This window comes from Nelumbo nucifera, chromosome 7 (assembly GCF_055504915.1).
Source record: "Nelumbo nucifera cultivar China Antique chromosome 7, China Antique-T2T, whole genome shotgun sequence".
In the NCBI taxonomy this organism is placed as follows: domain Eukaryota; kingdom Viridiplantae; phylum Streptophyta; class Magnoliopsida; order Proteales; family Nelumbonaceae; genus Nelumbo; species Nelumbo nucifera.
Genome location: NC_142655.1, coordinates 21925330 through 22069508, shown reverse-complemented (window position 1 = coordinate 22069508; position 144179 = coordinate 21925330). Strand labels below are relative to the sequence as shown.

Genomic DNA, 144179 nt, shown 5'->3' with positions numbered 1-144179 from the left:
AAATGAAAGGTGGCATGATGGCTTGGAATTCTAATGAGATATAGATGAGTTAGGAGGTCTAAGTTCAAATCATTTCAATTGCAATTTTTCTTTTTTCAATTTGGCAAGTATAAATAGAGCTGACTTTAACCCAACCCATCCGGACCCTAATGAATACCTTCAACCTAACCCTTTTCCACTGACCCTAATGGATTACTCGACCCATATTGACCCGCCAATAGCTGGCAATTGGGTTGAGTAGGTCAGGTTTAGGTTGAATCAAAGTACTTCGGGTTGGGTTGTCAAATGCTAGACCCTAACCCTAAATGTTCGGGTTAGGGTTGACCCATGGGTCAATTAGGGCCATCCCAAAAAATAATTGAAATTTAAAAAAATAAAGAAAAATTACATGAAAATGTCAAAATTAAAAGAATTAACCTTAAAATTCCAAATATAAAATAAAAAACTTGAACATTTAACAATTTAAAGAGTAAACAATAAAAAATAAAGACTAAATAGAAAAAGTTAGGGAGTGAAAACTTCTAACAATGCATAAATAATCCCAATTAGACTTGACAATCAAGTCTGCGGATTGACCCATGACCCAACCCAACCTAACCCAATTTTTTGGGTCGGGTCGGGTCATTTTCACATTCAGGTAGCTAAATATGAGACCCTAACCCTGCTTTTTTCGGGTTGAGTTGGGTCAACTTTTGCTAGGTCTAGTGAGTATGGGTGGGTTCCAAAGTTGGTGGGTCAAATGGGCTGGGGTCAAGATTACCAACCCTATCAAAGAGATTGGATAACTTTCAATTTTAGTTTTATTTCTTATGCGGATTTAAGGGGAAGAACTACCCCCGACTTGTGTAGCTCATCCTCTTTCCATAAAAAAAAGACTTACAATTTGATCTTCTTCCTATAATAGCTTATGCACCATCTGGATTTGGTTAATAGGTTGAAGTCTTCTCTTACAATTTGTAAACCGATGTCAATATAAGCTTTTCCACATGACATTTTCTTAGTTTTCATAACAAAGAGAAAAAAGACTTACAGTACCTGCAAACTTAATTTATACAGAATTTATAAAATAGAAACAGATGAAATTCGTTGGTGAATTCAATTCTCTTCAACTACAAAATTTAGGGCTGATGAATTCCAATGAAGAAAAATAAATTATTTGTCAAAGAGCTTATCGAATTGGGCCTTGATAAAATAGCGCGGACCTTATTAGTGCTTCTTTCCCCTTGGTACTGCAAGTGGTCAACCACGTACATTTCAAACATTCAGACAATAAATGAATACCATCTCAAATTGGTAGCCTCGATTCAATGTCCTGGAGCCTAAGGGTTACAGCTCTCTTGTGGGCTTCCAGCCCTTCAACTTCAGCCATCTTTGCTACATAAGGACCAAGCTCCTTTAGACCTTCCTCTGTCAGAGACTGCACTGTAATGTACTTGAGGAAGGAATCCAAAGATACTCCCCCATACATACGTGCATATCCATATGTGGGAAGAACATGGTTAGTCCCACTGGCATAATCTCCCACACTCTCCGGGGTCCATTGCCCTAAAAATACAGAACCTGAAAAAAGATTCCACATAATGTTCCTTTTTCATTAAAAGGAAAATTCCCGATTAGTACCCTGTATTTTGGGCCTAGTGCTACTTTGGTCTCCAAACTTTAAAACACGACAATTTAGTACCCGAATTTTCAAAACGTGCCAATCTAGTACCTGCCACTAATCAGCCCCTTAACCAGCCATTAAGTGGCATTTGAAAAGACACAAATGCCCTTAGAGTGCCATCTAATTTTCTTTATAAACCATCCAAACGTTGATAAAAAATGAAGTCTCAAATCCTTGTCTCTTCTATTCAAGAAAGTTGGGGTCACCAGAATGCCTATTTAGACGTGACCCCAACTTTCTTGAATAGAAGAGGTAAGGATTTGGGACTGTTCATTTTTTTATCAATGTTTGGATGGTTGATAAAGAGAACTAGATGACAATTGAAAGGGATTTGTGTCTTTTCAAATGCCACTTAATGACTGGTTAACGGCAGGTATTAGATTGGCACATTTTGAAAGTTTGGGTACTAAATTGTTGCAATTTAAAGTTCGGGGCCAAGGTGGCACTAGGCCCAAAGTACAGAGTACTACTAATCGGAAATTTTCCCTAATCAGAAACTAGCACATTTTTGGTATTATTAACAGTTCAAAATGCTTTGTACTGAAGATGAAAAACCAGCATAAAATTTCATGCTTAATTGAACTGCGTTAGATAGGTCCACAAACTGATCAAATTGAATCAAATATATCATGCATATTATGCTTTGATACTGAATTGCTGCTTTGGCAATGATTTAAGTGAATAAAATGTGTTTATAAGTGCGGTCTATGAAGTGGAGTGAAGAAGAGGAGAATAACTAGTTGCAGACAAGCTGAATGGATTAGATAGAGAGTTGCATAATCTCTGACAGACTATTATATTATGTGGGTAATGTATAAATATCACAATACAAAAAATTAGAGAAAGGGTGGGTAAAATGGAAGGGTGCATCTGGACTTCTATGTGATAGGCAAATACCACTTAAGTTAAAAGAAAAATTCTATAAAACAGTTACAAGGCCAGCCATGTTGTATGGAGCGGAGTGTTGAGCAGTCAAGAACATGTCCAGAAAATGAATGTGGCAAATTAGCAATTAAATTATCTGTAGGAACCTAGGATTATAATAGGTGATAAAATGAGAGAATAGTTTAAGATGGTTTGGGCACATGCATATAGAAGACCACACTAAAGGGACCTGAAGAGCTTGGGGTAAAACCAAAACAAACATGGGTAGAAGTAGTAAGAAAAGGTTTAAGAACTAATAATTTAACAGTGGATATGGCTTTAAATAGAATGGATTGGCGAAGCAGGATTCATGTAGCTGACCCCATATAGTCGGTGTCAGAAAATATTATCATCCAAATATAGGACACGCCACAAATGTATGAAATGTTGTATGGAAATAGACCTAGTGAAAACATTGAAAAATAAGAAAATATATAGAATATTAATTTATGTAATGATAAGAAAAACATAGGTAGACCCATTTAAATTATTATTATCTTCATGCAAAATTTATAAAGTGCAAATGACTCAAATCAACCAAATAATTTATTATAAAATAAAACTAAGCACAACTTCACATTTGAAAAAAAAATATCGAGCTAGCTTAAAGTGGTAATCATGTCTATTAGGTGGGCAATAGCATTCCTACTCCACATATCTAAAATATTTTCACCATGTTATAATACCATTTATTGTATTCCACATAGCAACCAGTAGCAAGTGTTTTAAAAGGCATGGGAGCACACACCTAGAGGCAGTCCTCCAAGCAAGGCACCTCAAAAACATGTGGAGGAGCAAGGCACCCCAAAAACACAGAGGCATACAGGAGAAGTGTAGAGACATATGAAGTGCATGCCTGTACAAAGGCATATAGAGGCATGTAGAAGAGGCATGCACCTCGCATGTTCGTTGAGTTTTTTAACTTGTATTGGTGGAGACATGGTTATATCCTGGTCCCCATTGCATTGTATCATTATTTTAAATAGTAAAGAGGCTACCAAACTAAACCAAACCAAATAAGCTAGTTTGGCCAATTTATTTGGTTTCTTGTTCAGTTCAGTTTGAAATTTAAAAGATCATAAATTAATATTAATATATAAAAGCATATGATATATTCATAAATTATTTGATTTGTTAGTTCTTAAAATTATAATGAGGTTGCCAACAACCCAAGTTGTTAAAACCGATACTTAGTTTTTATCCCAAATCAAAAAGAAAATAAAAAAGAAAAAACCATCATTTTGGTACTTGATGAGTTGTGTTGTGAAGAAATGTGTTGTATCATTATCAAAAGTCTAAACAAACCCATGTACTTGGGTTCTTACTAAAAAAAGGAGACTTCACTTTAATTTTGAGCTTGGATTGTATTTTGAATTATTTGTTTTAGCCCATAATTCCAAAGATACACAAATGTGGGCTTATGTGCTGAGCTTGGGTGCTGAAAACCTATCAAAAAGGCCCAAACTGATTTCAAACTGAACCAAACCAATAGGAATTTAGTTTGGTTTAGTTTGATCTGATGTTGAATTTGGTTCAATTCAGTTTATGAAATGGTCAAAACCAAAATGTCGGTTAGGTACCAAATTTCTTACCCAAACTGATCCAAAATGTTGGTAGGTTCCAAGTTCCAACACCCCTACCAGCCAATTCATTTTGCAAAGAAAAGGTTAGGGATCCAAGGTTCGAAGATACTACTGCAACCAACCTCCAACGTTCAAGTCTCAAGCCTCCCAGTCTCGAAGTTGCTATTGCAACATGTTAACTCCGTTATTTTTTCTTTTAGCTCTATTCATAGTCTTCATTGGTTCTGTTCTTGGACCGATGGCATAACTTGAACAGCAGCTCATCTGACCCTATCATTCAACCCTATTTTAGTTCTTACTGTCCTTTTTTCGAAGACTCGCAGCAGCTTCAAGACTCCAACTTCATTATCTGTTCTGTTATCTTTATATTGGTAAGCTCTTTCCTACTGCTCTCCTCAATTTCGAGTGAAGAATACTTTCACTTGTGCAACAGTGAAAAAAAGGAGAAAAAAAGAAAGAAGAGAGAGAGAGAAGAGAAGGAAGAAGAACAAGAGAAAAGTATAGGAGAAGATCAAAAGAATCATGGGCATAGCCATATTCATTGAAATATATACCAGATTAGAGAAATTGCACATATACCCTCCATTACAATTAAACACAAAATGCCTGGATTACCCTTACTTGAATGCCACTCTCAACACTCCCCCTCAAGCTAGGTATAATATTGAACATGCCTAGCTTTCACAAAGTTTTCTTCCAACCTAGAATGAGATAATCCTTTAGTTAGGCAAACAGCCAATTGATCACAGGACTTCACAAAAGGGAGGCAAATATTGATAGCAACTTGATTATCACAAATAACTTCAAAGCAACTTGATTACTCTGTATTCAGCTTTAGCACTTGATCTAGCAACAGATTGTTTCTTATTTCTCCAAGAAAAAATGGACCTTTCATCAACTAATTCATCCCAATTAGTATCAATATAGGCTTCTACCTTCAGATGACCATGTGGAGCATGCGAAGAGACCCTTGCCAAGAGTACCCATCAACTAACATAGAATTCTTTCAACTGCAACCAAATGGAGAAGTCAATACTGGTGCATATACTGTCAATCACACAAATTACATAGGAAATGTCTGGATGAGTTAGGGAGAGAGAGAACAATTTACCCACCAGCCTTTGATACACCCATTCCTTTGTCAGGCAACACCTCCCCAACATCTCCACAAATCTTGTGATTAGGATCTATGGGACTATCCTACAGGTTTAGCACCAATCTTACCAGTTCCCTTCAACAAATCAAGGATTTACTTCCTTTGTGAGATAACGATATCTTTCTTGGATCTTGCAACTTCGGTTACTAGAAAGTATCTAACTCACCAAGATATTTTATATCAAATTCTATGGCTAAGAATTGCTTCAAATGGTTTGTCTTAGCCACATTGTTGCTGGTAATCACAATGTCATCTACATACACAATCAAAACTGTAACCAAGCCTCCAACTCTCTTAAAAAAAAGGGTACAATTAGCATGTGACTATGTATATTCCACTTTCTAGAGAGCTCCTCCAAACCTGTCAAACCAAGCTCAGGGAGACTGCTTCAACCCATGGATGAATTTCAAAAGCCTACACACTTTGCCTTCACTTCCAGAAAAAGATACACTAGTAGAAACATCTAATATAAACTTTTTTTTATGAATAAGATCTAATATAAACTTCTTCTTGCATATCACCATTCAAGAAAGCATTATTGACATCCTTTAGGTGTGACGGCCAAAAAAGGTGAGTAGTCAATTCTGTACATTTGATTATATCCCTTAGCAACTAGCCAAATCTTGTACCTTTCTATGGAGACATTAGCATCATACTTTAATGTGAAAACCCACTTACAACCTACAAGTTTCTTACACCAAGACAATTCAAACAACTGCCAGATTTGATTCTTTTCTAGGAATTTCATTTCTTGATCCAAAACCTCCTAGTGGGATTGAGCAACAGCTTCTGCAACACTCTCGGGAATAGAAACTAAAGACATATCAGAAAGAAAAGATATGAAGGAGAAAAAATCATATGAGAGTTTGAGATGGGATAGATAGTATAACAGGCTGACTGAGTGTATTTTTGCTTTCCCTTCGTAAAGCAATAGGAAGGTCAAGTTAATAGACATGAGTGGGCAAAACATCATGATAATCAATGCTAGTAGTGGCAATATGAATGGGATCAATAACATGAGAAGAAGAAATAGGAGGAATACTTGAATTCATAGAATCTGATTGTGGTGGAGGATTAGCCTCTAGAGTTACCCTCTTCTTATGTCTTAGAAATATCCGCAACTCTTACCCTAGAACCTATACTTCTTGCACTGGCATATCATCAAGAGGTGTAGATGAGGAAGAAACAGATGACAAAGAGATGGAGCCTGAAAGCGAAGGAGCAAGAATCAGAATAGGAAGATAATGAAGATCATTCTGCCTCTCTTCATTGTTATTCCACCCTAAAAGAGAGACACATCCACAAATATCACATGAATCAGTGTAGGAATCATGCATTGGAAAAAAAAAAGCAAATACAACAGGATCCAGAGAATACCCAAATCTGATTTTTTTTTTATTGTCACAAAAGGAAACCCAATAAAATAAAAAACCGTATACAAACGGGCATGAAACCACAACCAAAATATGTCTAAAATCAAGCCCAACTAGAAACTAGGGTTTCCATGACCAAGAGGAAGTGCCAACAATACAGTCTGTTGACATCAGCAGTTGGCAATGATGACATCAAAAGCCTGCCAGTCACTGTAAACAAACCTACTTCTAAAGAGAGAAGAGAAGGAAGAATAACAAGAGAAATGTGTAGGAGAAGACGAAAAGAATCATGGGCATAACCTTATTCATTGAAACATATACTACATTAAACACAAAATGATTACCCTTTTAAACCCCACTCTGAACACTTTCTAGTAGCACACACACAACTCAAAAAGGAAAAGTTAATTCAATTTTGCTCTATTCTGTTAATTATTGATATAGCAACTGTTCGTTAAAAAAAATTCTAGCAATTATTTGCTTTTTCTTCTTAAAGCTAAGAACGCTCTATTAACCTTAACTGTAAAGAACTAAGCTGTTAAATTGATAAACATCTATTAACCCTGTTTCATGCTCAAAATATCTGTTTTTATTTGAATATGATGTTTTATTATTAAAATTTCCAACTATAAAAAAATACATGCTTGAGGCTTACACCTGTTGCACTCTACAACATTGTTGGTAGCTTTCAACGGGAAATATGTCGATTCCAGTAGTATTTCATGTCAGTACCATAGAAATGGAAACATGTCATGGAAATAGAAATTTATAGACATTTTAAACCATGAGCTAAATAGATCAAACTGATAGGAAGGAGAGAGAGAAAGAGAGTGAGAGGATTGGTTGGGGAAAGAAGGTGGATCACTTTGGTGGGAGGGATAAAAGCCAATTAAATATACCCAACAAGTGATTATGAATGTAGGCTACTAAGTCAAACCACATTTGTCTTTCTTCTTTTCTTATTCTGGTTAATTTTCTGGTTTGTCATTTTCTTTCCCACAGTTTCACATCTTGGATTAGACTGGAAACTAGATGACCTGCCCTCCCTGCATGTGCACCTCATGGATGGAGAATAATAACTTACAAAGAATAAGACAAATTACAAGAAATTTCAACAGCAGAACTATGCATAAACCTAGAGTGAGCAAAAATTACAAATGCTAAAATCTAAATAAGGTATAGTTGTTGCAATAAAATTTAGAGTTACAAGAACACATGTTACCTGCATTTTCAATGAGCCCCTCCCACTGCTCTGCGTCTTTAACATTGACAATCAAATGCTCAGGTGCATATAAGTTTGAAAAGGAGATTGCCTGAATATTTTCAACCAGACAGGTTCAGTAATAAGGTAATATAAGGAAATCCCAACAATATCCCAGACATACATATACCCTTCAGTCAGCTAAGATCATCAGGTATCATTTTATATCATGACCACTCTTAGATAATTGATGAGAAGGACTGGACCAACCATCAACCAGATGATAAATCCACTGCTAAAGCTTGATATCACCTACAATTGACTACATGAAAACTATTCTTAATGATATCCAGATATTCCAGAAGTGTTAATTTACCCAATTTGATCACTAATGGAGCAGATAACTTACATAATTATTGTATTCTCCAGCAATAAAATGGAAGATATAAAACAAAGGTTCAACAGGTAAAAAAGGCATTTCCTATCATAAAATTAACAAGGATCATGCAGGTCCATGTTCAACATAAATGAGGCAATAGATTCATCAGCACTATAAAAGGAAACTATAAATTAAGAAAACAAAAATAAATCCATAAGACCTAGTAAAGGAGCACATGACCCTTAGAACAAAAGAATGAAACAATCCCAAGAATAAGAAACACAGATCAGGCTGGAGGAGCCTCAGCTTCCTGCAAACTGCAATGCAAGTTTTCTTGTCTACAATCCTAAACAAATGCACCCAAAGATTATTGAAAGACTATCTTCATAACTCTAGGTATCACAAATGGTGAAAAAGACATTTCATGCTACAATGCCCTCAACCTGTTTTTCTTTTTTTTCATGCTACACTAAGAAAGAAGATTTGTTTTAATCATTTGATTAAAGGTTGTGAGGCTATGCAAAGCCCAGCCAAGAAAATGGGAACTGACCTCGACCATATCACGAGCAAACACAGTGAAACTGTGGCCTAGTGCTTTTGAGGCAAACTCTCCCCTTGGAAGGCTCTGGCATTGCTTGCTGATTTCCTTCTCAATGGCCCTCGCATCTACATCATCACCAACAATGACCAGTACAACCTGGCTATCAGGGCCATGCTCTGCCTGCAAACAACCAAAACAATGCTGAGTTCATGAAGTTGCAAACAAGAATGGGAAGGACATTAACATTATGAAGGGAAATTGCTCTTATCCTTGTCTTCTTCATTTTTTTGTCTGTATGTGTGTGTCTTCTCCCTACATGACAATTAGCTCAAGATCACATAGACTCCTTATAATGACATTGGTGCTGGATGCATTGCTGGGTGAACTAATGTGTCACACAGGGAGAGAGACCTATTGACAGCCCAGGTTGTCAAACATGGACAGCCAAAGTTTCTTTTCCCCCCAGTAGAGGAGCTTCAGCAGATAGAGAATGTATATCATATTAAGTTAAACATCTAGAAACTTTTAATAGACTTGCAGGTAAAAGTAAAATTGTAATTTTGTAAGATCATATCAAGCATATTGTTCACATTAGACAAGCAGAAGTTTTAAAGCAATGGCCTCAATATGTCAATAGGAAAACTAGGATACCCAAATATAAAAAATATAAACATAAAATTAACACCTGAGATAGTAAGTCTGCTGCTATATGAACTGGGTTGGCATGTTTGTCTGCAATGACAAGAACTTCTGAAGGACCAGCAGGCATGTCAATTGAGACCATGGCTTCACTGTTCTGCATTAAAGAAAAGAACAAACACGAGGCTACAACTAAGAAAGAAAAAAAACAAAGGAAATGAATATCTCAATGGTGCAGCCAATAAATACGGACAAGCAAAGTTAATTTTTGAGGTTTGAAGAGACTTTTTTCAGGTAAAATGGCTACTCTTGTGACCTTTGAAGGAAACAGTTGATGCAATTAGACAAATATGGTTAGATCAATTGAACCCTCAACAAAATGAACTACTTGACTAGTCATCAACTCTATCCAAGACTAGGTGTATGCTATCATCTCGAAGTGACAAGTAGGTGACAACATGAGATGCTCGCAAGAAGGTGAGAAACAGGTTATGAGTAGGCCATAAGTACAAGGTTAATTGAAAGAGACAAAAAGCAAGTGACAAGCAGCTCATGGAAGTTATTTAATTATGAAAGAGTTTTTCAGTCTATATACATTTATGCATTGTGTTCTTTCAAAAGGAAGACAAAGAAGTATTGTCTGTTACCTTTTGTATATTTTTCTAAAATCTTCAAGGTGTAATGTGTTTTTTTTTGATAATTAGGTGTAATTAAGCTAGTTCTATTTTTTCCGTCTTTTTAGCTCTGAAGACTAGAGCACTACCAGAGTAATTCTAACTCTAGCCTCTCTTTCTAGTTCCTACATCATTGAGTTGCCACAAAGGTAACAATTACTCTGAAGAGGAACCAAGCCAATAACAAGATGGTAGTCCATATGATTGCCTGCACCTAAGATCTACGAGGAAAAAGATGCATACCTGGAGAAGCATTTTTGCAGCTGTGACATATTGATTTCCAGGTCCAAAAATCTTCTCTACCTGAAAATTGAGACCATATTAGATTGATGTTTCTTAGATATAAAAATAGATTGTATTCTGCATATACAAGTTATAGTTTCTTCTATGGTGGTGAAATGAATATGCTTGAAGGAAAAATTAAATACTACTTCTCTTATGTTTGAAGAGATTACTAGTTAGAACTCCAGGTCACCTTATATGCATATGACAATCCAAAAGAAGTAAACCATTTTCTTTTAAGGATCTATTTCAATACTATTCACTTTCTCTATATTATGATTCAAAACTGAATGCAGAAAATACCATCAGAACTCAATTTGCAAGGGCATAACTGCTCATTATTTACTTCAAGTAAATAACATGTGTTGTACAACCCCACCGGTGCAGGTACTTCGTTGCTTTCTGCTTTAACTCTGGGATCAACACTATCGCCAACTTCTTTTTCACTGGTAGCACCTTTTTTTATCGATAACACCAAACCTTTATTAGAAACTATATGCTAAATGTACACAGCAGATAAGTATGTGTAAATGGTAAAAAGGCAATGAGAGACAAAATCTCTTGCCTCTCCCCACATACAAGTTTCTGATTTACAATTGTGCCCAGAATAAAGTTTCTCTTCCCACCCCTTGTTTGGCTAAAGCATCTGCTACAGAACTAGCACAATGCTTTGTCCAGTTGAAAGAGATTTCCATTTCTCTTGTCAGCCACCTAAATTTCTTCTTTTCATTGCTGTAAATCCACATCTTCATCTCGTCACTTTGTATTCAGCTAATTACCAGTTTCGAATCTCCATCAATAATCAGTTTTCTGATGTTCAGTTCTTTCTCCCTTTGTATACCCTCCATCAAGTTCAAAACTTCTGCTCTAAGAGAGTCTCCTTCACCAACTGGACCAGAATAGAGAGCAATAATCTTACCTTCCTTGTCCCTGAATACTCCACCTATACCCGATCTTCCTGGGTTTCCCATACTACTACCATCAAAGTTTGATACAGCCTCTTTATGGTGGATACCACTGATAACTAGAGAGTCTTAGAAGATGAAGATTCGGCCACTTCTTTCCAGTTTCTGAGCAAATTGTCCATTGACACATTTGAAAAGGAATCTATGGACTTCAGCCAGTGTACTGAGATAATCAAAACTGTCCCTAACCTCTTCATTGTTTCTTTCTTTTTCTAGAAAAATTCTAGAATTTCGTTCATCCCAAACTGTCCATACCGTTGCAGCTCTCGGACATCTCCACATAGATTTTCCCCTTTTATTTGACCATGCAAGGGAAGATGGTGCAAATAGGCTTTAAACATCCAGTGGCGGATTCCACCTGCACCCAAACAAGGAGAAAGACCATTCCCAAATAGAAGTAAAGGGGAAAGAAATAAGTGATAACAGCTCTCACCATTAGCCTTACATAGGGTACACCAATGAGGGGATAAGCAACACTTTCGTCTCTTTCTTTGAAGCAAGTCACAAGTATTAATCTTTCCATGAACAACTTCCCAACAAAAGGCCCCAACTCTAGGTGGAATAGGCTTGCACCATATCTCCTTAGTAGGAAAGGGAGGCAGAGAGCTATAAATGGGTTGAGACATGGCTTAGAAAAACGACACACAAGAAAAGAAACAGGAAGGAGTACAAGTCTAAATTCGGTTGTCATCCTTGGAAGGGTCAAGAAAGACTTTTTCCAACAATTCAAGTAGGGTTAGAACGTTATGAATTTCAGAGTCTCTTATACCCCTTTGAAATCCCAAGTCCCAATTAAAGCCATTACTCGAATTTGAAGGAACCAAGAACTTGGAAATAGGTTCATTTCTAATCACTGGTAGCACCTTTAGGTGTCCATTAATTTTGAAAATAGCCATGATATTCTGTCTTAGCATTTTCCAGTTCAGCCTTTCATGCACCTTGCACACCAAAGTCTCCTCCCATGATTCTCCACCTTGTCTAGCTACTGTGATATTTTCCCCTTTGCTTAACATAGCTTCTTTATATAGACATGCAGGTTGATCAGTCTCTTCAACCCTTGTAGCCACTAGTATTTCATGATCTTTCCCATCCTGCCAACCAACAACCTCTTGTTTGGTCTTCCATCACCTTCCATAGTGTTTCTAGGAAGCAAGACCAACCGCTATCCTGCTCTCCAAAATGTATGCACACCGATTTAAAATTTCCTTTGCCAAAGAACACAATAACCAGGCAGCTTCCTTTGTCATTCTGGCTTATTTCTGTGAAGAAAGATCAACCTTTATCAGCCATTTTGCTTAACTTTTTAGCAGAGGTATCAAGTAGAGCCTTTTCAATGGAATCGCAGAACCAAATCAGGCCTCTCTTGTGAGGTAGACAAATCCTCTACCGGACTCAGATTTTGAGCATCTCATTGCCAGCTGACCGCAGACATCTAAAGAAAAAGATTTTGGATTCAACGTGTGAAGCCATGAGAGAAAGAAAAGTCCAAAAGCAAGAAAAACACAAACGTCAGAGAAGGAACAAGAGGTAGAAGGAAAGGGAAAGAACAGAACATGGATACCCCTCCTGGTTTTTTTAAGCATTTGCCCAAGGGGAATGTGTGTAAGCTGAAGAAAGCTTTGTATGACCTCAAACAATCTACTTGGCATGGTTTGAATCATTTGGCAGGTTTCATGGATCCTTGTTAAAGGTTGGATATACTCAGTAACAATGTCACCACACTATTTATGAAGAGAAAAGGGCAGCATGTGATAGCTTTGATAGTTACGCTGATGATATAATGTTAATTGGTAAGGACGAGGATGAGATTGCTAATCAAAAGAATTTTCAAGTGCAAAGTCTAAGGACTTGGGGCAGCTGAGGTATTTCTTAGGAGTAAAGCCAACTGATACACCAATTGATCTGAATCATAGGAACAATGCTATTGAGGGGGTTTCTGACTAAGAAAGGTATGTACCAGAGATTAGTTGGGAGATTATTATACCTATGCATGACTTGACCAGATGTTGCTTATTTTGTGAGTGTAGTAAGCCAGTATATGCATCCACCCCATACTACACATTTGGCAGCAATATACAAGACCCTCACATATTTGAAAGGCTATCTTGGAAAGGTGATATTGTTTTCTAGGCATGATCAGGTGAGGATTGAGGTGCTTCGATGACATGAGCTCTACATTTGGGTTCTGTGCTTTTGTTGGGGGTCTTAGTCTCTTGGAAGAGCAAGAAGCAGTCTGTTGTAGGCTTGTAGCTCGCTGTAGTGCAGAGATTGAGTACAAAGCCATGGCAGATGGCTTATCTTAAGTATTGTGGATGCGGTCCTTGGTGAATTAGGGATTGCCTAGGATAAGCCATTGATTCTCTACTGTGATAATAAAGCAGCAAACAATATAGAACATAACCCGGGGCAGCATGATCACACAAACATATTGAGGCAGATCAACACTTTGTTAGAGAGAAGGTGACAACTAGAGAAGTTTGTCTCCCATATGTGAAGACCGACCAATAGTTAGCAGGTATGTTCACTAAAGGAGTACCTCAATTGAAAGTTGAAACTTCAAAGTGCACTTGAAAATTGGGAATGATGGACATTGTAGAGAAGATGGGCCGAATGGCCCATAGGTTGCTTATTCCTTCTTGTTATTTATGTTTTTCTGTAATGGGCCTTATTCTGGGCCCATCCTGTCTATATTAAGTTCTTTGTAAATACTTGCCCAACTAAGGGCCTCCTTGTAATTATTCAAACATATCTTAATAAAATAGTGCTAGGGTGCTGAGAGAGGGTAGGTTCGAAACTCTCATTCTCAGACCCTCATTGCTAAACTCTCAAGCTCTCCTCTCTTCAGTTTTCTTCATGGTATCAGAGCGAATCTGAACTTGAATATCCTAGGGCTGGAAGCTTAGTCACGTACTGCCTGATTCTTGGAGGTCATTGGAAGAGCCCAAGACTAGAATCTCTTGGAGAAGTGGTTCGGTGGCCAGGAAGAATCAGAGAAAAGAAAAGGGGGAAGGGGAACAGCTTGGTTCTGGTTTGAAGATTCGAAACTGTAAGAACAGCTCGGTTCCGGTTTGAAGACTCGAAACTGTAAGTTGTACTCAGTTTTTCTGGTGTGTTTGGACTGTTGAAGTGTTCGAAAACTTCTAGTTGTTCTGTACTACCTTCGACTGTGTTTGGACTGTTGAAGTGTCCAAAAGTTCTAGCTGTTTTGTACTACCTTTGACTGCATTAAATCTGGTTTAACCCAGAAATTTCTGGGCTGTTTTTCTCTTCTTCTTGGACTGTTAAAACCTGCCAAAACATCATTGTAACAAGGCTGTGTATTGTTACTCATATTTTGGCTGTTTTAGGAGGCTGTACGAACTGTTTTTGGGGGTCTTTTCTTCCTTGACAGTTGGGTTGTCTCTATTGCCCACACTGTGTTTGTGAAAAGGCCTGTTCAGCAATACCGATTGGTATTTACTCTTCTCGGCTGAGTGCACAATGCCTAGGAGTTTCTAATTACTTCTTGAAGGCTGAACTTAGTGTATTGACTTCTTGTGGTCGGCTGAACTCAGTTCTTGCTCGTCCTCTTCCATTATACTTGTAGAAGTCATCTGAAATCACACTTGAAGTATTTACATGATGTACTCCTCAGAGGTTGAAAACAAAAGTGGTGCTGAATATGGACATGTTCAGGGGACTCCAAGTGATTCCCTATTAACTGTGACCACAGTTAAACTAGACAGAACCAATTATCTGGCATGGTCACAATCAATGAAGATTTATGTTTGTAGTAGAGGAAAGTGGGGGTTCATTTCCGGGAGTAAGAAGGCTCCCCCAGAAGATGATCCATCCTACGAGAAGTGGATGCAAGAGAATTACACTATCATTGGGTGGCTTGTGAACTCTATGCAGCCACAAATTAGCCAACACTACCTTTGGATGAATTTAGCAAAGGAAATTTGGGACAGTGTTGCAGAAACTTATTCTCAAAAACTCAATGTGACACAAGCATATAAATTGAGAAGTGATGTAAAGAATTTAAGGCAAGGAGAGAAGCCTCTAGCTGTATATTTCTCAACCTTGAAGTCTCTATGGCAAGAGATTGACCTAATAGAAGCTGTAACTTGGGACACAACCAATGATGCAGAGACCTACAGAAAGTTGGTTGAAAGGAACAGGGTTTTTGAGTTCTTAACTAGACTAAACCCAGAATATGATATCACAAAACAGAATATTCTTTCCAAGGAGTGTGTTTCATTGTCACAAGCTTATGCATTGGTGAGTAGTGAAGAGAGCAGAAGGGCAGTCCAGGTTCACGGGGCTGATATTAGTGATCACTTTGCCAATATGGGGGTTAAACCTAAAGGGAATGCTGGAACTTCTGGTGGCACAGAAAAAAAGGAAGTCATATGTGAGTACTGCAAGAGGCCGAAGCACACCAAAGACAAGTGCTGGAAACTACATCCTAATCTTGTTCCCCTTCGGTTTTAGGAAAAACATGATAGTAAGAAATCAGGAAGTGCAAATGTAGCTATCGGGCCAGATAGTGAAGAGATGTCTACTTCTGCACAATTGGCAGCCATGAGAGCAGAATATGAAAAGTTTGGGAAGATGATCAGTCAACTGGGTGATGTGACTTCTCCTTCCAACCCTTCAAGAAACTCTACTTCTTCTACTTTTCCTCATTCAGGTATAAGGGCTTCTGCCAATCATGCCTACCACTTCAGATAATCTCAAGATCCCTTGGATTATTGACTCGGGTGCTTCTGACCATATGACCAATCTTTCTACCTTATTTGTTTCATATGACTTGCTTCCTGGACGTGATAAAATCACTTTAGCTGATAGTTCACTTGCCCCTATCTCTGGTAAGAGAACCATCAAGGCTACGGATTCCTTGTTGTCTGTAAGCAGTTTAACCAAGTCACTAAACTGTTGTGTAACCTTCTTTCCTTCCTACTGTGTTTTTCAAGATCTGGAGTCTCAGAAGGTGATTGGGAGTGGCCATGAGGCGACCGGAATATACCTGCTTGATACTCCGGAACAATGCACTGATCATTTTGGGAATGCTGCTCTCGGATTTGTTTCTTCAGAGTCTGTTAGTCGGATTATGTTGTGTCATCATCGTTTTGGTCATCTGTCTTTTTCTGCCTTGAGTCATCTTTTCCCTGAACTGTTTAAGGGAATTAGTTTGTCTAGTCTTCATTGTGAGTCTTGTGAATTGTCAAAGCATTGTAGAAACAATTATCCTTTGAGTAATAAAAGATCTTCCATTCCTTTTAATATTGTGCATTCTAATGTGTGGGGGCCTTACCATTTACCTTCCATGGGTGGCTATAAATATTTGATCCTGTTTATTGATGATTTTTCTCGATTCACTTGGATATTCCTGATGAAGTTCCAAGACTTGTGAGACAATTCCATGAATTTGTTCTAACCCAATTTGATACCAGAATTAAAATCTTCAGATCTGACAATGCAAAAGAATACTTTGAGAAGAACTTATCCTGCTATCTTTCTGACATGGGGGTTATTCATCAAAACTCATGTGCTAGGACTCCAGAACAGAATGGGGTTGTTGAAAAGAAAAATAGGCATATTGTTGAAGTTGCAAGAAGTATCTTATTTGCCTCACATGTTCCTACCAGATTTTGGGGTGATGTTGTTCTTATTGCTACCTACCTTATAAACTGTATGACATCCAGGGTTTTGGGGTTTAAGTCTCCTTTTAATCTTCTTCATCCAGACAATGACCTTTTTCCTGTTCCTATTCGTGTCTTTGGCTGCACCTATTATGTACATGTTCCAAGTGTCCAAAGGCATAAATTTGAACCCAAAGCTCAAAAGTGTATCTTCCTTGGTTATTCCCCCACACAAGAGGGTTATTGTTGTTTTGATCCAAAGTCTGGAAATCGGTATGTCTCAATGGATGTCACATTTGATGAGCTTTCCCCATTTTATGGTTCCTCTCTAGAAGGACATTGTCCACAGAGGGAGGATTTGTCACAGGTGTTTGCTCTTCCTCTTCCTATCCCTGTTGAGTCCTTTGGTGTGTCTGCTTCTCCTTCAAATGTTTGAAGGGTGGATCAGTCGTTCCATTCTCCTTGTCCCAGTACTCTACCTCCTCGTCCTATCCTTAATCCCAAGGTGTATCTAAGGCAAAGATCCAGAAATGTGCAGGTTGTTTCTCCTACAACACATGAGCCTCGTACACTTCCAGACACAGAAGAGACAACAGGTACTGTTTCAGCACCTTTGGATTCATCCTTCCCTGACCTTGATATTCCCATTGCTGTTAGGAAAGGAAAACGGAAGTGCACTGCACACTGCATTTCCAAGCACCTTTCTTACAATTTGCTTTCACCTCCATACTTTGCCTATCTCTCTTCTGTTGCTTCTCATCCTATTCCCAGGTCTGTGTCAGAAGCTCTTAAGATTCCAGAGTGGAAGGACGCTATGAGATCTGAAATCGATGCCCTATACAAGAATGACACATGGGAAGTGGTGGATTGCCTGAAGGGAAGGATCCAATCGGCTGCAAGTGGATCTTTACTATCAAATACCGAGTTGATGGCACCATTGAAAGGTACAAGGCCAGGCTGGTTGCAAAAGGCTATACACAGACATATGGGATTGATTATTTAGAGACCTTTGCACCTGTTGCCAAGATGACATCTGTGAGGCTTCTTCTATCTTTAGTTGCTCACTTTGACTGGCCCCTTTATCAATTGGATGTGAAGAATGCATTTCTGAATGGTGAATTACATGAGGAGGTTTATATGTCTCTTCCTCCAGGGATGTAAGGAACTGATATGAAAGGGAAGGTATGCAGGTTGAAGAAATCTCTTTATGGACTAAAACGGTCCCCTAGAGCATGGTTTGAGAGATTTAGAACAACACTTGTTAACTTTGGTTATGTGCAGACACAGTCCGATCATACTCTTTTTGTGAAGAGGAGTGGACCTCTGGCAGTATACCTCATTGTGTATGTAGATGATATTGTAGTGACTGGTGATGATGTTTTAGGAATTCATGATCTAAAATCTTTTCTCCATATAGAGTTTGAGATTGAAGATTTAGGGGAATTGAGATACTTTCTTGGCATAGAAGTGTCCAAGGATGGGATTCTTATCTCCCAAAGGAAGTATGTTCTTGACTTGCTCTCTGGAAAGATGGGTGCTAGACCAGCTGCTACTCCTAATGATATGAGTCATAAACTCTCAGCCTTAGAAGGAACATTGTTAGAAGACAAAGGAATCTTTTAGAGACTTCTTAGGAAACTTTTGTACTTATGCATGACTCGGCCAGATATTGCATATGCAGTCAGTTGCATTAGCCAATTCATGCATGCTCCCCGAGACACTCATATGGCAGCAGCAGAGAGAATCGTATGTTATTTGAAGGGCTCCCCAAGAAAGGGTATTCTGTTTACCAAGCATGGCCATATGAAACTTGAAGCATACACCGATGCTGACTGAGCAGGAAACATTGATGACAGAATATCTACTTCTGGGTATTGCAGCTTGGTGGCTGGTAATGTTGTTTCTTGGAGAAGCAAGAAACAATCGGTTGTTGCTCGGTCTTCTGCAAAAGCTGAATACAAGGCCATGGCACATGGAGTTTCTGAATTTTTATGGCTAAAATCATTGATGGAAGAACTTGGAGTTGAATATGACAAGCCAATGATGTTATACTATGATAATCAGGCTGCCATCAACATTGCTCACAACCCAGTGCAACATGATAGAACCAAGCATATTGAAGTTGATCAACACTTCATTAGGGAAAGGGTCTCTTCAGGTGAAGTGTGTCTTCCTTTCATCACATATGAAGGACAGTTGGCAGATTTTCTCACCAAAGGCATTCCCAAGGCAAAACTTCAGCATGATACCAGCAAGCTTGGCATGATTGACATCTATGCTCAGCTTGAGGGGGAGTGTAGAGAACAAGGGCCGAATGGCCCATAGGTTGCTTATTCCTTCTTGTTATTTATGTTTTTCTGTAATGGGCCTTATTCTGGGCCCATCCTGTCTATATTAAGTTCTTTGTAAATACTTGCCCAACTAAGGGCCTCCTTGTAATTATTCAAACATATCTTAATAAAATAGTGTTAGGGTGCTGAGAGAGGGTAGGTTCGAAACTCTCATTCTCAGACCCTCATTGCTGAACTCTCAAGCTCTCCTCTCTTCAGTTTTCTTCAGACATCTATTCCCAACTTGAGGGGGAGTGTTGACAGATTTGTGGACCTTTTTTTTTTATAAGTGAAGTTAGATTTCATTAATTACGAAAAATATAATCATTACAAGCATCCCTTAGAGAGGCACGAGATGCTATCTCTCTATAAACAAAACAGAGAAATTACAAGTGAGCCCAAAAGAAAGATTGTCTATTCACCCCTTGCTTGGCTAGAGTATCAGCTAATCCATTTGCTGATCTCCTCACCCATTGTATTCTCAAATTCATATTCTTGGTGATCCATAAAAACCTTTTTAATTAATCCCTAGCACCATATCACAGATTCTGGATCCATTAACCAACCCACCACCAATTTTGAGTCCCTTTCAATCACCAAATTGATTATGTTCAGCTCATTTGCAATTCTTGCTCATTGTAAGGCTGCAAGAAATTCTGCCCTGAGAGAATCCCCATACCCCAGTGGATCAGAAAACAAGGCTATTAATTTGCCTTCCATGTCTCTCACAATCCTCCCTATACCAGCAGGTCCTGGATTCCCCCCTTCTACTCCCATCAAAATTCAGTTTTACATAGTCCTGAGGTGGGGGAAGCCATACAACATTTGTGGGCCTGTTTTTACTCATGTTTTGTCTTATTGGCCCTCCCTAATTGGGATATAGGGCTTCTTTTGTCTTTATATTTTTAAGTTGTCTCACGTTGGTTTGTGCTGATAAAAAAAAGGTTGTCATATGGTGGTCACATGACCACTTAAGTTAGAATCGCATGGTGGTCACATGACCACTTAAGTTATTGGGGATTTTCTGTAATTTCCTTTTTATTAATTCTAGAATATAAAAGTGAGTGGTGAACCCATAAATGATAAACCCCGCATTCTATTTTTCTCCCCAACTCCCTTCCTTCTCCTTTTCTCTCCTCCCTCCCCCTCTCTTCCTCTACTTTTCAAACCTGTCTACATTAATCTACACAGTTTTTTTACATTGCTTGAATAGACAGCCTTCCATTAAAAAATAAAGACATAAATACCCCTATTCTTTGATTCTTTACAAACTAGAACAAGAATCTCTAGATCAAATACAGAGATAGGCATTTTCCATTTGTGAGCATCCATTACCAATTAATTGATGAATAATGAAACTGAAAGGTGTACCTTGGGGCAAGATGCAGTTCCCCAAGCCATGGCTGAAATAGCCTGCAAAGTAAACAATCATCCGATTAAAACAGAAAGTAGTCACAGAGGATAAACTATATCTTGAAATGATAAATGATCAAAAAGATTCAAAGGATCCCAGACCTGGGCACCACCAGCTTTAAGGATATGAGTGACACCAGCTTTCTTGGCACAATAAAGTACCTCCTGCAAAGAAATAATTATTAATATTTTTTAGCAGAGTATCAGAAACAATGGAAGTTCTATCAGATGATAAATACATATACCTTGCAAATGGTGCCATCATGACTTGGGGGAGTTGCAAGAACAACAGTTTTGCATCCAGCAATCTGTGCAGGCTGGTAAACAGAATAAACCATTTGTCATCCATATCTAGTCACATACTCACATAGACAATAAAAATCAGAATGAACATTGCAAATGCTGAGGAACAAATGGATTTTCATACCACCGAAAGCATCAAAGCTGTTGAAGGTAAAACTGCAGTTCCACCAGGAACATAAAGACCTACAGATGCAATGGACCTAGCTACCCGTTTGCACCTCACACCCTGACCAAATTTGTTTAAGTATCCAGAATGAGATACAGATTAAGACAATCACAAAATAAAAAATAAAATAAAATAAAATGAAATGAGATGAAATTTGAAATTTGCACTTTTAATGAAAGTTACCTTCATGTTCTCAACTTTTTTCTCCACAGATTTTTGAGCAACATGAAAGGCATATATATTCTCATATGCAACATCAAAAGCTTCTCTAACAGACAAATCAATCTGTGGCCCAATAAGGAAACTGTTTTAGGTTTTTGTTGGTATTGACATTAGCAAAACTCAAGGATACAGAGATACAGACAGACATACGGAACAGATCCTGCTAAAATAATGTCATAAATGAAATGGCAAACATCTTACTATCTAAGGTTAAATAAGTTTTGTTACTGCAACAACACATTAGATGTATTTTGTCAGGTCAAACAGGTAGCTTATTTCAGCAGAAATGAAATAATATATACTTCAAACCAATTGCAGCACAAATCCAGGATATTTAACTACTTAATGTCTTTGACTGCCTTGTTAGTAAAGAAAGAAAGGGCTGTTGGGATTTCCTTTTCTTCTTTCTTTTTTTCTTCTTTGGAAAGACTTGTTGATCACTATTTATTTTAAAACAGAAAATTAGTAGAAGAGGGTTTTAGGAATTCGTAAGTTGAATAGAAATATGTTCTGTTTATGTTTCCTAATAGAGAAGCAATTGGGGTTTTGAAGTCCAAAGGTGACAATCAGAGATCTAGATCTATGTTTGAGTAAATGGTTTCCTGCAGAAAGAGCCGTTAATGGAGAATGTGGGAGAAGAGTGGCTTGAAATAGGAGTGGTGGGCATTCCTTTACAGGTTTGGTATTTATACATATTCAGGGAGATTGGAAAAAGATGTTGTAAATTCTTTAACTTGATGATAGAAATAGAACCTGGATAAGGATTGATGTAGCAAGGATTTCAGTAGAGATGAACAACCTGAGCATTATTCCATCTTCTGTCAAAGTGTCGAACTTGCATTTATAGGGGAGATCTATGCTTTGAGAGCCCTCGTTGAGGGGGAGAACTTGATGGCTTTGTGAGTGACTTGGTCCTCGATGAGAAAGGTGCAAGATTTTGGTGATGATAAGGGGAACAGGAAGCTCAATGAGCAGAGATGTTTCCAGAGTCAGAAGAGGAGAAAAAGGTTGATTGGAAGAGGAAGACAATGAGCTAGAGGTATCCAGGCCTCCAGGGGTGTTCACAGTTCCATTAACAGAATAGTTGGTCTTTTTCTAAACCTAACCAGTCCTTTGGTTTTTGAAAACCAAAACCAATCAGTTAATCGATTGACCGGTTCGGTTATTTGGTTTTTCGGTGTTTTTTGAATGTATAATATATATTATCAATAAATATATAATTATATAATATAAATACTAGATGTATATATAATATATCATATTATAAATAGTATATAATATATAATATATTATAAATATATATTTATATATATGAAAAATATATAGAATATATAAATATAAATACCGGTCAATTCAATTAACCATCAGCTTTTCATATTGGTTAGCCGAAACAGAACTGACCAGTTCGGTTAACTAGATTTTTTTGGTTCAGTTTCATCAGTTCGATTTGGTTTTTCGGTTTTTGATGAGCACCCCTAGAGGTATCCAAGGGTAAAAAGATAATTGAAGATTTGAGTGTCATCCGCATGGGAGAATCTAGCATACAAGTGGATGGAGGAAGGAGGTTGGTTAGTGTAGAGGATATAGAAGTGGGGAGCAAGTGCAGCCCACTTCTATACGTAAAGGGAAAACTAGAAAGGATAGGATCAGGATTAAGTCATCTATAGGAACCTAGGAGTAGCCCCAATATGTGATTAAATGAGAGAAAATATACTAAGATGGTTTGGTCACATAAAGACAGGGTTCGAAACTTCGATACATATCAGGCGTATCATACTGGGGGCATCCCGATACACCCCTACAGGGGGGTGTTTTGGGGTTTAACCCAGTTTAGGGGGTAGACAGGCCTTAAACCAACCCCTTTGAACCAGGTTTAAAAAAAAAAAAAAAACTAAAAAAATAGGAGAAATCATCTTCAATACAGGCTGATATGCCCCGACCAGCGTATTGGCCATATTGATATTTTGAACCTTGCATGCAGACAGACATCAACAACACCAATTAGAAGAAGTGATTTGTTACAAGTCAAAGGGGCTAGAAGGGCTAGGAGTATACCAAAAAGGACAATGGTAGGAGTAAGAAATGATTTAAGCACTAATAATTTAACAGTGGATATAGCTTTAAATAGAACAGATTGGAAAAGCAGGATTTATGTAGCCAACCCCATATAGTTGGGATAAGGCATGGATGAGGATTTTTCCCCTCTAATTTTTACTCCAAAATAAGGGCTCCACCCCATCCTTCTTTCTTATTTCTAACCCATCTTTCTCCCCACTGCTTTTATCACTCAAACAGGGGCTCCACCCCATATTTGTTACTTATATTAATTGTTGTTTTGCATGTAAATGCAAATTGTTTTATGTCATTCACCTATTTGTTATTCCAATTCAGTGTTATTCCCATTCCTGTGATGAATGAGTTGTTACCTGTGATAGTACCAAGTTTATTACTTTACTTTGGATTCACAAAATGTTTTATATTATTTACTAATAATCTTGTTACTGTTCACGTTGTTTTATGGTAAGTATGCTGTTTTTCTATGGAATTACTTGGTAATAAAAATAAAAAATAAATTTGGACATATGAAATGTAAACTGTTAAATAATTGTTGGCTTGTAAACCATGGATAAATTATTTGTGATTGTGAATTATTTGATCAATTATTTATAATTGCAAACTATTTATGACTGTAAATTATTTCTGATTTTGATAAAATATTGATAAATTATTCATCATTCATGAATCATGACAATTGTAAGTTTGTAGCTTGCTGCTTGTAATTTGTTTTTTTTTTTTTTGATAAATTTGCTGCCTGTAGTTTGTTATTCTTAGTAAATTAATATTTTTTATTATTAAATTGTTAATTGTGATTGTGGATATCAATTTAGATTTTAGAGTCAAAGACCCAAAGTCCATATTCATTAGACACATGTAACATATTAGAAGTTGATAATTAACTCTTTAAATAATTTATACTCAATTCATTTTCTAATCTACTTTAAATTTTTTATCTGAACCAGATTATTGATAGTTGCACTCATTAAACCTATTTTAAATTTATGATTTTAAGTGCATATTGCTTATTGAATAAACATTAAGCAATTGCATTTTTCTATTCTTTTAATTTAGATTGATTACTACTTTAGATTTTACTTTCTTATAGACCTTCAAGTAGAGTCAATAGTGTAGAGATGGAGGGTAACACTTCTCAAGAAGGCAATAGGAAGGTTCCAGCTTGGAAGTATTGCATTTGCAAGACCCCAAAAGCACTAATTCTGTTACTTGTAATTTCTATGGAAAAATGACAAATGGAGGAATATTTAGGGCAAAAAGGTGTGCATTGTTGGTGGTAGGAGAAACACTAAATTATGTACCAAGTGTCCAAAAGAAGTTAGGGAAGAGATATTGTCGTACATAAAGAAAAAAGGATCCATGAAGGATGATATGGTAATATTGATTAAAAAGATGATATGGTAATGCAAGAAAGGGAGAGAATTCCTGGATTTGATGAATATGAGAATATGATTAATGATGGAGATGATATAGGTGATGAGGTTCAAGTTCTTGGTGGTAATAGGCATGGAAAACCTGCTTCAACATCTACAGGTAGTGGTTCATGTTCTAGCATAGTTTTCAAGGCGCCAAGACGAGGCTAGGCGACAAGGGGGCGCCTTGTCGCCTAGGCGGGCATCTATGTGACACCTAGGCGATGGATTTTTTTAAGTAAAACCATATATCCTAGGGTAGTTCCCTAGGTTCCATAACCATCTTTCCTTAATAATTATTCATAATTTTCATAAGAGAAGTATAAATTTCATGTTTAAGTCTAGAAAATCAACATTTTATGAGAAGAAAAGAACAAAGGAAAGAAAATTCAAAAATTATAGGGGCTGAACCCCTACTTTTATTATAGGAAAGAAGAAAAGAAAAGGTGGAAGAAGAAAATGTGTTGATTAGACAAAATTTTAAGTTCTTCTCTTGCTTATTGGTTCAGGTTTTGAAAATTTTGAGGGTTCAATCAAGGATCAAAATTTCGATATGATAGGCCCCGTATTGGGTGTATTGTAATGTATCTTTGGGGTCCCGATACACTTGTTTACAGGTGTTTTCAGGGACCCATTTTTTTAAATAATATATATTTAAAAATGAAATTGACAACCAAAGAAATAAAAAAATAGGGGGAGTATCGTTATAAGTACCGATACACCTCTACCGATACATAGAGGTGTATTGATACTTTGAACCATGGGTTCAATACAGCAGCTAGCAATGTTTGCATTGATTAAACCCTAACAAAATTAGAAAATAATAAAAAGAAATTAATATATAAACACATAAAATGAATATTCTAGTTTAATAATGTCTATTTTATAATTATAATGTCAAAAAAATTAAAAATATAAAAGTATTTTATAACCCAGTGCACAAAACTGCTTGGCGACTGGGCGAGGCGGGCCTCCAAGGGCGCCTTGTTGCCTAGGCATCGCCTTGACAACTATGTGTTCTAGGCCTTTTGCCTTTAGTGGATCAAGCTCCAAACCACCCATTAAATGGCAAAAGGATACTTAAGATAAATTTTTTACAACACCTAGTCCAGATCAAGTTGTGGAAATGAAAAGAGAACAAAAGAAGATGAAACAAACCACCATTAATGAAACATAAAATAAAGAAGGAAAGGAACAAGTTACTTTTTCTGAAGACACTCCTTTCTTTGCTCCAGTCTCTCTTCAAAGAAGGGTGATATGTTAGAAGAGAGACTACTGCCTCTACCTGTTTCCATGTCACTTCCCTCTGCTTCTTCTTCTCCTTCTACTTCTCCTTCCTATGGTGTTCCTTTAGATCCCAAAACCTTATAGGTCTACTTAAGACAGCTAGATAAGACTGATTTGAAGCCAATTAGTGATTGTTCACAAAAATCAGCTTCTTTCAATCCAGATTCAAGTAATATTTTTCCTTGTGGTTGATTCTTCCCCTTCCATTCCTTCTATGTCTTCTTCATAGTTAACCTTGTGATTTTATTGATTAGAGAAAAGAACGATATCTAATCTAAACTATCCAAACTCAAAATACATGATTATATATTATATTCAATATTTGGTACTTTATATTTCCATTAAGTGAAGAAAGCATGTAGAGTTACTAGCTTGAGGTCCCCTAAAAAGGTTAAGAAATGGTAATGCAACTAACAAATATTATCCTGAAATGCAAAACTTACAATTTATAAGTTCAAAAGAAGAAATCTTTTGCAATTGTATAACAGTATGAAAATAGCTGGCTAATATGTAAAGCATACTCCACTCAAAATTCAAACTACAAAAGGTAGTGTACCTCTGGATCTGGAAGATCAGCAACAAATTCAACTATTTTATCCAGCACAACTTTGTCAAACATTTTAGTATAACTATCCACCAGAGAACAAACAATTTTAGTACCTACCTCCCACATATCATTGCATGATAAAAAAAAAAAAAAAGCAATTCAAGGTTTAAACAATAATATGGAAAAACAATTTACAAGAAAGAAGAAGCACCAACTCTATCACTGCACCATCACCCCTACTACGTACATCATCAACAATTGGCTGCACCTGATACAAGACAATGGCATCACCCATTGACATCAGATTGTAGAAACTCAAGTCTACCACTCCTCATGAAAGAGTAAATTATTGATTTTTGAAGCTCAAAGAACATATACTATACAACTACCAGAAGAAGAAAGAAGTTTACCACTCTAAATATGGAAGAAAAATCAATACGAGGACGAGCTTTGAGGCTATCAACCTCAGTTTGACTTAGCTCTGATAATTTGTAAGACTTCATTGAGCACCTAATGCTGTTATTCTTTGTTCCTGTATCAATTGCCATGTTAAGACACACACACATAGTAAGAGAGAAGAAAAATTAGAAACAAACAGAGAATGGCTAGGTAGGATATGCAGTCAAAACAAACATCCAATTGAAAACTCTTTCCTATCTAAAGCAAGTATTGGAAATAATACTCCTTTTTTGTTGTTTTTGTCCAAAGTAAACTATTCTCTTTACTTTTATCTGATTTTGTATTTTCACCAAAAGAAACAACAGTTCAATGTGGCAGATTTGTCATTGACCACAATTCTATCTCAAAAGAAAATTTTAAGAGAAATATTATTTGTAAATATTAATGTGTTTTAAGGGTATTTTGGTAATTGCAAAATTAATGCATATGGCATCACTCCCAAGATCCAAGACAGAATCTTCAATCAAAGTTTCTATTCTCTCCTCTTCTTCTCACTCTTTTTTTATCAGCAACACAGAAAAAATTTCATTAATTATGAGAGAAACATGATTATAACAAGAAGTTGTGAAAAGAACCAGCTATAGAAGCTGTCCCAAGCTATTGGCAGTCCTCCTCACCCATTTCACTCAGATTAACATGTCCTGTGACAGCCATTTGAATTTTCCGAATTCATTCCTCATGTGCCATGCCACCCCCTCCCCTTTAACCAGACACTTAACCACAGTTTTAGAATCTCTTTCAAATTCAATAATCAGCGTACTAATACTCAGCTCTTTTTCCTTCTCAACCCCAAAAAACTGCAGCCAAAAACTCTGATCTTGCCACATCGCCCTGCTCCACAGGGCCAGAGTATAAAGCATTTGTGTCCCCCTCTTCATCCCTAATGACTCCTCCAATATCTGAGGGGCCTGGGTTAGCCAAACAGCTCCCATCAAAATTCAGTTTCTTCCAACCATTTATTGGAGGAGACCAAACCTCAACAGATCTTTGTCTTGTAGTTGAGGATGCAGCAATGATACCCCAAGCTCTGAAGAAATCTTCAACCTTGAAATCAAAAACAGCTTCAAACTTTTTGCCCAATGAGCTACTCTCAATGTTATAGTTTCAACCAAGGCTTCCTTGCTTCGTTCCTTCTCTTCAAATATTCTAACATTTCTTTCCTCCCACACTGTCCAAATTAGTGCTGCTCTAGTGATCTCCACAAGGTCCTACCCCTTTTTTTGTACAGCTAATGCTAGTAGGGCCAAACAAACCCTCCAGCCAATCCCAAAGAAAGAGAGAAGTAAACCAATCCCAAAGAAAGTTAATAAACAGGCAAGAGAAAAGAAGATGAATTGCAGTCTCACCATTCAATTTGCAAAGAAAACACCAGTTGGGGGACAAACACCAATTTGGTCTCTTCCTTTAATGTAGATCATAGGTATTAATGCTTCCATGAAACACTTCCCAACAGAAGGCGCTAATTTTAGGGGGAATGGGAGAACACCAGATTCCCATGACTGGGAAAAAAATAGGAAGAAGAGATGGCAATCAGAGAACGAAAGAAGGGCTTGCAAGAGAACTCCCCATCAGAATTAGGACCTCATACTCTAGAATTCGAGCCGCCTTCACACAAGAAAACTGAATTCAACAAGCTCAAAAGATCAGTTATCATAGAAAGTTCAGATTCTCTAAGGTTTCCAATGAAGCCAAAATTCCAATTCAATCCTGATATGATGTAAGAATCTGAGCCACCTTCTCTTCTCACTCAGGGGAACAGAGAGAAAAAGAGAGAGATCCTCCTTCCTCTTCTTAATACAAGACATCTTTCATTAAAAAAAAAACAAAAAAAAATAAAGATGAGACCGCCTTCCTCTTCTTCCTCCTCACCCCCTCCTCTTAAGGAGACATACGCCTCCTTGTATTCAGGAGGCTTACGCCTCTTACCTTCTGAACCATGTCACACACCTCTAGGCAGTGAAACACCTCGCATCACACCCCCACGTTTTAAAACATTGCATATATGCTAAATAGATGCTTACCAGAGATGACAAAGAGGATGGAGTATCAAAATGGAGGAGATGGTGGAGTCCTATTTGCAATTCATTGATGATATCATCATTTTTTGTCAAGACTCAGGATCAGGAGATAGTTGTGTGTGAAACTTGAAATTACTAGTAAAATGTTATGAGAAAAAAAAATCGAGTTTAAAAGTGAATTGGGGCAAGAGCTGTTTGGTGGGAATGAATTTCAAAGGGGAAGTAATTAGGAGGTGTCCCAAAACCACTACCTTCTAGAATCTGAAGCTTGATAGAGTTACCAAGAAACTGATTACATGGAAAAAGAATCATATTTATTTTGGGGGCAGAATAAACTTATGAGAGATTTTCTGTGGGAGCCTAGGGATTCCAAGAAGGATCACTTGGTCAATTGGAAAATGCTATGTAGGAGTCTGAAGGATGGGGCTATTGGACCTCTTAGTTTAGGGAGGACATCTCCCAGAAATTCTCTTTCAAGTAAATGGATATGGAGGCTTCCTTAAGGATTCAGGAAAAATTATGGGATACAGTCCTTAGAAGTATCCATGGTATGAATCCAAATGGCTGAAATGCAAGTTTGCAGGCTAGAGCATCTTTGTCTTCTCCTTGGAAATCCATTATACCTCTTCTACCCACTTCCCTACAGTATATCAGGTATGAAATCCTCTTAGGTAGGAGAACCATATTCTAGTTAGATCTCTGGTGAGGGGATCTGCCCCTTAAAAATAAATTTCCCTCTTTATTATGCCTCTGGCAGCCTAACTGTTTTGTTTCAGATTGTCTCTTTCTCTTCACATTGGTTGGCTTGGGATTTGAGTTTGAGAAGGGGACATAGGGACATAGGGACTTTTGAAACGCTTGAAGCTATGGCTTTAATTGAATGTTCATTGACCCCTCAAATACTCAAGAATTTGGACTCTTAACTCTTCGGGTATCTCTTCTCCTATTCTTTTTTTTTTCTAGCCTATCCTTTGACCCTCATAGCATAGTTTGGTTTCTCCTACTAAAGCCATTTGAACCAATACACCTAAGATTAAAGCCTTCTTTTGGGAAGTTTTTCATAACAAAATTAATTCCCATGAGACTTTACAAAGGAAAATGGCTCTTATAACCCCATGCATGCCTCTATTGCAAAGCTACTGGTGAAAGCTCTTTCCACTTGCTAATCTCCTGTACATACATACTTCTATTTAGGAGCACTTTTCTTGTTGTTTGGTTGCAGTGGAGGTAGTATCCTCCAAAAGATTTGAGAAATCTGTTTGAGGCTTCTTTCTTCTCCACTTAAACTGAGAGGCTAAAACTTGTGGAGATGTACACAAGTTGAAGTTCTATCATCTATGTTGTCTATAATAAAGGAATGCTAGACTCTTGAATGATAAGGCAAGGGATGTTGGGTGTATAATTGATAACATTTCTATCAAGGTGGCACATTGGGTAGAGCTGAAAATCAGTCGCGATTCAACCTTGGTTAGATCACCATTAAAAGCCAAGTCAAGCCCCCCAAGATCCCACAACTAAAGGTGAACTTTGATAGATACATTCTAGGCAATCCAGGTCTGTCAGGAGTAGGAGGGGAATCAGAAATTGGGAAGGAAATATCAAAGTACCATACTCTGGACATTGGTGATAGGGACAGTCAGGGAAGATCTAAAGGCCATCTTAAGTCTGAACAGGTCTAAGAAAATCAAAGAGAGTGAACTATACCTATCAAAACATAAATAAATAAATAAAAGCAAAGAGCTTGAACTGCAATAATTTAATTATTGAAAGGGACACAAAGGTGGTAATAAGTTGGTTGGAGGAAATGGAGAGGGTATGCAGAAGCAGACATATGATTAGGGAGGCCAGAGAGATAATGAAGGATTTAGTGCTTCTATTAAGTGGGTGCTTGTTTTGCCAACAGCCTAGCAGATGGACTGGCAAAGGGATGACAACAGGTCAAATGCTTCGGGCATCATACAATAAGCGGGAGAAGTGTTATGTAGCAGGGCTTATCTAGTGATAGTTAGCTGAGGATAATCAATTAATAAAACTATTGCAGTTACTAATCAAAAAATAAAATAAAATCTGTACAGTAATCAACAAAAAAGATACCATTTCAAATTTTCACATATTTACAATTTTGAAAATTAGCCTCTAGGTCATCTCTAATGTTCTGAATTCCTCCCATTATCTAACTAGCCATGACAAAACTGTTAGTTTCATACATTTTTATTAGTATAACCCATAAACACAGAAAGAAACTAGTAAAGCTATACCTGCTGGCAAAGGTAGACCCCAAAATTTTAAATTTTTAGAAGCTCCAATGGTTCGAATATGCCCAGTTGTGTATGCACCAAAACAGCTGCTCTTAAACAACCATGCTTGAGTATCCATTCACTGCCATCAATAAAATGAATGAGAAAGAAAACAACCCAAATAAATAAATTCGTCAAACCATGAAAAGAAAAATATACCCTGATAAATCCAGATTATTTGTAAAGCATCAAAACCTAAGATTAATTACAAAAACAACAACAGTGAGAGATTTACATAAATTAATGCCATTGTAGACTTTCTTAATCCAATTAACCATCTAATGGCAGTTTGAATTGATCTATTGAAATAATAACCCAAAACCCTTTTAATAACAGAAATGTTTGGAGCCATTTATAGCATTCTAGAATTTAGATTTTAGATTCTGGCAACGTTTTCTAGATTAGATCCTAGAAACTGGATTCTAGAATTTAGAATTTCATTTGAGTAACTAATTCAGAATTTTGATTTTGGAATCCAGAATTCCAGAATCTCATTGAGCAAATATTTACTTTTCCCAATTCTAGAACTAAACTTAAGTGTGCAATAGGAAACTATATACATATAAATGAAATGTCCCAAATGGAAAGGATTTATTTCTTCAAGCACATAACTTGAATATCTTCCACTAAAAATATATTTTCTTCTCAAATCTCCCTGTCAACTTTTGTATCAAGTCAAGATTCGAGCATGGATACCTGAGCTATAGAATTGCTCAGTGTGGGAACAGTTATGGCTAGAAAATGAAACAAACACAAAGTGACTAATGCTCCATGGAGAATTTAAACTAGAGAATTTCTCAGTGGCACTGGTTATAACTAGAGAACTTGGGTTTGCTAGACAACTTGGGAAAAGTGATGGCTAGAGAATTTAAATACAAAGCAAATAGTTGAACATTTTCCTCTCATGGAACAGTTATGCCCAACTGTAACTGATGCTCCATGGAGAACCTAGATATATAAAGGTACTGGTACAGAGTCTAGAGACAAGGGGAAGAGGGATGAGATTCATGTTTGTCAATGCTGGTAATGTTACCCCAGTCTTCCTTAGTTCATGTTAAAGCAAGCTCCAGGTACTTCTTTTTGGAACTAGACAGTGAGAGTGCGAAGGAAAGATCAAACTTCCAGCATTTAGTAGGAAGCTTCGACTGGAAGGTTTTTGAGGTTGAAGAAGTTCGATCTTGGTCCTCCAAAGGGTGGAACTGCTCAAGGGGTCGATGTGAGATGTCTCGATATGGAGAGATGGTTGTTCTTCCTACCTTCTAAGGAAGAAGCTCAAAGAGTTCTAAACACTAGATCGAGATGTTTCAATGGAGCTTTTTTTCACCTTGAACCTTGGTCAGAGTTGTTTGGGGTTTGGCAAAAAGAGGACGATACCCAAGGTCATTTATGGGTTAGTCTTTGGATTCCCTTTACATCAATGGAGTAACGAGGTTGGCTGGAAAATCAGAGACCTCTGTGGTGGGATTTTGGAGGTGGATGATTCAAAGGTGTATAGGGAGTCATTTGAATGGATGAGACTGAAGGTTCGCTGGATGGTTGTCCCTCCCCACATGGTCAATATAGTTGCGGACCCCTTTCCACTTTATTCCCCTCAATTCCTCATTCCACCAAGTTTTTACTTTGTTCACAAAGTCCAGGTGGGTGAGCCACATATTCTCGAACCTAAACAATCTGGGTTCACTGATAAAATCTTCCAAACCTATTCTTATGGGACAGTGATCTGAGGTTACCCTAGGCAGAGCTCAGAACAATAGGTTTTCCCAATAATTCTGCCAATCTAAGTTGAAGATAAATCTATCCAACTTTGACCAAAAAGGGGTTTCTTGTAGGTTAGAGCAAGTGAATTTGGCTTATAAAAGTGGAATTTCCTTCAACTCACAATCCACAATAAAGCTATTAAGCTTCCTCATGCTATTCGTGATGGATTGTTAGGAATTGCTAGTTTCCTCAAAAAACCATGTAACATTTAAGCCCCCTCCCAAACACCATGGGCCTTCCCACAAACCTTGAATTTCATTAAACTCATCCCACATGCCATTCCTTTCCCTATAGTTATTGGGACCACAAATATTGGTTAACGCCCAAGTGAAGCCATCTGCTACATTCTTGAATTTAATGGGACACTGAGCACCTACCTATCAGCTCCTCCACTGCTTCTACTACATCCTCTTTCCATAGTGTAACAATCCCTCCTGAAGCTCCCCAAGATGGGGCTGAACTCCAACTAACTCCTCTAGACCTCCATATACTTCTCACCCACCTTTCATCCAGTTCTGACAATTTTGTTTCTTGCAAAAGTACAATGTCAGGCTTTTCTCTCTTCAGTAGGTCCTTAATCACCCTCCTTTTCCTTGCACTTCCCAATCCTCTCACATTCCAACTAACTATTCTCATAGGCACAGATCTTAAAAAATCCCTCAACTAGTGACAGCTCCTTACTTCACACCCTTCCTCCTATCTCCCCTACCACTAAACTCTAAATCCCCTTCAATATCACAAATTAATCTTTCCACCTCAGATCTCTTTTTCTTCTTTTCACTCTCTTGTTTTCCTCACCCTTCCCATTATTTGTTTTCACCTCTCCTTCTTTGCCAGCCCTTACACCCATCTAACCCCTCTCATTAGTGGGACCGATCCTCCTTACTTCACACCCTTCATCCTATCTCCCCTACCACTAAACTCTAAATCCCCTTCAATATCACAAATTTATCTTTCCACCTCATATCTTATTTTTTCTTTTCACTCTCTTGTTTTCCTCACTCTTCTCATTATTTGTTTTCACCTCTCCTTCTCTACCAGCCCTTAAAGCCATCTAGCCCCTCTCAATAAGTGGGACCCACATTCAAAGTGTAAGGTCATCCTGTATCAAGGTCAAACCCCCCCTCATCATCACCCTTCACCATCTCACTGTACCCTTCCACATAACCTTCCTTTTGACTGGGTTCCTTGAACTCTACAAAGATCAGACCCCAAATTTTATCTACCCCCCCCCCTTCACCTAGCTGCTGCAACCTTCCCGAACTCCTTCCTTTGTTTTACCACCTAGATGGGATGTCGATACACCTATTTCAGGCAAAAAACACCTATTAGTAACCAAAACCAAATTGACATTGATACCGGAATGGGGAGGGAGAGCACAAGGACCACTTGGGCTAAATTGTTGGCCAACTACAAACAATTTTGGTGTCGGTCCCCTACAAGGTGATTCCTGTGAAGTGGACATGGTGGTGCAAACACCACCATCTTGCCTACACTCTTGAAGACCCAAACCCTGTTTTACCATTCCTGGAACAACCTTATCCGTGCTCAAGAGAGAGGTCCGTTCTTTTGCATTTAAATCCTGTAAGTCCTTTGTTCTGCAATGTTCGTATCACCGTTACTTCAAACAAATTTTCCTTTGCTTGCAAATCCATGCTACCCAAACTCAAGGTTTCATCTGAGTCATATTCGTTGCTACTCTCTACTTGTACGGCCCAATCTCCGTTTTCCTACTTTTCCATGTTGTTGCACTTAATATACCTTGGATTTTGTCTCTAAGGGGTCACGTGATTCACCATTTTTGTTGGGACCCACTAAAGAGAGCTGCTAGGTTTCACATTGAGTTCCACAATTCAAAGCCATGAGTCGAAGCTCGAGAAAGAAGATGATAGACTATTAGAGGCGTCTATCAATTTCTTCCCCTTGGGTCACGTGAGACTAAGTTCTCATGTGACTTTAAGAAAAAGGCCTTAAGAGGCTTAGTCGTGGGCTCAGTGTTGGGCCCACCTCTCCTCTAATCCTCGGCCTAAGCGAGAAAGAAAGTCCCAAAGCCTTGGTTCATCTACACCTACCATCCGAACCCGTGTGGCTCCCTAATCCACCATCTCTATTAATTCCCATTTCAACGACCTTGTTTCATATCTCAGGGCAAGGAATAACAACTGCCTCTTGATTACTCCCCTCATTAGTATTTACCCCTAATGTGGCATTATTCCTAGCCACCACCTGTGCATAGGTTTTTCTACACTTAAGGGAGGTTTCTTGTATTTTAAGCCTTTGACCTTCCATCTTCCCCACATCTTTCTGGCCCCCCAGCAAATGTTGGCCCATTTTGGTATAAGTTCCATTCAAATTTGAATCTTTCAATCTCCTTATTCCACATACAACTTCTTCAACCTTTTCCCCTCCCTCCATTCTAGCCTCTTTCCACAAGCTTGCTTCTATGGAGGAGGCCAGCCAAACTGATAAAAGGCATTTTCCGCCCTTATTTGCACCTTCCTTGGGATATCTTCAAGCTTCACTCCACTTAGAAGGATGGCCGCAAAGTGGACATCTCTCAAATAAGCACCATCTAGTCGCCCTCCACACATCAATGCAATGGACTCTGCTACTTCTTGCTTCCAAAGGTGAAAAGGCAGCCCTATTATGTGCACCAGTACTCCATCTGCAACAAAGTAATCCTTAGTATTCGAGAGAGGATTCCATCTGAAGATTGTAAAAGCTCCTAATTCAGTTTGAAAATTAACAGTCAAAAGGTCTACTTTGTTCTCTTGAAAATCCACTAAGGTTTTGCATTTGCCAAAGGGGGTTATAATGAACTCATTTTTTAATCTTAGATTCGAGGTCAAGAGATCTGCAAACTTTCCTCTAGTTCATAACTTGTATCCCTGCCTGAATTATAAACTTACTCTCCCGTTCTTCCTTCCTCGAGTAATCCAACAGTCTACATTGTCCGTTGGCTTTCACTATAACCACAGGCTCCTTTTCCAAGTTTCTAATCGAACTAACATTCTGATTTGCCTCTTCCTCCCTTATTGGACTCTCCTTCGTAGTTGTTCCTCCACTACACAAAAACTCATCAAATAACCTGCTAACATCCTTCCATCCTTCACTCTGCCTTCCTATCGGGAAGCAAACCATTTGTTTCTTTCCTTTACCAAAGAACTCAACCAAAGTTAGATAACATCCCTTTGTATTCTGCCTACTTTCGACTAAATAAGTCTTACCTTCCTTAGTTCCAACCTCATACCTATTGCTTTGCTTGCCTTTTAATCCTGCTTCTTCCACAAAATTCCTAAGCCATTACACTATTCCTACCCCAGTCACCAAAACCATTGCCCTCCTCCCTTCCTTTATCTTTAAGCTCAGCTTGTCTCAAACTCTAACTTCCTCAAACCAGAAATCCTTAGCTTCAACCTTCAAGATTCTTCTCCACCGCCTTACCTTCACGAGACTACCCTCCAACATTTAAGATGGTTTTTGCAACTACCACATTAGCAAGGAAACCACCAATCACATACCTCCAAAAATTATGAATTTCTTCTTTATATCCATGTTCTTTGGTCCAAAAGACCTCAAAATGGGGTGTACAAATACGTCATTGGGTAGTGTGAATTTGGTATGAAAGCAATAGGGTAGTGATCACTACCAATAGTTGGGAAATGTTGGACCCGGGCTGTAGAGAAGAAATTCAACCATTCCCTTGAAGCTAGTGCTCTATCATTGTGCTCTCTGAAGAGAAAATTTGGTTGGCATTAGACCAAGTAAGCATAGGTCCTTTAAAGCCAATATCTATAAGCTTGCAGTCATTACTTAGTGAATTAATACTAGCAAGTTGGATTACAGATCGACTGCCTTCTTTCACACGAGAATGACAAACAACATTCAGGTCATCCATAAGTAACCATGGGAATTGATGAGAACAACTGAGATGGTGAATTGAATCCCAAACCGCCTGCCTATAAGATGCAATTGGATGGCCATAGACACAACAGACAGCCCACAAATAATGAGGACGGCTTAAAACATTTGCCCACACAATATGAGAAGAAGAATACAAAATATTCAAATTGGCATTTTCACTCCCGCCTAACCACAACCCCCTAGATCTAGATCCCAATAGCAAGCACAATATGAAAATGGAAATAATTAAAAACTAATGATAGCTTTTCAGATCTTTCTTCACTGCATCTCATCCCCATTATGAAAATAACAACAAGTTGTTCATCTCAGGGGAGTTCAGATAGAAGTCAAATTGCCTAGGGACTCCCCCCACCTTGGTCTTTCCAAGATAGAAGCTTCATGATTAAGGTGGCAACAATTTTGGGCTTGCCACCTTAGCCCCAGATGACACAGTAATAGAGGTATTATGCAACCAGGCCTGCTTTTTAAGGTTGAGGCCCATATGAATCTCCACAGTTTTAGAATGGGAATTGGGCCTTAATGATTCATCAATCGCAACCTCAGGCTTATGTTTCAAACGATGGGCTTGGGCTTGGGCTTGGGCTTGGGTTGAAGACACAATCAATCTTGGCTGTTGTGAGGATTGTTTATTTTTTGTTATTTTACAGTTGTTAGTAGCATGCCGTCAGCCTAAGATGCTGTCAACCAGTGTCTTTTATTTTCTTCTTACTTGTTTGTTAGTAGAGAGTGTAGCCAGGGGCATAATTGTAATTTTCTCATTCTTTATATTAAGTTAATATAAAAGATAGGTTGGGGTGCCACCAGCTATTGTTTTTTGTTTTCCCAATCAAATATCTCTCTCTCCCTTCTCTTCTCTTCTCCTATCCTCTCTCTTCTCTTCTCTCCCGTCTCTCTCTATCCAAAAAAGATTGGTCAAAAGAGGATGTTGATGCCATACCAATAGAAGAAGTACCTCCAGAATAAAATTGATTTCTTATCTCCATGGGTTCATCCTCAACAATGATTTCTCTTCTAGACACCTCCTAACTTATAGGGATTGACTTCTTATTAGTGCAAACTCCATCTGTTTCTCCCACCTTCATCGGCCAGTCAATATTCATCTTCTCTCCAATTTCTATTGTTTGACAGATCACGACTCCTTGTGAATTTGGTGAGGAAGATATCATGCCATTCATGCCACCATGATTTGAGGTAGAAGGCTCAATTACTTTTGAGATTTGCATGTTGTGCGCATTGTTTCCATCTTTGTCACCTTCAATTTCGGGGTTTGATAGTTGTACATCGCCTTTCGTTTCTGGGTTCTCTACACCGGTTTCCCCTACCAATGAGTCCAATAACTTCTGGTTCAGATCCTTTGTACTCCAAGAATGGGCTTGAACAGCATATATAGATTTGGTTGAACCACCTTTCACCGAAGAACTTGACTCGCAATCGATAGAATCTGAGTAATGAGTTTCCAAGTAACTTCATAGTTTCTGTATTTCGTCCTCATCTTCAGATTCTAAGATCTTCTCCTTAATGTCATTCTTTAGAGAACAAGAATCATACACATGGCCTAACCTGCCACAAAGATAACAAAAACAAGCCAAACGCTACATATTGAACTGTTACAATAATCTCTTCTACATTAAGAAGTTTTATATTTAACTTTACGCACCAAAGGATTATAAACATAAAAGGATACTTTCATTCGAATGAACTTTTTCCACCACTTAGCTTCTTTCTTAATGAACTTTTTCCTTAATGATGGTTCATAAGGCTTTCTAATCCTTGAGCCCAAGTCAACATCGACATTCTTCATTAAGTATCTGATTGGAAAACCTAGGAAATGAACCCATAGGTTTACCCTGTTGAGAAGGTATGAACGTGGTTGTTTATCAAGTTTGGCATTTTCCATGACTACATAACCATCACTGAAAGACCAAGGACCATTGCTAAACACTCTAACTCAAACCTCTTTGCTTGGGAATCTTACTCAATAAGTATCTTCATAAAAATCTTTTTTTTTTTGTTTTCTCCTGTAGTTTGCAACTCTGAGAGGATCCTAAAAATCAAGAAACAATCGTATTCTTGAGAGTCCATAGTGTCTCCCTTTGCATGACTGCATGTACAACTCCCGATTGTACAGTTCATCTAAACGATTGGTAATATATCTCTGGCCATAGCCCATAGCAACATTTTGATGATCATGGGAGGAATCGGCGAATAAAAGGTGAGGGGGGAGAAGAGACAAGGGAGAGGGAGGTGGAAACTTGCGGAAATGAGAGAGAGAGAGTTGAAGTTCGAATTTCACACTCAGACATTTTAAGAAATTAAATTTTTTCACTTCTTAAAAATGAGCCAAAAACATTCATCAAAAAAAAAGAGCCAAAAACTTAAGATTCTATTCTAGATAGAATCTAATTTGTAGAATTACCACAAACAACCAAATAGCATTCTCATCTAAAGAATCACCAGAATCGCTAGAACCAATTCTCTAGATGGATTAATGACTCAGAAATACATGACAACAAGGAAATGAGGCCCTATTTTTGTCATAGACACAGAAGTAAAAGAAGGGTCAGAACCCCTATCTTGTCTTAGAAAGAAGAAAACATGAAAGAAAAACCCCAAAAATGATGGAGAAGAAGGGGCAGAGCCCCTGTTTTCTGTTCTAATCTACCCCTACTTTCAGTTCCAAAAGAAGAGAAAGGGTGGAGCTCTTGTTTTTTCTTTCAAGAAGAAGAACAATAACAGCATACCTTCTTCAAAAGCATAGAACTTGTATCACACGAACCCTGACGAGGATATCGAACTCACTTCTTGTTCAACGTCTTCGAATATCTCTATCAAAACCCTAAAAAATAAGAAACTAATCAAAAAATTTTAGGGTAAAAGACTTAAACCTTTCTCCAGATTTCTCTTAAATATTGAAACCTCCCCTCTAATGGAGAGAGTTAAAACATCTAATATACCCCTATAAAAAACCCCTTCCCCTTCTAGTTGTCCACCCCACTGAAACTTTTTTTTCTAGGCTTTTTTTCCAAAACTCTATGGTGAACTCCTTTATGAGACAACTTCAATTGCTTTTAATACCGTTACTAACAGCGATGCAAATTCTAGCTTTTTCAACAGTAATGAGATCTCTGCCTTCAAAACCAAGCCCCTGATTATAACTAGACCTGTTCACGCTGTGTCGGGCTGGGCTCAGGCCGGGCTTTCACTCATTATCAATACAATATATTCAGGCCCAATCCTGAGCCCAAGCACAATTCAACCATCGGGCCTTGATCTTGAGTCCGAAGCCCTACCTGTAAATTAGATATTTTTTGACACCTGTAGCTGTAAATTGTAATCCAAGTTTCAAATATTCTTTTTTTTTTTTTTTTGCACCTGTAGGCTGTAGCTTGAATTTCTCTATGAAGTTATGGTTTATTCAAAAGATATCCCTATTTAAATAGTAAAACAGAGAAAATAAAAAGCTAAACAAATATATTTTGTTAAACATATCCTAAGTTCTAACATTCTTTCCAATTCCAAATAAAGGTAGACCTGAAAACACACATTGACACAAAAGAATAACATGACACACTAACACAAAGCCATGTTCCAAAAGATGTTCTAGTTAATTAAAGAACACCTTCACCATCCGAAACCCACGGATGCTTATGTCAAATTCACCACCCGAATAAAACCCTTCCCCTTATAAGTAAAATAAATAAACACAAATTGGAGTTCTAACTGCTATGCCTTCAACAAATAACAAAACCAATCACATTTTTTTTCTGTTTACATCATATGCCGACTCGGGGATAGGATATCCATAAGCCAACAGCTTGGACTCGACAGTTTGGGAAGATTACATTTACATTTTACAAATATGTTCAGTGCATGAGTGCAAGCAGTAGAGCATGAATTCGACATTTAACTGGGAAATTTTCTAGAAAAAAAATGAAATTTTTATTATTATTTAGGGAAGAAAACTTGCCACCCGATTTATTACCATTGATTTATAAGAAGAATGAAATTAAATCCGGGTTATCTTGAACTCCACACGCTGATTAGTAGCAAGTTAGGAACACCACCGCCATGTATATTGGGAACATCTCCAGACTTGCAGAGTTGCAGTCCAGAATCGAAACATTTCTAAAGGGAAACATCTCATTCATAGGGGTCGGCGAACTGGAGTGGAGGGGGGAGAGAGAGAGAGAGAGACCTGATGGAGATGTCAATGGTTGCTGCCTATAGAGAATGGGGACGTCGCCTACTCTGGGTACTCGGAGCTCGAAGGAGATGACACCGTCGCCTCGCCGGTCTCCGGCTCGCCGATTGTAGTGTAAATGATACCGCCGGCCGCCGCTAATGGAAGGGAAGACACCTTCCAAGTTTCAGTCCAGGTTCAAACAAAACAGGGGAAGCACTTCTCACTTCTGTGACCGTCGAATGAAAACAATGGGGTAGGGTTAGAAAACAAATGGGCAAAATATAAAAACCTCCCCTGCATTTTCTGAGAATCATAAACACCTCCCCTATGTTTTCACTTTAACAAAAACCCCTGTACCTTTTAAAAAACATGCAACTACCTACCTTCCTAGTTCCTACACAGAAATGCCGACCTCTCTACGGGGAAAACGAAAGGTTGTAAGATGGGCTGCTGTAAGTTGTAATGTGTTACAGTGTTCAAATGACCAAATGGGTACTCAATCCAAAGAGGAAGCTAGCTGTCATCAACCAAGCCAGCCTCCGGCAACACTTGCTTCGATCGGGAGGCGATGAACGAGAAGTCGGTGATAGTCCGAAAACGACACGACTGTACATGGGTCATCCTCATTAGTGGTTCCAGTTATATACTTCAATCTCTCACTATTGCTAAGGATGAATATGACTTCCACCACCCATGTAGAATTACGATACCTTGCCAGATACCAAAGTTTGAGAGCGTGTAGATGAGGATTGTCGGAGGTGTGAATTGCTGGAAATCAATGTGGAAACGTCAATTGGAAATAGCTTTGTGATTGATTAGAGCGTAGTTGATGATGATGATGATAAATTGATAATCATGGTTTATATGGATATAACAAAGGATTTAATTTTCAAATAGAAAAAAAAAAAACACCTTTTTTTTGCTTTCAGGTTTTTCTTTTTTTCCTCTTTATTATATCTTTCTTCTTCGTTGTGAATACTAGTCTAAATTTGAAAAAAAAAATGGAATAAAAAGTGATAGGAGATAGAAGAATAAAGATAGGAGGATGGAGAAAAAGAAAGTGAGAGGATGATAAAAAAAAACAGAAAGTGAGAGGGGGAAAGGAAGGATGGATGACCCTATTCGGTTTCCTTCGTCACACCTCTGGTTCTCAGTGATTGGACGAAGAAGACGACCGGTGTTTTTTTGGGTATTTTTTGTAATTTTATATTTGAATTTATAGATATAAGGGTAAGAAAGGTATTTTTCAAAAATTAAATGTATTATATCATCACTTTTATTGAATTTTCATTAGTACCTTTTGTCTAAGAATACAGAAGTTTATTCTCACTTTAGAATCTGTATATGTATAAATATTTAAAATATCTCCATTATAACCATTTAGAAACTATGAATTATGAATAGTTTTGTCTTAAAGATATTAAGCCTGAACTAAGCTCAAAGCGCAGTTTAGACATGGCCAAATCGATCTTTTCATGAATCGAACTCAAATAACCCATGAAAAGTTCAGCTCTTGGCCACCCCTACTCAAAAAATACAATGTTAAGAAATTAATTCAACAATACTTGTTGGTATTCGCTAGACATTCTAAAGTATTTCATTGGTTATTGGTACAGTTCTCTATTCTTAGTCACTCTCACAAAGGATTTTGGGTATTATTAAGATATTTAGGTAAAAGTACTTGGCCCAGAGGGTTTCTAATGAACCTCCCTCCCTTTTAGATTAGCATGAATGGTGGCAAAATCTATTAGAATCCATTCTATACCAATATTAGAGGTTTTTAGTGATTGGAATAAGTTTGGGATCTAGCCACCAATACAAAATAGAAAAATATTTTATTCACACAACTCATTCGAGAAAATGCACCAACAGCAAATTATCACTTGTGCAAATTAAAAACCAAGCACGAGCTCTACTTACCTACTTATGGGCTTTAATGGGCATTTTTTTCTCTTAATTGTACTATACAATAAACTTATTCATGGGCCGGGTTTCATGTTTGACTTTACGTTATATCAGGCTTTGGATCGGGCCCATTAAAAATTTGACAAAAACCAAATCCAAGCCCAATCCAAAAAACAAGTCTACTACACAAATGAGGGGAGGAGTAAACCCATCCCCCATACACATAACTCTCCAAACCCGTAGTGGCAGCATGATTCAATCTCATGTCTCTATTGGTACAAGCCAGCAACCGTACCACTAAGCCACCCATCAATTGGAAAATGGGCTTGATACCTTCCACAAGGAAATAAACGAAATAGATTTGATGGACCAACATCAACACCTAAAACCCATAACCAGTTTAGGCACTAAACTTGCCATGTGTTGTATTTTAGAACAATCCACATTTGCTACGACAGTGTCGTAGTCCAGTACTGAAACAACTAAATTAAAGCTTTTGACTTGTTGTCATGGCCCCACTTTGAGTTAGATGAAGTGACTTGTTGGTGGGGCCATTGAAACATATCTAAGGTCATAATTGTAGCAAAAGTGAACTCATTTTAAAATGTACTTAAAATTGAATGAATGAGATTCCAAGTCTTAACTAGGAAATGAAATGCAATGGACCAAATGGACTGATATCAGCACATAAAACCCATAAGTCCGGCCATATCCAATTTAGGCCTGAATCTTATCATCTGCCATACATTGGAATGTACTAGAAGTTGTACGAATGATATCATTCTACAAAGTAAAATGATCACAGAGAATATCATCGTCAGAAAATTTGAATATGTTATTTGCTACCCATGTGAGAACATCATCATGGGGAGACATACATGAAAAGGGTAATTTTTGGCATTATGTAGTGTTTAACTTATAGAATATTAATGGATGAACCCAAATGTCTATTTTTGAAAGTTTAGGGTACTCAAGTGTTGCAATTGAAAGTTTAAGGTACCTATTTGTCACTATCCCCAAAATACATGATACCTATATGGAATTTACCCTAATAATGTATATATAATATTGGTCATACATATGTTCAGAATATATGAATTATATTTTATATATAAAATATGTGTTTACTGTGTTAGTTTAATCTTTTTATATTCATCGCATATATTAAATAATAATGGAATAACTCAACTCAATCAGGCTTCAAAAGCTAGCTCCCAAGTATATATCAAACAAACTCTTCAAATGCACCTAAAAAGTTAAGAACAAAATGGAACACACATTTGCAATGATTAAAATGATCAAGAGGCAATACTCTTGCCAAATTTGCAATTATTAGAATAAATGTCTAACAAGACGAAGTATCAACATAAATACAATGTTGAGAAGTTTTTTTTTCTTGGAGGCAAAAGCTAAAAATTCATTCAAATGACTGAAGTGTCAATAGAGCGAACATCTTTAAAAAGAGTATTAGAGACTCAATCTAGAATGTTGGAGTTACAAACCAAATAACAGGATAAGAGAACAAAGAGTTAAGCTAAGCAATGGGCAAATTTGTTCCTATCTCTCCTAGTATGTGTGAAAGATACTTCATTATAAGTAAGAGAGGAGATCTCTCTCAATGGAAGAGTTACTCTGCTTAACTCTACAACTAATATGATTCCATAGTTGATAATGAGATCCTTCAAGATTCCAAATAATGTTATTGAGGAAATTGATAAATGTCAAAAAAAAAAAGTTTGTGTGGACCAATTCAAGTGATAAGAAGCCAATTCACCTTATGAATTGGAACCAAGTGTGCTTAAACAAAAATAGGGGTGGTCTTGGTCTTAAAAATCTCCATTGGGTTAATGAAACCTGTTTAGCGAAATTAGGATGGAAAATTATCAATGAGGAAGGAAATTTGTGAGTCAGAATTGTCAAAAATAAATATATCAAAAAGGAGGATTTCTAGAATGCCAAAATAAATAAAAAACAATCTCTTGGGCTTGGAGGGGGATTTTATGGTTGTGAAATTGGTAATAGTTATTCAATTAACTTTTGGAATGACAAATGGGTGGGTGACACTCCTTTAGCGGAGTTGGTTCCCAAAGACACTATTGGTAATAAAGAGCCATTGGTTGGTGAGGATAAAAGCAGTTTTTTTTTTCCAACTAGCCTTAAGAGCGACGGAATGATCTGGAGACTAAACCCTAATGGTCTTTTTACCACTAAGTCAGCGTACAACATTAAGAGCAATGCTGAGTTGGTGATTAGAGATGATTTTATGTGGGTTTCTAAAGTCTAGAATTTGAACTGTCCTCCCAAGTTAAAAGTGTTTTTATTCTTGCTTCTCAACAATAGACTCCCATCCAAATCCCTTCTCAAAAGAAGGGGATTTAATATTGATTGGTGATTGTAATGTTTGTGGGGAGGAAGAGGATTTAAGTCATATATTTAGGGAATGTTCAATTGCAAAACAAACGTGGATGATGGTTAATCTAAATAACAGTGGTTTAGGGGCCCAAAACACTTCCTTACGTGAGTGGTGGTCCATTATGTGTGAGGATTCACTTAAAGAGGATGATAAGCCAGCGGAAAAATGCATGTTCATATTGTGGTATCTATCAAAATGTGTTCTAGTTCCCCCCACGTCATCATTGAGAGGGCCCTTAACTCTTTTATGGAATATCACGAGGTCATTATCAAGACTAAAGAGTCAAGCTATACTAAAATTTGGAAGCACATTAGTTGGAAACTTCTTGAGGTTGGAACGATAAAGATTAACTTTGACACCTCATGCACTGATGGTGGCGCTTGCTCAGTTGCTAGTATTACGAGAAATCACTTGCGGGAAGTTGTTGATGTTAAAGCTTTTAATATTGGAATTACTACTATTAATGTAGCAGAGGCTTGGGCTGCCTAGAAGCCCACAATTTAGCCTAGAATTTCAAAGACTATCCTGTCATCATCGAAGGAGACTCTAAGCTCAAGATTGAGGACAACCCCATCGTATCGTGGAATCTCAGAAGCATCATTCAAGACTGCATGCAGATTAAAGAGTTGTTTGTGAATAGTTTAGCCTACAAGCATGTCTATTGCGAAGCAAATCAAGCTGCCGATTGGCTGACCCAGGAAGCCCTATCGACCATCAATAGTGTAGTTTCTTTAGATCCTTGGAAGCTGCCCTTCCATTTAGCTCTCATTTGTTCTAATGATCCTTGGAAGCTACCCCCATCTTGTATAGCCCCTTGTGGTCTTTATCAAAAAAAAATGCCTTGGTTCCTAACAACATTTGAAGAGATAGGGATCTTTTGGATCTAGCAAATTGTGATTAGGTCAAAGTTTAATTCAGAACATCCAAATGCCATTGTAGTCATTAAGAGAGAACCTATAGTTCTTGTTGATTAGGGTGATTCGCTGTATCCAAGGGTCAAACCAACAATTGATAGAGTAACCATTGCCCACTATGTAGAAGCAACCCAGTTGTAAAAGCTCTTTATAGGACAAGATAGATTCCCAAACAATAGAATCCCTGTCTTGAATATGAAGATACCAAAAATTTACACCATGAACATATTTACCATACAAAACTCTGGCCCAAAGTTGATTTGGTTCGTGAAGCATTCTCCAACCCAGTTTAGATACCAAAGTTTTGTTCATAATGCCATAGACTTGATACCTAGATCACCAAGGGATTTTGGCTTAAGAAATTCCTTCCAATCCTTAATAATATATGTTTCTTGTCATCCAAAAATCCCTAAGTGAAGTTCCTAATAATTGAATTTAGGGATGGCAATTTCGTGGGAATTTTCGAGTATCCAATCCGTCTTGACCCTAATAGGACACACTTATCAAAACCCTATAGGGTTTGGGACGGATTTGGGTTTTGACCTTAGGGTATCCAATACTTGATACCTCGGATGCATAAATATAAACCTATGATATTATATATTATGCACAAATTTATAAATTTTAAGTACTAAGATAATTATTCTATTATTAATATTTTATTTGTATAAATTTCTTGGGATTAAAATCATCATTTGATATAAATTTGGATTTGATAGATTATTTATTTCATTTAGTTATAAAATGCTAATTTTAAATAATACTTCTTTTAATTTTTAGTTGGAATTATTAATCATATATATATATATATGTATTAATTGTTTTGATGAACACAAAAGTTAATAAAATCTATTTTATTTCATTAAATGACACAAAAGGCGAGATGGCTTAGTGTCTTAAAGTAGTACTAAGAGATTTGGTGCTATCCTTAATTGATTTGAGTTCAAGTCACACTATAAGCATTAAGAAACATTTTTTAGTAGAAAACGTTTGGTCAAGGGATTTAACGGGTGGGATGGGTTTAATGGATTTGGGATAGGACGAATTTGGGAGATTGAGAGGAAAAGTTAGACGGATTTGAAATCGGGGATACGATGTATTGGAATGCGTAGGGCAATTTGCAGTACCCTACCCATTGCCATTCCTCTGAATTAAGCTCTTTATAGTTTTGAAGGGAGAGGACCATAAAAGACATAAAGTAGATTGGTATGGAAAATACGATGGCCTTGATGAGTACTAACCAACCTGCATGAGAAAGAATGCTCGAGTATGAATGTGAGAAGGCTACAATCTTCTTGTGTTGAAAAAAGAGTGGGTAACCTAAGTAGAGTTCAAAAGAGCTAAGAGGTTTCACACAAATGGTTCTAGATATGATCTTAGAGTGGTGCTGATCGATGAACATTCTTACTAAAATAGATGAATGACTTCAAGAAATTGACTATTTGTCTTGACCGCTGTTAGAAAAGAAGCAATGCATCTCTAATGGTAGAAATTTTGGCCACAATAGCTCTTCCAAAAATGATAAGATTTTCAGCAAATAACAGATGGGAGATAGTAGGAGAGGCTTAGTGAATCTTAATGCCATGAATGAACCCATTATTCCTCTAGGTTTTAAGTTTCCCTTGAGGGGTAGGGGAACCATTTACAATAACAGCAATGGTAAAGGTAGTAACACATTAATTAATAAAGTTATGCACCTTATTGGCATCAAAGCCTAAAAGCTCCATGATCCTCAAAAGGAAGGTCCAATTAACTCTATTGTTGATATTCAATGATACTTATTGATATTCACTACATAAGCTGAAGTATTTCACTGGTTAGCACAACTCTCCATTCTTATATCCACTCTCACAGAGGATTCGGGTATTATTAAGATTCTTAGGTAAAAGGTAATTAGTCCAAAGGGTTTCCAATGAACCTCCCTCCCTTTTCAATCATCATAGAATGCTAAACAAACCTAACTAGATTCTCTTCTATACATGCAATAGGGAAGGAAAGGAAGAAGAGGAAGAAAAGAAGGAAGATAAGGAGGGTGGGTGTTTTATTTTACCTTATATGATCATATAATAGCGTTTTGGTAGTTTCAACATCTACATTACTAGAAAACTAATGGAGGGAGGTACATGCATATTTTTTTTTCAAAATGTTGGTGGAGTTTTTTGTTAGTTTTAAAATATAGTAGATGTTTATAGGATTGTCAAAAACCCAGAGGATATGTTTTTATAATTTCCTTGCTTATTTTTATTATTGATATAGGTGAAATACAAAATTTAAAATCGATCTGAAAAGGGAAGCATTTTCCTGTCTAGGTGGCAGTTCAATAGTCCAATCTTTATATCAAATGGGTTAGACCCATGATGTCATAATTAAATAGTAAATATTTAAGAAAAGGCAGAAACATAAAAAATACAAAAAAGTACAAAAATGTTGTAAAAATTCTTTGAGCACATCTCTAATATTATATATTCATAATATAAACAAGACTTGGTGTGAAAAGAATAATCATTTTTATTAATGATGGAAATTGAATAAAAATTTAAAATTTACTCAAAAGCAAAAGGCTTTTTCCATCTAGGTGGTGGGCCAACAGTTTAGTTACCAAGGTTAAATGGATCAACTCATGATATCATAATTAAATAATAAAATATAAAAGTTATACACAAATACAATGAGTTGTAAAAAATATAAAAATAATATTATATATTTATCATATTAAAAAATATATATTTTTATTAAAAGTAAATGCAATAAAAATCAGGAAGAAAGAGAATTAATGTTTGACCCATGACCCCACTAACCAAGGGTCAAACAATTTAGTGGTTCAATTAGCTAGATCATCATGTAATTGATTGAGAACATTTTTTCATAGGCACACAATTTAGTGGTACATGGGTGATGGGTCAACTAGTTTAATTGTCTAATTGATTTGGCCATGGTATGAAAAACATGACAAAAACCCAATGTTATAAAATTTGATTGGGTTTGTATTTTCCCTCCTAGTTAATAAAGTCAACTTGTGATGTCATAAACTAAAAAATAAAAATTAAAAAAATATAAAACATTATAAACTGCATAAAAAATTGAGCATGTCTTTAATATTATATATTTATCATATTAAAGAAAATTTTGTGCAAAAAATGAGAATTAATGTTATTAGTTTATAAAAATTTGGTCAATGGTTCGCCCAATAAGGTCATCCGGTTATTGACCAAGTGAATGGTTTTTTTTTTCAATAAAGTGGTTTGAGTTGAAAAATATTGGTTGTTAGGCTAATCAATCCAATTGTCCAGTTCAACTAGGTTTCTAACATCTAAACCCATGGAAACACCTTAAATGTGTATATGGCATTTCAGTGGCTTCAAAACTCATACATATCTATAATACTTTAAAAAGCACAAATAGGCTCAAGAATATTTCTGGAATTTTTTGAGGACAAAATTTATCCCTCCATATTTAAATTTATTAATAAAAAATGAGGGCAAATAGGGTAATTTGTTATTGATATTAAATGAATTGCAAAGAGGTAATTTTAAGATATTCAATTCATTCAATTCCCTCTTATTAAATCCAACATTTAAGGTATTAACTTGCATTTACCTTCGTTTAATCATATATTTAAGGTATTTTTACTTCTTCTCATCATTCAATTCTATTAATTAAATTCATACATAATAAACTAATAATTTCAATAACATAAAAACTTATACTTTTAAAATCTATCTGGAAAAAAGTAGTATTTTAGTCTAGGTTGTAAGAAATTAAACCATTTTGGGTCAAATGGGCCAATCCATATCGATGAAGGATGATTTGACCCAACCTACGAAACAGTGACACGTAGACACTGACTCAGCGTAAGCGACAGCTCAGCATTGTGGCCCAGTCACGGGCCCATAAAGCAGCTTGCTACACGGTAGCACGCAAAAGGAGGAGCTCACCACAACGCGAGCTCCGGGTTCCCCAAGCTACCTCAACGAATATTCCGAGGCAACTTTAGCTTGCGAGCTAAGAAAACCAGCTCGCCCGAGCTCCCAAGCAGACAAGTCATCCTGAGGACCAATTCTACTAAGGGTACTCCTGCATTCCGGGCTCGCTACAAAGTAGCTCGCGAATGGGCCGCACGAGCATTCCTCAGGAAGCTTCTATCTGACAGGCCGTACCAATCAGACTACGCCGCGTCCCTTACTAACTGCGTTGTCCCTGTCCTTTCGACAGTCTGCACCCACGTCTCTCAGCAGGCAAAGGCGTGCCTGTCACTCTAAAGACGTGTCACTCACCCGGGCTAGGAGTACGTCGCAACGGCCACCTACGCAGCCGTGGCGGGTACGACTGTGGTAGGGGCCTAGTGGCGGTTATTTCCGATCTCACTAGAACGCCCCTATAAAAGCCCTCAGGGCAGAAGAGAAGCTATCTCGAGACCTTTAACCTCTCAAGTATAGTGATAAAGCGCGACCTACACTCTTAGCTATCAACTCTTCTTTTTTCCTTCGTTCTCGCGTTCTAACTTAAGCATCGGAGTATTCCCACCGGGTAAAATCCCCGGGAATCCTTCCTTTCATCTTCTCAGGTGCCGTCCGTTGCCGTCAAGGAGTCAGTCAGCAGTCAGCTAGGAGTGCCCGGATTGCGCTACATCACATATTGTCACAATTAAATAATAAAATTCAATAATAGATAAAATGTAAAAAAAATATGGAAATTAAAAAAATGGTAATGTAAAATTTAAAACCAATTGGAAATAAAACTATTTCCCTATTCTCTCTCATTAAATATCATATCTAAGGTTTATTCTCTCATTAAATCCTATATGTAAGATATTTTTTTTTTCTTATCGTTAAATTCTACTAATTAAATCTACAATATTAATTTTAATAATATAAAAATAAATATTTTGAAAAGTAATTTGAAAACAAAACCGTTTTCATCCCTCTAGTGGTGGGTAAGCAATTCAAGTATTCAACCATTTAGGGTCAAATAGGTTAATAAATAATGTCATAATTAAATAATAAATAAATAAAATATATAATACAAAAAAACTGGGCATATCTTTAATATTGTATATTCATTATACTAAACAAAAAATAAGTATGAAATGTAAGAAGTATTTTTATTAATGATGAAAATGAAATATCAAATTTAAAATTAACCTAGAAATAAAATAATGTCATAGTCAAATAATAAAATTTTTAAAAATATAAAATACAAAGAATAACTAAAATAAAAAAAAGGAAAAATTTTGGGCAATCTAGTGTTATATATTTATAAAAAAATAAAATATTGGGTACATCTCTAATATTATGCATTCATTATATTGAACAAAAATTAGCACTATACATAAGGAATAATTTTATCAATGATGGAGATGTAATACAAAATTTAATGTGAACCTTGAAATCAAACTATTTTTCTTTTTGGGTAGTGGGTTAGTACTTTGTGTCAAATAGATTAATCAACTTTATGATCGTTAAATAATAAATCTTTAAAAAAATAAAAAAGCACAAGTAATAAAAAAAATATAAAAAATTATATATTAATTATGTTAAACAAAAATCAAGTGTGATAATATAATATAGATGAAATATATAATTTAAAGCTGATAAGAAAACAAAGATATTTTTATTATCTAGATGTTGGGTGAAAGATCAAACTTTTCAAAGAAACTCATGATGTCATAATTGAATAATAAATATTTTAAAAAAGATAGAATACAAAAAATAAAAAAGTACAAAATTTTGTTGAAAACATTTGAGAGCATTTCTAATGTTGTATATTCATTATATTAAATAAAAATAATTGTTAAAATAAAATATTTTTATTTATGCTATAAATAGAATACTAAATTTAATAATAATAATAATAATAAGGGCTTTTTACAAAAAAATTAATAAAGTTTGTTAAATCGACAAAATCAGATATGTTTACAAACAAATTACAAAAACAATGAGCGGGGAAAAAGTTAACTTTTATGGACCAAATTACCTCCCCCAATTCTAATTTATCTCTCTTCCTTTCTCTCATTCTATTTCTTCTTCATCGGCACCGTCAAGCATGGTGACCATTGAATCAGTTCGGTGGTTGCCCCTTCTTCTTCTTCTTCTTCACTATAGCAAAACCGCCATTAGAATCTTGAACTAGCGTCTTGACTCGACCAAATTCCTGAATCTCGTGTCCCTCCTCTAAATGACAGGAACACATTAGAATCAGTTCTTGATGGTAAATGATTGAGTTATTGGGGAGAGAAAAAAATTCTATCGTTGTTGCTAATCTGGGTTGCAGCGGCAAGCAAAAATGAGGAAGCTGGAGAACAGGGAGGTGTTGATAATGAATGGGCGACTGTGCTATTACAGGGTAGAGGAAAAGGTGGGAAATAAAAAAAAAAAATCACAGGGGACCAGTGGAAAACGAGCCAGAGAGGAGAACTACCGCCAAGTTTTGTGTCCGAGTGTCGGGAGGAGGAAGGCAATGAACAATAACTTCTACCCTCCCTTCTCAATTTAATTTGCAGATTTATAAAAGGGGCAATTTGGTCTAAGAAAATGATTTTCTTGTCCCGTTCAGTATTTTCCTAATATATTTTAAAACATATCTAAATTTGTAAATTCCTGAAACTCTATTATTTTTTTTATAAAAAACCTAATAATAATAATAATAATAATAATAATTGTTTTATAATTTAAATTTCCACGTGCAAATTCATCAACAAATCCTGCTACTCCCTTGCAACCTGTACTCTCTGTGCTGTGGCGTTCATGGAGCAAATCTTCTTGGTCGATCCATGCTATACAAACGCTGCATATGATGAGAATATATACAAAGAATAAAGAACAAACCATTGGAAACAACATTCTATCATGTTGATCTAGAAATTATGCTCCAAATTAAGAAGCTTTGTATGCGAAAAGAGAATTAATGGAAACTAGAAAACAAGTATAAACCAGAAACAAAGCTAACACAAGAAACTCATCAATGTAAGATCCATCAAATAGACTTCAAACCAATTTATTACTTATTCTCAAGATGAGTGTTTTAATGTTGTCACCATATACAAAAGGGATCCACAAAGTAAAATTATGAAAGGATCAATCTATTGTTAATCACCACCACTGGACTTGAAATTTCCAAGAGTTGGATGTTGCCCATTTGTTGTTCTAAGTGTACATTCATGGATTTGATCAGTTTGCCTGCAGATTTCAAAATTAGTTGTGACAATTCCACTCACAAACTAAAAAATAAAAAATAAAAAATAATGCCCCAGCTTATAATTGGAGCTAAAATATGATACAGATGGTGTGTAATTTGCATTACGCATTGACTTGTTGCATGAGAGTGGGTCGAGTTAGTGGTTAACCCGCATTGACCCAATCCTATTGGGTTAAGGTCCACTCAGTCTTGATTAAATGGGTTTCGGGTCTGGTCGAGTTAAGGGAGATCCATATCAAATCCAACCCCGCTGACATTGGAGTATTGAAGCATATATATATGTGGTTGAGTATAGGTTACTGAATGTATGATGGATCAGATTTGGTTCACTATCCCATCCTTTGTTTAGTTGGGTTAGGACAAACTTGCTTCGGTTTGAACCAAATCCATACCTAATCGGATTGGATATACTTGAAAACAGTACCCATTTTATGGATTGACCGGACTACTTTTCAACTTTTAAGAAATAAAAATTTCATTATAGGGCAAAAGCAAAAGAGTCACAAAAAGAAACTAGAAAGCAAAATAAAAGAACCATGAACCTGTGATCCAGCATATATTCCGCGTACACAACTCTCCAATAGATGTTCCTACCAAGATCAGTGGTATTACATATTAGTTCCTCCAGCTTATTTCAAAAGATTTATGAAGATAAAAGACTTAAAATCAATTCGGTCCGGTTTTGAAAATCATGATCAATCATTTATTTTGCAGATATTAAGGATTTATAGAAAATTGCCAAAAACAAAGTGGAAAAGTATGGACAGACCCAATGCAGATTTCTGAATTCTACATCAAACCTATAAATATTCGAAATGCCAAAAATTCATATTCTATACATCAATGCCTGCCCATGAATTGGCATCAATTCTGAGTTGGCACCTACCCCAACTGTACTTTAGGCCTAAAAATTCTGATACTGGGCTGAACCGTCATTCTCCCAAAAAACAAAAAAGGATATATGGAGTAGGAGAATCCAATGCTTGTGACTTGTGAGAACTAATTAATATGATCATGAATAGAATTTGATTTTTTTTTTATTTTAATGTACTGGTCAGATGTAAGTTGAAGTCCCCCTCTGGCAATATCTGTGATTTGGTTTTCTGGGTTTTAACATATATAATTAAACAGGGCTCGGGGACAAGAGACAAATATATATTTCCCCTGTTAGCACTAGGTGCTGTTATTTGTACATTTTTGGTTTGGTAAAAATGTAGGCTTGTTTGGGTTGAAAGAAAAAGGTAGAGAAAGGAAGAGAAAAGGGTAGAAAAACCTAAACAAGTTTTTTCCTACCTTTTCATTGAAACCTAACACATTAAGGTGGCTCTCCTATTGGAGCAAATTTAGGGGTTTAAGTTTAACAAAGAAATACATTGAGCATGATGATCCTTTGAAATCCAGTTAGATTAAAATAAAATTGCAAGGGAATTCGTTTTTATTGATATGAGATGTCTCATGGAAGTTGTGAATATTTCAGGACATCTTGAGTTAGTGGAGCAAGACAAGAGGCCAATGGAACACAAAATGAAGGACCAATAGAATTTTAATATTTATGTAAATTTAGGGTTAAAAAATATCCTTTGAAATTTAGTTACAATAAAACAAAACTTGCAAGTAATTTTATTTATTTTTTCTTGATAAGGGAGCTAGTTCTTATGGATGTTGTGAATATTTCATGGCATCTCTAGTTAGTGGTGCAGATAGAGTCCAAAGGAATAAAGCTGAAGAACCAAAGGATATTTAATACAGTCTCTAGATGAAATATATCATTGTAATTAAGTTTGAAGATTTAAATCAAGTATGGTTTTGACTTTTGATAATACTAGTAAATGTATGTGTTTTACAATAATCTCAATATCCTTATCAGAACCCATATTAAAAGATAAGTAATTAAAGCATGATGCGTTGATGGATTTAAATTTAGTATTTCAATTTCATTTTTAATAAAAATACTTCTTATTTATCATATTTATTTTTGTTTAATATGACAAATATTTAATATTAATAGAGATGTGCACAATTTTTTGTGTTTTCTATATTTTTTTTATTTTCATCTATTTTTAGTTTTTATTATATAATTATGATATGCATTGACCAATTTGACTTGAAAAAAAAAGAGATCTCATTTATGGGAAACTTTAAATTTTCTATTCATTTCCGTAATTAATTCTAAAAACAATTCTTATTTATCATATATTTATTTAATATGATAAATTTATAATATTTTAGATATGTCAACATTTTCTCTAAATTTTACGTATTTTGTAATTTGTCGTATTTATATTTTATTATGACATCATTGGTTGACCCATTTTAACCAAATGGTTAGACTACTATGTTTACAAGTAGTTAAGTAGGTTGGTCAAAGTTTAAGCTCAACGTATAACCAACCCTGTGTAAGTGTGCATTGGGTCTAAAGTTGGAGACCAAAGTTAAGCATGATATATCCAACTTGGGTCCAACTCACACTAAAATTTGATGCACTGATGTTAGCTTTGGACTTTGGTTTGTCCATCAGACCCCCAAAAAATAATTGATATGATTTGATGCCCCGTTATCTTTGCAAAGTCATGTAGCTAGGTTGGGGTAGAGTTTAAGTTCAACTTATGCCCAACCTTATGCATTTAGCCTAAGGCACGAGACTAAAGTTAAGCATGATTTATCCAACTTGGGTCTAAGTTGTACTGAAATTTGATGCACTTGGGTTGGTTTCAAACCTGGTTTGTTAAATCAGCGCTGCAATAAAACTTGACATAATTTTATGTGTATAATTGTATATACATGCATGTGTATATGAAAAGTACGTGTATGTAAGTATATATGTATATATGTATGTATATAGTCATACTTGGGCTACTTAAGGCCTAGCCTAGTTCAAGGGCCAAAATTCTAAGCTAACCTATGTAAAAGTGTGAGTTGGGCCGGTTCGATCGAGCTTGAGTTAAGTCCACCCAATTTTCATCTTTATGAACCATTGACCACTAATTAGATAAAAAAAATATTGTTTTATTCAAGTTAGTTTACTTTCATTCTATTTCTATGATTAAGAAAGATAACTCTTATTTATCACACTTATTTTTGTTTAATATGATGAATACATACTTTTAGAGATGTGCCCGAATGTTTTTTGTACAATTTTTGTATATTTTTAATAATTTTTTGATATTTTTTTAATTTTTATTTTTTAGTTATGGCATCATGAGTTGACTCATTTCACCTACAAGGTTGAACCATTGAATAGGAAAGTTGTTTCTTTTGTAGGTTAGTTTTAAATCTTGTACATTTCCTTTTCATCATCAATAAAAATACTTTTTGTTTATCATACTTATTATTGTTTAATATGATAAATATATAATACTAGGGATGTGCCTAAATTTTTTCATAAACCTTTGTAAAAATTGTATTATTGTTATTATTATTTTTAAAATTTTTATTATTTAACTATGAGACCATTGGTTGACCCATTTCATGTAAATGGATGAAGCACCACAACCCAAAGGAAAGGGTGGTTTGTTTTTCATGTCATTTTTTAACACAAGTTTTTTATTATTACAAATATTAGATATAGATTTCATTAGTAGAATTTATTGGTGTGAGAAAACAATACTTAAAAAATTAAGTATCTAAGGGGAGAGAATGAGTGTTAATACCTTAATGAGGAAATTGAATGAAATGGAAAGTAGTAATGTAAATTACATTTTTGTCCAACACTTAGAGATAAACCAAATTCATATGCATCACTATTTTAGTCAAGTAATGTCCACAAAGGCCATTCATTTAATGTACCTTAAATATAGGATTTAATGAGAAGGAAATGGTAGTTAGTAGCTTAAATATAGGACTTAATGAGAAATGGTAGTTTTATCCTCATAACAAAGAGATATCAAATTCAAAAGTAGGGGGTGTTTTAGTAAAAAAATCCAAAATCTAAAACCCATTCACACTTTTAATGGTAGTATATATATGTACTTGAAATATGTAGAAAATGCATATAAAATATATTGAGAGTAAATTATGCATCTGAAAAGAAAAACAAAAAATAAAAAACAAGAAGAAAAGAGGAAAAGATAAATTGGATTGATATCTATTCTACTATAAAAAGTGGGAATGGACCATGAGTGTTTCTAGACCCTCTTTTAATAAATATCCCTATCTATTTTTGAATTTGGCCCTTCTAGATAGAAAGCAAATTTAAATTGCAACTTTTTAATTCATCCTATTATATCTCATTAACTCTTATGTTCAAGGTATTAACTCTCATTTTCTCTCATTAATTCCTATATTTAAAATATTTTTGGTTTCTTATCATTAAATTCCACTAATTAACTCTGTACTCCATACTTTTAATGGTATGAAAATCAATAATTTTGTTTTCACTATTAAAACCCAATGCTTCTTAACCCATAAATGAAACCATTTTTTCTATAAGTGGTGGGTTATTGGTTCAATCATGTGGGTCAAATAGGCCATCTCTCTGACATCATTACTAAATAATAAAAACTTAAAAATAGTAAAAAATAAAGAATTGTAAAAACAATATAAAATTTGTAGAAAAATGTGGAAACATTTCTTATATTATATACTCATCATATCCAACAAAAGTAAGTGTGACAAATAAGATTTTTTTTTTTAATTAATGACGGAAGTTGAATACGAAAGTTAAAAATGAAAATTAATATTTAACCCATGACCCTTCTGATTAGGTCAAATGGTTCAATGGATCAATTGGTTAGGTCACTAAGTCATTGACTAAGTCAACAATTTTTTGAAGCCAAGCAAATTGATGGTGAAATGGACTTAGAATCCTTGTTAAGTGACTAGTTAAGTCAACTATATATGTGTTTAAAAATGATTGGAACCACATTTTCCTTTGGGTGGTGGAATAACAGTCCAATCATCTAGGTGAAAGAAGTAAACTTGTAATGTATAAATTAAATAATAAAGATAGAAAACACTATTAGAAAAATATAGAAAATTCTATAAATTTGTAGAAGATTCAGCATTCCTATTTTTATTTATATGCTCTTCATATATTTTAAAGAAAAATATGTGTGATAAGTGAAAATTATATTATTAATGAAAGAAATGGATAAAATATAAAAAAGAAAACAAAAGATAATTGTTGTCTAACCTCTCACATATTAATAAGGACAAATGGGTCAATAGTTTAACAAGTTAGATTATCAAGTCATTGACCAAGTCAACAGTTTTCTCTTTTGCAAAAATGTGGTTTAGGGTGAAATAGACCCATAACCCTTGGCAGGTAATATTGTAAATTTGTAATTGATTTAGTCATCTGTTTTAATAACGGATTGAAAATATTTATTTAAACTACAAGTCAAACAAATCCACTACTACAACATGCTTCCATTACTTTCCTATGTTTTGGGTTTTAATGATTAAGAACAATGAAATTATTATTATGTGAAATTTTTATGTACTGTGCAAGTGTTCATTTACAAGTTTACTTTCAAAGTACCAATATATCTAAAGAGAGACTTTTTTCTTTAATTTACAAGATCATGTTTTTAGGTATCACTAAGAGAATTTACTACTTAAAATGTATAAAATACTCCACTAAGTGTTAACAAAATTTAATTATTGAAGTAGAGGAAGTACCTTTCTTATTTTAAGATGATTAATAGATTTCACAAGAGATGCTTCCATATTTCTAAGCTGGTTGGTGTCGTTGATATTCTCAATATTTAATCGAACCCTAGAGAATTTTTATTCAAAATTTAGATAAACTGCAAATCCATCAACTCACCAAGTATTTAGAGGTCAGAAAGCATGATCAGGTCATTGACCAAGTCAACAATTTCAAAATTAACCATAAGTTGATATTGAAAATTATACACATTATTAACATGATCAGGTCTAAAATCTATTCCTGCAATAAGGAATCCCAACATATATAATAGATGTGATAGAATTCATGGACCATTTGTAGTTCATCAGTTTAATGAATTCAATACATAAAGCTCATCTACATGGAAACCTTTTGGGTGGGGGATCTTATTAATTACTAATATTAATATTTGAGTTATAATGACTAATCTACATATATTCTTATGAAACTTTGGGGTGGGAAGACAAAGAGAGAGATCCATGTTAAAATAAAATTACATTAAAAACTTTGTATGAAATTTTTTGTCATCCATTTCTTTGTGTAGATCTCCAAATGGATGGCTTAAGTTAAATGTTGATGGAGCATTATCTAAGATTCATTGCTCAAGGGTGGGAGTTGTGATTAGGGATGCTGCTGGTGAATTTGTTATGGATAGATCAAAGAAGTTCAATGCTCTTCTTGCTTTTCAAATCGAAGTTGAAGCATTGAAAGAAAGCCTATCATTTGCTTAAAGAGCTTGACATTTCTCAACTGTTTTTGGCAAGGGATTTTTAATTTAGAAGTCATTAATATTCTATTGGAGATCAATTTAAAACCTCTTTAGTGTATTCATCACACTATTGCTTCTTGCCAAAGTCTTAATAGAGAATGCCCTTAGATCACAATTAAACATGTTCCACAAATTTGTAATGTTGCTGCTCATACTGTTGATCATGCCTCTCTCACCATGTTCAAACTTGGTCATTTATCCCTTCCTTTCTCAATCCAATCATCTTGAGAGAGAACGTTTTGTAACGTTTGATTGGTTATAATTGAAACAACCTTTTGTGGCGTTCAAAAGAAAATATTAGATATTTTGTTGATATCATGAAATTGATGGAAATCGTTTTGGAAAAGATATTAAAAATAAGGGCATCAAAATCCAAATTAAAAAATGAGACTTTGATAATGAAATATGGAAGAAGAACCAGTTTTATGGATATTGACCATAATTTTTATGGATATTTGCTTGTTTGGTGATTTTTTTGGTTCTTTTATAATAAAAGTGAAATAAGCAATGTTTCAAATGATTGAAGACTATTGTGAACTATGATAGATCTCCTATTGAAAAACTGAAATAATGAAATAATTGATAACAATAAAACATAAAATTATCGAATGAAAATCACTAATAGCTTGTCATTAGGGTTAAGGTTTAAGAGTTATGACAAATGGAATATGTCACTATGATAATTATATATATACAATAGCAATTGTAGAGTTGGGTTAGGTTGCCTAAGGGGTCCACCCATCTAACTTGAAGTTAAATCAAATTGGAAATGCCAACCATAACCCTAACCCAATCATCAACCTGATCCAACCCAATTCAACTTTTTCAAGTTAGGTTAGGGTTGGGTTTGGGCTAACCTAACCAAGTTGCAGCCCTAATATTATGATGCATTTCCTGGTCCATTTGGTAGGTGAGGTCATGATAAGTGGATCAATGTAGTACCTTTAGATATTCCTCAATGAAGGTAATGTTAATATTTTAATAATTTAATTTTATTCTTTTTATAATATTTTTATAAGTATATTCTTTTTATACTAGAGGCACTAATTTAGTAGATATTTTATTCAAATGAGTCCATTTCATTATATTTGAAATAAAGAAAAACTAAAGTGAAAAAACAATTAATTATTATTTTTTTATGATTATATATTATCTATGTATATTTGTATATATCATATGAAATTTAATTGGACTTGGATGTTAATCGAATCAAATAGGTGAAAATCTACCTCCAATATAATCGAATTATGTAAATGGATGATCTAAATCCAAAATAATTGGATTTAGTATTGGACTTTCAAACTATTTTAGTTGGACAAATTTTGCCCCTTTGTGTTAATGCTTTTAGATTTGAATTTGAAGACAAATTTGATATTTTGTTTATTATTTTAAATGAGTTACATAAATGAATTGTAACTGAAATTTCATGGAGTGTTTAATTGGATATATTTATCTCTCTTTTATTTAACAATGAATTGTAATTGAAATTTAATGGAGTTTTAGCTAGATGTATTTCTCTCTTTTAATTAATAATGAATAAAATCATTGTTATTTGATCATCTATAAAAGCAGGTCCAATTGTCACTATTTAGAGGGTGTTTGGTTCCGTTTACATTTATTCAGTAAACGTTTTGTACTTGTGTGATTGCAAAACCGAGAAGCACATTTAATGAGGGCGTTTATGACACATAGGAGCCATTAGGCACCACATCAGCAAAATGCCAATAAACGCCTACCCATTTCAAGAAGCTTCAAAATGAAGCTTCCAGAAATGGGAGAGGCGCACAAAAACCGAAGTTTGCTTTTTCAAACTTTGATACGCACAAATGCAATTAATGAGGCATTTGTTGATGGGGCGCCTATGTGGCACTGTCAATAAACGTAAATAGAACCAAAAATATACATAATGATTTTAAAATGTGGATTTTGAGTGTGTCACCAAAATTTTGACTATGGTTTTTGGCAAGGTTTTAAAAACTGTCCCGGAAATGAAACTGCTTTGACCATCGGTTTTTGGGTGAGCGGTTCAACCATCTAGGTCTAATGGTTTAATCCACAACATTAAATTTTTGAGAAGTAAACCCCATAGTGCTCGTATTAGATTCATATTCTAATTTATAATTTTTGTTCTTGTGTTCCATTAGAATCGACGTTTAAAACTTAAAAGCCTATGATGACCCATTAATTGTATTAGGAGATAGGGATTTAGGAGGAGAGATAAAAGGTGAGATGTGAGAGGTGAAAGGTGACAAAGAGAAAGTGTGTCAGAATAGTAGAATAGAATAGGGGGTAGGGAGAGAGAGAGAGAGAGAGAGAGAGAGAGAGAGAGAGAGAGAAACATTAGTTGACCAAAACTCGCAAACTGCTGCCTAGGCCAAATGGTTTAACAGTTTAACTACCCGGGTCAATGGTTATTAACAAAGTCAATGTTTTTCATAAAAAGCGGCCCAACCCAAAATCGGACCTAGAACTATGACAAGTTCCCAAGTCGAATGGTCCAATCCAATTTGGTTTTTAAAATTGTGGTTTTTTGTTAGTTTTTCCATTGGTTTATAAGTAGTTTCTACCCAATCTTAAGATGTTTGAGAGGGTCTCATCTGAAATATCCATTTCAAAAAGTTAATTTTTTTCTAAAAGAAATTTTCAGATAGGCTTTAAAAATTAATTTCTAAGATTTTGAGTATCCCATATTTGTGTGCTCCAATGATTCGTGGCATAATTAATAAGAAAGCTCCAAATAACATCACAACTAAAATTAAGAAGAAAAGTTAGGGTTGGAAATTGAAAACTCCTTTTAAAGATGAAAGAGCTATCTTTATCAAATACGTTTTGAATGTGGTTCTTCTTTACAAGGCACAAACTACCCAGTCAATATGGTCTCTTGGTGGTTGTAGGTGAGAGACTTGGAATCAAATCCCACCTGCACCTTGGTTGGGGGGTTATGGGTATAGGAGATGGGCCACCCCTATTGTGTAGCCCAATGAAGCCAAAAAAGAAAAAAGAAAAAAATAAAATGTAATTATAATTGTATAAGAGGACATAAATGGAATTTTTTTATGCATCTTAAATAACTATACAACATGTTTGATACTTTTTTTTGATTACTTACAACATGTCTAAATAGACATCAATAAATTACAGAACATAATGAATTGTATAGAGTATTTAGTTGGACAAATTTAACTAGGTAATATAATTAGATGTTGATTTGTAGATGAATTACAATTTACTTGAAATCTATAGCAAGTGGCAAATTGGCAATAAATCTTTAAGGCTTTTAGACTTTTTTCTTGACTTAAAATACCCATCTCTTTAAATTTGGTCTCTCTCTCTCTCTCTCTCTTTCTCTCTCCCTCTCTCTCTCTCTATATATATATAGATACTTAACATTTTGTTCAAGAAACTTAAATGGGTGAAAATGTGATTCAACCATTAAATAAACAATACAAATTATGGTAGATTGATAATCCCACTACGGGTGTTGATTTTCATTTTCCAACAAGCAAGTCATTCATTTATGAAGTGTGAGTCATTTGTCCTTGATCAAGATTCAAAGACATAGGCACATGAGTATGCTTTTTTCACCTATGATGAACTGTTCATCTTATTTCTGGGGTAGTTTTCCATATTTTTAATTACACCAAATAAGATATAATGCTCTAATTCTTATACAAATTAATTTATATGTAGAGTATATGAAACTTTCTCTCAATAGACCTTCATCATCTTTGCATTCTACAGTTTTTATTGACACACATAGTTATGATTGTTGAACTTAGAGCTTTAGTACATAGCATCAAACTTAAAAACACAAACACACATTATATTGGAATATGCATATGATATTCTACGATATGCATGGTATGAATTGCAAGGGACACTTGAATATATCAACCATGAGGTAATGGAAATCTAAAGTGAAAATGATTAATCTATTGACAAGCTAGCCAACAATGTATTTGTGTCAATGGCACTTAATGTCTTTTTAGACTACTCAATTCTACTACAAGAGTTTTAAGCTACAACTATGCCAGTGTAGAACCTAACTTTTCAAATTATGAGTTTAATTGATTTGGGATAAGGATTGATCTCAAGTCTATATCTGATCTATATCTTCAAGGGGTAAGGGTTTTATGTGCCCCTAACATAGGTTATTTTAAACAATTAATAATAAATTTATGATTTCCCTTCCATTGGGAGTAAGATTTGGGGTAAAAATAGAAAGCTCTTAAGCAAATTAGTCAGGGCCATATACTATGAAAATTTTCACTGATGGTTTGACAACCATGTAAGTAATCAATATTGCAACATAGCCAAGTTATGAGAGGTAAAGAGCAGGTACTCTTAATAAAATATTGGAATGAGAGGAAATAAATATAAGAAAGGGCATTAGAGGAAAACCTTAAGTTCTTATTTGTTTCATAAACCTTTTGATGCAACTGTTCAAGTTGATTTTGTAGTTCCTGCACAAAAAAAGAAAAAAAAAAAAAAGAATGGGTATAACGAAGTAAAAGCCATGGTGATTATCAATATAAATTAAGGAGCATACCTGAATTTTGCATTTCCTAAAAAAGAAAACATAGAATCAACATAAGAGATTAAGCCTATGAAATTCGTATATGAAATCAATTCCATGATTTAGATATTCAAAATCATACCCATCAACTGAAAATATCTTTAGATCTATGTTTTGATTATCACCCTTGTACATCTTCTTTATTATCTACAATGAATATGATAAGAGGGAAAAATTACAAAAGAAAATACAACAAAACCAAAGGCTAACTAATATATTTTAATAAAAAAATTTAATAAAGCTGGATTTTCATGTTATATCTTACTTCAAGGGTCCCAGCCTGCCTACAACAATGACAAACATATCACAATTAGTAGCAAGGAAATCTTTCAATTTTATTCAATAAATACAAGAATTTAAGCATATGTTCTCTTTTTTTCTTTCTTTTGTTACTTTTTCATCCTTACCTGTGCAATCTTTCTTCAAGAGTCATGTTTGAAAGTTTTTGAACAACTGAACTTAAGTCACTGAAAAAATGTAAGTAAAAAGCTTCTAGTAAATCAAATACCAGAATAATGTTTCATATAATTAAACAAAAAAAGGTTGAATATTGAAAAATAAAAATTACTTTTTTTCTCCTGTAACCAATGTTGGACTTCCCGTAGGAGAGAACATCAAAAGCACAAGATCAACATCACACAAAATAGAGAGTTCATGTGCTTTCTTCATTAAACCTGCCTTGCGCTTCACATATGTGATCTTCCTTGATTTCATACTCTCCAATCTCCATATCTTCAATTTCTTTCTCCCCATCTCTTACAATTTCCCTAACTTCACAATCCTTCTATTTTAAAATACATATATACATTAAAATGCAAAGGTTACAGCTAGCTATTAAAGCTAAAATTTATTGCAGCAATTAAAGTTGTAGTTATTTGTCCAACAAGGATAATTAATGCAATAAACTCCCAAAACCCAAACTCATGAAGACCTAGATTCTAGCATAGATTTTCAAATTCTTTTTCCATTGTGCTTCAAATAATTTTGGTTTGATTCCTGAAAGTGAGTTGGTTTTAGAGAAACCGGCCCAAAATTAACAGCTTTGTTTGGGCATAATTTTGCATATACTCATTCCCAAATTAGGGTTAGGGCCTTAACTTCTGCCCCCTGTAATTTTTTTTTTCATTTGTTTAGGCTATGTTTGTTTCATTAGAAATTAAGGCTACAATTGACAATCCTTTTTTTTTGGGACTAGGAGTGGCAATGGGATGGGTTTGGGGCGGGGGATTATATTCTCTGTCTTCGACCCCAATCTGAAATTAACCCTATCCTTATCCCTGATTCCCATGGGGGGACAAAAGTTGTTCTCTATCTTTGATCCTTGATGGGAACGGATTCCTCGCAGGGAAGTTGGGTTCTCCATCTCCGATCCTCAAACCGGGAAAGTCAGGTCCCTGCCGGGGATGGAAAAATTGCCATTCCTATTTGAGATTTGAATTCTGAAAAACTTACTTTTCAGATGATGACATCTAAATCGGCAAATGTCAAAAATAACTTCACCAATTTCAAAAAATGATTCGAATTGCCATTGTTTATAAACTATTTCAAGCCCTAGAAGTTGATCGTTTTATTGGATGCAGTGCTCTCTTGTCCCTATTTTGGACACCATTGGGGACCACTATGGGCAATTTACACATTTTTTTTTTTATGTTTCCAGGGAGTTCGCTTGTAGGTGATCCATAGGTAATATTTCCACTTCTCCTCCCTCTCAGCTCTCATTTTTATCTCCCTCTTTTTACTATTTTTAATTAGGAAAATTCCCGATTACTACCCATTACTTTGGGTGTAGTGCCACTTTGGTCCTTAAACTTTAAAATGTGACAATTCAGTATCTGAACTTTCAAAATATGACAATCCAGTACCTGCTGTTAACTAGCTGCTAATCAGCTGTTAAGTGTCATTTGAAAAAGATACAAATGCCCTTTGAGTGACATCTAATTTTTTTATCAACCATCCAAACATTGAGAAAAAAATTAACTATCTCAAATCCTTGCCTCTTCTATTCAAGAAAGTTGGGGTCACCTGAATGCCCACTCAAATGTGACCCCGACTTTCTTGAATGGAAAAGTTAAGGATTTGATATGGGACTGTTAATTTTTTGTCAACATTTGGATGGTTGATAAAGAGAATTAGGTGACACTCAAAGGGCATTTGTGTTTTCTCAAATGTCACTTAACAACTGATTAATGGCAAATAATGGATTTACACATTTTAAAAGTTCAAATACTGAATTATTTGCATTTTAAAGTTTGGGGACCAAAGTGGCAATAGATCCAAAGTACAGGGTACTAATCGGAATTTTTCCCTTATATTAATGAAAACTATTTACTCATTTAATGTTTTAGTTATTTTAAGTCAACCAAATAAGTGATGCAACCAAACAGGTCCATAAGAATTGATATTATTATATTTTCTATTTAAAATTATATAGATGGTTTTAGAAAATTTCTTGACCAAAATACGCCTCTACTCTTAGCTTTTAAAACCTTATAACAGGACAACTTTGACTTTCTAATTAAATTAGCAAGATTGACACAAGTAAAGGGAGAATTATTTGTAGTGGAAAAAAATTAATTTTCATATATGTCTTTTCCCTTGAATCCTCTGGTGGTTAGAGAACAGGGTAAATTGTGGTTGATGGAGATGAAACATGTGAGTTCAATAATTTTACTGATTGAAGATGTGGAACTCATAGGTGTAATATCTACAGAAAGATGAAAGTTTTGTTACCTACAGTTCATCTGCTGATACCTTTTCTATGTCTCTTTGGGCTATAAAACCTACCTTTCGACAAACTCCAGCTGTCCTAGCTATAGGGAGGACAAGTTTGTCACAACTTTGATGGAAAGGAACTTTCAGGGGGGAAAACCTATAAAAACTAACATGAGCTTAAATTTTATTTCCATAATCTAAGTAAATGCTCTCTTGATTAGAAAATTAAACTTGAATTTTACTTAGTGATGGATCTCATATGTTTAAGGAGGGTCCTTGAAGATGTTCACAACAAGGGGTCTTTTCAAATTAATGTGATTTTTTTTTGTTGTGTGCTCCAAAAATGAATCAAATCCTTCTAGTCTGAAAATAAGTTGGTTCTTAAAACAAAAGCACAGGAAATATGTTCTTGGTTATGACTGATGTGTTATTTGTTTTCAAAGGTGAAGTTAAAAATTGTGTTCTTAAATTTCTGGTTCAAAGAGTATGTTTTCATCTGGTTATTTAGGTGAGAAACTTAGAAACAATCAACTGGTATCATAAAAGTTGTATACACTGGGCTGGGCTACCTATCACAATTGAACATGCCGGTGTTCACTGTGGGCCCCCATCTGGACCGAACACTGGCATGTTCAATCGTGATAGGTAGCCCAGCCCAGTGTGCATGATTTTGTCTCCGGTTAATCCAGACTCTTCAAATCATATAATATATGTACCACAAAAAATTGTTTTTGTTTTAAAAACGATCATTACATGAGTTGTTTTTTTAAACAAAACCAACTTATTTTTGCTTCTCAAAACCAAAATATACTTCAAAAAAATGTATTTATTATTTATTTTTGCTGAGACAATTTTAAAACAAAAATGAAAATGAAAACAAAAACATACACCTCTAAATCGAATTGAAACATGAAGAACAGTGTAAATTCCATCGTCAATTAAAAAAGAGATAGAGAGAAAAAAAATTCTAATCTGACATTGTGTTATACTCATCTTCAAAAACAAGAAACAAAAACAAAAAGCAAAAGCTTGAGATTTACACAACATTCACTGCAAACACAGTGCGAACGGAATGGATACCATCAGACCATGTCACATGGCCGAAGTTATAGCCCCGAGTTGCAGTCTTTCCATAGAAGGAGGCCTTGAAAGAAGCCTTGTGTGAGGCTCTTGAGAAGACAAGCCTCTCCGGCCACACCTTGACCAGCAACCCTTTTGGGGCATGCACCGTGGCCGTGTACATCGCGTTTGTCGATCCGACGTTGGTGACCGTTCTGGTCACCGTTCGAGCAGCTCGACGCCCATCCAGCTTGGTGATGGAGATGGAGGGATAGTTGAGATCAGTGATGAAGTCCTCCAAGGAGTTGGATGGGCAGCTGAAGTTGGTTCCAGACATGGAGCGTATGATCTTTTCTTTGTATCCATAGTAACAGAGGAAATACAGCAAGTCATCTGTTGATGTTTCGTATACTAAGCCTGGGTTCAGGGCACTAATTGGGTTTATCTCTCCTGATCCCATTTCGTGTGGATTCGCAAAGGAATCTGTGCTGTTCGTTAGGGGCTTCCCCATGTTGTTGGACGTAGTGGCTGCATTAGAGAAACAAATTTGTAAGGACCGGATGGTTGAACCGGTGAGCTTTTCATTGGGTTCCGGTTATTTGGAATTCGGATTTGGTCCTGACAAGACCGTATTCACATCGTTTGCACAGTCCCTTGCAGCCTTGCATTAATTGGGAATATCTTCCCCATGCATTAAAAAAAAAAAACATACAAATAATGCACGGCTGTAAAAGGCTGTGAAAACGGTGTGAGCATGGTCTTGTGAGCACTGAATCCAATCTCGGTTATTTGATGGTTTTCATGGGTTGGGCTGAATGATTTAATTGGCTATCCAGTTCAAGTTTGGTTGATAGATCCGGATGGTCGAACCGATGATCCAGAAACTTGGATGGTTGAATTTGATTGTTATATTGGCTGGTTGAACCATCAACCAATTGGTTAGCTTTCCGGGTCCCGGCTATTTGATGGACTGAATGATCTGACTACCCGGTTAAGTGGGAAAACCGTAACATTTGGTAGAAACTAAAGCGTCTGAATTGAAATGCAATTCAACAACTTCAGCCATTATCAAACAGCCAGCTCAAGGTCGATCTAAATGGTCCAACCGATGACCCAGAAACCCAGATGGTTGAATTTGATTGTTACAGTGGATAAACCGTTGATTGAACCATCAAACAGTGGTTCCAATTTGGGAAATAGAGAAAAGACGAGTAGGGATTTTTACCTGTTGTCATGAGAGCTGACTTGATCATGGAAGAAGTCCAGCCGGGATGAACTGATTTGATAAATGCTGCAGCACCTGCAACATGAGGGCAAGCCATGGAGGTCCCAGATTTCAGAGCAAACTTGGAAGGCTTCTTCCCCACTGGGACGCTTATTACATCGCTCCTGGGGATGATGGCCGCTAGAATCCCTATTCCTGGAGCTGTTACATCTGGCTGCATGCGTTGCCAATAAAATTACATTACAATTGTAATTCCTAATCTTCTGGTTCTGGATGTCTTGGTTCACCCAGTCCTAACCCGGCCAAGCCAATTGCAATTCCAGAATACCTCCCTCCAAAACAAAAAGGGTCCAAGCAAAACTAACTTATGGTTGTCCTGTCAATGTAGGGGATGCAACTTGGGTGGGTCCAACCTGAGCCCGGACTGACCCAGTCCAAAAATTTGCATGGATTGAGTTTGGATTTTTTGTTCTCAGGCTGCATTTGGGTACAAAACTTGAGGGTTTTTTATTTGTTTAACTGGGCCTAGGCTTAGTCATTTGTTAGCTTGATCCTGGTCCAACCTTATCTCAACCCTAATCCAATCCAAGCTCTGTACTATATGCATACATTCATACATATACACATGCACATGTATGTCAAACTTCGGCATGGGCTGATTGATCAATCTGAGCTCAGACTTGGTCTGAGTCCAACCCAATTGCATCAAATTTTAACATGAGCTGTGCCCGAATTGTACAGATTAGGCTTAACCTCAAGTTTGGTTTGGGCTTGGACCTCGGGCATAATTCTTAGGGTTGGAGCCAACTTTTGTTGACAAGACTCAGTTTGGAAGGAGTATAAATACAAACTTGTAGAATGCAAAACCTTATATTTTGTATTATTTTTTATGCACTTGTATTTGTATTCTACCAAGAGAGAGAAAGAGACCTTGAGAATGGTTTCTGTGATTCCTCCAGGACCTCGAGATGAGAAATATGCAACAACTGGAGCAGGTCTCACTCCTGGGACATGCACAGTTGGAAGGATAGTTGCTGTTGGATTCCTGTTTACAGTATAAGAACATTAGCTCATTCCTATCTACTTTTTTTTCTTGGTGAATGGAGAGGCCTTCTCTCATTGGCACAATTTAGGGCCAATTTGGGTACAAGTGTGTTGCATTGAGAATATTTCCAGTCCATGAATATGAATCCAATTGCTCATGCTTCTTATATTTCAGCCTGGCCCAGCACAGTTAAATACAATTTCCTGAGCCCAGCCAGGCCAGGGCCCATAGGCCCAATTTGGGTAGAGCAACCATAGTGGCTTAGTAAACTCTGTTCAACTCAACTCAGGACTCAGTCCATTGCATTTCTATGCTAATCAATCCATATTCGATCTATCTTCTCATGAATTCAGGGAGAAGCAAAGAGCTTACTTGGTAGAATTAATGTACTTAAGTATCTGATATCCGGCCATGTCTCCAACTTCTGAGAACGGGAAAACACCAGCATCAAAAGGCACCCCCTTCTCGGATTCATCAATCAAGATTAACCCTTTAGCTTTAGCAGCTTCCACTACTAGTTTCTTTATGCGTCTAGACACCATCGGATCCGTATCCATGCATACAACTATTTTTCCTGCAACCTTCTTTGAATCTAAAGATCCTGGGTAGCAGTTGCTGCACATGTTTCAAACATAATAACTCAAACTGTTTCAATTTGAAGTTTCATCTGAACAATTTGTTGCAGAAATACCTTGCTTCTGATGAAGGAGTAGAGACAGCAGCAAGAGCTCCTGCAAATGCCAGGGGATATGTTTTTGAACGAGTCAGATTGGAGAAATTTATTGCAGATCCCTGTGGAAGAGAAGTCATCACACAAAAATAAATCAATTAGAAACATGCTTAAGCTTAAACAAAATGAAGCAGTATTGTCAGACTCGAACCGACCCGGTTTTGACGATAGAGCGATTCAACCGGTGGTTAAACTGGTAAACCATGGTTGGACCAACCCCAGTGTTTGAACCACTTCCTGGGTCCTTTTTTTTTCACTGTTTCTATCTATGGACAGAGCGATCTAACTGATGGTTAAACCGGTAAAACCATGACCCGATTTCTGAGTTGATAGGAAGAGCATAGTAACTCACTTGGAAAGGTTGCCCATTGCCCAAAACAACAGTGGATCGGAAGTCTCTATCAATATTTGAAGCAGCAACAGTGAAGATCCAAGGGGCTGAGTTTACAACAGTGTATGGATCAGGCCCATCATTCCCTCCAGAGCAAACAACCATGACACCCATCTGGTTGGCATGGAATGCGCCAATGGCTATGGGGTCGTTGAGGAAATCGGACTGGAAAATTGAACTCATGCCTATAGAGATTGAGATTATATCAACTCCATCCTTGATTGCATCATCAATGGCCTTCAGTATGGTGGATCCAGAGCAACCCCCTAATGAGCAAGCCTTGTACATTGCAATCCGGCTGGAAGGGGAGCCACCTCTGGCTGTCCCATGAGCAAGCCCATAGTAGCTTGCGTTAGCAACAGCCACACCTCCGGCTGTGGATGCAGTGTGGGTGCCGTGGCCGACCGAGTCCCTCGGTGAACCAATTGGTCGAATCACATGTGTCCTGTTTCCGCGAGATTTCGACCCGGTTGAGTCGCTGAAGATGGTGTAGTATCTGGCCCCTATCAACTTCCTGCAATTTACAACAGAAAACAGAAGTATTAGAGATGGTTTTGGGTCATTGGGTCATGTAAATAGGGATGATCATGGTCTGGGCCGGGCGCTTTTGAGCTATAAAAAAAATGGCCTGGGCCAGTCCTGGGCCTGATAATATATGTTTGAGCCTGGGCTGGCCCATGTAAGTTAATAAAATAATAGTTTTATAAAATTCAATTTTTAATATCTGTATATTAATATATTATACCACACACATATACATACATACATACATACATACATACTTTGTATGTTAAATTTCTGCCCAGACTTGGTCTGCATTATGTACGGGAATGGTGAGGTTTTGGGCCGTGTCGGGCCTGGAATAGAAATGACTTCCCGGGCCTGAAAATTTGTGGGCCAGACAGGCCGGGCCAGGTCATAAATTTTAACAGTATCAGATTCGATTTAACAGCCTGGATGATGTCCCTCTAGAGTCTAGATCAGTGAAAATGGGTGTATGTAGTCCTTTTACCATCTCAGTGGTTCACCCTAGCTACATATTCTACTGTTGAATCATCTTCCCTAATTTTTTGTTTCTAGAATTGTTGAAATAAACAAGGGTGAAGAAAAGAATGTGGGGGAAAAGACTATTGAATTAAAACTGACCAGTGACCCCACAGTATTTGTGAATTTTAGATTAGAAAGAAAACAAAAAGATCACCTGTTGCAGTTGGATTTCTTGAAGTCAGATCCTTCCATGCAGACTCCTTTCCACCTTGAAGGTATCTCCCCCATCCCCTCATCGTTGAAACTTGGTGATTCTGGCCATATTCCTTGTCCAACACAATCAATTATAAGAAACTAAGTTAGGTTTTTCTATTAATAATCTAAGGCTCATTGAAGAAATAATTTGAGGATGTCAAACTGCCCAACCAAGGCCCAGTCCAAACTATTTGACACATTTGGTTTCAAATTGATCAGTTGGGCTCAAGAAGGTCCATTGGGCCCAATGTATTAAAAATAGACTTAAACTAACGGGTTTGACTATGATGCCGGAAAAACTCGTAACCAATGAATCAATCCAGATCCAGCCCATGTAAAATTTCAGGTAGGTAGGATCAATATGGACTCTTGTTGGGCTAGGCATGGGCCCCATTTCAGGCCCAGACCCAACCCAAGGACAGGTTGGATCATTTTGGGCTTGGGTTGGGCCTGCCGGAGTTGTACCCCTAAAATGTACAAGGATTACAATCCAATTATTTTGTCAGTTCTATCAATTCACAGGCTATAGACCTCTCAGTACACTGAACTCAGTTTGCTTTACCCAGCTAACTTTTAGCTTTATGTTCCATTCAAATCAAATTCACGACAAGCCTATGTAAAGATCATATTCTGACGTTTTGGATCAAGTGTGGTTGGCCTGAACTTAGCTAGACTCAGCTTCTTATTGTAAGGAAACCCCGCAATCCACATTCCACTGACCAAAATGAGTCGGGTTTCTTAAAATAATAAGCTGTACCTAAACAGAGACCTGATTTGTTGAGCTATGATTGAAACCAAAAAAATGTCAAAGATTTGGGACCCAGTTAGGCTCAGTTGTGCAAATACATACAAAATAATACAAAACATAAGGTTCTGCACTCATATTTGCATTTATACTCCTTTCAAACTGAGTCTGAGCTTTTGGTTCACTGGCTCAGCCCGTATGAGTCAACAACAGTTTGCAAACACATTAGCAGTGTTTTTAACCCACGGTTGACTCAGCCGGTTAAACTGTTTGAACTATTAAGATTTTGATTTGGTTTTAATAAAATCCAGAAATTGGTAAAAAAAATCATTGATCTGGTCAAAAAATTGTTTAACCTGGGTGATTGGACCATTGACCCATTTGATCCAGTGATTGGATTACGAGTTACCCCCTAAATATGTGTGTAAATTTCCAGAAGCTATAACTTTATATTCCAATGTTTGATTGGGGTGTTTTTTTTTTTTTTTATTTTGATAAATTTTCGAGATATATGCATCCTAAGGCGCTTAAACCCTCTTTTAGCTTCAAGTCACAAATTCTAATATTTTTTTTATAAATAAAAAATTAAATTAAAAAATATATATTAAATATAAAGTAATATATATAGAACATAAGTATATATTATTCATTAATAAAATACATATTTATACATACATATACATACATACATATATATAGGCCTGGAAAGTCACTGGTGACCGATGACCCAGAGGCAAAAACGATTTGCACATTAGTAAAGCCATCCCGGTTACAGGACAAATGGTTTCAAAACAGATGCTTGGCCCATTTGAAAAGGAAAAAAAAATAAAAAATCAACAGTAAAAAACCAGGGTACCCACTACCCGGTCATTCTTCCTGTTCATTGGATCGATCATCCGAGTCAATAACGGTTTAGAAAGGTTGACGAGTGATGACCGTCCATACATCTGCATTGTGTGGAGCTTACTCCATGTTACCCTTTTTACGGATAAATCTCACTAAACCCATAGGATCATGTGCTTGTTTGGGCTTTTCTACTCCTACCCTTTATCCTGTGGGACCCACAGACAAGATGAGCTGTTCCACCGGAAAACCAGAGCCTCTAAAAGTAAGGCAGATGAATCCAATGGGGTCCACAAATCATGGCCCTTAATCAAGGGCAAGGCAGATGAATCCAATCCATCCCCATCACAAGCATTCAGATCACTGGTTGCTTGATTGTCATTAATCAAGAAAATCATGTGGCCCTCCTCTGACCATGCTTCAAAGTCACTCATCAAAAATCAAAGGTTTGGAGTTTCACACAGTCACTCCATGGATAAGACACTGGTAAGTGCAAACCCAGAACATCGGATTAGAATTTCAAGGTGTTTTCACTCTTTCCTTGTTATTTCAGACACAGAAATGCAGAAAGAAGATTTAAGTTTGGGAAGGAAAATTAAAAGAAGGGGAAAGAAAAAGATGGAGATACCTGTGTCTATAATTCCTATTATTACATCACTGGAAGCTTGTGGGTATTTGATGCCTGATCTGATGCCGGATTCTGAGTCCAGGAAATCCCAGGAACGTGTGGTGTGGAGTTGAAGAACTGGGTCAGGGAAGACTGATACAACCTTCTCATGGCCTGGTTCAAAAATTTCACCAACAATGTGATTACATTTCTGCAAACTGTATCCTAATTGATCAAGTACCACCCAAACCCAATAAGCATCAGATTTGATTTTCACATGCTTGAACAGTGATCCTTGGATGAACCCATTTTGTGTTACCAAGAATCAATTTTTCTTTTCATTTTCAATTGAGAATAAGAGCTGGGTGCTGATTGAACAACACCTAATTATTCTTGCTCTTCAATTAATAAAAGGCTAAATTTACACCTAAAAGAAGGAAAATCAAATGATTATTTGTGTTGCTAACTTGTACCACATCATTCACGGGTGCTTACAATAATTGAAATTTTTTCTATTTACAAGTATTGCACAGCTGTCACTTTGGACCCCGACAGAGAGAGAGAGAGAGAGAGAAGACGAAGAAGAAGAAGAAGAAGAAGAAGATACCAGATAATGAAGAAGCTTCCTTCTCTGTGAGCATGGCAGAGAAACCCTTGATAGCATGATTATAACTGTGAATTAGAGACAATCTCTGGCTCTCCTCACTGCATAATTAATTAATAAAACCACCCAGAATCTCAAATTCTTGTTTCTATGTTTCTTGCAACAGAATATTAATTTTCATGGAGCGTTAAAATGTGATGAAATTCAAAGAGAACAATGATAACCTTGGAATAATTGATGACAATAATTGCAGGTGGGCTAATTCTGCAGCAGGTTCAGTATCACTTTCTCCATTGCTCTTTGAAGAACTCCCCATGTACACAATATAGGACTGAAATAGGAAGAGAATTAATAGATGCCAGAAATGTTTATAATTCAATCTAACAATTCTGAAAATTGAACTTGGCTTATTACCTGTGGCTTCTGTGCTGCAGTAGTCCCATAGAGAAGAAGACTGGAGGCTGTGACAAAGAAGAGAAGTTTCTGGATAGAAGCCATGATAGAAGACCTGAACTTCTGCAACTAGAGTGGGTACTGAGAGTAAAGTACATGAATGGATGGAATTGCCTCGGCAAGACTCCATTTGTAGGTGAGTTCCAAGACAGGGCTTTTTACACCAAGGGAGCTTGATTCATGAAGAGTAAAAGCATCTTTGATTCTCTTTGAGTTCCTTTATGTATGATTCCAGGGAACAATGAAGCTTATATAATAATAGCAAAGTCAAAATTACTACTACTACTACTTGCATCCACAATATCTAGTATATATTGGATTCACAATGAGTTACCAATAGATGCAGTCAAATGGACTGAAAAAGGTAAAATCTTATTGGATTGTTTAATTAAAAATGATTCATTTAGGATCCTTAAAGCATCAATTTCTTTATAGATGAAATATTTTATGGAATACCAAGGGGAAGGGGTCAGTGGGTTTATTATCTAATTCTAACCATGGAGTAGAAAAGTAATAAGAAGCGACAAATCTTTAGTCAGTGACAGAAGACTAACCAGTGGAATGTTACTCATATTGCATACATAAAAGATAAAATAATTAAATAAAAAATAGCTATTGTTTATTATAATGTGGCAATTCAATAAGGAAACCTCACATGTGAAGGCACTTCTAACCATTGGATCAGTATCAGATGATACTTATCCTACTAAAATATATTCCCTCATCTGATAGCCCTCACTAAATGAGATCCTAGATCTAATAAATACCATTAATATCCACCTGAATCCTTCAGTGGACTGTTCTCACTGTTCTGTTGGATATGTATATATATATATTGGATAATCTAATTCCTCACCATATGATTGATAGATTTCCTTTTGTACCTAGAATGAGATGTAATCCATCAAGTAACCCAATAGAGGTAGTTCTTTTTTGTCCTTCCATAAATGAAAAAGGTCCACTGTGAAAGAACATCAATTGAGTATTGGTAACACTTGCATTAGGAGAGAAAAAGTCCACTGTGTTATAATGGTACAAGGCCTATCATATCATACAAATTTCCCAATAAAAGAATAGAATATGAAGTTGTTAATGGGTGGTGTTTCCACTGTTAGAGACACCTGACAAGGTTATGATTGTACATGGAGACACTCACAATATTGAGAAATACATTAAGCCAAATGGGTCCTATATTATTTATATCAAATACTACGTGTTGTTAATTCATGCATGCTTTTGCTCTTTAATTAAAAATACCATTTCTTTTTAAAGTAAGCAATAGAGACTTTGATTGCAAGTAACCAATTTGTCCTTTGGCCCTGCAACTGAATGGAGAAGCTTCATATGCTTCACTACCCATGTGCATTTTACTTTAGTTCTTTCTTCTCTTTTTCTTTCCTTCTTTATACATTAATTAATTTGTAGCTAGTTAATCTGTCCTTTATTCCTTTTGTTTCTTTCCCACTTTTACTTTCGGTTTCTGTTTGAGGTCAGGACATTTATACAAGGTGGCGTTTGATCAAATTTACCCTTTTTTTCTTTGGGTACTCGTTTGATCCAATTTACAGGATTCTAGGACTTTGATGAAAGAGTTGAGACTTGAGAGGTAACCTAAGCCAAAAGGAGGTGAAGTGTCAACCATACTCATCAATGCTACACGTGATTAAAGGTCAATAAGGAACCGTGCATCTACCCCCCCCCCCCTCTTTCTCTGTGTGTGTGTGTGGATTCATGGATTGTACAGAGTGCATTTCTTGCAAACAAAGTGAGGAATTAATGCCAAAACCGAGAAACATTATGTAATTCAATTTGAAACAAATGTTTTAAAATGTTCAACCATTGCGATATGGAAAATTGGAAATTATTCAACAATTAATTGAACTTGTTACTCCAATTTGTTGAAAATATGCATATATTGATATACTCAAATACACTTAGAAACACCGATAATTTTTTTTTTATATAAAATTAAAAAGTTTAAAAATGTAGCCTCAACCCATTTATCATTATAAGATTAATAAAAAATAAAAAAAAACATGGGTCACAGTGATATAACATACACACTGGTAATCAGCTTTAGGTATCGGGCGTATTGATAGTTTAATCCTTGCCTATATGTATAAGGGATCGTTTGGTATCACACTGCAGACTGCACCTCTTATTTCTAGCATTTTTGTTCAAAATTAATTTCGTTTGGTGGTGTCCTCTTAGAGCATCTCTTACCTCTTTTATTTGGATTTTTGTGTGACCATTTAGCTGTCAACCAATGACCATTTTTATTTAATAATTAATAATTTATGAATATTTATTAATTAATATTTTAATAAAATAGTTAGTTACTTAAAGTTTATTAAATTTACTAACTATTTAATGTTTTTATTTAATAATTTTTAATTTTATTTAATGATTTAACTAAATTGTTTTATTCTATTTTTAAATAATCAAACCATTTATAATGATTCAAATTCATCCATAGGGATAAAACTATAAAATAGTCGTTCTTTAGAGTTTAGAACCTGGGATCTCAGAATTCTCTGCATTTAGGCTTCAGAAAAACTAGAAAACAAAATTTAATTTCTACATTTTCATAACTATTTTGTTATTCAGAACTGAAAGTTTAGTATTACCGAATGGCACTAAGATAGGGTGTAACTTGAATGGACCCTTACCCAAGCCCGGACCAATCCAGTCTGCAATTTTTCACAGGTTGGATTAAAGTTTTGGTTCTAAGACTGATCCAAGGTCCAAAACCCAAGATCAGATTGGCACCCCACATCACCTCCCACCTGTGTATTGGAAACATCTCCCCATCATTGATGTTCCTAGTGCATGCAGATCTGTGCATGTAGGGTGCCAACCTGATCTCCCAAAACCCTATGCTTTCCTATTTTCTGGGATGAGCCTAGGTAGTCCAAGTTCGACCTTAGCCAATCTTAACCCAACATATATTTAGATGAGTATATGCATATTTTCATACATGCATCCATCTATGCAAAATATGTAAATTTCATACTTAGATTTAAACTATTGATAGATTCATGCAATTTTGTATGTTGAACCTAGCTAATCGGCCCACCTAAACCTTATTGACCAATCCGAGCCCAACCCAAGTATGCCAAATTTCAGTTTGGGTTGGGTCCAGTTTGGATAGATCAGACTTGACTTCGGGCTCGGGCCTTAATTCAAATTCTTAGAATTCCCTAATTCCAAGCATGTCATGTTTTTGTTAGGGGTGCAACTTGGGCAGATAGGATTTGGTTGAAATTGAACGTCAAACCAGGCCCAACCCTAAAGTGCAAATCTCAGGCTTAGGCGTGGCCTAACAGATGGTTAAGCCCAAGTTTTTTTAACTCAGGCCCAACTCGAGCTTAACCCAACACAGCTTAGGTTAGGCTCAGGATTGGGTTGGATCATGTGGACGAGTTGATCGGGTTTAAAAGAATTTATAGATATATTTTTGCATAACTCTTTTATTATTAATTGAAAATATATACAATTTTCATTTATTAATGTAAATATACATATTATACACATACAAAACTCAGGTTGTATTGGGCTATTTGCTTTGGCACATGCCTTATGCGACAATATTATCTTTTACAAGCAACCACGAATCCTATGTGATGATGGGATATATCTATACTACTTTAAAATGTACAATGACATTCCTGGAATTTTCTAAGGACAATATTTACCCCTTTATATTTAAATGTAATGATAAAAAATGAGGGCAAATAGGGTAATCGGATCTTGATATTAAATGAGTTGAAAAGAGGTAATTTGAAGATATTCAATGCATTCAATTCTCTCTCATTAAATCCAATATTTAAGTTATTAACTTGCATTCATGTTCATTGAATCATATATTTAAGTCATTTTTATTTCTTCTCATCATTAAGTTCTATTAATAAAATCCATACTTAATAAATTAATAATTCCAATAACTTAAAAGCTTATATACTTTTAAAATCTACCTAGAAAAAATAGTATTTTTATCTAAGTGGTGGTAAGAAATTAAATCATTTTGGGTCAAATGGGTTAATCCATGTGGCCATGATTAAATAATAAAATTAAAAAATAGATAAAATAAAAAAATAGAAATTAAAAAAAAATTAGAACATTTTTAGCATACATATTAAACAATAATAAGTATGATAAATAAGAAATGTTTTTATTAATTGTGAAAATGGAATATAAAATTTAAAACCAATTGAAAATAAAAATATTCTCCTGTTCTCTCTCATTAAATTCTATATTTAAGATATATTTTTCTCATCATTAAATTCTTGTAATTAAATCCACAATATTAATTTTAATAGAACAAAAATAAATATTTTGAAAAGTAATTTGAAAACAAAACTATTTTCTTCCCTTCTAGTGGTGGGCAAGCAATTCGACCATTTGGGGTCAAATGGATTAATAAATAATGTCATCATTAAATAATAAAAAACTAAAATAAATAACTATAAAATGTAATAAGTACTTTTATTAATGATAAAAATGGAATGCCAATTTCAAAATCTACCTAGAAATTAAATGATGTCATAGTCAAATAATAAAATTTTTAATAATAAAAAATACAAAGAATCACATAAATAAAAAAAAGATAGAGAAAATTTTTGGCACATATCTAATGTTATATATTTATTAAAAAATAAAATATTGGGTACATTTCCAATATTGTATATTCATTATATTGAACAAAAATAAGTTTTATACATAAGAAATAATTTTATCAATGATGAAAATGTGATACAAAATTTAATGTCAATCTAGAAATGAAACAATTTTTATTTTTAGATGGTGGATTAGTGGTTTGAATAAAATGATACCATAGACAAACAAAAATTAAGTGTGATAAATAAAAAATATTTTATATAATATAAATAAAATATATAATTTAAAGGGAAAATTATAGTCAAAGTCGGTTGTATATTTAAAATTAGGTTGCAGGTTGGTGCAGAAATTAACAAAACTCTAACAATTGGCTCTTCATTTCAAATTATAAAAACCCCCACCGTGTCATTAGAGGCTTATGTGGTTGTTGCCAACATGGGACTTTTATTCCATGTTGGACACAACAAAAAAAATTATATTGAAAATAGGTTTTTAGTTTCTCTCCCACTCCCTCTGTCTCTCGATCTCCCTCCCTTCTCTCTCACTCTCATAGTCATCTATCAATCTCTCTCTCTCCCTCTGTCTCTCCCACTCGCTCAGCTTCAGTTTGTAGCCAAATAAAAACCTCTCTCTCTCTCTCTCTCTCTCTCTCTTCCTCTCTATTATTCTCCCTCAATCTTTCTCATTCTTCTCCCTCACTCTCATTCTCAATCAATATCTCCTCTCTCAATCTCTATCGTTCTCCAGTTGGTGTAAATTTCATAACTAAGAGTTTCTTGTGAATTTTTATCAAATTGGTATAATAATTTTTTAACCATAACAAGTTGGTCTCATGTTCTTTTATATGATTTGATTAACACCATATAAGTGTGTAACAAAATAAAAAAAAAACAAGAGAGAGAGAGGGAGAGAAACTAAGGGAGAACGATAGAAATTAAGGGAGAATGAGAGATCGACCAGGAAAGAGAATGAGAGAGATTGAGGGAGAACAATAGCTAGAGAGAGAGAATGAGAGAAATTGATATAGATAATGTAAATATAGAAACCAAAAACCAGTTTTATTTATTTTCAAATTACATAGTCGTTGAGCAGATAAAAATGACTGTGAGTGAGAGAGTGAGAGAGAGAGAGAGAGAGAGAGAGAAACTAAAAACCTTTATAGCCACATAACCCTCCGATGACATGGCGAGGGTTTTTATAACCTGAAATGTAGACTCGGTTGTTAGAGTTTTGTTGGATTTTGGACCAACTTATAGCCTAATTTTAAATGTACAACCGGCCCTGACTATAATTTTTCCTAATTTAAAATTAATCCAAAAGCAATATTATTTTCTTATCTACATGGTGGGTCAATGATCCAACTTTTCAAAGAAATGCATGATGTCATAATTAAATAATAAATATTTAAGTTTATTTTTAATTATATTGTTACTTTTGTTAATTTTCAATTTCTATTTTAATTATGAAATATCTAAAATTCAAGTAATTTATATGAAAAAAATCTCACATGCAATGCATGTGCTTAATTACTTGTAATATGGAAATGGACGAAGTGTCTCTTTCTCCTTATTTACTTGACATACAAGATTGATTCATTTATGCATGAATTGTGAAGAAACATAAGAAATAAGATTGTTTTTTAGTAAATAAGATTGCTTTCCACACTCATTGTCAAGCTCGCCGATCCAAGCTCTAGCAAAATTTGAGTTCATGTTTCTAGCTTGAATCAAGCTTGAGCCCAAACTTGAGCCTCATATTTTTTTTGCCAAGTCGAGCTTAAATAGCCAAATATTTGGCTTGGCTCAGCTTGAGTCTACCCCTAGATACATCCAATCAATTCTTTTGTATAATACATCTCCTACAAGAAAGTATTATTATTTTTGTATGTCACTTCTGTTGAATCTAAGTTTTTTGATGATAACAAACTCATAGAGAATACTAATGGTGTGTCTAAGTGTGCATCAATCTTTATCAAGCTTCTATGTACTAAATGAATATTAAAAGCTAAAATGCTACAAATGAAGAAGTGGAAGCTTTGTTGAGTTTGCTTGATGCTCATCCTACAAAGTTCATCTATACCATCATCAACACCTTTCTAACTGAAGAAGCTCTAAGCATATCAAGCATCAAGGCTAATGAGGAATTGAAGGGTTTTGCAATTGCTAAAGAATGATCTGTTACTACATCTCAACAAGGATAAAGGATGACTACATAAAGTTGTACTTAATTGTTTTTATTTTTTAGAACCTTCATGTAATTAGTTATGAGATGTACTCCATAGTAGACCTGTTCACGGGCTGGGCTTCGAGCCTAACTTACATTGTGTTGGGCTTGGGCTTTGGGCTGGGCTCCATTCAAAATTTGTTAAAAGCCAAGCCTGAGCCCGACACATGAACAGGTCTACCAATAGATGCTCAACAAGATTGAAGTCAATTAAATTATCCTTAGAAACCAAAACCCTGTCTGGGTTAGGTTCCTTGGCTTTGCTGAGCTTAAACAAGTTAATAAGTTAATAAAATACTTATTGAAAGCAAATGGAAGTGGTTCCAAACCTCTAGACTTAGTTTTCCAAGGTTTCTTAGTGTTTGGATTGTTTGTCAAGAAAATTGGACCTGATTGTGAGAAGTAGTCGACTACCCAGAAAGATGTGTCCGCAAACTATGATTTCTGAAGCATGCATTGCTAGGACTGTGAGAAGTAGTTGACTGTCCTAAGAAAATGTGTTGACTAGTTGTGACAGCCAAGACATGCAAATCTCTTAATATGAGAAGACATGCAAAACTCTTTAGATCGGATTGGATTAGAAAATAGGATTTGATCAGAAATCGGATAGGATTCGAATCACCCTTATCCGATTCGATATATATATGTTATTTATTTATTTATATATATAAAAACATGTATATATATATGATGAAAATAGTTGTAAAGATACTTGTATTTTTTTGTTTTTCGTTTTTAAATTATTATATTATATTTTTTTCTTTTAATAATTTATTAATTTTTTAAGAAATTTAAATCAGATCGGACCAAATCCGAAAATTTGATTTCTTCATCGGATTCATATTCAAATCCATACTTATGAGATCTGATTGGATCTTTAGATTGGATTGGATTGGATTGACTCGTAATAGTGTCAAGTCGGATTTAGATATACCCTGATTTGAATCCGATCTAATCCATTTGCATCCCTAAATCAAGACTTGTGAAAAACAACTAGTGCATACTTTGTGCATATTGTAAAGTTGTTTTTAAGAGAGAAATTTGAGCTATAGTCATTTTGAGGATCTCTGTGCTCCATCAGTGTTAGAGGCCAGTTTTCATTGAAACACCTTTGAGCTTATTCTCATCCATAAGTTGGGATTTTCCTCCCTGAGTTGAGCATTTGTAAAGAACTCGAGCAATTAAATTTAGTTTGTGTTGTATTGCTTATATTTACTTATTGAAAGGTTACTCTTGCTATATATTCGCCTTTGTGCTATATTAGTAAAGAATATTTAAGCACCTCTATTAAGGTTTTGTTGAACACCATTAGTGTTCAACTTATTAAATACCATTTAAGGTCTTGTTGGCACCTTGTTAAACCTAGCTACAAGGTATTGTACACACCTAGAAGCCTTGCTAGTTTTGGTCTTGTTGGCACCATGTAAGTCTACCTAGTTTAGGTGTTGTTGGCATTTGGGAAGTCCATTCGGTTAGTGGAAATCTTCAATGGTGGTTTGAGGTAGAGGATGTAGGCAATGTTGTCCAAACCTCTATAAAATTTAGTGTCTTGTGTTTTTTTTTTTTTTTGCTTTTCAAGTTTGCAATTCACTTTTATTTATGCTAACTTTCTCATAACTACAATACTTGAATCCTTGAGATTTAGCAAATTTTTTTTCAACTTTCTTTTTTTTATTTTAATTTGCAAGATACAAGGTTAATTAGTGCAGTTAATGAGCTATAACATTACTAATCCTACTAATTGCACTAATTATTACTAACTACTTTATTTATATTATTTTGTTGTTAGGGGTATAGTTAGTCAATTGTTAGAAAACTTAAGGGTACCCGTAGGGAATATACAAACAGCAAAGGTATACTTAGTCAATTTCGCAAAACTCAGGGGTAGTTTAAGAGATCTACATTTCAGTAGTTAGATCTGTTATTAAGATTCTAGTAGCAACTAATCACTGCTTCAATCTCAAGTTGATTGTAGTTTTGATAGCTAGTCTATCTCTTAGCTATCTTTGTGTAGCAGGTCATTCTCTTTACTATATTTGTGGCTGGTCCTCTCTCTCTCTCTCTAGTTGATTAATGCACACACAACTAGGTGCAACTTCCATTTATATTTGTGTTAATTTACTTATCATTTATTTTCTACAGTTACTTACATTCATTGTTATTATTCCTTCGTCAACTATAGGACCACTAATCAAATGGCAAGCTATTGTTATTAACTGCGATATTTATCTCTTATTTGCTATCAACTTTTTAGGTGTTTATTATCATTGTTATCTATTGACTGTTAACCCTTGTAGCTCTTGCTACTTTATTGTCTATAGCTACAGGTTTACTTGTTCAGCAGTTTGGTTAATCAAAGAGTAACATCTTGATTAATTGCTAAGTTAAACTAACCAAGGCTAGAACTTCCACTACATCTTAATTGTCAAGAAGGATTTGGTTCAATTTGATATGAAAAGTCTTGAGTTTGCTTGTCAAGAGTCTAAGAATTCATATTGAATTCTAAGACAATCACAGTTTTTGAAGGTTTACCCAATTCACCCCCTCTTAGTTAAGGCCATTGATCCTAACAAGTTCATATAAAATGATAATGTTGAATAAACTAGATACTCATACTTACGAGAGCACAAAATTTTTTTCCCTTATTATAAAAACATTTTAATTAGGGTAAATCACAGAGACCACCCGTACTACAGGGTTAGTGACAATTCCCCCCTAAACTTTCATTTGTGGCAAAAAACCCCTTAAACTTTCACTTTGCGACAAATACCCCCTTCGTTAGAGTTTTGTTAGTTAACTTTGAAACAAATTCTCATTTGACTCTTTAAAATTTTCTATATCCCCAAACTACCCTTTTTCTTATTTATTTGAACAATTTATGGTTCAATTAGTTTTCTAAATATATACTATTGAAGTCCTCTCAGTTGCTTTAATAGATCCTTGCAGATTTATGGCTAGACTCAATATTCAGATGAAATGATAGAGGTTTCTTTTTGATAAATGTAAATTTAAGGTTGTATTCGGTTTTTCTTGATTCATTGGAGAAAGGAGTGGATAATTTTCATATTTTAAGATGAAGAGAGACATTCATGTCAGTGAAATGAAATGATAATTTAAAGAATTTTTCTATGTCAGTGAAATGATTCTTGTTATTTTAGCTGATTTCATTTAGAAAAAATAGTGGAGGTATTTTTGGGTTAATTAGGGTTTAAGAGAAATGGGCAAGGAAAAGAAAATAAGAAAAATTCGTGTGAGTATTTTACTAATTTAATGCATTGCATTACTTGACTTGATGGCCAAGGAGCATTTGTCAAAAGTGAAAGTTCAAGGGGGTAATTGTCACTAACCCCATAATAAAGAGGTCTTTATAATTTACCCTTTTAATTATTAATTAAAATCTCTCTCTCTCTCTAGTTTGATACCTCAAAGGCCCAAACCCATTGTAGTGGTAAATCTTAAAATTGGGTAGCTAATTAATTTACAGCTTGTAGATACATCATAAATGAAAATTATAAAGTAATATTTTCCTCACAATTTATTTCATAAATATCACTATGATGAAACAAGTCAAGTACCTAGGTTCACGTTTGGTAGCCTAGGAAGATAGGGGCGTGCTGTATGAGAAGGGATTAGGTGAACTTGATAGCTGTGTTTCAGGCGGAATCATCACAATGCCCCAGGCCCCAGGCCGGGCATAAGTTGTGGGCCATATGCATGTTATGGCTGGAGTAAGGCATTATGATTGGTCCCACAGCCCGAAACATAGCTATCAAGTTCAAAATATTGATACACTCTAATACGCCAGAAGGGATGTATCATGTATGGGATACTTAATCCTGCGCTTTTCAGTTTTTTCAATTGTTTTTTACTAATTTTAGAGGAAGGTCATTTTATATTATTTAACTATTAAAATAAAGGTTTTCTTAAAATGCCTTAAAATAAGTGTTTCGGTACTTAAAAGATACGATACAATATGTCTGATACCGAGTTTATCGTATTGAAATTTTGAACCTTGTGATTGATTCAACTATTTTGCATGAGAAAGTTGATGGCCTTCTCTTCTTTGATTGTCTGTCTTGAAGTCTGAATGGGGAAATTGCTTTTTGAGTTTTGTCTCTCTTGGAGGAAGACTTCTCTCCTTTTGGCGTTTTCAAAATCTTTTCGCCATTTACAAAGGTCTCTTGAGGTGTTTCCTCCCACTTTTCAGTATTCCCTCTTTTCTCATTTAGCAGTTTTTAGTTTGTTTCCTGGTGGAGTGCTTGTTCTCTGATTTTTATGTTCGGCCCTAATCGGTTTTTGGCTGCTTTTGTTGTTTGTGTCTTGGTAATTATAATACGAATATTAATGAATGAATTTTGTCATTTCCTGGCTTAAAAAAATAAATAAAGAAAAAAAGTTAAAGCTCTGTTTGCGAAGAGTGAAAATACAAATATAAAATTTAGCAAGCAATGAATATGTAAATTGAATTGAATAAGAAAAATAGAATTACAAGAATATCCTTTATACATATTATGACTCGATGGGCCAGGTCAATCAAACTGCACCAGATTTGGGTTAAATAATCAAGACTCTAACCTGACCTTATTACATCTTAATAAGCATGATTGGCTGGACCTAACCTGACCATGTAGGGGTGAGTCATGTTGAATTTACCATTTAACTTGACTCATTGACATTCCTCTACAACTTAATATATATAGAAATGCTATATATATTTTTTATTCTAGATTAATATTAAATAAAAATTTTAATTTGTAAAAAATCATAGTTTTATAATTAATATGTCTCTTTATCAACAGAAAATGTGCAAGTCCGAGCTTGAGCTGTACACAAAATATCTTATTTTCAATATATTTTTATAAACTAATATTATATTAATTTAGTAATAATTTAATAAATTATTAAACTAATTTATATTTCCTAATAGTAAATTGATATTTATTAATAATTTAAGAAGCTTATATATATATATTATATAACATAAGTACTGTTTTATATGTGTAATAGTATCGGGCTGAGCTTATTTGAGAAAGCTCGAGCTTGAGCCCATGAGCTTGAAATTTTGTCTAAGCCTAAAATATAATGGGTCAGGCTGGGCTGGGCCGGGTTGTCGGGTTACCTGGTGAATAGGTCTAATTGTATATATAAACAATTGTATACATAAAAAATCATATGAAATAAAAATTTAAACATTTTTTTCAATTTTTTTTTAAATGGACTTCTCATAGCTTGGCCCGTTTGTGGCCTGGCCTTGTCCAAGGCTTAGCCCAGGGATCAGCTCGACCCATGGCACGACACGGGCCTATGTGGGCTCGGGCTGTGAGTCATGCTGAATCGACCCCCCTAATTAGCTTTTGTAATTATTTTTATTCATTTGAAATTAATCAAAATTTCATTTAAAAATAATACAATAATAACAATTATTAAAATTACTACAAATTATTAATAAAACAAAATTTATTAAAAAATATTTGTTCATATTAAATTAACAATAATTATTTTCTGTAAATCAACATTAAATGAAAATTACAATTATTAAAATTTTAGATATTAACAATAACTTTGAATACTTTTAGTTAATTTACAACAAATTTTGATTATTAATTTAATATTAGCTAATAGTAAATAAAATTATTAAATCTTTTAGATTTTCCTGTGCATCGCACGGGTCCTCGCTAGTTAAGATGAACTTTGATGCCTCAGCCAATCGACATGGTGAGCGCACTATTGGTGGGTTGGCTCGTGATCCTTATGGCAACATCTTAAATGCCTTTTGCAGGTGTTTGGGTCTAACATCTATCAATGTTGTGGAAGCATGCATGATAACACTCAAAGATCATTGGTTGGCCACAAAGTTTGCAAACAAAATAGTTATCATCGAGGGAGACTCAATATTGATTGTAGATAGCTTAACAGGGTCTGTCTTCCCTCCGTAGAAACCTTAGCTTGATCATTGAGATGCAGACTCAATGTTCAATACTCTCATACCTTCAGAGAAACTAATGCAGTTGTGATAGACTTGCTGCTCTTGCCCATGTTGATTTGGACCTGTCAAGGACAGTGTTGGATGGTGTTTTTATTGCTATTTGTTTGAGTAGTTGTTGGGGAAGGGCTACCCATGCCTCTATTTCTTGAGTAAAATACCCCTTTTTTGAAATATGATCCCTCTATTGTGAGGGTATAAAATGTAATTTAAATGCTATTATTCAATGCATTCAATTCCCTCTCATAAATCACACATTTAAGGTATTAACTCCCGTTCACCATCATTGAATCATATATTTAAAACATCTTTATTTATTCTCATCACTAAATTCCACTAATTAAATCCATATGAAAAAAAATAATATTTTCATCTAGGTGGTGGTAAGAATTAAACCATTTTAAGTCAAATGAGCCAGCTCATGTTGCCATAATTAAATAATATAAAAGTCAAAAATAGATAAAATGCAAAAAATAGAAATTAAAGAAAATTTTGGAACACTTTTAACAACATATATTTGACATGTTAAATAATAATAAGTATGACAAATAATAATTATTTTTATTAATGATGGAAATGGAAAATAAACTTTAAAGCTAATTTGAAATAAAACTATTTTCCTATAAATCTCATATATAAGTTATATTCTCTCATTAAATCCTATATTGAACACATATTTTTCTCATTATTACTAATTAAACTCATAATATTAACTTTATTACTAAAAAAATATTTGAAAACAAAACCATTTTCTTTCCCTCTTGAGGGTGGGTAAGCAATTCAACCATTTGGGATTAAATGGGTTAATCAACAATGTCATAATTTAACAATAAAAAATTAAAATATAAAATATAGAAAAATAAAAAGAATTAAGCATATCTCTAATATAATATATTCATTATACTAAACAAATATAAGTATGAAATATAAGAAGTATTCTTATTAAAAGGGAATGTCAAATCTAAAAATCAACCTATAAATGAAATGATGTCATGGCCAAATAATAAAAATTTTAAAATAGAAAATAAAAATAATCACATAAAAAATAAAAGTAGATAACATTTCGGGCACATATCTAATGTTATATATTTATAAAAAATAAAATATTGGATACATCTATAATATTATGCATTCATTATATTGAAAAAAATAAATATTACACATAAAAATTAATTTTATCAATGACATAATTGTAATACAAAATTTAAAGTCAACCTAAAAATCAACCTATTTTCCTTCCTTTTTTGAGAATAAAAAACTATTGTCCCTTTTGGGTGGTGGGTTATTGGTTTGGGTCAAATGAATTAACTGATGATGTCATAGTTAAATAATAAATATTTAAAAAGTAAAAAAAGTACAAATAATCAAAGGAATACAAAAATTATAAAAATTGTATAAATCTTTAATGTTGTATATTAATTATATCAAACAAAAATTTAGTGTAATAAGTAAAAAATATTTATATAATGTAGATAAAATACATAATTTAAAACTGATTTAAAAGCAAAGCTATTTTCCTATCTAGATGGTGGGTCAATGATTCAACCTTTCAATTAAACTCATGGTTAAAATTTAATAATAATAATAATAATAATAATAATTGTAATTATAATTTAAAACTTCTATGTGCAATCCACATGAAGTTGAAATTTTTTGCATATATTTACTTTTTATTTTATAGGGTTATTTACTATAACATCCCGTATAGTTTCACAAATTTTCTTAAACTTACCCTATAGTTTGCATTTTACTAATACACCCCTTATAGTTTACAACCTATTTAATTAATCGACCTTTCATTAAGAAATATTTGTTTTTCCATTTGAATATTGTAACATAATCACCTAAACTAAGTAGAAAATGTTCACCCATGGTTCTTTATTCCAAAAGTACCCCTAACACTTTTGCATAGAAAACAAAAGTGATCAAATAGAGAAGAATAGAGTGGTTGTCCATGTTTTAGTAGGGGCAAAAATGAAATTTTTGCTTTTAGTTTCTTTCATTAAATTTATTTGAATAGATTTTAGGGTTAAAACTGTCATTTTCCACTTTCATCTAATGGAAGGTCAGTTAAGTAAATTGATTCTAAACTATAGGGGGTGTTTTAGTAAATGACCCTATTTTATAATACACACACACACACACACTTTTGTGTATAGTATATTTATTTATACTATTAAACTCAATGAGGGTGTGGAACTTTCTTTTTTACTAAACTACCCCTACTTTTGAATTTAGTTCCTCTGTAATACCGAAGGCTAATAATGCAATATCTCTTATATTTAAATCCCTCCTCTTACAATAAATTTTGTATTTAAGTTATTTTTTATTGAATAAATTCTAATAATTAGATCTTTATCAAATACTTTTTAACAATATGAAACCCATGCTTTTTAAAGGATAAAATGCTAAACCCCCCTTAAAGTTTCTGACCATTGCTGAAACTTCCCCTAAAATTTGGTAATTGCAATCACCTCCCTTGAACTTTTTAACACAAGTGCAAGCAGATTCCTTCTCTTATAATCCTCTAACAAGAGGCATGAAAATGTCCAGAATAACGATTTTGTTACTTTAACTAAAATGTTTTTTTTTTCCAAAATTTTCCTTCATATCAATCACTTCCCCAAACCCTTCCAACCTCTTTTCCAAAATTGATTTATTTTATAAATTTTTCCTTCATATGAATCCCTCAAAAAGTTACAATTTTAACTTTCTTTTTTTTTTTGTTGTTCATAAAGTTTGCATTATGCTATGCAAAAACTAGCCTCAATGGTAACTGCATGGGTATTTTGGACATTTGTGTGCCTCTTGTTAGAGGATTCTAAGAGAGAGGGTCTACATGCAATTGTATTAGAAAGTTCAAGAGAAGCGATTGCAATTACCAAACTTTAGGGGAGATTTCAGCAACAGTTAGAAACTTCAAGGTAGGTTTCAACAATTTATCATTTTCTAAAATTAACAAAAGAAAATGAAAATGAAACTACTTCCATCAAAGTGGTGGCTAAGTTAATTTGACCATCTTGGGTCAATTGGGTGAATCCATGTGGGCCATTTCTCTGATATTTTATATTAATCATAATAAACAAAAATAAGTGTCATAAACAAGAATTGTTTATATTGATAATAGAAATGAAATTGGTTTCCTATTTGGTCCAGATCAACAATTCAACTTTTAATTCAAATGTACCAATATTTGATGTCATAATTAAACAATAAAAATTAAAAAAATAATAAAACTGAAAAGAATACATAAATTTTGCCAAAAAAACAACATTTGGGCACATCTCTAATATTGTATATTCATCATATTAAACAAAAACAAGTGTCATAATTAAGAATTATTTTTATGCACACGGAAATATAACAAATGTAAAAAATGTAATTTGAATTTAGTCCTTTTTAATTGTGAGGACAAAATGTATTTTGAACTATTATTTTTCACCTCATTCAAATCCCTTTCATTAAATCATATATTTGAGGGGCCAACGCTTATTCTATCTCATTATATGATATACTTAAGATATTTTTCTCACCAATAAATTTTGTTATTAGATCTATATCAATACTTCTAGCAATAAATCTCATTTTTTTTCAAAGTTGAACAAAAAAAATGAAATTGTCCTTCTGTCTAGGTGGTGGATAAGCAATTCAACCATTTGGGTCAAATGGGTTAAGCCATGATGTCATAATTGCCCAAGTTACAACCCTACCTAAAACACATGCATTCAAATGCTTACACACCTCACTTGGCACCAAAGACATGTACAAACGTGAACAAAAGCATACAAAGGGATCCCACTTATTTAAGCTTGGACAACTTCTTTCTTAAGATTAGGTGAAAATAAAGTTGTAATCTCACAAAAGTAATTATAGAGAAGAGTTTTTTTTTTTTTTTTTTTTTTTGAGGGGGGGTGGTTTCTTTACCTTTTTATTTATTTTTCTTTTTTTGATAATTAAGGGTCTTCTACGATGTGCCTATACACCCACTTGAAATCCTTGACTAAACTGCTACATCTCCATTTCCTATGAAGGGAATTTATTTATTCATTAGACCCTCCCTCATCTTACTTAAGTATGAAAAAAAAGTTGTATCATATGTTAGAAATGTGCATGTCTCTATACTTTCAACCTTGGATATATCAATTATATCATACTAATAAGCTAGCAAGATACAAAATTGACCAAGATAGGCCGGATATGATGAACGTATTGACTAATACATTTGTTCAATGAATTTCAAAATCTCACCTAACTTTTCAATTTTATATTTTGAATTTCAAAGCCTCAGGCTCTAATTCCCATTTATACCCATAGTTGGCTCTATTTATGCATAATGCCATCATAATCAGATCCTTTCATTGCTTGATCCTTCCCATTTCTCAATCACTACTACTCTCTACCCAAATTTCTGATCACGTGTCTATAAATTGCTACGGGTTTGCCTCATCCCTAACCCGACTCAATTACCGTGACCCGAATCTGATCCTATCCAATCTGTTATAGACATGGTATACTTATGCTTAACCAAGGCCATTTATACAAGTGTTTCAATGTTGCAATGTCAATTGGTCAAGGTTTGATATAATCTCACCTCTATCTAAGTTCAATTCGTAACTGGATTATCGATTAACCATGATTTTTAAAACCGACCTGGTGATTGAATCAGTCACGGATCCAGTTATCAGTTCGAATGGTTCGACTGTTCAACCTGAACGATTGGCTCGTTCTGACAAAAATAAAATAAAAAACTGAAAAAATTTTGAAAAACGGTCAAAACTGTTCTAACGGTTAACCGGCAGGCTCAGTGATTTGTTGACCAAAATCAACGATTTTGAAAAAAAACAGAACTGGTCAGGTGACCGGTTCCCGGTTTTTCCAGTCCGGTCCGATTTTGAAAACCATGCGATTAACCCTCACCTAACCCAAAATGATCAAGTCAATATAGCTATCTTATTTAACCCAACCACGGACACCTCTAATAGATAGAAATGCTATATTTAGTTTGATAGAAAATAAGAGAAACAGAAAGTTGAGGGAAATTTTAATCCTAATGGAAGTTCTTTCTGCAATTGGATCTGAGGCTTATGCACGAGGCTCATCTCGTTTGATTCTATCCCCTCTTATGTGAATGGAATCAGCCTGCCTAGATCTAGTTTCATACTTTCAGCTATTAACAAAGGATGTTAAGTACTTTTCCTCAAGGATTTCAGCAATCAACACTTTCTTTTGTTTTGGCTCTACTATGGAGCCTGTAATATCTTTAATAGGGCCTCTTGTTCCAGCTTCTTGTCAAACCAACCATTTTCAAATACATGTACTTGTTTGAAGGGTCACTTTCTTCATGAAAAAGTTGGAAGAATCCACACGCTTTATAAAGTTTCTTTCTTTCTTCTTCTTTATGTGATTGTTACTGAACTCAGAATTCACTTTTCTTTGCTTTTCTGATGCGACTTCAGCCCCCATAAGGGCAGGGTGCCAATTAGCAGGGTTAGTGAGAGCAAGGAGTCACATACAGGCAGGTCTGCTGGTATTCACAACATGGAGAGCCTATTATCAGACCTCTTATGGGCAAGGTTCTAAATATCAATACGCTTGATATGCCAGTAGAGACGTATCGAGCAATATCAATATCTTTTTTTACTTTTTTCTTTATATTTTTTCAAAATCGGTTCAGGGGGCGGTTTAGAGCTCCTCTACCCCCTGAACTGGTCAGAACCCTGAAACGATACATATTGGCTGATACAGGCCGATACATGTCAATACCTTGAACCTTGCTTATGGGTTTAAACTTTGAACTCACCTTCTCGAAAGAGCACTAAGGGTCTCATTTGATTAGAGATTGGAATCGAAATCGGAATTGGAATGGCCTATTCCCCTATCTGTTTGGTTCAAATAGGAATTGGAGTCCGATTCTAATTGATGCTATTTGGTTTGTCAAGAGGTTGGAGTCGGAATCAACCATCATTTTCAATTTTGTCCCTAATAATAATAAAAAAAAAGAACATATAAAGAGATAAAAACTCGTGAAAATCCAAATACAACACAATCCAATTAACATGTAAAGAGATAAACAGATAAATTGAGATTCAATTAACATAAAAAGAGATTAAAAAACATAAAAAGAGATAAAAATCATAAACAAAATGCGACCCATTAAAAAATCATTAAGTCTTCCCATTCAAGTTCAGTTGCAACCAAACACGTGGAAAATTCCGATTCCGGACCCCTGTTCCTGTGAACCAAGCGGACCATGAATAATCAACTGAACCACTGGGTCGTCGGCATGAGGAATCGTTTGGTTGGTATTTAGGAGGCCAGTTCGAGGGTAACACAAGTTTGAGCAATAATAAGTTCCTTTGTATAAATCAATTTAGCTTTACATAACGAAATTGGTCCCCTACACCAAACAAATCAATCCATGAGTTATAAATTCTAACCACATAGCCCATTTCATGGTTTGAATTAGTCCTGGTCATGTGGAACAGTGTTTGAAAGAGAAATGTGGGAACCCAAGTGAACGTAGACAGAAAAACAAAACGACATTATCAGACATCGGTTTCATATTCATCTCTGATCATTGACTTGGCAAGGTGATACTTGGTAATGACTTTGACGTTTCCAGGAAAGGCCGACCCTGTTGCACTGGTCCTTACGACTTTTTTCTTTTCTCGCTGGTCCATGGCGTCTATAACACTAGTCTATACCACCCAAAACACTTCTATACATGCAAAAACGCACACTATCATTCTCATGCAAGCACATATTTTGCAATGAACCCACCGTTGTTTCTGGGTCACCGATATCACAATGTTTATGTTTTGGTGCATATTGTATGATACATATCGATTTTCAGGACCACTGATATCACAATGTTTTGGTGCATATATCGACTTTCAGGGTCACTGATACATGCATTATTAAGATTTTAGACTTTTAAAAATAATAAAAAAAAAAACGTGAAAATAGAGTTGAGTTTTCAGTGGTTCAAACTTCAAACTCTAGATATACAATGAAAAAAAAAAGTGTATCAATACTTTAAACCCTTGGCCCCATGTCGAATATGATACTTACAAGGCTCCATTTTTTGTTTCCCTTGCACTAATGCAAGTGCATGGGAGTGCAAATTCTGATACACTTTTGATTTAGCTGTCATTTTGCTTTGGGTTTTATTTTACTTCATCAGCATTGCAAATAAATAAATGAAGTAAAAACTTGAACAAAAGCAAACCAAAATGTGCACTCGACCTATTTGGAATCCCATGTTTTAGCACCAGTTGACGAGGCCCAATGTGCAAAAATATATATATAAGGGCAATATATTGTGTTTACGCCAAATTGGTCAAGAGTCAAGACATCAGAATCAACCCTAACTAAAACCCGTTTTATACGAAGTTGGCATTTTACAATCTTTCACTCAACCCAATCCAACCCTATATTTTACCCCTATCTTTTGGGTTTGGCCAAACCCAAGATAAAAATAATGACTGAAATTCATTGGGTCACCCCAGATGAATTCATCCGGTCAACATCAGCTTGAATTTTGGGCTGCGGTGGATTTCCTCCATCATGGGCCCCAATCATCGGTGGGTCCTCATCTTTACTACTTTTATGAATGTAGTTGAGGATGGTAAAGGATCTAGCAGCCTTTAAAAACCCAGACCGGAGGTTGAACCATTCTTCCCTCCAGGTCAATGAATGGATTGCCCGTTCAACCATTTGAGTCAATGAGCCAACCGATCATATATCATGTCACTAACATAAAAAAAAAAATCCAAACTAATATAAGAATCGAGTAACCCATTAAACAGATTAGATGGGTCAACGTATCAATCATCTGAGTCAAAGGCCAAACCAGTTTCACTCATGGCTGCGGATGATCATGGGCCAGGAAATTTCCGATCCCAGCATCATGTCAAACTAACCCTTTGATCCAACATCATGAAAATACATAAATCATGCTAAACCACTGGGACCCACATTGACTATCATCCAAGAGGTTTTTTCAAGTTCAACGGCACCTTACCTATTATTTCTGAGAGATTACGTGGGCTGAAAATTTTCAGTTTTGGGAAAATCTGGGCCCCGCACTACGACCCCATTCACCTGATGCCCACAACCGTTGGATTGATGGAAAAATCATCCTGTCTGTGCAACAATTGGGTCTCTCTGTCTCTCTTGAATAAATCTTCCACAGATTTTCCAGACAACTAGTGTCGGCATTCCAATACACAGTGACACGCCATGAAAAAGTAATATATTTCTATCTCAATGAGAAAACTGGGAAAAAAGGGGAGGAAAGAGAATCAAAAGTTGTAGTACTGAATAAGGATGAATAGATGAACCAATTGCTGTGGAGAAGGAGATGGATATTTGGTTGATGTGGGTCCGCTTTGAATTCCTGACAGGACCTGCAAGAGTCAAACATCCATATAAGTGGGACCTGGTTTTGATTTTTTCCCCATCCTCCACGGAAATTTAGATCTTGACTGGTTCTTTTGAGCCCACGGAGATGTTTCCTCTCTTGTTTTTTTTTTTTTTTTTTCGGTAAATATGTTTCCTCTCTTGTTCCTTAAATGGGTTTCAGGCATCATTCTTTTCTACTATTCATCTACTTGACAGTGGGTGAGAGTCTACGAGTGCCGAATGGGGAATTGCTGGAGGCGGCCTGCAAGATGTGCTCATGCTTCTTCTACACTTTCATCAGGCATGTCTGCTTTATTCCTTTTTTTTTTTTTGGTGGGATTGAATCTATTAAGTTGGGTTAGTTGTAAGCACGTCACCATACTTCACCTTCAGTACACACTTAATTGTACTAAAGGATCATGTAGGAGCTTCTTTGATATCATTCTTTTCTCTTTCTCAACTGGTGTCTTTCTGCTTGGCTGTTTATGGTATGGATAAACAGGTAATAGAAGAGTTGGAAATTTTCCAGCCAAGCCCTGTCTGTCTCTGTTGTCTATATATTCTGAGTATAGTCAAAATTTATAACTCTGATCAGAACTTTACCGTCTATGGATCATGGATTTTCTAGGTCAATTGCAATAAAGGATCATAAAGCTTGAAGCTCAACTCTTAACTCTTATTGGTCTCAAATCAAGTAAATTCCCCCTCCCCAATCCCCACCCCAAGCAAAAGACATGGGGAAAATACAGGTTTTGGAAACAGAAAGATAAACAATTAAAAAAGATAGATAATTGGGTGCAAGCTCTTGAGGAATACGAAAAGATATTACAAAATGGTTACAGTAAATTTTTCAAATTTATCCTCCGTTTTCAACTAATAATATGGAATCATGAGTTTTGTTAATTCTTTTTCCTATTATCCGCATTGCTGTCGAGGGAAAGCTTTCCTTCTGGTCTTTATGAGCATGAATCCCTGCCAAACTGTCAAAGCTCTAAGCTGAAAAACTAGGTTAGGTTGAATCAACCAACATCCACCTCATGTTGCAAATTAGCCTAACGAGTCAACTGAACCTAGCTGAAACCAGCAAGATCCAAATGCAAAATCAGCAAAGCTCCAATTTCATCAACTTTCTAGATTGAGCAAATTCCCCGAGTACCAATTCTGCTAATGTTTCCAAACTAGCTTTCTGCAGTTCAACTAATTTCAGATCTGTATGATCAGCTAGAAGCAACAGGGAACGATTTTGAAACTCAGCATAGTTCAAAGCAATTGCCTTGACATGGATAAAGTTTAAATCTTTGTTTTGCATTCTACAAATTGCAAGTTTTGCTAGCTGTTTACTACATAATTTAAAAAATCAAATTTCGAGTACCGTAGAACTGCTAACTCTACAATCTACTCATGTTGTCTACTTTCTTTTTTCTTCTGTGTTCTTTTGTTTTTTTTTTTCCATTCAGAAACTTCAAAAGCTCCTAGCAAGGAAACCCTATACTCAATTTCTCCGCTCAAGGAAACACCATCTGCCAGTTTGAACAGAAAATATCCAGTGGCATCCCAAAATGATACGTCAGCCTCTGTCACTCTCAAGTCATTCACCTTCAATGACCTTAAGACTGCCACCAAGAACTTCCGCACAGACAGTCTTCTTGGTGAAGGAGGATTTGGGTGTGTCTTCAAAGGATGGATCGATGAAAACACTCTGGCTCCCACAAAACCAGGAACTGGAATTGTCGTTGCCATCAAGAAACTCAAAATGGAAAGCTTCCAAGGTCACAAAGAATGGCTTGTATGAATTCTGGAAACCTATTTCTAGCTTTGCTTTTCTGTATAGTTGAAATCAAGGGTGCAAAATTAATGCCAACTTGATCTTTATGGCTTGACAGGCAGAAGTTAACTACCTGGGCCAACTTCGCCATGAGAATATGGTGAAACTCATTGGTTACTGCACAGAGTCAGAAAACAGACTTCTAGTTTATGAGTACATGCAAAGAGGCAGCTTGGAAAATCATTTATTTAAAAGTAAGTAACCTGACACTGTTCTAACTTATTCTAGCTTTGATAAATTGTTTTGCTTGGATTTTTGTTGTCGTTGTTGTTATTTATTTATTTATTTATTACCATCAAGATAACTATTCTATAATGTAGGTACTCTTATGAAGCATAATGCGATGTCTCAAATTAACAAACTAACAAAAAGCTAGCAATTAGGGAAAGCATAAATGATTTGTAACATTATTCCAAGCAGGTATGCTTCCATGCCTTGACAGGCAAATCTGGATCCAGCCAAGATCCATTAGATTGAGACAATCGTGAATTCATGATCATATTGGCCAAGAATCCTTGACTTATGACACCTCATATGCTGACCCTTTCTGTACAGTCCAGAGGTCAGTGGACTTAAGGGTGCAACCATCCACAATTAGCATACCTGTCAATTTAATAAGAAAACATTAAAGCCCTACCACAATTAGCAGAACTTGCTGTCAGCACTCAACAAGAAGCTGTTTGAGATACTCCCTTTGGAACAGTATAATACTGTCTTGTTTCCCATGTATATTATAGATGACCAATCATCCACAACTATGCCATCAATTCTTCTAGGAGATCTATTCAAACCTGTCAGTCTTGTTTAATAACCATGTAAAACACATTTAGCTTGGAGCCACCAATGGGTCACTGCACAAGACTGAGATGTTCAATTCTCAACTGCATAGAGCAAGAAATCACTAATTACCAATTTTCCTTTAAAAGAAAGGATTCTCGAATCCTCTAGGAAATTCTGATAATACCTTACCAGGCAAGGTATAATACAGAAGTCAACTAATCCCATCCTCTCATCTCATACCTACCACTGACTACTTCCGTCATGATTCCACCAATCCCTTCAACAAAATATTCATCTCTTAATTTTTCATGTGACAAATGACAGTGAAATTTCATACAACAATAATTTTAAATCTTCAAATAGAACATAGTTGGAATTCCTTGCACTATTTTTCATAACAGGATTCCAGGCACCCTGGTTTACTGGATTTTTAGCACCTTGATCCATGCCCTCTAGAAGTTCCTCCCCTGCTTTTGTCTGAAACTGAGTTGATAAATCCACCGCATACTTTTCTCACATATTACCACTGATGCTTGAAGTTTTTATATTTCATGTTTGAAGGCTACACAGATCATGGGGATATTTTTCTTATGGGTTACACCATGTCTTCTGTCTGCAGGAGGAGTTCAACCTATATCATGGTCCACACGTATGAATATTGCAGTTGGTGTTGCTCGGGGACTTTGCTTCTTGCATAATTTAGATAACCATGTTATCTACCGTGACCTTAAGGCTTCTAACGTTCTCCTTGATGCGGTACACTTAAAAGCTTAAGGCCCTATTTATAGATCAATGTTGGCCTTTAGTTCTAAATGCATTCAATCATTTCAAAATTCAAACAACTAAAGCTTATGTATCAAATTTGCAGGATTTCAATGCAAAGCTTTCAGATTTTGGCCTAGCAAGAGATGGTCCTACTGGAGATAACACTCATGTTTCTACCAGAGTGGTGGGAACTCGTGGCTATGCTGCCCCAGAATATGTTGCAACAGGTCACTTCTAATCTACTTTCATTTTCACTTGGAAACAATAAATAATATATAAATTAATTAATATATAGTAAATAAGAAAGGATGAGCATGAAACGGCTAATGGAACAAAAAAAGTTCGAAAATATAAATAAGAAAATAATAATCTCCTTGGCATTCCATTTCTTTTCTGAAACGGCTCATATATGCTTCTGTTTCTTCTCCAAATTTGTATTAATGTTGGAGGTCTAAAATGCTGCTTAAAGAAGCAGAACAATATACAGAACTGTTCTTCAGATGTCCTGCCCTTCTGCATTATTGCATAACTAAATTATGTCCTTCCTAAATTCCATCAACCACTGAGAAAAAGTAAATTGTGTGGATAAATTCAAACAAAGCAATGCAATGTACGTTGCCCCTCATTGGCTATGTCAGCTCATGCACAAATTAAAATCAGGTGAAACAGAGGGATTCATTAGGGTTGTCCTGATTCCAGATGGAGCTTTAAGACACCAGTTCCTAAGAGGGAATAATCTCCTCGGCATTTCACAAGTATGGTATCATTATTTCCTTATAGACCCATAGAAGTATCAATCCAATAACCCACCAGTGGCTTCAAATTGATATTTCTACCTTTATTCAGAACAAGAATTAAAGTATCGGTATCGGGTATCGTATCGGACAACTTGGATAAGGATACATATATGGATATGGATACGCTTTGGAAACGTATGGATACGGACAAAAAATATGAAAATGCATGGATATGCTAGGCAAATACATTCAAAATCCATAAATACAATAATATCATTAAATTTAAGATCAAAATAATCACAAATAGTATATAAATACATAAGAAATGTATATTTTAGTGATATATATATATATGAAGAAATATATTATAATTAATATATCAAGATGCATAGATATCATATAATTTTATTTATAATGCATCAATCAAGAGTCCACGGCACTAAGCATATGCACCTATTATATTTTAATTATTATATCAATTATTTTTATTTTTTTAACATTAATAAAAAGTCAACTAAATATTAAATTCTCAAATACAAATTAATATATTAATTAATACTTTATAAAAATCTAATCTTAACTAAAGTATATCAAATTTGTTAAATTTATAATATACATATCATATAAAATTCATAATTTTTAATTACTAAAATAATTATTCCTTTATTAATATTTTACTTATATAATTTTTCTAATATGAAAAATAATTTTTTGAAATAATGGTAGACTAATGGATTTGATAAATTCAATTTAATGTTATATTCTTAAATATTTTATAAACAATATTTTTCTTTTTTATAAATAATAAATATGTTGTTATTACTTATTAATATAAATTAAAATATTAATTAATAATTTATAACAATATATACAAATTTTAATATGCATATCATTTGCAAATTTATAAGTTTTAAGTATTAAAATAATTATTCTATTCTTAATATTTTATTTGTATATTTTTCTTGATATTAAAAATCATCTATTTATATAAACATGGGTTTGATAGATTATTTATTGTATTAGCTTATAAAATACTGTTTTTGAATATTATTCTTCTGAAATTTTAGTTAGAGTTGTTAAATATAAACATGTGCTCTTTGTTTAAATCGCATGTAGAGACAAAAGTTAATAAACTTTATTTTATTTTATTTTGTTTATTATCACAAGAATAAACGTGGTTTAGTGGCTTAGGATCGCATTTAAGGTGCAAGGCTGTGGGCACGCTTTGGTGATCCGAGTCCGAATCATCATGCCTGCAATTTTTTATAGAGAAACATTGTGTATTGATGCGTAGCGGCTTGTATCAGTGTGTATTATCAACCAATACATACAGGCCGATACGCATCCGTATCGCTACGACACATACAATTCAAGGGATACGCTTCTGTTTGTAGCGTATCCCGTACTACCATAGGCTGATACCGATATGATATGCCCCGTATTGGGCGTATCATGTCGATATTTAAATCCTTGATTCAAAACATTAAATTTAAGACTAATAATTTTCTTGTCTATCCACCTTCCTTGAGAGGGAAAAATATACTTTTTTTTACTTATAAAAAAAATCTTTTATTTACTTTTTTTAACATCATTCGTTCTTTTTCCTCTTGACATCTGAAGCAGGACACTTGACCATAAAGAGTGATGTATACAGCTTTGGAGTTGTTTTATTAGAGCTACTATCAGGAAAAAGGGCGCTGGATGAAGAGCGAGCTGGAGTTGAAAATGACCTGGTTGATTGGGCAAAGCCATTCCTAATCAATAACAGAAGAGTATTGAGAATTATGGACACAAGGTTGGGGGGTCAGTATTCAAAAAAAGGAGCCCAGGCAGTTGCTGCACTAGCCCTTCAATGCCTCCACACAGACCCAAAGTACAGGCCCCACATGCGAGAGGCTCTTGCCACATTAGAAGAACTACAATCAACAAAGGATATCCCTAAGATGCCACCGGCCAAACTAGATCACCGAGGAATCAAACATTCAAGTAACAACCACAAGGCAATAAGAACCACAACCTCAATCTAACCCACAACCTTTGGTGGTCCAACTCTCTCCCTCCTTGGTACCCTGAATCAAGCATAGAGTCAAAATCGATACTAAAAACGTAGCATTGCAACTGTTACAGCCCACAGCTAGTACTAGAATGCACACCAAGGTTGAAAGAACATGATAAACCTATCAATCCAATCAAAGCGGTAGACAATGTAATTTTTGTAACATACATGTTTAAAATTTGTTGTGGACTGAAACTTGTTACCAATTCTTTTTCTTCGATAAGTATAATTCCATATTGATATAACCATAAGAAGAGAGAGAATTTCCTAAACAGAAGTATCTAAACTGGTCATTGTCTAAGCATGATACAGCCATAACATTATTGATACTCTGTTGAATTCTTTCACTAGTGATACTCTGTTGCCAGAACATTATTGAATTTCTCTTTGTAATTGAACCAACTTACAGCACCAAGAAGGATGTCACAATAAGTCTACCGTCATTGAAAAGTATTTAAAATGCCAAGGAACCATTCAGGCATACCATGGGATTCAACCTAGTACATGCCCTAGGAGTAAAGGGGCAATGGATCAAAAGGTGGCTAATTAAGTCCTCATTTCTAGACAAAGAGCATACATGTCAGAAAATTACTAACACTTAAGGATAATGTGGTTGATTTTCAATTTTTTTTCTAATTCCGTTGATTTCTCAAAGTTGTCCTACTCTTCCACCCATACAGGACTGGAGCTATACTGTTTTACATAACATACTATTAAGAAACTTCTATGGCCAAGTGATTTCTTTGCTACTAGTGCCAAACTAAAATTCAACTGACAACTAGCTTGTGCAGAAGTAACAAGAAGTCAAGCAAAATAATTAGTAACCAAAATGGCTATAAATCAATTTATTGTCAACAATCTGAGTTCCTTGTTCACAGGCAAAAGCATGGCTGGTGGCCTGGTGCATAATTAATGAGAGAAGGAAAAAATATTACTGTTGAGTACTTATCTCTGTATATGCTTGCAGGGCATCAGTATCATTTTACCCTCTATTTTTATATTGTTATGTCACCCTATTATAAATAATAACAGAGGCGATGCTAGCCTAAGTGTTTTAGTCCTCATTCTCTTCTCTTCTTCTCCGTTTTTCCTTTCTTTTATTGCAGTTAATAAGGTATCAGAGCAGGCTATGAGCTTCTGAGAACAGATTGAGATCTTTTTTTTCTTCTCTGCCCTCTTAGACCGAAACACAACCACAGATTATAGACTTGGTCTGAGACAACCTTAGGGCTTTCCATTCTGTTTTTTCTCTTGGTTGTGTGCCAAGAAAACCCAGAAACTTAATTGTTGGATGCTGTGAAGGAGTTTAGGAGTTTCTTGTGGATCATATGATCCTAATGAGACGAGGAAGGTGTCCTCAGTAGGTCTGGTATGACCTTGGGGTGCGGTAACAGCTGTGAACTGGTGTTGTGAAGCAATCGTGGGGTTGAGTTGGTGCAGTACTGTCCGCATCCAGACCTGGAAGTGTCCAGATCAGTGTTTGGAAGGTGTGTGATTATTCCCCTTGAGAACCTACTACATCACATTAGCTACTTGTAGTAATACAATTGCAGAAAAAAAGAGATTGTGGGTTTTACATACTTGAAAAATGTTTTATATGTTTGATTTTATTTTTAAATTTTCATTTGAATATGCTTTACATGTTATGTTTGTGTATTTTAATTTTAGATAATAGGTTTTAAAATTAATTTTAAAATTTAACTTTATATATTTTACTAGTATTATGTTTAATATTTTTTTTTAATTTTTTGACATTTTTTTAATTTTCTGACATTTTTCATTTTTAGCATTTTTCGTATTTTTGCGCCTTGCTTCAAAAAAGGGGTGTGCCTCGCCTTGCACTTTTTAAACACTGATCTAGTGTGAACTGAAGCAGTTAGGGTGTTTAGGCTGCCATTATAATGGTTTCTGATGATGGTGCTACCTCCGATGTTACATCTAGACAGGGAGGACTGAATAATAGCATAGACCATATGAATTTCCCAATAACAATTACTCCCGTTGATGGCAGAAGTTATTTAGCATAGTACAAAGAGATGAAATTGTACATCACAGCTAGAGGAAAGATTGGTTACATCAATGGAACAGTAAAAGAACCATGGCACTGCTAAACATGATAGGTGGAATAAGGAGAATTGCTTAATCATGTCTTGGCTTCTCACCACCATGTTGGCATTGATTCAGCAGAATTTTATGTGGGCAGATACAGCCTATGATATTTGGAAGCAGGCAAAATTCACATACTTCGAACAGAGGCACTATTCTAGGATCTATCAATTGCAAACAGGGAGAATGTAGCCTATCAGATTACTATTCTGCCCTCTCTTCCATTTGGAAGAAACTTGATCACTATCAGAGTATTGAATAAGAGAGTGACAAGGATGCTAAAGCCTACAAGGCCCTAGGCCCTCAGTAGTGTGTTTGCATTTTTACTTGGGCTAAATTCAATGTATGAGCCTATGGCTTCTTAGGAGCAAGCAATTGGTTCTTCCATGAACACATCTCAAGAGTGTCCTGGTTCATACCCCAAGGAGAACCAGTGATTTAAAAGGTGCACCTAGGCACACAGGCAAGGCGCATTTCAAGGTATGCACCTCGCCTAGGTCCTAGGCGCAGCCCTTTCAAAAGGCACATGCCTCGTGCACCTAAGCGTGCACCTGATGCACCTCAGCCCAGGCGTGCGCCTTTTGAAAATTCGGTGTTTTTTTTGCTTTTTTTTGAACATAACGACTGGGCTGGGGTGTGGCACAAAGGCGGCTCATAGAATCAGGAATGTAATATGTTTTACATTACATTTTTTTTTTTTTGATCAATAACAGTTTCATTATATTCATTGAAACATCATATATGTTTTACATTACATTAGCTATGTGAAGTACTGCAATTGAGTGAAAAAAGAGATTAGAGGTTTTGCATGCTTGAAAATGTTTTATATGTTTGATTTTATTTTTAAATTCTCATTTGAATATGCTTTACATCTTATGTTTATGTATTTTAATTTTAGATAATAGGTTTTTTAAAACATTATTTTAAAATTTAAGTTTATATTTTTTAGTAATATTATGTTTAATATTTTTTTTGAATTTTCTGACATTTTTTTAGCTTTTTTTTTGTATTTCTACGTCTTGCTTCAAAAAGGCACGCCTTGCGCCTCAGGCGCAAATTGAGCCTTGCGCCTTGCACTTTTAAAACACTGAGGAGAACTTCAAAAATGCTTTCTATGACCATTTGGAGCTATATGGTAGGGATCTTCAACAAATGGATTCTACCTCTACCCCCTCCACTTTGTGTCTACATTAGGTAACACCGCCTCTACTTTTCATGTTTCCTCTCAGTCTTTGAAATCCCGTAAATTATTGATTTCGGAGTCCTCCAACCATATGACTTGTAAGCCCTCTTTGTTTCAGTTCTATACTCATCTCTAGCAAAGAAAAGGCTAGGCCAGATAATGGCTCTTTCTCTTCCATAGCTGGTTGATGAGCTATCTCTTTGCCTTTTGGCTTTGCTCTCTCAGTATCAGATGTACTTCATATTCCTAATTTACCTACTAACTTGTTGTCCATTAGCAGCACTACTTGTTCTTTAAACTGTTCAGTGGTCTTTCTTCCTCATTCTTGTGTGTTTCAAGATCTGACCTTCTAGAGGACAATTGGTAGAGGAAACTTGGTAGATGGTCTCTACATGATGGAGAATAAAGCTAGTCTTGAGGCTACAAAGTCTTTGAATCAATCCCTTGAGAGTCGTGTCTATTTATGGCACAATTGTCTTGGTTCACATGTCATTTGAGTCTTTGAAAATTTTACTTCTAGAATTATTTGTCTCTGTCAATAACTGAATTATAGTGTCAAACATGTCAGTTGAGTAAGCATTGTAGAAGCTCTTTTTCATTAAGAAATAAAATATCAGATTTCCCTTTCCATATCATGTATTCTAATGTGTGGCGCCTTGTTACTATACCCTCTACGACTGGTTACAAATATTTTATCACATTTATTGATGACTACTCCTGCTACACATGGGTTTATCCAATGCTTTCACGAGAAGAAAGACAAAAAATTGTGCAAGACTTCCAACGTATGATTTTCACCCAATTTCAGACCGTAATAAAAATACTTCAGTCTGATAATGCAAGAGTATTTTTATGGTGACTTGACAAATTTCCTTGCTTCTTGTGGCTCTCTCCATCGAAGTTCATGTGCAAAAACACCCCAACAAGATGGTGTTGTTGAAAGGAAGAATTGTCATCTTCATGAAGTTGCTCGGGGCATGTTAGACATGCATGTTCTCAAGCATTTTTGGATGGATGTTGTTTTATCTAGTGCATATGTTATCAATCGCATGCCTTCCATGGTGTTAGAGTACAAGACCCCATATCAACTCTTGTTTCTTAAGGCTTCGTTGTTTTCCATTTCTATGTGTGTCTTTGGTTGTCAATGTTTTGTTCATGATTTGTCTTCCACTCATGGTAAGCTTGACCTCAAAGCCATTCTTTGTGTCTTCTTTGGTTATCCTTCCCCACAAAAGGGCTTCAAATGCTTTCATCTTGTTTTCCACAAGTGTTATAATTCTATGGATGTGTCCCTCTTTGAATTGGAACCCTTCTTTCCTGTTTCTCCTCAAGACAAAAGTAGGGTTGAGGAGAAACCAATTCAGGTTTTGCTTTATCCTCTTCCTGATCCTCCTCCCTTCTATGTTTTTCTTTGTTGTCGCAAGGGTTAGTAGAGTTCAAAAGCCATGGAACAATCTAGAGTCGTGCAACCGATATCATCAGACTCTTGGGGGTAGATCCTCCTCAACCAAGTATTCTTATCCCCATTGATACCTCTAACCCCATTAATATTGACATTTCTACTGCTAGTGATCTGGACATTCCTATAGCCAAAAGGGAGTGAGGTTGTGTACCACTAGTCATCCTATATCATATTATATTTCCTATGACAATATCTCACCTGCTTTCCGTGCCTTCCTTTCTTTTATTGACAGTATATCCATTCCTAAAAGTGTCACATAGGCTCTATATGTTCATCAATGGACAGATGCAATGAAGGAAGAGACTGATGCATTACATAAGACTGGTACGTGGGAATTGGTGGATCTTCCAGAAGGAAAGAACTAATAGGATGTAAATGATTGTTCATGATGAAACATAGGGCAGATGGTACAATGGAGAGACACAAGGCTCGATTAGTAGCAAAAGGGTTTACACAGGTATATAGAGTAGAACTATGCAAAGAGCTTTGCACCCATGGCCAAAATGAATTCTATCAGAGTTCTGCTTTCTTTGGAAACTAACCTGGGCTAGGAACTTCATTAGTTGGACATTAAGAATGCCTTTGTGAATGGTGACTATGGTGACTTAGAGGAAGAAGTATATATGGTTCACCCCCTTGGCTTTTGTGCATGAGGGAGTGAAGGGAAAATGTGTAAGTTAAGGAAATCTCCATATGGTTTGAAGCAGTCACCAAGGGCTTGGTTTAGCAGGTTTCATTTGGCTATTCACCAAATAGGATTTAAGTAGCGCTAGTCAGACCACACACTTGTTGTGAAGAGAGTGCAAGGAAAGATTGCAGTGTTGATAGTATATGTTGATGACATAGTAATTATAGGTGACTAGACTTCAAAAATTTAGAAACTAAAGGAGTTCTTGGCTACTAAGTTTGAAATAAAGGATCTGGACCCCTTAGACAATTTTCCTTGGAATTGAAGTTGCCCATTCTCAAGAAGTGATCTTCATTTCACAAGGAAATACATCCTAGATCTATTGAAAGGCATAGGGAAGTTGGGGTCAAAACTTGTTGACACTCCCATCGACTCGAACCTTGGGCTAAGTGAAACTAGTAGTAATCCTATTAAGGATGCCACGCAATACCAGAGGCTTGTTTAAAGACTTCTATACTTATATATGACCAGGCCATATATTGCTTATGTTGTGTGTACTTAGTTAGTTTATGCATACTCCTACTTAGAAGCTATAGAGAGAATGCTCAGATATCTCAAGAAGTTTTCTAGAACTGGGTTGTTGTTCAAGAAGAATGGCCACTTAAAGGTATACAAATTGATTGTGACTGGGTTGGATCAGTTGATGACATGAGGCCTACCAATGGGTGTTGTACCTTTGTAAGAGGTAACCTAATTACTTGGAGGAGCAAGAAAATAAGTGTGGTAGTCAGGTCTAGTGTAGAGGCCGAGTACAAGACCATGTTTCTGATAAGCCCCTTACGTATGCCAGGAAGAGGAAAGGTCAACAATCAGCTAACGGGGGGAAATAATTGAACAATTAATCACATGAGGGCAATTATAGCTGGAGGGAATAAGGAGAGTCTTGGGGCAATTATAGCTATGTCAGTTATGAAAAAAGAAGAGTTTTTGGGCATTTATAACTAGGCCAGTTGGGCATTTATAGAGGGAGTCAGTTATGCTATCAGAAGAGTATAAGAAGGGGCTTTGGGGGATAGGGGGTGGTATGTTTTTCTTTGAGTAAAGAATATTGTGAGTGTTGGGAGAGTCGGCAGTCTCTCGAAGAACCGACCAACTGTTAATGTTTTGTTTTCTGTTGAATGAATACTAGTCTCTTTTGTTGATGTTCGAGTGTGTGAACGCTGTTGTAAGTCTGTGAACTGTGTGTCAAATTTTTGGGTCATAACAGTGGTATCAGAGCACGTATTTCCTCGGCCATGGCGACAGCTAAGGAAGTGGCATCGCAGGTGGAGGGTTTCGAAGAACGCCTGTCTTCTCTGCATTCTGGATTTCGTTTGGAGATGGATGGCTTACACAATGAGTTTCAGTGACTCGATCCAAATAAGGTAGCAGCTGGACTTTCGAAGATCTCATCTCTGGAAAGCTCGGTACAATCTTTGGAAGGAAGCGTTCAACATCTGGTGAGACGTTTTGATCTGTTGCTTCAGCAACAGGCCTATTCAGCTCCTTTGTCTACAACTGACATTGCTCCTCCTTTAGTCGCATCGAGTCATGCAACTAACAAAGGGAAGAGTGCAGCTTTCCTGATGTCTTCTTCAATATCAGTCCCGGAACATACTTCTGATTCACTTCCTCGGAAGTTGGAGTTACCTATCTTTGATGGGGAAATCCAGGCGGCTGGCTTTTTCACGCGGAGCGCTATTTTGAGATTAATGGCTTGTTTCCGGCGGAGCGTCTGCAAGCTGCAGTTGTCTGTTTAGAGGGCGATGCATTGGCGTGGTATTACTGGGAAGATGGTCGGCGACCTTTTTGTGGTTGGACAGAATTCAAAGAGCTCCTCCTTGAACGTTTTCGATCGACTCAGGAGGGTAATTTACAGGAGCAGCTCTTCTCGTTACATCAATCTTCTACTATTAAGGAATATTGTCGCCAATTCGAGGTGCTCTCTGCTCCCCTACGAGACCTGCCGGTAATCAGTCCGAATAAGAGCAAGTGTTTTGGGCTGATAGAAAACTCCAGTTATTAGGATGAATCAGAGTCTCGATGTAGGGATTATAATGGGCACTTGACAGCACTGACATCAGCCAAGGAACTAAGTTTTGCTGGAAAACTCTGCACTAATACAGCAAGAGGCTGTTGGGTTGGAGGAAGAGGCTTCAATTCTACAAGTGGTTTTAGTTGGAAGTGGTCTGACAATGCAACACATAGGAATGAGTCCATCTCCCCTGGGGCACCATTTCACTCCAATGGCTCCAATTCATCATGCAAAGGCATTAATCTAATCAATACCTATACATCGGTGACTAATGGCCAGCCAACCCTTGTGGGTGAGAGATGCAACAACTCTCATGAGTTCATCTGTATGATTGATATAGAGAACAAATGCTACCACCTGCGCCGCCACAAGGAGTATCTTATCATCCTTGCAACTGTTAGTGGGATGATCCTTTGCACAACTTTGGCTGTTGTAATTTGGTTGCTTGCATACAAGAGGAGCAAGAGGCGCAGAAGGTCTCGCAAAGCATCTAATCCATCAACATCTGCATCAGTTACCCCATCATGGAAAGTTTTCAGCAATGAGGAACTGAGGCCAATTACAAAGAATTTCAGTGAAGGTAACCATCTTGTTGGAAATGCCAAGACTGTTGGCACATATAGTGGGCTTTTATCTGATGGAACAAGGGTAGCAGTCAAGAGATTGAAGAGGTCTAGCTTTCAAAGAAAGAAGGAATTTTATTAAGAGATTGGAAGAGTTGCAAAGCTCCATTATCCTGTTGCCGTGCGCGGTGTGCGTCCATCCACTATGCCTGGAGTTACTGGTTGGAAGTGCTTATTCATTGGCAGGACCTGTGAAAATTCTTGGGAGCCTTTTGACTTACTTCGAAACCAGTTTCCTCATTTTAACCTTGAGGACAAGGTTAGACTTTGGGTGGCGGGTAATGATAGGCCCCTTACGTATGCCAGGAAGAGGAAAGGTCAACAATCAGCTAAGGGGGGGAAATAATTGAACAATTAATCACATGAGGGCAATTATAGCTGGAGGGAATAAGGAGAGTCTTGGGGCATTTATAGCTATGTCATTATGAAAAAAGAAGAGTTTTTGGGCATTTATAACTAGGCCAGCTGGGCATTTATAGAGGGAGTCAATTATGCTATCAGAAGAGTATAAGAAGGGGCTTTGGGGGATAGGGGGTGGTATGTTTTTCTTTGAGTAAAGAATATTGTGAGTGTTGGGAGAGCCGGCGGTCTCTCGAAGAACCGACCAACTGCTAATGTTTTGTTTTCTGCTGAATGAATACTAGTCTCTTTTGTTGATGTTCGAGTGTGTGAACGCTGTTGTAAGTCTGTGAACTGCATGTCAAATTTCTGGGTCATATCAGTTTCATGGTGTTGCAAAGTTCCTGTGGATAAAGAATATGTTGGAAGAACTGGGCTTTGGTGTTAGTGGTCTTATGCCACTCTATTGTGATAACAAAGCCGACATTAGCATTGCATCTAATCTAGTGCTACACGATAGAACCAAACAAATAGAAGTGGATAAACATTTTATTAAAGAGAATCTTGAAAGTGGGGAGATGTGTACACTGTATGTTAGTTCCAAAAAACAGTTAGCAAACGTATTTACGAAGGGGCTTCATCACTTGTGGCATAATGACCTTTATGACAAATTGGACATGATAGATATCTACGTCCCAACTTGAGGGGGAGTTTGAGTATTCATCTCTATATATGCCACAGGGGCATTAGAGTCATTTTATCCTCTTTTTATATTGTTATGTTACCCTACTCTAAATAATAACAGAGGTACTGCTAACACAAGTTTTTTGGTCCTCATTCTCTTCTCTTCTCTTCTCCTCTCTCTTCTCTCTTCTCCTCTTCTCTTCTCTTCTCCTCTTCTCCTCTTCTATGTTTCTTCTTTCTTTTATTGCAGTTAATAATTGCCAAATGTTGGTCCTAACTATTTGGGGTCTTGAGAGGGGTAGACTAGATACAGTACTAACATTTGGCATTTTTTACACAAAGTGATCACTCTCAGGCTCAAATCCATGTTCTTATACTTTCCAGCCCAAGGTTTTACTATTACACAAAGCAATGGTTATAAAATAAAGATAGAATATGCATGCTAATAAAAATCAAAAACCAAAACATGGTTCCCCATCCTTTTTTTTTACAATTAATAGAAAGAATATCATTCATACACAAAGAACCCATGCTGATCAAGTGAAGACCAGAAAGGAACAATACAACCAACCAAAAGATAACCTAACAACCCATCAAATTTATGACACTTCCTTTTCAAAAAAATAAATGATGAAACTTTTTTAAACCCCAGACCAAACCATCTCTTAACACCCCTGATTGCTAGGCCATCAGCAAGCTCATTAGCACTTTGTAGTATCCATCTCAATGAGCAGTTCAGAGTTCTTCCCAAATGCTGAGCCTTCCTTATTGTAAACCTAAATCTCCATGGCACAGTATTTCTGTACATAACCAGGAGATAACAACTTGACAATCACCCTCAACAACTATTCTCCTGTTGTTAACATCTAATAGCTTTAAACCTTGAACAGCTACCATTAGTTTGGCTCTAAAAGGAATTTCTAGTCCCCATGGGCCCTGAAAAGCTCAGCTTTAAATTGACCTCCTCATCCTTTATCTCTAGACCTGTTCATGGACCAGATAGCCTGACGGGCTGAACTGGTCCAGCCCATTCTAAATTGGCCTTGGACAAAGTTTTATGCCTGCGGGCTCGGGCCAACATTGGGCCCAACTATTTTTTAGGCCAGGCTCAGGCTTTCCCAAAATAAGCCCGACTCAAGCCTGAGCCTGTCCAAATAATATTATATGTATAATAAAAATATAATATAAATAAATAATATATAATATATATTTATATAATAATAAATTTAGTAGTGGAAAGTATTATATAATATAATATATAGAATATTACATAATGTATAATATATTATTACTAATATATAATTAATATACTACAAAATATCTGTTCGCATTGGGCTTTGGGCTCAGGCTTGGTCAGTTTATGTTTATAAAGAGGCAAAGCTCGGCCCATGAACAGGTCTACTTATCACACCCCCCCCCTCCCCAAATACCTGAAGCACCTAGGTCTCCAAGACTGCAATCATCAAAATTTAGCTTTAAGGTACCAACATCCAATGGAGCCAGTTCTTGTTGCCCCTTTTTTTGACACACCAGCCACAGTGACCAACCTCTCATTAGATCATTCATTGTAACCCCTTTCAACTCATCACTTTGGTCAGGGCCAACCCAATGTACAAATTTAACCTTTATTTGTTCAATCAGTAGGCCTTGTTCTTTGTTCAACAGCCTTGCATTTCTTTCACCCCAAATACTCCAAATAATAGCATTTATAATGCAGTGACATAACTTGAATTCCAACCAAGTATATCTTGTTAACATGAATTCTGCCCAGATGAGAATCCACATGTCCCAAGAAAGGAGGATTGCACCTCCTTACTTATCTCACTCCCCCCCCCTCCACCCATATTCAATACCCTCCTATGCCTAACATCTAATGCTCTTCTTCCTCCTAAATGTCTCTTCAGAAAACTTCTTGCCACAGAAAAATAACAATCCCAATGACTTAGCAACCTAAGCATCTTTACAAACCACCTGATTAGACAGCATTATCTTACTTAAGATCAAATATCATCCAACCCCACCGTCTTGAGAATTTCATACTTCTAAAGTACATTTTCCTCATAAAGTAATATTTCTTTTAAGAGAATGGGAATGGAAAAGAAAACTAAGATCTTCCTAAAGTTTCAACCAAAATAAAGCCTTTTTAATTGGTACAACCAAAACAATGCTTGGTTATGGCATGCATCGATAACATTTAACATTTAAAACCATAGCCTAAGTTAACATGCAGTTAAGTTGTGGGATGCAAGAGTCACTTCAAAAGATTGGGAAGGGGGGGGAATCATTATCAAAACTCATATCTTGATGACAAACAATTCATTCATTATGTCATCCCAATTACCAATCTGTATGCATGGAAAGAGAAAAATAAAATTAATAAAAATACAAAAGACCAGAAAGACCAAATATGAAGGACCAAAATAAGGTTTTCACATGGAAAAGCTTCATATCCTAAATGGTGTTTCCAACAAAGGACCTGAACTGATAATGAATGAAATGTACTCCAAAAAAATAAAAGCAATACCCTTCAAGTAATCTAAGATGCCTACAAGTTATCAATATTGAATAATGCTTGGCAATGCCATCACTTCAATCTTTCACTGGATCAATGCATATTTTTAAAGCGCTGGATTGTTAACATACTGATGTCCACAAAACGCTGAGCACAGTTGGTGAGGCATGTACTCTCACTGCTACTCATGCTACTTCCTATGCTTCCAGTGACACATTTATCCCAGCAAAGATCAGTGAGTTTAGCCACCATCTGGTTCACCATAGCCCTCTGCTTCTCATCCTACAAACATTAATAAATTTGATTTGCATTAGTTGAGATCAAAACCCCACAAACAAATGAAAGTTGGTAGAACTGTCAAATAGGTTGTCAGAAAAAACAAAGAAATTAGGAAATAAAATTAATATTAGTATATACATCACAAGCAGATGACACAAATTTCCCTTGACAACATATCAGACTAGATTACACATCAAAATAATACCAAGAGCAACGGATGAAAAGAAAATCTCATCATGTGTTTTGAAAGGCAAGGTATTGATTTGTACTAGAGCTTCTGACCAGATGGATGTGGATTTTCTTTTGGTTGTTTATTTGAAAAAAAAAGGGGGTTTGGAGTTGATTAGAGGAAATGAATTCAGGTTTGCATCTAAATGGTCTCTTTTTCTCTTCTTCTAAATAGTGCCTCCAATGATTTTTTTAGGAGCTATAGAGGCCTTCAGAAGGGAGCTTCACTTTCTTCTTTCTTTTCTTCTTGTGGTTGATGGGCTATACAGAATGATCATTCAAGCTGAAGAACTTGGACTGAGATGTGATTCATTCCAATAAAATTCTGTAAAATAGTTTCAGATTATAGCAAAGAAAGAAAAGGAAGAGGAAAACAGCAGGAAAGAAGAAGAAGAAGATGGAGAAGGGAGAAAAGAAGAAGAGTTTGATGGTCTCCTCTTCTACCTCTCTTCTCTTTTATTAATCTTACTAAGACTGAACAAATTACAAGTCTGCCCTTAAGTGGGCAGCCAGCTCATCAACATACTTAAAGAACACAAAAAAAGGATTAATAGGCCTATAAAGGAAAGGCCCATTAACAAATAAAGCAACTAGGAAGAACTAATAATAAGACAATGGCTAGGTTCCATTCGGCCCAGTCTCTCTACAGACTGATATCTGGGTTCAAAGTTAAAGATGAAGTCAATGATTACCCACCTTCAGTATACAGATAGCACTCTCATTTTCTTGGACCTGTCAATTGATCAGATCAAAAATTTTTACGACTATTTTACAATGATTTGAAGCAGTCTCTAGGCTGCAGATTGGTCTTAATAGAAGTGGTATCTATGACATTAGTGACTGTGATCCTCTTTTGCTGGCATTGTCAAAATGGTTCTTTCCCTTGTTTGGTTTTTCTTTTAGCATTAAACAATTGTCTTCAGCTTTGGATCAAGTAAGTGAAAGGATGAAAGATGATTGGGGTGTCTGGTATTACTCATGATCTGATTCAACATTACTGGACAAAACACATGGAAGTAGACAGATTCTAATCCTATGTCCCCTCTAACCTCTGTTTCTTTATCTCCACTCTCTTTCACTCGCCTCTTACACATAACATGGTACATATTAAGGATTACAATTGCATCATTATCTTTAAGCCACCATATGGAAATTTTAACCTCCTTGCTCTAAAGAGTGAGGAGTTCAACTCTAACTCTATCCCACCAATTTACTTCTTCTTGGAGGTTACCAATAGTTTTCAGATTGGAGAATGGTGTTATACACAAGGTCTAGTTCTTGTGTAGGTGAGCAGAGAGGCCCAAGTCAGTGTCTCTCCAAGACAATTTGGCATCTCTTTCTCACACAACAGAGAAGCACCAGGTATAAAAAGGTCTAGAATCCAAGTTCCTAATGCATATATGTTCTTGCCTCCCATGTTCTGGCTTTAAAAGGAAAACCAGATCTAAAGCCCAGAAGAAGGTCTTCCGGCAGCAGCGACTAGATCCAATGGGGATGTACATGCATTTTTGATTGCTCATCATCATCTACCCAGTTACACAATTTAACAACCACCTCCTGGCATTAAATCTGGTTAAGATCAGGAAGTGCAGATCCTTTGCTGAGGTCTAATCCATTCAAGGTGGTATGTCTTTGGAGTTGATTGCCCATGTTAGGTAGGAAGCAAGCCACTGCACCTTCAAACCAGGAAGAGAGAATCTTCAATGAAGAGAGTTCATCAAATCATTATAGCAAAGTTACATACTCCATTCCATCCTTTCTCATTGACAGTGACCATGTTAGGTGCGTTCAATAAAAACTTCATGAGATTCCTAACTGTTGCTTAGAAGTGTCACCTGATGCAGGCATCTGAAACTCCTAATTAATTGAGCCAGAAAAACAACATTAAATTATTGATCAACAATAATAATACTAATTTTGATATGCTAGCAAGGAAACAAATACATTTTCATTGCTCAAATCCAAAGCTCCATGCTATGACCCATGAGGTATCATCATAAACTACTTACAGAAAACTTGATACTCAATACCTTTATTGGAACCCAGAACACATATGTCCTATTCAAGTCTCAAAACCTATGCATGTAGGAAAGCCTCCCAATTCAATGGCATCTCTGCCTCCATGCAGGTCTTATGTTTTTATTCACCTGTCACTACAGCTCTGAATGAAAAGGCACTTTTAATGACTCTCTATTAGTTTTAACTGGCTGTAGTTTCCATAAATAAAAATTCCGCTTCGCCTAGGCATGTTAAATAGATTGTGATGCTGCTATCATAAATATTCATCTGACCTAAGATTTGAGAGAAATGATAAGCTGAGCCTATGCTTTGATATTAAGGTGCAATTCCACTTTAGATCCATAAGTATTCTATATTTTGCTTCTAAAATTGCTTTACAAATTCCAGGAGAAACATGACAAACCAACAAACCCCAGGAATAAAGACATAAACAGAGACCAACCTGACAGATGGCACAATCATTTAAAATTTAACACATCTGAGCCATTCTTGACTGAGACAATAACAAAATTTAAAGTTCTAAAGAAACAAATATGAAGAAAAGAAAGATGGCAACATCTTATCCCTGATGGTAGTAGTCAAGGCAACCCAGGTCCTTTGGGTATAGGAGGAGTGCTGAGAGATAAGAACAGCATCATCTTAGCCTTGTTCTCAGGCCCTGTGGGAATAGGAGACTCTAACAGAGCTGAATTGTTAGCGGCTGTACAAGGTATTCAGATAGTAGACCAACTAGGAGTGCAGAATCTGGTAATTGAAGAAGACTCCAAAGTTGTTGTGGACTGGTTGACAAATCCAGGTTCGGTTATATGGTGCTACAGGGACCTCTTGAGGAAAGTTAACTGGTATTCAAGGAACATGAATGTGACCTCACATTGGGTGGGCAGAACAGCAAATGCCTTAGCTGATTGTTTAGCTAAGCAAGGGGCCTCAAGGGAACAATTATATTGGGCAGTTCTGTTATCTTTTGCTTTTGTTTAATGTAATTCTCAATTTCCAGGATAGGTAACATCTCATGCCTCTCCAAGGGTAGCCTATAATGCTTTCGCCACTTGATCTTTTTAATAATAAATTTCTCATCTATCAAAAGAAAAGATGAGGAAAAGAAAGAAGAATAATATGAGAGATGGAATAATAAGATGAGGAAGGGGTGTTTGACCTGGCACCCATCCCTAAGAAGAAATCTAGATGATTGGGAAATCAAAAACTTGGCAGCACTCAGCCTACTAAACAGAACAGCTCCAAATCGGAAGTCAGAAAGATGTAAGACAGTGAGTGTGAGAAAAATCAGGGGTATTCTCTGTGAAATTGTGCTACAACAAGCTGCTCAGTCACCAGATTTCAAATTTCCCTCATAAAGTGGTCTGGATACCTCAGGTTCCTTCCAAGGCAGCTTTCTTACTGTGGTCTCAATAAATGCCTAACTAGAGAAAATCTAACCAGAAGGGGCATTAACCTACAACCTTATTCGTGTGTCATGTGCAACTCTGTTAGAGAAACTTCAAGTCACCTATTCTTGCACCACCCAGTGGTGAGAGAGATTTATGCTCATTTATGTAGACTGATCAATTTGAGTTGGTGACTTGGTGTATGCCAGAGAAGGTGACAAATCTTTTGTGGACTGGAAGGTAGCAAGGTTAAGCAAAAAAAGGAAGAACCTTCGAAGTATGATCCCAGCCACAGCCTCTTGGTATTTGAGGATAAATTCGGCTCGATGGATGAGTTTCTTAAAAAGATCTTTGGTGTATTAATTATCAAAAAAAAAAGTCCTTGGTGTATTTCACTCCTGGATGGTTGCAACAGATCTTTTTAGAGATGTTCCTCATCAATCCTATTTTGATCCCGCTGTTTTGTTTTGCAATAGCTAGCAGAAGAGTTACAAGTTGCTTACATTGACATATAGTGGCTCACTGTACATGTCTATACTTGTACATCCATATAGTTTTTTGGAGAAATCAAAACAATATCTTACCTTTGGATCAAAAAATGCAATATAAAATAAAATAGCTAATCACAATAAATAGCATGCGGCATCTTTTTAATTGCTAATACTTTTTTGAACTCGAAAATTTACCCTAAAAATCGTTTCATGCCTCCACCAAGGGGAAGAGAAGTTATAGAGGGATTGGGAAGGATTCGTGGATGCCTTCCTGGTCGTGCAATTAGGATCCATTACCTAAGCTGCAAGATCATATAAGAGCCACCAGATGGGAGGTCAAACAGCAGTGGTAATTTGTAATTCCAATGGTGATTGATGGTTAATTTAGTGTTTTAAAAAGTAGACCTCAGGTACACTTATGCTCACACGTGTGGCTCATTTTGTGGGCTGCACCTCACCTGGCTTACTGCTATGTTTTTTTAATTAACAAATTTGCTGTTGAATAATATATATATATGTATTACATACATATATATATATATATATATATATATATGTATGTATGTATGCATCACATAACAGAGACAGGAAACTACTGCACCCAAAAAAAGTAACATTTCCAAGTTCCAACCTCAACAACCGGAAGGGTACATGATCATTAATCACAAAACATAAAAAAGACCAAGATTAAGAAACTAAAACTCCTATCAACCTCAATAGGGTTCTCCACTTGTTAATCCCCCATTATCTTCTACCTCAACCACTCCCTGCTTTGCATCCTCTTCCATTTCTCACTTGAAATGTGTATATAACACTTATGAATAGTATAAAAGATAAGGCAAGCTTTGTTTCATCCTAACTAAAACATTCTAGCTAGCCCTCCCCTATTACACTATGCAGAAATTGAGTCTAAACCAGTGAATAACAGAACAATAGATACAATTCAGTAAGGCAGATAGAAAGAAAGGCAAACAAAGAGGGAAAGAGGGGGCAGTGAAACAACCGCACAGTAACTTATGTATAATGTGCAAGCATTACAAATAAAAAAACAAAACCCGATGGTCTTCAACACCTAAATACAAGAATGAATAGGGAAAGGAAAAAAAGAACGCTTCAGAGAAAACCAGAAAATTATGTATAAACAATTCAAACGCAACCAACACCCAAATTTATATAACCTCATCATATACAGAACAGAAGCCCTTAATGTATAGACTAGAGAAGAACAAGTTCAAAACAGAAAATCCTAGTGGTCCCTTTAGGAACTGGTGCCAAAATCTGATACCAAAATTACATTTTTCTTCTCTTTTCCTGCTCTGGAGAATTTGAAAAATATATTTATTAAGTATTAGAGGATTGAAATCCAACAGCAGCAAAGTCTCATACGACAAACAAAACCAACAGACCAAAAACTGCTTCTAAGAATCAAAATCTTGAACCATTATGGTTTTCTCCAACAAATGTTTATCAAACCAAGCAGCAGAAGTGAATTCGAGCACGGGAAATCCAAGGACTACAAACACAATTACTACAAACCAAGCTTAGGATCAAAATCAAGAAATTAAAACTAAAAACTGGTAGCAATAAAAACAATGACTGAACTGAGAGGTCCGCAGAGAATAGGAGGTTACTTCTATAAGCCTTTGCAAGTTAGCAGTATCAATGGACGAAGAATCCATGGGCCCCTTTACCCTTTGCACGAGAGAAGAGCACAGTGAGAAGACGGAGAGGTGAGAACCAGCAGAGAAAGAGAGACTCCAAATTCCAAACCGAAGTCGCTAAACCCTGGCGAGGTATTTGGGAATAGAGATGCAAACGGATCGGATCGGATTCAAAACATGATATTTCCGAATCCGTATTCGATCCGATATCATATATCCGAGATTCAATCCATCGGATCTCAAAAATGGTGAATCTGCATCTGTAAAAGAAAAGGGCAAATTTCTACTGGCTAATTGACTAACTAGTGCTAATGGAACAAAATGAAATGTCTAAATTGCCTTTTACTATTCTTCAAATTTTCAAAATAAAATCTAATGAAAATTTTGAAAAGAAAAGGAGACGGGAAGTCCACGTAGTTGTCAAGGAGCTCCTCGATAACACCGGAGACGGGAAGTCCGTCTTACCTCCTTCAACTTCTCTTCATAATTGTCCTTCTCCGCATTCTGATTGTCGTCCAATCACTCTAGCGCCTCCTTTGGTGTGCTTTCCATCTTCTCCTTGTAGAGTGCAAATATAGTTGTATATTTTGTATTATTCTATATGTATTTGCACTCTACATATTTGTATTTATACTCCTTCCAAACTGAGCCCAATGTTGTAGTCGTACGTTTTCAGCTTGTTCCTCGCATCGATCTTTTCCTTCACCTTCCTATCCTCCTCTATGAATTCCTTTGTTTCTTTCACCATCCTCTCTATCCCTTCGCTTAGACACCCTTTGTCATTTGTTATGGTAATTGATTTTGATTTCTTGGCGCCTTGTCCTCCGCCCTCATATGAAGAATACCATTCTTGTCCACCTCAATCAACCTTGTAATTCAAATTTAATCACAAGCCACTTATAATAAGTGTCTAGTTTTTATATTCTCATTCATATATTATTCTGAGTAATGTTTTTTACTCACCTTGGAGCAGGTGGAATGCCCGAGAGATCAAATCTTCCAACCTCACGACAATCCTTGGTTAATCTCCTCTCACCTTCATAGACCTGAATATTTTTTCCCAAAATTCAATCAATTCTACCAAAACAACTAAAAAAAAAAAAAGAAAGAAAGAAAAATTCCTTGGCATCAATTTGGTCATCACCCCACCAACCGTTTCAATCCCAAACTAAGTGATGCAACACCGAGCAAAAGAATATTTGCAACGAACATAAAACAAAATTTCTTATAAAAAGGAAATTTCGTCCCAAAATTACAATAACTACACCTGTTGTAGAGCAATTTCATTACATTTGGTTTCGCCTCCGCCTTCACCACTCAGAATTCTGCCTCGAATGACAATGCCATAAGCAACAACTTCATCAGGATTAACACCCTTGTTGGGCTCCTTCCTGTTGAACATTTCCTTCAAAAGCTGATGGACCATGGGAATGTGAGTACTGTCTTCAACGAGTACTAGGGGTGGCCACGAGCCGAGCTCTTCACGAGCTACTCGAGCTTGTGATTCTCAATTCCCATTGATTCTATGTTTTAACAAGTATTGTCCCTTATTTCAATGATGCAAAGAGGTAGGCCACCAAAGATGTTAGCATGATTGCCGAACTCAATGTGGCTTGGATAATCAACGTGCCCATGGCCACAGCTATTGCCTATGGTCTCAATAAGAAGGGAGGAGAAAAGAACATTCCGGTTTATTGTCCTAGGACACGTGATGTCTCTGATTCATCACTATCAAGTTGCAAAGGGTATTTTAGGAATTTTCAAAAATATACCAGCCACATGATGTCACATGTAAACGAAGCGTGATGGAAAATTAATAGTAAGGGAGGTTTTAGAGAATTGTCAGAAATAGTGGAGATACTTTAAGACAATATATAAACAATAAGGGTAGAATTAGTCAATTAGCTAAATCATAAGGGTAGTTTAAGAAATTTGCCCTAAAGAAAAAAAAAACATCAAAGTTTATATAAAGAAAAACTTAAAAATATAAGTTTTTTTAATTATTTTCATCATATATATATATATATATATATATATATATATATTAATATATACAAGTCTTTTTATAAGTAAGTATGTTTATAAATATATACATATATGCAGGTCTAACTGTATTGGGTAGGGGCAAGGTGCAAAATATCGATACGCCCAATATGTCGGTAGAGGCATATCAGGTAGTATTGGTAGGCTTTTTTTTAATTTTTTTTTCATATCTAGTTCAGAGGAGCCGGTTTAAGGTTCGTCCACCTCTAAACCGGTCAAAACCCTGATACACCCTCTGTAGGGGTGTATTGGGAAGCTCCCGATATGATACGTATCAACCGATATGTATTGATATTTTGAACCTTGGGTAGGGGTGATTGGAATCCGATTCGATTTTCAATCGGCCTGATTATCTATATTATATATAAAAACTTTTTGTGGACTAAAATTACCCTATATTTCTTTGTTTGGAAAAGGCTATAAAAGTCATTTTATTATAGTTTTAGTGGCAGCTTTAATGGCTACTATAATGGACATATTTGTGTATTTAATCCATCTCTAATTGTAAGGATTGAAAATGTAATTTCAATTATTACTTTTCACCTCATTTAATCCCCTCTCATTAAGTCTTCTACTTAAAGTATTAAATCCCATTTTCTCTTATTAAATCCTATATTTTTTAGTTATTTTTCACTAATAAATGATACTAATTAGATCTATATCAATATTTTTGACAATATAAACCCATATATTTTAAAACCGACTCAAAAACAAAATCATAATTTATCCAAATGGTGGCTAAGCAATTCAACCATCCGAATCAAATTGATCAACCTATGAAGTCATAGTTAAGTAATAAAATTTTTTAAAATAGAAATAAATTTTATAGAAATTTACAAAAAAAATATAGAAAAAATTAGACATTATTAATCAAATTAAAAAAAATAAGTGTAATAAATAAGGGTTATTTTTATTGACAATGAAAATGAATTGCATAATTTAGAACTAACCAAAAATGAAAAATAAAAATTAATAGTAAGTAGTTCAACTTTTGGGTTAAATGTGTTAACCTTTAATGCCATAAATAAATAATAAAAAATAAAACAAAAAATAGAAAAACAAAAACATATAATTTTTTCAAATGAAGAAGCATTTAGACACATGTATAATATCATGTATTTATCATATTTAACAAAAAGTAAGTGACATATCAGAATTATTTTTACACACAAAAATACAAAAAAATATATAGAAAAAAATGAGCACATCTATAATTCTATATTTACACTACTATTAAAAATATGAATAAGATTGTGGAACTCTCTTTTGACTAAAATCAAGGTTTTAAGAATCAACCCAGACATGGAATCACTTTGGCTTATGGTTTTCATGTCAATGGTTCAACTATTAATGTAACTTTTTATTTTGATCGCTAGATTAAGATTTTATTAAAAATCCATCGTATATATACACTATTATGAGAGGGGAGTGTGAGATTTTGAGAATTAGGCAATTGGTTAAAGCTGAAAAGTGAGAAAGAAGAAGAAGAAGAAGAGAAGTCAGCATCGTCGGAGGTGGATATCACCATGTTCACTGGTCGTTGTTGTAGAACCGTTTTGCCCTGGGAAAAAGAAGAAGAAGGAATTGCCATTGACGGCTATCTCTATGTTCATCATCACCACCCCTACAACACCATTTTCCCCCTTCTTACATCTCTCTCATTTCTCTAAATCTCTCTTAGATCTCAGATTGTTTGCTCCATTGGTGTATCTCAGATTTTAATATAAGATCAGTGTTTAATCGCCCATCTCTTGCATTGATTTTTCAATTTCATTATTGGACTTGTAATTTTTTTGCTGTTACAACTTAAAAAGAATCACATAAGTGAGAAAACTCAAAATCAAAATGGAAAAACTAAAAACCCTAACTAATTTTAGCCATCGAGAATAATCGAACAAGTTTATGAGATATGAAAGTTTCTTTTTTCCATTTTTATTTTAAAATAAATAAAAATTTTGGAATTAGTTTAATAGCAACTCAAGAACGTTAATCGGGTCAAACATTTTAACGGTTAAACCGTTTGGGTTAGTAGTTCTTTAACCATTTCAATGTTTTTTTTTTTTTTTTTTTGTAAAATATAGGCTCAGGACCAAAACAGAATCAGTGATATGACCGGTTTCTAGTCCAAATGGTTTGGTATGACCGGTTTCTAGTCCAAACGGTTTGATATGACCGATTCCCAGTCCGAGTTCTGATTTTTTGAAAAAATGACTAAAATACTCATTTTTGAATTCAGTCCCTATTTAATTGTAAGGCTTAAATTGTAAATTGAACTATTGCTTTTCACCTCATTCAATTCTCTTTATTTAAATCTTAAATTTTTGATAAATGAACAAAAGAAAAAAGATACACCAGAAAGATAAAAACACTACAAAAAGAAGAGTCTAGCCAAGTAGGTAGGCTTGTCAATATTGATACTTGAAACTTCAAAATTTGATCCGGTTATCACATATTTGAATGAGGTGCTTATATAATCAGATTTGAACTTTGCAATCTACATCTAATTAATAATAAAAAACAAAAAAGTGAAAAATGCATAAAGTTTATAGAAAATTTTGGGTATATTATTACTATAATTATCATCATTTAGAATTGCCACGTGCAAAGCATGTGCACTTACTAGTTCCATCCAAAATTTTGACAAAGGGTTATTCGAATCCAACAAAAATAGAATTGGATTTGAATATGATTGAATCATGATCCAATCCATTTTGCACCCCTTATTTGGGTAAGAGTAGTTTAAGAGTCGCAGGCATTGACTACCGAAAATGCTACCAGGACACGACTCGGACGGTCCAATAAATTGTCCGACTATTGGATCAATTCATTGACCCATGTCATAGCCTCATAGGGGATAGGAATGTCATTGTCAAATTGTTAATGGGCCAGGTACTTAGTTTCAACATCCCCAAACCCAAACCCGGTCCACCCGACTTCAAAAAAAAATCATGAATTTAAACTCGACCCAGCCCTTCTTGTTTATAGTGAACTTGTCAATCGGTAGTAGACCTATTCATGGGTCGGGCTTGGGCTTGGCTTTTGCCAAAATTTGAATGGGGTCTGGCCCATGAACAGGTCTAATCGATAGGGTTCAATATGGAGTCATTTCAACCCGATCCGAAGCCCAATTAAGCCCAACTTGACCCTAATCCCATAGGGTTGGATCAATGCGGCCACCTTTAAATTTTATATTAATCATTATCAATGGAAAGATTTTAAGAACAAAGAACTTTAACTTCACCCTCTCAGAACCTGTACAAAATAAAATAATAATCCACATTATAACGATCAAAAACAATATTAATCAATACACAAATTTGGTATATTGATCAAGATAAAACATTTATGTAGGCATAAATCAAGCTTTTCTTTTCATGAGCTATTCAAATTCGGTTCTTGACAATTAAACTGAGTTTAAAGTCAAACTTGATCCTAATATGTAGGACCGTTTGTTAATCAAGTTAAACTCGAGCTTAATGAAGTTTGACTCATAAAGCTTGCAAGCCTAATCAAACCTATATTATATATAATATTTTTAATTCTTTTATACATATAATTTTATTTATATATGTATACATAGTTTTTAATTTTTTACTTTTTTATGAAACTTGGCTATCTATCTAGCTCGAGCTGAGCCAAGCGAAATGGCAAATGTATCTATAGCAGGATCAGGTTTATTTAGACCTAGACTTTGCCCTCAATCGATTGATATTCATTTAGTGGTGATGTAGGGGCATCAACATCTTCGCTCTGTAACAAAGATACAAAGTATGCATATGATCTTATAAAGATAAAAGTGCCCATTGTCTTGATTTCATTTACCAACAAATGGTGTGTTTTTCTTTCCATATGGTTGTGCCTAAATCAATTTAAATTTTAAAGTTCACAAAGTGAACATTTTGAACATAGTGATTGAATTCCATAAAAAATCCTAGGCATTGTTGCATGTGATGGTGGGATGGGTAGAATTCGACACTAATGAAGAGAGAATGAAAGCAAGGAGAGAGAGTGTCAATTATTGTGCAGGATCGAGACAATTTATTGATGGATCTTGAGGGTGATAGCTCTATACAAGTTGAGAGAAACTCAAATCGGATGTAATAGTTTTTTTTTTTAATTTATTATTTCTCGTGTATCCACAATATTTTCTATTTTTGGTTGTAATAGTATCTTTTAAAAGTTACTATTTTTTGTGTATCTACAATATTTTTAGGGAAAATTATAGGCAAAGTTGGTTGTACATTTAAATTTAAGTTGTAAGTTGGTTTTGAAATCAACAAAACCCTGACAATCGGTTGTACATTTCAAATTATAAAAACCCCCCGCCATGTCATTGGAGGCTTATGTGATTGTTGCCAAAATAGGACTCTTAATCCATGTTAGACACAACAAAAAATTTATACCAAAATCAAAACATCTATCTCTTGATCCCTTCGTCTCTCGATCTCCCACTCCCTTTGTCTCTCCCACCCTCTTTGCTTCTCAATCTCCCTCCCACTCTCTCACTCTCATAGTCATCTCTCAATCTCTCGTTCCCCCAGTCTCTCCCACTCTCTCAGCTTTGGTCTACAACCAAATCAAAATCTCTGTTTTTCTCTCATTCTCTCTCTCTCTCTCTCTCTCTCTCTCTCTCTCTCTCTCTTTTTCTCTCTTTCGGTAGATCTCTCATTCTCCCTTAGTCTTTCTCTTGTTCCCTCCCTTGTTTTTTTTTCTTCAAAATTTTTCATAGAAACTTATACGGTATTATTCATACCATATAAATTATAAGTTAGTCAAGTGACCAACAACTTGTACAATCAAGTCATAAATTTCTATCAAGTTGGTGTAAATTTCATAGACAGGAGTTTCTTGTGAATTTTTATTAAATTGGGTTGAATGAGTTAGAACCATACCAAGTTGGTCTTATGTTTTTTAATACAGTTTTCTTAATACTATATAAGTGTGTAAGAAAAATAAAAAAAAAAAAGAACAAGAGAGGGAGTGGGAAAGAAACAGAAAGAGAACAATAGAGATTGATGGGGAAGTGAAATTGACTGAGATAGAGAATGAGGGAGAAGGAAAGATTGACTAAGAGAGAAAATGAGGAAGAAGAAGAGGTTAAATGAGAAACAAAATGAGAGAGATTGAGGGAGAATGATAGATTGACAAAGAGGGAGAGAACAAGAGAGATTGATTGAGAGAATGTAAAACCCTTTTCTCAAATCACATAGTCGTTGAGCAAGGATAGACAACTGTGAGAGTGAGAGAGTGGGAGGGAGATCGGAAGATAGAGGGAGTAGGAGAGAAAGTGAAAACCTTTTTTTTTTTTCAAACAATCCATATGTTGTGTCCAACATGGCGGGGGATTTTATAATTTGAAATGTACAACCAGCTATTAGAGTTTTGTTGGCTTCTAAACCAACCTACAACGTCATTTTAAATGTTGAGCCAGCTCTGATTATAATTTTCCCATATTTTTAACATTTTTTTTCATTTTGTTTTGAATTTTTATCTATACCTTTTTCACAGTTTATGATTTTTGGGTGAAATATTTATTTTTTTGAAAAGTTTTATCATTTTTTTTGGAAAATTAGGTCAAAGTGGTTGGGTAAAGATGGGTTGTGATCCACCAACAAGCAATTTTAATGGGTCAATAGTGGGTTATGGGTCATTAATGGGTGGGTTGAAACTCAACCCGCACCAACCCAACCCACCCATTCGCCACCTTTAAGGATGATAAACATAGAGTAACAATCAAAATCGACAAAACAACAACTCCAATCATGACAACAACGACAGCTATAGGGGGTGTGGCTAAGGCGTAGGGCATGGTGACAACAATTAGGTTGGTTACAACAACTACAACAATGAGTGTGATTCTAATGGAATTAATATGCTGCTAGCTCTGTGGCAAGGGACACTCTACTCTCACTTGCAATGGCAGGTTTGATATTTCTTCCATGTCGAGCTTCACAATGCTCATTTTGCTTTCCATGCCAGCAATAATCAACAACTCATGAGTTTGAGCCAAATTGGTATATATCTGAATACACATATGACTCCAAATGCTAATAACATTCAAAATCAGACTAATTACAATCAATGTTTTCAACCTATCATTGATCCTGGCGATCAGACCATTTGAACTGTTACCTGACCATACATTTCGGGTCCAGTTTGGCTAAAGCTTGGGATTAGGCCAAAACTCATTGACTTGGTCAAAAAATGTATGACTTATGTAGTTGAACCATTAAGACATTCGACTTGACCACTGGGCCGCGAATCACACACTCAATGTATGTGCAAAATTCAGGAGGGCATAACTTTATGCTTGGATGTTGGATTGGGGTGATGTTTTTTTTTTTTATTTTGGGTAATTTTTTGAGATCTATGCATCCCAAGGGCCAAAGGTGCCTTGCCTCAGTATTTTTTGCCAAAAAACCCCTTTCTGGTCTTAATTAAAATACAACTTTTAGCACTTTTTATAAATAAAATGATTAAAAATTGTATAAAATATAAAATAATGCATATATTACATGTAGAATATAATTATACATGGATTATTGATAAATATTATTTATACCTATATATATGTGCATATATTATATTTGTTGATGAGGAACGATCTGATCCGTTTGACCCGAACGGTCAAATTGGTGACTCACAACCCAAAGGCAAAAACGGTTTGGCCTCTGGGTTAGTTTTTAAGACATTGATTACAATGGTTTTGATCAAGTTTGCATCAGCAATGGATACAGGTGTTTGCTTAATAATATGTTTTGTTGGATTCTCACTTTCCTTAACATGCACTATATCAAGAAAAGCTATATATTAAAACCACAATAAGATTTTATTAATTTCATGATATGAGATGAATTGAATGGCATGCTTACAACAACAATGACAACTAGAAAAGCTTGCATTTTCTTCCCCAATTGGAACCCAAATAGAGATGTGGATTTGAACTGTAGATACAGGTGTCAATTGATCGGTTTTGGTTTGGATCCAATCCGATCCAAACCTTATCAAATTGGATTTGGATGGTCCATTATAATTATTGGATTGGGCCAATCCAAAATAGATTGGTCCATATTCTTATTGGTTTGAATTGGACCTAAACCAAATTTCAAATAATCTGATCATGAGGCCAAACCCTTATCCAATTTGAAATCAATCAAAATTGAAGCCAGCATAAAATCACTTTTATGAAAGTACTTTTACGAAAACACTTTTATAAAAGTAATTTTATGAAAAGTATTTTTACAAAAGCACTTTTAAAAAATACTTTTATGAAAGTATTTTTACAAAAGTACTTTTATGAAAGCACTTTTACATAAGTAGTTTTATAAAAGCACTTTTACAAAAAGTTCTTTTATGAAAGCACATTTATAAAAGTACTTTTATGAAATCATTTTTACAAAAAAACTTTTACGGAAGTACTTTTATAGAAGTATTTTTATAAAAGCACTTTTATGAAAGCACTTTTATGGAAGCACATTTATGGAAGCACTTTTATAAAAGCAGTTTTATGAAAGCACTTTTATAAAAACACTTATGAAAGAACTTTTACGAAAGCACTTTTATAAAAACACTTCTATGAAAGTACTTTTATAAAAAGTGCTTTTACGAAAGTATTTTTACAAAAGAACTTTTGCAAAAGCACTTTTATGGAAGTACTTTTATAAAAGTACTTTTACAAAAACACTTCTGTAAAAGTATTTTTATAAAAGTCTATGGAAGTACTTTTCTAAAAGTATTTTTATAAAAGCACTTTTATGAAGTACTTTCAATAAAGTGCTTTTGTAAAAACACTTTTATGAAAATACTTTTATCAAAGTACTTTTACAAAAATGCTTTTTCAATGCCAAAAGTGCTTTTATATAATTTTTGATATTTCATTCGGTTTGAATTGGATCCAATCCAATCCATTAAAATTTTAATGGATTAGATTGGATTGGATTTGGACTGGATTGGGTCTAGTCCATTTGTAAGTGGGTTGGACCAAATCCAGTCCAATTGACATCTCTAACTGCAGACGTCTTGAGCTCTTCTAAGTTTGATGAAAGCAGACTATATATATAATGATGCCCTGGTGCTAATACCCATGAAGCCAAGTGTTTGATCTGTCTGATAAATTCCCACCCAAAAGGCTATGCAAGTTCTTAAAGAAGTCAGTAATTGCAGTAGCAGCAGCCATTCTTTTCAAATTCCATGATCCAGTTTCTCTTTGGCCTGAATCTAAAACCACCACCAGAGAGAGGTTACAAGAAACACCATCCCATCTACAAATGTCTTATTCCAGGCCTCTTCTCTCATTCTCCAAATACCCTTGGAAGAAGTTGACAGAACAGCAGAAGAAAATAAGCAAACAAAAACCAAAACACCACAACAGTGTTGAGAGATAAAACCCTCTTCATACCTCCAAACACTTACAAGTCACAACCCTTTTCTAATTTCCGTTCTCTTTTTTCTTCTTCTTTTCTAATTACTTTTTCTTTGATTTTTCTCTTGGCAATCTGAAACAAATAGCCTCTTTAACTAACTACAATTTTTTTTTCCCGATAGAATTGCAGACTATGTATAGGAGTTGTTGCTGGCTTCCTGGACACTTGATTAATCAGGTATCAAGTCAATATACTTGGGGTGCAGCGCAAGTTTTCTGATCTCTATTTAATTTGTAGTCAGTCAACTCGGATCGAGGGACCAGGAAACCCGATAGAATAATAAATATGAGAGCTCTAACGTTATGTTTGGGAGTGCTTAAGTTAAAAATGAGTGCTTAAATAAAAATAAGTGCTTATTCGATCAAATAAGTACTTATTTGCATTTGGCACCCAACTTTTTTAAATAAGCACTTATTTTATATTGGGCATTAGGTAGTCTTTTTCTCTAATAAGCACTTAAATAAGTATTTGTGACTTTTTTTTATGAAAACATTTTTACAAAAATACTTTTATAAAAATACTTTTAAGGAAGTACTGTTATGAAAGTATTTTACAAAAGCACTTTCATAAAAGTAATTTTGTAAAAGTGCTTTCGCAAAAGTGTTTTCACATAAGTATTTCTGTAAAAGTGCTTTTGCAAAAGTGCTTTCACAAAAGTGCTTTTATAAAAGTACTTTCGCAAATTTCATAAACGTGCTTTGTGCACCACGTAAGTGACCACGTTTGAACCAAGTTAGCACCTCCTGTATAGAAATGATCCGGTGGAAAAGGAAATGTGTTAATTCGATGTTTTAACCAGTGACAACTTATATGATTTCGAAAGCATGGCTATATCTTTACCGTTAAAGTGGAATTTCCAAGCTTAGGGGTCTTCATGGTCCGGTTTAGTGCAGTTTGGAGAAGATCTCAAACCAAACTGGTAAATTACGGTTTGAGAAATTTCTAAACCGAACCAAACCGTTTTGGTGTGGAAACCAAACCAAACCAAACCGTTTTATTGCAGTTTGGTGCGGTTTCTAATACGGTTTGGGGGCTTTGGACCATTCTATGATTCTTTTGGGCTTAACCCAATTAGAAAGCCCAAATAGTTCCCTTAAAAATTAAAACTTAAAACTTTTATTTTTTATTTTATTATAAAATAAAGAGTTCATTATATATCTATAATTTTACGTATTCCATTTAGATGATATATTATATATATAATATTTATATATCATGTGTTCATATATATATAAAATTTCAGTTTAGGTTTACGATTTGGTTTGGTTTATAAAATTCAATAAACCAAACCGAACCAAACAACTTCAGTTTGGTTCGGTTTGATTTTATGGTTTGAACCGTATAATGAACACCCCTTCCAAGTTGGTGCTGATGTGATGAGCACAATCATGATCACGCTTATATACATAACTAGCGGGGACCCATGCGGAGCATGGGATTTGTTAAGCGACTAAATAATAGAAATGCAAAAGAGTATATAATTTTTTCATATTTAAAATTTTAATAACCATTCCGATCGAACTCAACCCAAGTTGGTCGGTTTTGTAGTCTTTCTAATAGGCTTTGGTTCAATAATTTTCTAACCCGACCAAGTTAGGTTAGTTTTGGTTTGGCCATTTGTAAATTGAACAAAACTGAACCTACCCGATTATATATATATATATTAATATTTTATATTTTAAATATACTTTTTTAATATGAAAAAGTGGTAAAATTCCTATATTTCTTAGTTTAAAATATTTTATATCATAAATTTAATTTTTTGATTTACTTTTAACAATACCGTTGTAATTTATTAAATTTAAATTTAATTTTTAAGTATAAATCTTTTGGATAGACAAACCAAACAAAAAATAGATCCAAACCAATATAACCCAAGTTGACAGGTTTTCACTAATGGTCAGCCGGTTTCGGGTGAAAAACTCTCAACCTGACTAGGTCGACTTGGTTGGTGAAACAACTTGCAACCAAACTAAAATGGTTAAGCCTATGTTAGGTTGAGAGTTGGCTATGTTATTTCCTTATTGGTTTAATAGGTTGAGAGTTGGCTATGTTAGGTCGATTTGGTGCCACTTGGCTAAACATTAGAAAAGCAAATCCTTCTTTATTTATAGTTGTTAGAAATGGTTAAGACTATGTTATTTTTTTATTGGTTTAATAGGTAATTATGTGGAATTAAAAAAATAAAAAAATCAAAAAAACAAGAAATTAGGAACGGGGGTTTAGAGCAAGGAGAGACATGGTGACGTGGACTATCTTGCTATATATATATATATTTAATTTTTTGAGAAGGATTCTATGATAAATTACCATTAAAATTTTAAAAATAATATTTATAAAACAGATGGCTGAAATTTAGGTGGCAAGGACTAATTGAACAAGATGGATGTTTAGCGGGATGTGGAACCAATGATAATGTTTCACACCGGTAATAAAATACATGGGACCCACACCTTTCACAGTGAGGCCCATGAATTTATTACTAGCGTGGAACATTAATTTGCATTAGTTCCACAGCCCACTGAACATCCATCCATTCAACTAATCTGTATGGTAGACGTGAAACTTGGACAGGGTCAATCCGAACACACTTCTTAGTTAGAATAATATTAAATACTAAGAACTTAAACAGGTAGGCTTTGTTTTATTTATTTTAATTAGGAGCCTTTGACTGCAGCGAAGCCAAATGGTTTAACAGGACTATTTGTATATATATACTATGAGAATACATCATTCCCATTCTGATTTCAAGGGAATTTGATTCTGATTCCAATTAAAAACCAAAGGGACTCTAAAATCTAAACCCTAAGATATATTTCTCAACCTTTTTTAGGTGTACTGTAGGGTATATGCATTAAATGGGTTATTGTGCAGGGTACATGCAGGACCCATTGGCGTTCATTAGGGTACATGTATGAACCTGCTTATTTACTTCTGGACCCATTGGCATTCATTAGGGTACATGTATGAACCTGCTTATCTACTTCCAATAATGGATGGATGCCAAGTGACCTACTGAACTATTAGGTCATCGGCCTATCTATATGTTTAAAATGCCAAAACACTACCACAAGACCTGATCCATTTACAGTATAATTAATAGCCATCGGAGCTCAATAACATCGACCAACATATCTGAACGAAACGCCACAGATCACACAACATAATCAAAGTTCAGACAACACTACCACCAGAACTGAAAAAGGCAAACCCCAAAACAACATAAAAAATAAAACAATAAAAAAACAAAAATTCAAATAAAACACCACAAAGCATAACTAGAATGCTTGAAGAAAGCAAAGCGCAATGAGCACACCTTTCCATAACCAGAGAAGATTACCAAGGTAACCAACTGAAGCAGGTATCACTCCCCTCTAACTTTTGTCCCTTAAGCACCAAACATGTTGAACACCTCCAATATCAATGTTAGTGCAGCTAAAGGTTGAAGTAGATGGATACCACGAGAGGCCTGAAAATCCATGCTGCTTCCTAAAATCATCATCGATGCCAAACATCACCTACGTATCTACTTTAGTTCAAATACTCTTCCATTTTTGTAGAAGGCTTGCAAGGATGCTCATCATTTTAGAGTCAATTGCTGTCTCCTAGTATTTAAGTCTTCCTAGTTTAGTGGGGAGGAAGAGGCAACATGAATTCTGCCAAGGAGAGTGCCGAAGTTCGAGTGGCTAGCTGGCAAAATTCTTTGCTTTCCCTTGCTGGTTGTGAGACTTTAGTCAAATTGGTATTTGATTGCATCAACAATTCCCACTTACCCAATGTTCCATTTCAAATTACCCAAGGGTCCTCATTAAAGCAAGGGTAGTAGAAAATTAACCAAGTGGATTCTATGTTTTGCAAAAAAAAATGGAAAAAGGGTTTGGGCTTCAAAGAGGTGGAGTTGTTCCATCAAACTGTTTTGCAAAGTTGTCTTGGCGTATTATTCAAGACAACCAGGGGCTTTGGTGCCAAGTGCTTAAGGCTCATTATTTTCTAATAGTTGTATTTTGCAAGAAGAGGCTAGGAGTGGTTGCTCATGGGGTTGGCGCAATATTGTGCATGGTATGCAGTTGATGAAGGCAGGTATCTGTTGGATGGTCAGTAATGGTCATTCAATTGCAGTTTGGCACAATCCTTCGATTTTGGTTTTCCCTCAATTTCGTGTTTTATCTCGTTCGCCTGAGAGTGCAATGTTTGGGGTTTTTGATTTGATTATTCCGAAGGGACACTATAAAGTTACAACCGTTTTTTCTCCTTTGGAGAGAGGCCATTCAAGCCATCCCACTTTGTTCAAATTCTTCAAAGGATCTTCTTATTTGGGGCAAGTCTTAGGCCCCATTTGGTTCGTAGAAATAGGGGTCCAGAATCGGTATTGGAATTGACTATTCCAATTCCAACTATTTGGTTGAACAGAATCGGAATTCCATTTTCATTCTTGCTGAATGGCATTCCACCATTTGAGGGAATGGTCATTCTCTGCCCCTCCCTTGGGAATGAAATCTCATTCATGCTGATTTCAATTCTCATTCCCATTCCTGTCTGAACCAAACAGATTATGGGAATAGACTATTCAAATTCTAATACCGAAGGGGTGGGGGAGAAAGGAGAGGGATGCTGATATGGCATGCCTTTGGGTTATGTTCTGAGCCGTTTGACCTAGACAATCAAATTGTTGACCTAGATGATTGAATTTTTATGGTGAAATTACACTTTACATGAAGCCATACATTACTAAAATACATATTTCCTAAGTATAGAGTTATTAGAGCTATATATTATATATAATTTTTAAATTTTTAATATATATTTAAATTTCCATGAAATATCCATATTTATCTTAATTACATTGTTAGCACCCAATTTTTGCTCATTAGTCCCTTCACCATACATCTTCATACCTTCCTTTTAAACCCCAAAACTTGAAATCACAACCATATCAAGTTGAGACTTTACAAAGCCCAAATTCCCTCTTTTGATGCAATTCATGAGATAAATGAAAATTTTAAAACCAACAAATCAATAACAACATGTGATCAGACATCACCTTCAGATTTAGGAAACTATAATGATCAAACTCAAAAACACCAAGATCCCATTCTGACGACCCTACACAACTAGAACTAGAAAACCTAGACTAACCATTTCTTTTTTAGATCATAACCATCCACTTGACTCATCATCTTAATTTGTGCCACTCACCAAATTTCACCCCAATCCCTCCCCCCGTTTGACCCAATATCAAGCCTAGATCCTATTTTATAAATCTCATCAATTAGAGCTTACTATATATTATCCCAAATTCATTTGACCAATCAAACCTCTCCATTGTGTTCGAAAAAACCTAAAATACCCCAACACGCCAAATTTCACGACCAAACTCTTCCATTTGACCGTTAAAAAAGTGAGGTTCCATTTTGGGCCGTTTCGTTAATTGATAAACCATTGACCCAAATTACATTTGTAAATCTACACTTCTGATCAAAGATCTATCACTTCCATTAGATTCAAGACATTCAAAAGTTCCTACCTACCAAATTTCATTCCAAAATTCTCCCGTTTGACTCTTCATCAAACAAAGATTCAATTTTAACAAATATCATTGGTCCAAACTTGTCAGCCATAAACCTCCAGCATATTGACCCTTTTTGGCCAATCAAACATCATCACTATGTCCAAAGACCCAAAAAACCTTAGCACGTCAAGTTTCAGGACCTAATATGACCATTTGACCATTAAACTAGGAAGATGTCATTTTGACGCTTCAGGTTGAATCGCCACCTCAGGTTGAATCGCCACCTCATTTGTCCTAACCTGAAACCTCAAAAAGGTTGATAGCTGATATCAAACCCATTTTTGACATGTTCAGACATCTGGACCAATGAAATTGAGCTTAATAGGCTTAAAAGCTTAAAATGCCAAAGGTACCCTACTTAAAGCTAAGAAAAAATTAAAACCACTTTTAAAAGTTCATCAAATTTACATTTTTTGCCACTAATAACCCAAAATACAAGGCTGCCATGACAAACACACCCCAAGCTCCCATTGGACGCACAAAACCCTTAAAAACCACCTCCAAATTGAAGACAATATTTCACTAGAGGAAAGTTTCACTAAGCATCATTTTCTTTGAAAAATCCTTGCCTATTTTCTAGTAAAAGCTTTCTTGAAGCCTAAATCCTCTGATTGGATGAATTTCAGAGTTCTCCCCCTTTCTTTCTCTATAAATACTGATCCAACTTAAGCTCAAGAGAAAAAATAGGGAGAAGAAAAAATAGAGAAAATAGCTTTTTCCTAGCCTTTATATTGCCTTCCTTTCACCCGAAGTACCGATGGACTTTGAACATCAAATTTCAAACTTGCCTCCCTTGTTTTCAAGCAGAAGTTTTTGCAATTAGAAGCACTACCTAGGTTAAGAATCCATTCAAACTTTATTCTAACTCTTTCCTAATTACTGGAAAACTTTTGACAATGTCACATACAAGAGGTAAGCCTCTTACCTCATCCTTTAACTTAGGTTTTGATTTCCGAGTTGCTTGAGGTTTTGAGATGTTGGAGAACCATTGTTTCCGACTTCTTCTAGACCGAGAATAGAGGTAGAGAGGCGATGGTCTTAGTGAAGTCAGTACCTAAGACCCGATAATATCACATCAAAATTGGTTTCAAGAGAAGTTAAGAGCATGTTTCTCTATATTTTAGAAATTCCAACAACCATTTTTATTTTTTTTCGTGTGAAATAGATCATAGACAACTCCCATATCGGGCTACTATGGCAGCTCAAAGAGAAGGGTTCCTGGCACCTTCCCTTTCTTAACCCTTTCGGATTTATAATCTCTTGGTCGTGTGTTTTTTATTGTGGATAACGGAGTCACCATCAAGGCAAGTAAATTGATTTTTGAATATGAAAATGAAGGCGTATTTCCTCTGAAAAATGGGTGGCAACTCCACTTCTTTGAGCTGGCCATGAGCTTCGTAGAGCTCACATCCTCCATTGTAAACATGCATATTGTAAGTGTATCAGGAATCTAGATAAATTTCTTTAAATTGCCTATTCAACATTCTTTACATTTTTCGATACTTTGAACCTTGTACCCAATTTTACATTACATAACTAAAACGTGATGTCCCTCTTAAGTAGGAATGGTGTGGTTGGCCAATGCTAAAGATGCCTTTATTGAGATACAAGGGCAAGGGTTTGCATACTCTCCCAAACTTTATAGGGTTTTGGTAAGAAACCTATAAGACTATGACAAAGGGATTTGACCAAGTCTTCACTATAACAAAGTGAGCCACCTTCGGTTGATTGGACCAAAGTGTTCTACACTCAATTATTAGGCCTGATTGTAAAATAAAAATGCAAAAAGAAAGACCAACAATAGTAAGTCATTTGCTACGTGGGCTTTTTGAAGCTAGCCCAAAATAACCCTACCTTCATGGATTCAATGAGGATCTTGTCTTGGAACTACCAAGGTGGGGGTGGGAATGCTTTGTCAATTTGTGGTCTCAAGCTGAATGCAATAATGAGAAAGCTAGAAGAATTTGGAGTAAGAAAAAGTTAAAAAAAATCACTTTTAATTTATTATATATAAATGTAAAGTAGAAAATTTATTAATTATAAACTTTACATAATTATATATCCATTTATATGTGCATGCATCATTGTTATGTGATGGGATTTCCTACAAGCAAGGGCTCTGCATACTGTTCGCAAGCATAGACATCAGCCATACATTGGGAATACCTCCTTGTGAATTTAGCATACATGTACAAAAGATATTCCTACAGGATGTCGTGTGTGCAGAATTTTAGCTTGTCGGAGATCTAGTGCAGGCTTCATTATCATCTCAACCTAGTCCCAACTACATGGGGTAAGCTACATGAATCCCATTGTTCCATTCCATAATCCATTTTGTTTAATGGCAATATGAATATCTAAATTATGAGCTCTTAAATCATTTCTTACAACCTCCACTCATGTCCTTTTTTGGTATATATGCTCATAGTTTTTTTGGTCCCTTCAACTTGTAATATCACTTCAAATACACAAGATTCCTCTCATAGTGATTGGTACTCCGATGCTATTGCAACAAACCACTTGACATCGAATCTCAACAATCTTTCTCTTCATTCTGAATATCAAGGCAATGCTAAGATCATAGTAGGGGATGATATAGGTTTGTATATACAACATATTGGAAGTTCACTTTTACATTCAAATTTTCATACTTTCAAATTGAATATACTCTTATATGTGCTTGAAATTAAACATAATTTACTCTTTGTTAAACAATTTTGTGAAGACAATGATATCTCATTTGAATTTGATGTTTTCTGGTTTTACTATGAAGGACAAACAATTGGGGACACCTCTTCTCACTAGACCAATTAAAGACTATCTTTATCGCTTATCTACTACCACTAATAAAACTCAAAATAAGGGACCAATGGCCTTGGTGGGAGTTTGAACGACTACATATGGTTGTCATCAGAGGCTAGGTCATCCACAAGTCCATTTGGTGCATGATATCCTTCAACGTCATCAGCTACCTATCACCACTAAATCCACATTTAGTTTCTATTCTTCTTGTTCTAAAGGAAAACATCATCATTTTCCTTATGTTCCTTCCACTAGTATCATTTTTGAACCTCTTCAGTTAATTTATTTAGATTTGTGGGGCCCTATTGCTTCTACTAATGATCACTATTATTATATTTCCTTCTTAGATGCATATAGTAGATATACATGGATCTACCCCTTATACCTAAAATCCGATGCACTCCACACCTTTATTCTCTTTTGAACAATGGTTGAAAAATAGTTCAACAAACCCATTAAAATGTTTCAATCTGATGAAGGGGGTGAATTTCTTAAATTTAAATCCTACCTCAAATCTTCAGGAATCATACAATGGTTCAGCTACCCTCACTCACATGCTCAAAATGGTGTTATTGAACGAAAACACCGCCATATTGTTGACACCGGGTTGACTCTTCTTACTCAAGAAAATCTACCTCATTTCTTTTGGTTGGAAGCCTTTACAACAGCTGTCTTCTTGATCAATCGACTCCCATCACGGACTACTGGCCATGCATCCCCACTTGAGCTCTTATTCGGTAAGTCCCAAAATTACTGTTTACTAAGAGTTTTCGGTTGTGACTGTTATCCAAATCTCAGACCCTACGACAAAGAGAAATTCAATTTCCGATCAGATTGTGCACATTTATTGTTTATACAGATGATTATAAGGGCTACCGCTGTCTTCAGGTTCCCATTGCCGCATTTACACTACTAGTGATGTGCTGTTTCATGAAAATTCTTTTTCCTATGCAAGTTTGGTGTCATCTTGAAAGGTAGAACAACACCCATCCCCATCATTACTGGGCCCTCCTCCAGTAGTTCATCATGCCTCGGCACTTCGCTATGACAACAATGATTCTGGACCATCATCTGCAACATCTCTTCCTCATGAGGTTACTGCAACATCATCTCAGCCCTCTCTTCCTTATAAGTCTACTGCCACATCATCTCAGCCATCTCATGCCATGCAGACTAGATCCAAATATGGTATTTATCACCCTAATTCAAAGTATGCCATGTTCTCTCATACTATGGTTGATGATGAACCCACATCATACACACAGTTAGCAAGAAATCCCCGATGGCGTGAAGCTATGAATGCTGAATTTGATGCTCTTCTACAAAATAATACTTGGTCTTTGGTTCCTCTTCCACCTAACAAACAAGCTATTGGGTGCCACTGGGTTTACAAGATCAAATGCTGGTCTGATGGTACTATTGAGCACTTTAAGGTGTGTCTCGTTGCTAAGGGCTACCACCAATAGGAAGGAATTGATTTTGAAGACATATTTACTCTGGTTGTTAAACCAACCACTGTGCACTTAATTCTTGCTATGGCTGTCTCTCTCTCTCTTGGACCATTCGTTAATTGGACGTAAGTAATGCCTTCCTCCATGGCCTCCTTCACGAAGAGGTTAACATGGTACAACCCCTGAGTTTTCTTCATCCTTCATATCCAAATCATGTTTGTAAGCTCCATGTCTCTCTATGGCCTTCAATAATCTCCAAGAGCCTACTTTACAACATTGCGAGATTCTCTCCTTACAGTTTCACAGAATCAAAAGCTGATGCTTCACTTTTCATATATCACACATCATCAGATATCACCCTCATTCTGGTTTATGTGAATGATATCATCACTACTGGATCAAATGCTTCCATGATTCAGTTCATTATTGATCGCCTTTCCAAAGAGTTTTTCTTACGTGGTCTCAACCCACTTCACTTCTTTCTTAGCCTTCAATGTACACAAACATCTACTGGTCTTCATCTCTCTCAATCTTAATATGCTTATGAGATTCTCAAGCGCATAAAGATGACCGACGCCAAGCCATGTTCCACACCGATGGCCACTAGTACCAAGTTTGTTACAGATCCTTCTTTACCCTTTGATGATCCCTCTTTGTTTCATAGCACTATAGGTGCTCTTCAATACCTTTCGGTGACATAACCTGATCTAGCCTACTCCGTGAACAAGGTCTCACAATTTATGTCTCAGCCATCTATATCTCATTGGGCCGCTGTTAAGTGCATCTTGTGCTATGTCAAACACACCCTCCAGTTGGGCCTCACTATTACTAAGAGCTCACCATTCCAATTTTCATGGTTTTAGTGATTCCGACTGGAATTGTTGCCTTGAATATCAACGTTCTCATGACGGCTACTGCATTTACTATGGACCTAACTTGGTGTCTTGGGCATCTAGGAAGCAATCGACGGTTTCACGCTTTAGTACAGAAGCAGAATACCGATCCCTTGCCCATCTCGTTGTTGAACTAACTTGGCTTCAGATGTTACTCCAAGAGTTGGGCATGCCTCCCTCTTCTCCTCCCATCCTTTGGTGTGATAATATCGGGGCTACATATCTTGCATCTAACCACGTTCAACATGCTCGCAAGAAACACATTGCATTAGATTATCATTTTGTTTGTGACAAGGTCCAGTAGAAGCAACTTCAAGTGTGCTTTTTGTCCACTGTCGATCAGACATCAAATGTTTTCACTAAACCTCTTCATGTTACTCAGTTTCGCTCTCTTCGTGACAAGTTCATTGTTGCTCCCCCAGATTCGCTTGAGGGGGGAGGGTGTTAGCTGTACACGTTATCCATCTGAGTTGTATTTGGATAATAATTATCCCAGTAATGGGATAATCTTTATCCCACAGAATATTATCATTATCTCTTGTAACCATCATGTATATAAACACCAAATGAATACAAACAAAATTATCCTTTTGTTCCCTAAATTATCCAAGCTCTATCTTCGATAACTAAAATTTTCTTGAATCCCTAATTTCTTGGATCATACAAGATTAGCTTCTTCTTGTTTCTCTTAGTAGTAGAATTTCACAATCTTGAGAAAATCCAAATGGATTAGAGAATCTCATATCTCCATCTACCACAAAGTTGTATTGTTTAATCAAAGACTCCTTAATTCCATATTCCTTCATTGACCAAATTTCTAGATGACCATTTGGGAGATGATAAAACAAGGCAAGGCATCCTCCTAATACCCCCAAACTCAAGACTGTCACGAATGTCAAAGACCTCCCCTTTGTATGCTCTAGGGTCATTGGACATTGGGATCTCTTTGAACTTCTTGATGTTGTCCAAATTGAGGTGGATGTGCAATAGATGAAGACCTACCAATTTGGATGAGCTGAGGTGGAAGGACGAAGTGGTACAGGTACTGAGCAAAACCTAGAACCAAACACAATTAGAGGTTCCAAGGAAGAGGTCCCTGGGGAAGGCATTCTAGCACTTAAGTCAATAAAAGTGAAGGAGTTCACTAGGTTGAGCTATAGTGGGCGAGCTGGTCCGAGCCGAGTAGGGCTAAGGAAGTAAGAGAGCAAAGAAAAGGCTAGAGTGTCTAGAGTTGAGGGGAAGGGAAATACCTTAGTGGAAATGCCTTTAAATAGCTGAGTGTCGTGGTGCACCTGATCACGTTCCTCGTCGGGCATGTGGCATTCAAGTGAGAAGACCGCCCACCAAGGTTTTTGGATGTTCCCATGTTCGAAGGGGATGCTTATCAGCAAGGTAGATACATTGCATACCTCATTCTTGTCCGAGGTTTGCCTGCTGGTATGTCCATTGAATCCAATGCAAAACATGTTAGCTTTTTGATGTG

At 35.6% G+C, this 144179-nt stretch overlaps 5 protein-coding genes across 22 annotated transcripts; 1 reads left to right on the top strand and 4 right to left on the bottom strand.

Moving 5' to 3' along the window:
• Positions 1-921: 921 nt before the first annotated feature.
• On the bottom strand, positions 922-42102 carry HDH (histidinol dehydrogenase). 10 transcript variants are annotated; one of them, XM_010253478.3, is made up of 17 exons: positions 41780-42085; positions 41409-41622; positions 39955-40049; positions 31493-31613; positions 27168-27289; positions 26973-27025; positions 26767-26839; positions 21400-21501; positions 21175-21276; positions 20993-21064; positions 20850-20912; positions 20706-20747; positions 10377-10436; positions 9506-9616; positions 8830-9000; positions 7922-8012; positions 922-1560 (listed from the first exon to the last, which is right to left on the bottom strand). In XM_010253478.3, exons 4-17 carry the CDS (start codon positions 31608-31610, stop codon positions 1286-1288), a joined length of 1455 nt encoding a protein of 484 aa, XP_010251780.1. In that variant the 5' UTR covers positions 31611-31613; positions 39955-40049; positions 41409-41622; positions 41780-42085; the 3' UTR covers positions 922-1285. The 10 variants fall into 10 exon arrangements, 6 of the variants coding, with proteins under 6 accessions (XP_010251780.1, XP_088747418.1, XP_010251781.1 ...); XR_002022480.2 differs by lacking the exon at positions 39955-40049 and adding an exon at positions 6369-6608 and having other exon boundaries at positions 1433-1560; positions 41780-42101; XR_002022482.2 differs by lacking the exon at positions 39955-40049 and adding an exon at positions 6369-6533 and having other exon boundaries at positions 1435-1560; positions 41780-42093.
• Positions 42103-53597: 11495 nt separating this feature from the next.
• On the bottom strand, positions 53598-68068 carry LOC104593710 (agamous-like MADS-box protein AGL65). Of its 3 annotated transcripts, XM_088892095.1 has the most exons (9): positions 65365-68068; positions 65204-65263; positions 65062-65080; positions 64879-64943; positions 64770-64785; positions 64622-64683; positions 59442-59538; positions 54365-54412; positions 53666-53803 (listed from the first exon to the last, which is right to left on the bottom strand). In XM_088892095.1, the coding sequence occupies exons 1-9, from the start codon at positions 65547-65549 to the stop codon at positions 53795-53797; spliced, it is 561 nt and encodes a 186-aa protein (XP_088748221.1). In that variant the 5' UTR covers positions 65550-68068; the 3' UTR covers positions 53666-53794. The 3 variants fall into 3 exon arrangements, with proteins under 3 accessions (XP_088748222.1, XP_088748220.1, XP_088748221.1); XM_088892096.1 differs by lacking the exon at positions 59442-59538 and having other exon boundaries at positions 53598-53803; XM_088892094.1 differs by having other exon boundaries at positions 53662-54412.
• A 342-nt stretch (positions 68069-68410) lies between these two features.
• LOC104593577 (CO(2)-response secreted protease-like) lies at positions 68411-76631 on the bottom strand. The gene is made up of 11 exons (XM_010253486.2): positions 76414-76631; positions 76224-76330; positions 76003-76100; positions 75417-75569; positions 73160-73271; positions 71920-72472; positions 71529-71629; positions 71210-71452; positions 70723-70837; positions 69793-70006; positions 68411-69095 (listed from the first exon to the last, which is right to left on the bottom strand). The coding sequence occupies exons 1-11, from the start codon at positions 76495-76497 to the stop codon at positions 68545-68547; spliced, it is 2331 nt and encodes a 776-aa protein (XP_010251788.1). The 5' UTR covers positions 76498-76631; the 3' UTR covers positions 68411-68544.
• An 18805-nt stretch (positions 76632-95436) lies between these two features.
• Positions 95437-121832, bottom strand: LOC104593580 (mitochondrial import inner membrane translocase subunit TIM8-like). 7 transcript variants are annotated; one of them, XR_016078435.1, is made up of 4 exons: positions 121486-121824; positions 120050-120156; positions 115584-115734; positions 95437-95672 (listed from the first exon to the last, which is right to left on the bottom strand). XR_016078435.1 is itself a non-coding variant. In XM_088891174.1 (4 exons), exons 2-4 carry the CDS (start codon positions 120146-120148, stop codon positions 98781-98783), a joined length of 369 nt encoding a protein of 122 aa, XP_088747300.1. In that variant the 5' UTR covers positions 120149-120156; positions 121486-121832; the 3' UTR covers positions 98759-98780. The 7 variants fall into 7 exon arrangements, 2 of the variants coding, with proteins under 2 accessions (XP_088747300.1, XP_088747301.1); XR_016078433.1 differs by lacking the exon at positions 95437-95672 and adding an exon at positions 95712-97683; XR_016078432.1 differs by lacking the exon at positions 95437-95672 and adding an exon at positions 98453-98658.
• Positions 97805-104044, top strand: LOC104593579 (putative serine/threonine-protein kinase PBL18). Its single transcript, XM_010253487.3, has 6 exons — positions 97805-97979; positions 99136-99464; positions 99562-99697; positions 100903-101039; positions 101152-101275; positions 103409-104044. Exons 1-6 carry the CDS (start codon positions 97919-97921, stop codon positions 103810-103812), a joined length of 1191 nt encoding a protein of 396 aa, XP_010251789.1. The 5' UTR covers positions 97805-97918; the 3' UTR covers positions 103813-104044.
• Positions 121833-144179: the final 22347 nt, after the last annotated feature.

Bases quoted from the DNA above. Each gene is read 5' to 3' on its own strand.
- LOC104593710 (XM_088892094.1), bottom strand. From the start codon at position 65,549: ATGGGGAGAAAGAAATTGAAGATATGGAGATTGGAGAGTATGAAATCA. The intron at 65,264-65,364 runs GTAATTTTTATT...ACATTTTTTCAG, and splicing joins TTGGTTACAGGAGAAAAAAA to TGACTTAAGTTCAGTTGTTC. The intron at 59,539-64,621 runs GTTTTCCTCTAA...AAAATTCTCTAG, and splicing joins GAAACAAATAAGAACTTAAG to GGTTCGATTAAATATTGAGA.
- LOC104593580 (XM_088891174.1), bottom strand. From the start codon at position 120,148: ATGGATCCTAATTGCACGACCAGGAAGGCATCCACGAATCCTTCCCAA. The intron at 115,735-120,049 runs GTAAATTTTCGA...TAATGTTTGTAG, and splicing joins GGCATGAAACGATTTTTAGG to GATGAGAAGCAGAGGGCTAT. The intron at 98,900-115,583 runs GTATGTTAACAA...TGTTGCTTCTAG, and splicing joins TCAGCGTTTTGTGGACATCA to CTGATCATACAGATCTGAAA.
- LOC104593579 (XM_010253487.3), top strand. From the start codon at position 97,919: ATGGGGAATTGCTGGAGGCGGCCTGCAAGATGTGCTCATGCTTCTTCT. The intron at 99,465-99,561 runs GTATGAATTCTG...ATGGCTTGACAG, and splicing joins AAGGTCACAAAGAATGGCTT to GCAGAAGTTAACTACCTGGG. The intron at 101,040-101,151 runs GTACACTTAAAA...TCAAATTTGCAG, and splicing joins CTAACGTTCTCCTTGATGCG to GATTTCAATGCAAAGCTTTC.
- LOC104593577 (XM_010253486.2), bottom strand. From the start codon at position 76,497: ATGGCTTCTATCCAGAAACTTCTCTTCTTTGTCACAGCCTCCAGTCTT. The intron at 70,007-70,722 runs GTCTCTTTCTCT...CAACGCATGCAG, and splicing joins TCACAGAAACCATTCTCAAG to CCAGATGTAACAGCTCCAGG. The intron at 69,096-69,792 runs GTAAAAATCCCT...TCTCTAATGCAG, and splicing joins GTCAGCTCTCATGACAACAG to CCACTACGTCCAACAACATG.
- HDH (XM_010253479.3), bottom strand. From the start codon at position 31,610: ATGGATACTCAAGCATGGTTGTTTAAGAGCAGCTGTTTTGGTGCATAC. The intron at 26,840-26,972 runs GTTGGTGCTTCT...TCTGGTGGATAG, and splicing joins GGTGATGGTGCAGTGATAGA to TTATACTAAAATGTTTGACA. The intron at 9,617-10,376 runs GTATGCATCTTT...TCTTTAATGCAG, and splicing joins CTGCAAAAATGCTTCTCCAG to AACAGTGAAGCCATGGTCTC.